Raw genomic sequence first — 144,179 nt, forward strand, 5'->3', positions numbered from 1 at the left:
TGAATCTTTAATGGCAAGTCTGACAGATCTTTATTTCCCAGCAGCGGAACCAGTGGCTTATGATCAGTCTCAACTTCAAAGTCTCTCCCCACCAAGTAGAAATCAAATTTGTCACATGCCCATGCTACGGCCAGTGCCTCCTTCTCTGTTTGTCCATACTTTTGCTCTGCTTCACTCATTTTTCTTGAGGCATAGGCTACTGGTTGCCATCTCCCTTCTCTATTCATCTGCAGCAAAGCTGCTCCCAATGTATGTTTACTGGCATCTGCTATTATCCGGTGTTTACTACTATTATCAAATAAAGTCAAGACTGGTGCCGTAGAGATGATCTCCTTAATCTTTTCAAAGCCCTTCTGCTGTTCCTCATTCCAACACCATGCTGCATTGTTTTTGTCTAATAGTCTCAACGGTCTTTCCACTTCTGCTAACAAGGGGCTAAACCTTCCTAAATAGTTCACCATCGCCAAGAACCTTCTCAAACTCTTCCTGTCTATAGGTGCTGGCATCTCCTTGATTGCTTTTTCTTTTTTTGGATCTATCCGAATTCCTTCTTGGTTTAGGATATGACCTAAAAACTTGACTTCATCAACTCCAAACTGACATTTTTCTCTATTAAGTGTCAACCCTGCTCTATTAAGCTTGTCTAGCACTTCGTGAAGCCTTATGTCGTGTTCTTCTTTGTTCTTTCCTACTACCAGAATGTCATCCATCATACAAACAACTCCTTGTTGTTGCCCTATTATCTTACTCACTTGGCGTTGGAAAAATTCTGGAGCTGCCGAAATACCGAACGGCATTCGCTGAAACATATACCTACCAAATGGTGTAATGAATGTAGTAAGCTCTTGTGACTCTTCCGCTAATTCTGTCTGCCAAAATCCTGAGTTAGCATCCATTTTGCTAAAAATGACGCTGTCCTCTAGCTCGGCTATTGTTTCTTCCAATGTAGGCAGTGGGAAATTTTCTCTGAGCACACTCTTGTTTAGCTGCGTCAGATCAACACAAATTCGGACTTTTCCCTTACTCTTTGGCGCTACTACCATTCCTGAACACCACTTTGTTAGTTTCTCTATTTTCTTTATTACTCCTAATTTTTCCATCCTTGCTATTTCCTGTTTCGTTGCTTCCTTCAGACCTATAGACAACCTCCTTGGCACTTGGAGACACACCGGTGTCGAATCTTCCCTTAAATTTATCCGGAACACGTTTGGTAGTGTTCCAAGCTCTTTGAACAAATTTGGGTATTTCTTTGCCATCTCGTCCTCTATCCTAGTCACTCTTTGAATTGTCTTAACTAGCCCTAACTTTATTATTTCCGGTTTCCCTAACAGATTACTATTGTTTCCCTTCATAACACTGATCCTCGCTATTATTCTTTTTCCTCTCTTTGAGATCAACTCAATTTTTGACTCGCCTATCGTCTCTAACCTCTTGCAATCTGCCCCTTTCAGTACTCGTTTAGTTGGTTCAATCTTGCAGTTTATCCTCCTTGCTGTTGCTTCACTCATAACTGTTACATCAGCTCCTGTGTCTATCTCGAAGTTTATGTATTTGTTTTTAGTTTTCAAGCTGATTAGGAAGTCATTGGCCGCTTTAAATCTTTTTAATTTTTCTTTTAGTCATAATGAATCTTCTGAATATTCCGATGCATTATTTTCAACCATGCTTATTTTCTTATCTGTTAGCCGGTTAGGACAGCTTCTTGCCATATGTCCTGTTTCCGAGCAAGCATAGCATGTGATAGGTGACCTTTCATCGTTTTTTCTTAGACTGCCTGCCCCCCTGGTTAAGTTTCGTCCTCTTTATCCTCTATTATACCCAGTTACTCTATTCCTGAAGCAATCTTTTGATATGTGTCCGAATCTATCACATGTATAGCATTGTACTCCGGATCTCCCTGTACCGATATTACCTTTGTTTCTTGCTCTTCCGTCAGCTCTACCTCCTATCCTCTGTATTAACTCATCATCCTCTTCTTCTCCTATTACTTGATCTATTGTTTCTTTTTCCCTTGTTGTTATTATCCCCGCTGCTATTGTGGCCGACTCGTACTGACTGCACCTAGCTCTTGCCTTCTCTAGGGTGATATTCTTCTTAAGTAACAACTCTTTTCTCATTTTATCATCATTCATACCCATTATCAAAACCTGCAGTATTAGATCTTTTTCTAACTCCTCCAGCCTGCATTGTTTTGCTGCCCTCCTCCAGCCTGCATAAATCTTCACAATTATCCTGTTTCATAGTAAATAATCTGTGTCTCGTTGCTACTATATTTTCCGTCTCAGAAAAATAATCGTCAAATTTTTCTTTAATGTCGTCATATTGCATGGCGTCGACCTCTATCTCCCATGTTTCAAAAATATCATACCCCTTCTCTCCCATACAGTCCAACAGAAACGCTGCCTTCTTTTGTTCTAAATCGTATTCTTCTGATTCTACTTTTCTTGTCACCCTGGTGTGTTCCTTTCTTTTTAATCCTGCCGACACAATCGCTATCTCAAATCTCTTAATAAATCTCCTCCATCCTTCCAATTCGGCTCCTGTTTCTAGTCTCAGCTCGGGTGTCTTAACCCCCTTCCCGAAAATACTATTATTGTGTCTGTCGCTCATTTTCCAAGTTATTATCCTCAATCCTTCACTATTGTATAACTTATAATTTTTTTTTTCAACTATTATCCTCGCAAATTCTCTCTCTAATCATCAATTATTCGCTATTGCCTAATAATTTGATTATTATCGCTACTATTATCGTTGACTTACTGAAATTTCCTTGTAGTCGCCACTCTTGACACCATCTAATGTACCTGATTTTTGCGTCCTACCTCTCGCGTGCTCGCAGTTAAGATGCCGCTATCTCCCTTTCTCGTCGCGAACCGGACATCCGGTTCTCCGCATCACAAGGTGGTTATCAGATATTATCACAGAATTGCTTTAGTTTACTGGATTATGTATCCAAAACGGTTTTTATGTGAAATTAAATGTGATTTTGTCAAATTCTCCTCATTAGCTCCATTGTTAACAACAGTGCAGTCAAGCGTGAGGTACAATACAATGTCGTAACGTCATGCTATTTAAGTCTGACCAGACAACTGATGGGAATAGCTATTATTGGCCAATCTAGGTTTATATATCTACGATTATTTCATACAGAAATAAATTGCGTGTGATTTCATTCAATGTTTTATTAGCGAAGGAAATTCACTAGCCGAGGAGCGTACGACCATTTGCTCTGCTTCACTATGTGAGGGCGCTCCCTTATATACAATAACGTCACCCGTTCCGGCTAACGGTAAGAATACCAGCTAACAAAGTGAATAAATAGGATCGCTAGCGCGTTGGTATGACAACAATTTAAGTGACGATAAATGATAGCATAACGAGTAAAACAACGATATAATAAAAATGACATACAATAAAATAAGACAACAACACGAGTGACGACAAGTGACAGCACAATCAATAAAGCAACGATAAAATAAAAAAGACAACACATACACTAGAATAAGAAGTGTAACGTCACGGCCCGGCGTCCACGACACGTTAATTGACACTTTACTAATACTTAAAAGTTGAAAATTAAATAATCACTGCTAAAAATGTTTTCTGTAAAATTAATAAATAAAGGTTTTTGCTTAAACGTTAACAATTGTGTTGTGAAAAAAACGTACTGTGTGACGCTGATACTGCATAATACCGAATCATGCAAGCAACTATGACATTTAGGAGTGGGTTATATGCTTGATGACTCGTGCGAACTCCACTTAAGCTTTCTTACCTCAGTGATATCGTTAATATCACCATACAAGCGGTGAAATACAATTTGAAACACCACTAAATCTGTACGCTTGTGTATACAACGTACATTTCGAACCAAAAATATGCAGTGTGTAACTTCTCGAATTCTCGCTTTCTCGACGTACTACAAAGATGACGTAGGGAAATTTTCAAGCTTTGTCATGACGCGACCTTTCAATCAAACCAAACTATTGACCAATCAGCGTCCAGATACGACGAGGCTTAGCAACCGATGTTGCTATCCGCCGTGACTTCCGACAAGCAACAACAGTGAATGTTGTTTTGAACGTTAATTTTGTTTCTATTTTTACCGTCTATTTGACGATTTAAAATGGTGAAACGATGTCAATGGGGTCTTTGTGACTCCGTTGACATCGTTTTTGGCTTTGTGACTTTATTTGAATGTCAATAAAGATAATTTCTACAAAATATTGACTTCATAAAATAAACCGAACAAACATTAACATACATACATACATGTACATTATGATAAGGGCAGAAGTAATCATTATTCCAACAGTCATTTTTTTATCCGAATGAGAAAAATAGCTGGACATTGAGCTTCTCGCCGCTATGATGGGTACACCACTTGGGTACTTAGCACCCAAACCATACAAGACAGTGGCCACCAGCAGTGGTGAACAGAATGCTGACTCAACGCTAGAGCTAAATATATTGCTATAGAGCTATATATTGGTTGTGCTATATGTATCTGAGATGGCCATGGAGGCTGCATATGCTTTGATGCTTTGCTCCTCCTCTTTCACTGTCTGCTGTACACTTTTGAGTCCCCTACCGCCATCTTTCCTATCAAGATACAATCTAGTAGTATCAGATTTTGGGTGGAGTGCTCCATGCATGGTCAGCAGTTTATGAGTTGCTATATCTGTTTCTTTGATGGCTTCCTCAGTCCACTTTATTATGCCTGCTGGATATATTATTACTGGCAGTGCGTAGGTATTTATGGCCATGACTTGGTTCTTGGCATTGAGCTGGCTCCGTAGGACCTGCCGAAGGCGTTTCTTGTATTCGGTAATGGCTTTGTGACGTACCCCTCGGCTTCGTGGTTGATGTTGCTTTGCATAATCCCTAAGTACTTGTACCCTTCTTCTATATCTTTGATGGTACTATTTGGCATTCTTAGGCCATCTGTGAGCATAGAATGGCCTTTCTTAAGAATTAGCCTTCCACATTTCTCAATACCGAAGGTCATTCCGATGTCCTTGCTGTATACCTGAGTGAGATGTATTAGCGAATCAATGTCCCTTTCTTTGTTAGCGTACAGCTTGATGTCATCCATGTAGAAGAGGTGGTTTATCTTCTATATATATATATATATATATATATATATATATATATATATATATATATATATATATATATATATATATATATATATATATATATATATATCCAATATATTTAGCTCTAGCGTTGAGTCAGCATTCTGTTCACCCTTGCTGGTGGCCATTGTCTTGTATGGTTTGGGTGCTAAGTACCCAAGTGGTGTACCCATCATAGCAGCGAGAAGCTCAATGTCCCTGTTCAACAGCTGAACTTTTCTGAAATAAAGTGAAACAGAATGTATTATCACACTTTGTATATATTTTAGAGATTTAACATTAAAATTTTATTATTATAAGGAACACTTTTTCAATACATACTTGAAGAATTGTTGACTATTTATTTATAGCATTGTAACTAAAACACATGTGTTTTATTTATAAACACAGTGTCTTCAATAAAGTGTTGAAACTCACTACTTATTTTAATTTTATACCTATTGTCAGTTATGTCTGCAGTCAGTGGGCGTTTCTTTCGGTCTTCATTTACCAGCCGACTGATGATCATGGAGGACACTGGCTCTGCAATGATTTTTCTGTTCCTTGGCCTGTCCCATTCCTGCGGTTTTGATGTGCAAGCTGGTTTACTGAGAACTTCTTGAAGGCCACTGGTTAGCCAGTCCTTCAACTTGAGAACTAGTCCTAAGACATGGACACATTCCCCTCCAGCTCTGAAATTTAAATGTCTTATTATGAAATAATGGGCCTCAATTAAATTCAATCAAAAATTAAATGTATCAATTAATGCACATCTTGACAGTAACGTGTCTAAAATACTATCAATAGACATGTTGCACAGAATTCTTCCAATCTCCCGTTTGCCATATCAAAAATCGTAAAAAAACTGTCAACGTACAAATTATTTGGTCTAATCTTGACAAGTGCTGTACCTGGTATAGATCGGACTCATGGAACAAAAATGAGGCAGTCATGGTGAATATTACTAAAACATACACTTATTTTTCTAAGAATTAAAGAGTTAATTTACCCCGCTTTACAAGAACAGTGTGCATCAGTGAGTTTTAGCGGCTTTTCATTCTTTCGCGGTGACCGGTACGTTGTCGCCTTTACAGTAGGCCTACTTTCTTCATCTTTTTTTTTCAACAAACACATTCACTGATGCAAAAAAGCTTTTATTCGCATACTTTCTTTCTTGAATTTGTTGCCTAAGAGTTGGAATATACGGTAAAAAGCTTTCACCAAAATCACTTGGTAAACATTGTAAACTTCGTGTAGCCGCCGCCATTTTGGTTTATGCTTGTCAGAGGTCGACTAGTTGCTTAGTCACGTGACGAGTGGGTGGACCTACTCTAGGAATCGGCGTCATGTCAAATTGGGCAGCAGTCCAATGTTGTGCAGCGCGGAGTTACGCGACCAATAGAAATGCACGTACGTGGGAGATCCCTGTCACAAAACAAATAGGCCCCACCCACTATTTTTATGCAATTTATAAAGTAGAGACCACAAGTCCACAACGATAACAAACAGAAATGACTCCCATTTGCTGTTGCACTAAATTGATTGTTCTATTATATACCATTTGAAAGAAGACAAACTTTTTTACAAGATACTGCTAATGATTTTTCTAATTTAAGATAATCCTTTTAAAATTACAAAACCTATCGAAATTCGAGCAATAGGCCAGCTTCGATAATAATTGTAAAGATTTTTTTTTATACTGTATAAAACGCAGCAATGAAATCAGAGCTACTAAAATGGAATCTCTTACTGTTTGTTAATGTTTTGGTATTTTCGTTAGAAATAAACTAAACATGAACTGTTCACGGCTAGTCTGCTAGCTTGTATTCGGGATACTTTTACAGTTTCGATTTTATTTAATAATATGCTTGCAAATAGAGGCTTATTTATAGGTGTTATTTAATTAACTTTACTAGAAAATGCTATATCAAATTGTCCGCTGGTTTGAAACTAGCGTGACGGTTTTCGGTTTTGCTGCTGGGTTTTAACTGGTTTTTTACTGCTGGGCACCAGGTATGACGTAAACGCTACTGTACACTACATGTACATACGTATTATAGCAGCACGGCAATACAGCGCGACCGTTCGACGAGGTTCTGGGTGAGATAGTAGTTTCATTTCAGCCATATTCTGGATTAAAAGAGATTGTACTACGAATAACGATGAGAAAATAATCGCTGTTGTTTGGTACTTCAGTCTATACTACGCATTAGTTATTTGAAAAATAATTTGGAGCTTTTAGCAGTTTTGGAAACCAAGAAGCAAGTGTTAATTACGTTACTATTTCACTAAAGAGTTTTTGCTGCATGTCTGATCATCGCATGCATTTCAACGTATAGTCGAGAATTACCAACATGAAGTGTCTAAACTATTTTTTTATAAACAACTTTTGGTGAGATTCAACTATGAATAATCAAATAGGTTATTATATGAATTTTTGTATGTAATTATAAAAATACAATTTAAGCATTTGATTATTAGTTTCAAGTTTTAAGAAAATGCATGCAATTATGAAATGTGGCCGTTTCTGGTTATTGACTTACCTACATTGATGCATGGAACACGTGGACGCATTAAGACGCGTATCATTCAGCTTACTGTCAAATTTGGTTGTTGATGCTTATTATTTTTAACAAGTTTAATGGCTAGTTCAGTTTGCTTTTCCTTCCTTCAGACTCTTATGACTTGTTAATAAAAAAAACTATATATTCTTGTTAGCAGAAGAAATCATAGAAAATCTTTGACAGCTAATTGAGCATTAGGGATGTGGAATAGCGACAATGGGCAGAATGAAAGATCGGCTATCATGGTGGAGTTGGTATTGGTAGTATTAGTATACCTGACCATTGAACATAATGACAGTCAGTCTCTGGTATTGTTTGCCATTGCTGAACCTTGCTTTAAATCTTAAGTTAGCAAAGCATACTCATTTGAGATTTAAAACAAATGCATGCATTTGCACATATGCGTTGTGCAAACTCTTGAACATATATAGACCATCTGATCAGGCGGATGCAACCGCAGTGAAAACAAGACAATTCTTATTTAAGCACATCCGTCATAATGTGAAATAAGGAGTTTTTATATTTTATGTAACCAATCTAATATATATTTAAATGAGCCACGTTTCTTTAGTTCAATGCATCCCACAGCCACATATGTATTTTTCTATGTAAATGTAGTTAGAGACTCAAACCTTTTAGTTTAGGTCATTCCTTATGCAACTGCTAAATAACACTGGCCATTTCTTAGCAATTGTATAAGGTACATGTATACTGTGTCAGTGTTCAGCATCATTTTGTGCGCTTATGATGCTGAGCATTGACACATTGTTTGGAGAAGTACTAGTGATAGTACTGTATGTGCCACAAATCTCCATAAAACTCCCATAATCTATTTACAATGGATTGTATTTTAGTTTACCTTAATCAGCCTTTTCACCTAACTTTTTAGTCAAGCTTCAATTTACATTGTACATATTTCAGTAAACTGCAATTTGTTGTTAAATTCAGCTTTTGACAGTGTTTTCGGTGACATGACTCATTTATTTAGATATCATTTAGCTGACATTTTATCCTTTGCGGATATGCTGACATATTCATCAACTCCTGTAAAAGGGAGATGATGCCATTGCTTAGCGGTATTGAATTTTTATATAGCGAAATGGCTAGCTGTTAGTGACTATCCCATCAAATCTCTAAACTAGTTGCACACCTTTATAATTTTGTGTACACATTAGCCTTCCAGTGCAATATTGACTACACAATATACGTTGAAAAAATTGTTCTGTTTAGTATAGCATTTAATGCCGTTCTGGTGTTATAAATAATGCTAATCATGTGTAACTGTAGAAAAATACTGGTGTCGTTTGTGTCAAGTTCTTAGTGACATATATGCTCTGGATGGCAGGTTTTCCATAATTTTTATGATTTAGTCTTACTGCCACCTGTTAGTGCATGGATGTCTGTGAATAACCAAAAGCTGAGACAGTTGAAAACAGATCTTTACGATGGCCATTTAACACTTTACAATTGCCAGACTGTCATATAATGCATTTTCATCAATCAGAAACTCTTTTCCCAAAAATAAATCTAGTGTTCAGTTAACCTCAGTTACTCAGCTTCTTATAAATAATATATGCCAGCCTATCTGTAACCTCCATTGATAGTTTCGGGGATATTCCATAGACCCATCAGCTATGTTAGGTGGTGCTGGTACAGGACAATTAGATGCGCCTCGCTGAGATGGAGCGGAGGGAGGGTAGGTCAGAGCAACCAGGCTTCCATCAGATTGGGCCTTCCTCAATTTTTTATCTTTGCTTTTAAAGCTCATTCTCTGAATGGGACTTTGGTGTGGGTAATACCAGTTTGATGTGAGCTTCTTTTACACTCAGATCAATCCAACTAAAATTCAGTTGCATACATACATGTATTTTTATCTGTAGTAGCCTATTGGTCGACTAAGACTAGCAGTTCCTTGTATAATTCAACTCAAAAGCTCAACTCCATCCATTGACTGGCTTCATCAGATCAATCAGTCAGGTATGTTTGTAAAAGTCTGCCTCACCTATTTAAATTTATGGCTAGAACAATTGTAGTGATGCTTGTTTACATTTACGCAATGTGTTAACCTCTCCCCCACAATGTTGTTGACCACTAGTTTCTCTCATGAACTTTAATAGGTGTAGACCTAACAGCATATCTTTATAAGTTATGTAAGGTTCAGCAAGACTATTTATTCTGTGCAATTAATATCAGTAGGCCCACATTATGTTGGCCAACTCATCTTTGTTGTTCAAGCGCTTGGTTCCCAATAAGTAGGCATACTTTACACATGTGTATATATTGTTACACTTGTGTATACACTTGTTACTACTATCATGTTTATGTGTCTCATCAATTGGTTGCTTACAAAATTTTATTGTATCAATTGGTTTTCTGTGAAATAAAATGAGTTGGCCATGCTGCAGTAGGTCATTCAGATATTTTGTTTACCTGCATAATCAGGCTTCACTGTTGCCTTTAGGTGTCTCCTAGCAATTGACTACTTCCATCTGATGGCTATCTGTAAATATTCCAACAATGGCATCTGAGACAGGTAAGTCTTAGCAAGTATTACTGGCTATACCATAGAGTTACAGTGTGTATGTTGACACTGATGAATGTTTTAAAGCACCTCTTGTTACAATGCTGCCTGCACTAAGTTTCTGTTTCCTCACACATCATATCTATTCTCTAGTTATAACCAATATAAATACCTTTTTATAAAGGCTGTTTTCTAGGCATAGAGTGAGCAAAGGACTAAAGCAAGTAGTAAATGGAGGCTTCTCTTCTTTATAACTATTACCTTGTGTTTAGTTTACCAAAGCAAAAGCTATTATCACCCCATATTTGTGACACCTCAGGTTTTACTTTTGACTTGAAAAAAATTCTGTGTAGCCCAAAAATGATAGAGCATACAATAAATATAGGCAACTTGTGCACATTTCTGCTATTAGTTTTGGCGGGGACTATTTCAAACCTCCAGCTTCACGATCCTTCATTAGAGGTAAGTCTTGTATCATCATTAAAAGCTCCAGGAAGGTTGTTTGCGGTTTCAAACTGTTGTATTATCTTTCACCAGTCATTTGGAATTTGTTGCATAGCCTCTACACAAACTGTGTACTTGCAAATTTAGTGAGTAATTAAATAAGTCTATTGTTCCAAGGTTTTTTGTGTGTTTTTCCCTGAATAATCCATTTTAGTATTGCGCGTCTTTTTTGTATGTGATGTTCCGTAAACCCAGGTAATTGCAAGTCATTTTGGGGTAAGAGAGTTTTGTAAAATAATAAGTGTGTGACATGGTAGAGCAAATGTTTACTTCTATTAGAACGGATAAAAGGGTTTTGTTATACAGTGAAACACGGATAACTCAAACTTCAAGGGACCGAGCAAAAGTGTTCGAGTTATTAGAGCGTTCAAGTTATCAGGACAGTCATAAGTGCACATATTTATCAGTAGATACATGTACATATACAAACTATATATCAATCAAAAGCATAGATTGCTTGTTGCAAGTTAAAGGGTCTCTCGTGTAAAGTTTTAAATATTTTTAATTAGAAAGTATAGATATTTTTCTATCACTTGAGATTTGTTTGTTGCTTTAGGTGATGTGACTGCCAAGACGTTCTCAGATTAAAATTGGCAAAACTTGATCGCGGTTAAAACGCTCAGAAAAAATACATACGTATTTTTCTACCGAGCGTTTTAACTGTCAGGGTTTGAAACGATAGATGACCAATAAGTCAAAAGAAACAATAAATTAATAGATCATGGAACACCACAACTGCTGCAAAACATTGCACTAAGCACTGCGATACATCAACGAGCAAGCGTGAAAATCTAGGGTCATTGCTATGCTGCTAGAAATATCAAGCATGGGAGTTGTCCAACCATTACAGCTTTTGCAAAGCAATTATAAGGGACATCAGTTGGATTGGGAGTTGTCTGACCATTATAATGAAGAGCTTAATGAATGAAAAACAGCATAAAATTGTTACTAAATCACGATTATTATTGATCAACACCACTTAATATGAAAGAGACTAACTGGCTACAACAATTATTAATGGATATTCAGCGAAGCAAACAACTCTACAGAGTATCAGGCAAAAATAGAGGTATATCGCAAATATTACAGGAGCCAGCCAAATTTATGGCTTGTTGGAGCAAAGAAGCAGCCGGCGTGCACCAGATCAGCAATCAGCCATCAGTAAAAGAATCATTTACAACACTTTATTTAGTATATTTAGTTATAGCTTATAACATCATTATAGTCTAGAAAATATTGTATTGTAGAGCAGTAAAAAAATATAGCATAATTATTCATTAACTCAGATATTGTATTTTATGAGAAAATATTGACGAAATGGTTGTAAAAAGAATGGCATAATATGATAATAGTTTCTCTTGCTTCATATAAATTAGCTAGCTAGTAGCGTCTTAGAACGAGGATTACTGTAAAATTAATTTTATAATGCTGCCACTGTTAGTTTTTGAGTTATGGCCAGTTTTGTGCAATTTGTTACCGGACTTAGAATATTTTTCACTTTTCATTCGCTTGTCATCATGGAATCCCAACCACAGTAAGGAATTTTAGCTCACCGCAAGGAATCTGAAATATAAATTAAACAAAAGCTTACGCAAAGACCACAAGTAAAACACAACCAACCAATGACATTCGACAATGGCTCAAGGACAAGTATAAAAGAGGGGCAAAATCAAGGGAAGAGCAGGAGAAGCTGGCAGCGAGCCAGGCAGGAGCGAGGAGAAGTTGGCAGCGAGCCAGACGGCAAAGGGGAGCCGCAAAGAAGAGCCAAGATAGGAGGATTAACATAAGCCCAAGATAGCCAAGGAGCCAGCAGCAACCAGCTCGCCGAGGATAGACTCAACAAACATGATTCACCCAAAAGAGGTGGCAAGCCAGGAAGCCATAAAGCCCTGAGAGAAGAGAGCTAACTCAGCCGCCCCTGTTTACAATAAGAGCTACTGCTACACGCCTAACAGATACGTACTCATTTAACCTAGTAAGGCCATAACAAATAGAGCTACTACATAAGCATATTGTTATTTTTGCTTGAGCTAGTAAGCCTTGACATAATAATTGTTATTTTGACCTTTGGAGAAAAATAGAGTTCACAGACGCTTAGAAACAAACCACTGGCGTGTTATTGCCAATTATAAGATAATTACCTGCAGAGGGTTGCCCACAAGAGATAGTAGGCCTCATAATCTCAATAATACTTGATACTTGGGCTCATCGTTACAGCAACGCCTTACTGTCAAAACAAACGGCAAGGATAACTATAGTAGTGCCCATCTCCATTGATTGAGTTGCTATTTCAATTTTGCTGTATAGCAACTGTCTGATTTTTGTGGGGCAGAAGTGCCACTTTGTCTGCGGTCAAAATTTGTCTTGGGAGAAATTTAACTCAAGGTACCGAGGCTAACCATTACACATAGAACCATAGAACCATTGTAGTATATCACTCAAAGGAAACGCACAAAAACAGTACATTTCATATTATTATTTAAATATCAAATTATTATTAGCCTACTTCTTATATTTATTATTATAATATATAGTAATAAATTAAATTATTTAAAATTTCTCCCTTGACATAACCAAGATCAATTTTGCAGTAAGTCAGTTATTACAAAACTGCTTTACTATTAAAAACCCATTATCAATTTTGCCGATATTACTTTAAAGTTATCCAAATTTTACCTTGCTTTTCTTGCTTTTGGAGGGCTTATCGCTAAGCGGATGTTTGGCAAAATTTGATTTTTGCAAACCTTTAGAAAAGTCGTTAATGAAAATATTTGCCGATGTTGGTAATAACGAGGCCTAAGAACTACTAAAAGTCGATGTTTATCTCTATGGCTTGGAATAAAGTGATATTCTAAAGTGATAGTAACAACCGTCTCGGTAGCCATTTGGCAAAAAACTGTTCGAGTTAACGGAGTTTCAGTCGAGTTATCTAAAGCCATTTGTCTTTGCGTGGGAACGGACCAAGCAAATCCCATCAAGTTAATCATGTGTTCGATATATCCGAGGGCGATTTATCCGAGTTTCACTGTAGTTTCTAGGCTAGTTCACTCTATTCCTACACTCAAAACAATAGCTTTAAGACTACAATCTATGCTTATTATACAGCCGTGGCCAAAAGTATTAACACTCCTATTTATTATGTGATCAATTAGGTTTTCGCTTTTTTATCGCCGCTCTGGGCTACCCAGACCAGACAATTTACATATTAACTGATTCATCACAAACTCTTCTTTCCTGTAAAACATTTATCTAAAACAAAAAACTAGGTATATTCCAGTAGTCTCTGGGAGCATGTAAAACCGAAGTTACAAAGTATTAAACAAAAGTATTAACACTCCTACTCATTATGCCATTAATTAGGTTTTTGCTCTTTTACCACCGCTCTATGTCACCCAGACCAGACAGTATGCGTATCAAATTATTTCTCTAAAGATTTTCCAAATTATAAATCATTTATCAAAATAGCTATTCCAGCAGTCTCTGGGGGCCATGCGAAATCTGAGTTTTTTTCTTAGAGAAAACTTTTGGAGGCCTCAAACTCTGAGGCCAATTCCTCAGTGAAAATAGTTTTATCATTAGACGTTTTAATCTCATTAGAAAAATTTGATTCTCAGCTTTCTAATGTTGTGCAATATGCATGGCTTAAATAGGCTATGCTTTAAGTAAAGTTTATTCGAAACTAATACAATTTCATCTAAATAGACTAGACAACAAAGGCAGGGGTGTTAATAGTTTTGGCCACGACTACATGTAGGTAATTTGATGCTAGTGATTTGTTTTTTAGGAAGTTCTATATACGCAGTCATTCTTCATTTATCGCGGTAGTTGCGTTCCAAAAATAACCCGTGATAGGTGGAATCCATGAAGTATTCAGGTTTATTTTACAGTGCAATACTGTACTGTAGAAGGAAAAAAATCGCCCGAACAATAATTTCAATATCGGTAATTAACACTGCTGCTGTCCTCCTTATATTATTTTCCTCCTTTATGAAACAAACCAAAAATTGATTTATTTCGTAATGTCGCCCTACGGCCGCATAGCTTTTACCTTCCTTTAGCATGTACAGAAGTGTAACTTTTTCTGCAATAGTTAGCAGCTTCCTCAGCCTCTATGGCGCGCCTGAAGGCCCTTTGTCGGTGCAGAACGTTCTTCGACATTATGGGTCACGGAGAAAATTTGCGAACATAAGTTTGGCAAAATGTACAGAAACTAAAACTGTTGAAAAATGAAAAAACAATACAGTATGGCATCAATATTTTACTTCTAGACAACAGTGAAGCCCTTAGCCAATCAGGATTCAGAGCACAATGCACTGTAAAAAAATCCGCAAACCCGTAAAAGATGAAGCATGCTAGAGAGAGGGAATACTATCATAAAACCTCTAATGGAATGCCAAGGTGCTCTATTTTTCAACACTTTATCTGTAGGCGGTCAAATGTAGGTGGCGTCCTAATAGGGGTGGCGTTCTAATAGAGCTGGCGTTCAAATAGAGGTGGCATTCAAATAGATGTTTTACTGGAAAATTTTTAAATAATAAGCTTCGGTAGTCAGTAAATAATAATAATGATTTTATCTAACACCTGTACTTTTATGTTTAGAATTTTCTTTTCCGATTAAGTTGGTAGCTGGAATATATTGAGTTTAATTGTCTTTATAGGTTGGATCATCGAGTGCTCAGTCAACGGCAGCACTTATCCAACATTCTGCTTCAGAGCAGTTCTCATGAGCCGTGGAAGATCAAAATCATCCATCATCTGAACATCATGATCGATATTGTACTTCTGATAATGGTGGCGACCCTATACTACCTCGACAGCAACCACCTACGCCTGCTCCTCGGTTATCAAAGAGAAGACTTTCTTCTACATCTGAACCACTCAATGCTCAAGAGTGTGTAGTAATGACAGTAGACAGCTACACTACCACCGTCTCTGGATTTGCTCATGTAAGTTTTTAGTTACTAGTAACACAATTACTAGTCATAACATTATTTATCACTCATCATCGTTTTAACCTTTTTGTCGTCTGAATGTGTTTTACTTCAGTCGATGTAATTATTGTTGTAAACTGAAATTATAACAAAACTCAACGGAGAAATATTTATAGCTGAACATTATCTTTTTGGTGATGAATAAATTTTAACTACTGCACTAATTAGTCATTAACAGCTCGTTATTTCGATGACAAACTTCCCATTTTGAGCCAACTGGCTTTGACACTTAAAATTCAAGCAATAAATTGTAGCAATAAATTGAATGCACATATTCATAACTATTAGTTACCCGATTGTACTTTCTATTGTACAAGCTGATTGTTTCTATAACAAAGATAATAGTAATAATGAACAGAACTTCTCCCTATTATTTGTACAACATACTGCTGGCATATGTCAACAGCCATATGTGGCTGTTGACAGTCACATATGATTTTATCACATATGACTGCCAACAGCTACATGTGACTGAACATGACTGACTAATAGATATTATTTTATCACATCTACTAGCAGAATTCTCAGCATTGCACGGTATTAAATATCAGTTTTTAAACAATGAGGGGTGGTGTAGTTGCGGGCCATTTGCCTGGTACTAGCCAATGGATAATTTGCGTACGCTTACTAATAAGAGCTATATAACTACTTGCTCTCACAGGAGAGCAAGCATAAAATTACTTTGTGCCCTAACGGAGAGCGGTCGCGTATTTTCACCCACATAGCGACATATATTGACCAAAGAATTCATCAATCTCGCTTAGCTAAATTGGTCAGGCATTTGCCCTGGCGAATGGAGGTTTCAAGATAAAATCCTCTGAGATATGGGTTCTTCATTCCAATATTATAATAGCTATAGTTGGACATACTGAAGTACACACAAATACACAAACTTTGAGATTCATATATATCTGTCAGTTATGTTCTCGGCTATTATCAGCAATCTCAGTAGTTTATCCTTGCTGTGGTTTTAAGTCACCCAAATTGCCCAAAAACACCTACAGAATCACAGTAATACTGATAAATCTTAAATTCTAAAGATAACATCATCGGTATAGAGCAGACGCCAACTTATCGCTTTGCGGAACACACAAGCGATGCAGCGTCAATTGTTGCTGCTAGTTTGTCTTGTTGGATGCATACAATTAGTCTAGTGTCTTTCCAATACGACTATTATTGAACTAGAATTTCTTTGTTCAGCCATTTTGTTACAAAGATCATGTTCTATATATAAAAAATAGTCCTGAAATTAGTAGCCAAGTCGATGTACGCTTTACTACAACATGCTCAGAGCTGCATGTACATGTAGCACAGTTCAATGCAGCAACTTTGAGTGTTCGATCTATAGGGCACTGCAAATGTGTGCATTGTTTTATGTTCGATTTAGCCATAGTTGCAATAAAATGGCTAGTAGCTGGATGTTTGTTTGTTTTTTCTTGTTTTACTCAAATTTAGTTGTCTGGTATAAACGGCTCATATTATCGGTATCTGAATAACGTCCATATTTACTGTTCATTCTGAATTTATTCGAGGAAGGGGAAATGCAAGTCCATCACTTGATATTTCTCTGCAATAATGCTAGCTCTCTCTCTCTTCACGATTTCCAAAAACATCAGACGATTCAATTTGATATGGTAACCATTTGCGGTATATTGCGATATTATTATGTAAAAAACTTTAATTTTTTGTTCGTATTTTTTTATATATTTTTAATTTGAAAAGAACTGTTTTTTGTTTTTGATAATTAGAAACATTTATTTAATGGATGCTGGTATATGTGGAAGGCCTTGAAACGAGCTTATTTTAAGACTGGAAAGCCTTTTAGTCAGGTGCGAAATAAATCGGGGTTACATGATTGTATTGTTTATACGAGATTGTCAATATCTTTTTAAAAGGTAATGATTTTTAGGTCGTCTACTTTGAAAATCGTCACAAAGCAATTAAACCTCCAGCTCTACTCGTGTGTCATTCATTAGTGTTACACGCTACACATTTTTCAGCTTCGAAGTTGTGGTTTTGATCGCAGGAATCAGGAGGACGTGTTTACATAATACACAGAGATGATCGCACAAATCCCAATTTCTTGTAGCTGATGAGTTTACTCGCTACAAAGAGATTGTCGCACAACTGTTGCGCATTGTTTTCTATATTAGCCTGTTGCGGTTTTAGTTACAGCGAAGCGCATGTTTTATCTGCGCTTCGCTGCAGCTGAGACTTAGACTGCATTTATTAAAATGCGTCTAAGGTCAAATGTCAATGTCAGATCGCGTGAGAAATTTTTTTTTCAAATTTGGAGTTCATTTTTTTGGAGATATTTTTAAAACACACGCATTAAAAAGAGAACTGCTGTGAGGACATCACCAATGAAAACGATGAAAATCCAACCTCTGATCGCAAAGTTTACAACGCAATTTACGTTTACGTTTACATCATACACAGTACTTCGTTATTGATGCAATGTTTACAAAAATACCCCCATTGAAACTGAAGTTTGAATCGCTTCGAAAAATTAACGATGCGACGTTTTAAACCATTTACATGCTACGAAGGTGAAAAATACGACAAAAATTTGTAGCATGTAACACTAGTGATTGAGTAATTAAAAGGGCTCCTTTAAATTGTCTCGAGCTCGAGCCAGCATATTGGACAACCTTTTAGTTCTCAAATTAACTAGTAATTAGGATGTTTGTATCTGTTCATTCTACTGACTGAGTGACAAAGAAGCTGTCTCTTTTATACAGCCAGTGAGTGAACTTCCCAGTGATCCAAGAATCTCAAATGAACCATCAGAAGTTACAGCACTTCCTGTGCCCGAACCTAGCCTGAGAGCTACAAATTTTAGAAATGCTGAGGAGGTTGACGAAAATCATGTTGCACAGTCTGATGAGAGTGGAGCAAAGAGTTGTAGGCCTGTTGGACTGAATGGAGATGAAGAGAGGGTTCGTGTTTGATTATTGGTTTGCTCTCTGTCATTTAGACGTTTCACCCAGCAGTTGGCATCTCTCAGCAACCAATGTTACAGACTACCATTTCTCCAGTATGTAATTACTTTTCTCTCGTGTTGACCAGCTTAGAACCTATTTCATATGAGGTAGCTGACATTCAAACAAAATTGTACTCTTTGACTTTTTTAAAATAAATTCCGCAAGCCTGGTTCCCATATACACCGCAAGCATCGCTGGCAGGATTGCAGGGCTATCGGCGGTGAACTGGGAACCTACGCTTCGAGCATCACCAGTAGTTGCCGGGGTCAACGTAAGAGTTCAGCGCTGTTCAACTTTTCAAGGAGCCACAGGCAAAACCTTTACAAGTGAAAGTCAACATTTTCGAAACGGCATGGCGATCGACCAATTTTTCAGCGATCATTAATTATGCAACTTTATGTGAACATATGCCGCCATGCCTAGCACCGCAAGTGTTTAGCTGCTCGAGATTACCGCCGGGGTCTTGCAGCCGATATGGGAACCAGGCTTTAAAGTAATGTGATAAGGAATTGCTGAGACCTTGTGGTTTCCTTTATTACGGCTGAACACATGCTTATCTAGAAGTAGGACGCTCTTCTCCACTATTCTGCCCTAAGCAAGCAAAACGCCCTATCTGACGATTCTTTCAAAATTCACTTTTTTGTGTTTACATGTAAGTCGAGCTGAGATCTAAAATCTCCCAGAATTTCATTTTTCTGAGACCACCAGAAATAGCACTTTTCGCTATGTGCAAATCGCCCTATACACATTTACCACAGATAATGTGGCAAACAAATGCCCTATCTGCAGATAGGGCGTTTTGATTGACCTGAGCATACACAGAGTTGGGCATCATGGGCAGCATTATGTAATTGCATAGTATATAAACAATGGGAAAGGAAACTGATGCAAATATATTTTGTTGTTTCTAAAGCAGTTTTTACACACTAGTGCACTTCTAAGTCCTCAATCCTATTGCTATAATTTTTATCATAATATATTAATTATGACCAGACGATCTTTAGATGACATAAGTTTAGATCCTAAATTCTGACTCAGAGATTTGCTGAGAAGTTTGTTTTAATTACATGTTTTGTTTTCTTGCAATACTGAAATTATTGCACACAAATGGTTGTTTTAAAATTATTGTCAATAAAAGCGTTTGATCATTTTAAAACCACTATTTTACTTACTCTTTTTCATTTCATTACATCAGATTTGAGTGAGACTTAGATCTTTGATCATCTCTTACTTTTTCAGCTGTGGGATGGTTTTAAATGGCTTTAATCCTTGTGTACGACTGAATTTGTAATAAGAATTGCAACTTTTATTCTTGTGCTGACTGGATTAATAACCAGGATTGAAACTTGTAATCCCTTGATAATCCAGTCATAGCAAATTGCCTTGTGGCAAACTAACAATGAGAAACCAGTTCAATTAAGCAATCAAAACGCCCTCTCTGCTGTGATAGGGCATTTTGATTGCCTAGTGCTAGCATAGTAAAGTGTCAATTTAACCAATCAAAACGCCCGAAGTGAAAAAACTCCTTTGATTTTGAATTTTCACAAAAATAATTGTCAGATAAATATTATTGGATATCTCACCATAATAAATCAGAAAAAGTAATTGAAATACTGTTGCCGGGCTTAACTAAAACGCGTTTGTGCTTGTACTGAACAATTTACATCAATCAAGATTGGGCATTTTGCTTGCTCAGGACAGTATTGTTCTAAACAAAGTAAACATTATGATGATAAGCAGCAAATGCTTTGTTCAATTTACAATCACCAATTCATCTTTTGGTAACAGCCAGAGGAAGGTCCAGCACTGGTCTCTCATCAATCTTACTAAAGCATTGCTTCACTCAGCTTCCCAAACATATTGTTTTTAGAATATTGCAACCCACAGCGTGTACATATAATTTGCTGCATGGTTTTTTATGACTATGTGTGTTTTAATGTTAAAACATCTACATGGGTTGAGTGTTGAACTCAGTACCTTAATGCTGTATGTCATATTTAGGCAGCTACTAACTGCTGCAGACTTAACATACAGAGAGGCACACTCAAGTTGAAGAGCAACAAACTCTCTGAAGCTGTGGAGTGTTTCAGGAAAGCCCTGGACAGCATGTGAGTCATTTTCTGATGTTTTATTATAGACTGTCATAAACGCCGGTGTCCAAGTCGAAAATTTGTCACCAAATATCAAGGTTAAAAATTCTTCCTCGACTTATACAGCGGTCACGTTTTTCTTGACACGATTTCTAGTAAAATTAAACTTCAAAAAGCCATGGCAAATGAAAATTGCATGATATGACATAGAGGGATTTATTCATAAAATAGTAAAATACTAGTAATCATATTCAACATGAGATGGATCAAACACAAAGTACCATCATTCACTGTTTTAATTGTCATTGCTAGGATTCTCTACTGGAATAAAATGGTTTTTTCAACTTTAATGCTTTTTCATAGTATTTTCCTACACTTCGGTAATCCAATTGACGCATCCACCATAATCCATCCATTCTTTTTTCCTGTACATGAATCACAATTATTGACAGAAATCGGTTTTGTGGCATTGCTTTTCTGTAAAAATGTATACATATTATCAAACGTGGCAGTTTTGTTCTATTGGGGAGGCAGGCCAATACAATGGTGAGGTATGGTTTTTCGCGGTATGTGGTTTTCACTAGAACTGTTGTTTCTCATTCCTTTGTTAAATTTTGTACGTATTGATGACGGCACAAAACCGGCATTATGCTGGCGGCATTTTTGAATGTCATTTCCTCAGCCCTCCTCTGATGCCGACTGAGCTGTTAGCAATCAAATGATTTGAACCAGAGAATGGAGTCAACTTATATGGCAGGTGCGTCTCAAAACCAGGATTTTTAAACCAAACTTTAGACCTCGACTTGTACGCCGGATCAACTTGAATGCTGGAATTTATGGTAACTTGCTCGGCGAATGGTTGTAGGTCAGAGTTCATGGAGAATACAGCAGTTTGCATATTGTTTTGCTTTTATGCTGTTTCATCAGGAGACCAGGCTCAGTTTCATTAACCGTATCACATATTTTATATCTCTCTGTTGGGGCTATATAATAAAATACATACATACATTATATAAATATAATGTATATTATGTAAATCTATATATTATATGTATTATATATACATTGTATATATGTACATTGTACATATGCATTTATACATGGTATATATACAATGTATATATACAATATATATAAATATATATACATGCATGTTATTCATTGATGTATATATATATATATAAAATATATTTAAGTATATATAAATTTTTTCCTCACCCCGGATACCTCGTATGGGTGGTAAACTCTGCTCTAACTCGGGTCTCCTACCAGAGACCTGGGAGTTTGAGCACTCGCCTCAAGATCTTAGCTGTTCCCAATAGCGCACTTTTCTGCAACTCACCTGAGTTGATTGTTGTTGGTATTTGGGCAAGCCACATTTTATGCACCGGTGTTATTGCGCCCAGTGCCCCAATGACTACTGGGATTAGAGTTGGTCTTACATTCCAGCATTTTTCAATTTCTTCTCCAAGAGGGAGATATTTCTCTACTTTTTCTTTTTCTTTGCTGGCTATATTGTAGTCATTGGGTACTGCTATATCTATTATAGTAGCCCTCTTGCTCTCCTTGTCTACCACCACTATATCTGGTTGGTTTGCTAGGACATGCTTGTCAGTTTGGATGTAGAAGTCCCAGAGGATCTTAGCGCGGTCATTTTCATTCACCTTACCAGAAGCTTCCCACCAATGTTGTGGTTTATTAAGGCCATACTTATCACACAGACTTCTATACACAACACCTGCGACATGATTATGCCGCTCAGTGTATGCATTCCCTGCTAGCTGCTTGCATCCACTGATGATGTGTTGGATGGTCTCAGGTGCATCTTTGCACAGTGTGCATCTAGGATCGTCTCTAGTGTGATAGATTTTCGTTTGGAGTTGCCTTGTTGGGAGCACTTGCTCCTGGGCTGCCATGATTAGCGACTCTGTATTGGCCGTTAGGTTTCCTTTGTTCAGCCACATATATGTCTGGTGAAAATCGCCAACCTTAGATATTTGTTGGTGGTAAGCACCATGAAGAGGTTTCGTGTGCCATTAGATTTCCTCATCATCAGGGCATAGGTCCGTTGTAAGAGCAGCCAATTGAAATTCAGCTAGCAACTTATCTGAGATGGCCATGGAGGCTGCATATGCTTTGGTGCTTTGCTCCTCCTCTTTCACTGTCTGCTGTACACTTTTGAGTCCCCTACCGCCATCTTTCCTATCAAGATACAATCTAGTAGTATCAGATTTTGGGTGGAGTGCTCCATGCATGGTCAGCAGTTTACGAGTTGCTATATCTGTTTCTTTGATGGCTTCCTCAGTCCACTTTATTATGCCTGCTGGATATCTTATTACTGGCAGTGCGTAGGTATTTATGGCCATGACTTGGTTCTTGGCATTGAGCTGGCTCCGTAGGACCTGCCGAAGGCGTTTCTTGTATTCGGTAATGGCTTTGTGACATACCTCGGCTTCGTGGTTGATGTTGCTTTGCATAATCCCCAAGTACTTGTACACTTCTTCTATATCTTTGATGGTACTATTTGGCATTCTTAGGCCATCTGAGAGCATAGAATGGCCTTTCTTAAGAATTAGCCTTCCACATTTCTCAATACCGAAGGTCATTCCGATGTCCTTGCTGTATACCTGAGTGAGATGTATTAGCGAATCAATGTCCCTTTCTTTGTTAGCGTACAGCTTGATGTCATCCATGTAGAAGAGGTGGTTTATCTTGGTGCCACTCTTAAACTGGTACCCATATTGAGTCTCCTCCAGCATATTGCTTAGAGGGTTTAGGCATATGCAGAAGAGCAGCGGTGATAAGGAGTCACCTTGATAGATGCCTCGCTTAATTTGTACACTCGCCAGCTTTTTGCCATTAGCCTCCAGTTCTGTCTTCCATTTGGTCATTGACATCTTGATGAATGCCACAAGAGCAGGGTGATCATTGTACATACTGAGACACTCAAGTATCCAACTATGGGGAATTGAGTCATAGGCCTTTTTGTAGTCAATCCAAGCCATGGCCAGATTGGTTTGCCTTCTTCTGCTGTCTTGACAGACCGTCCGATCCACCAGTAACTAATGTTTAGCTCCTCGGGTGTTGCGCCCAATTCCTTTCTGAGCACTGGTCATATAGTGACTCATGTGCTCTTCTAGTTTTTCTGCAACTATTCCTGAGAGCAGTTTCCAAGTAGTGGTCAAGCACGTTATTGGTCGATAGTTTTCGGGAATCGGCCCCTGCTTTGGATCTTCTATCAGAAGTACAGTTTGTCCTTTAGTCAGCCATTCTGGATGGTCACCTTGTTCTATTAGGCATTCCATCTGCTTAGCCATTCTAGTGTGAAGTGATGTCAATTTCTTTAACCAGAAGGCTTGAATCATGTCATGGCCAGGTGCTGTCCAGTTCTTCATAAGCTGCACTCTGCACTTGATATCCTCTCTGCTGATGGTGAGTCCTTGCTGGGCCACAGTGTGTTTTATGGCTCTCTTTTAGCCTCTTCAGCCAATTTGCAGTGGTGTTATGAGTAGTTTTTTTTTCCCAGATGTCCTTCCAGAACTTTGAAGTGCTAGATCGGGGAGGCTCAGACATTGGCCACTGCAGTTCACCTTTGAACTGGGAATACACTCTCGATGGATTATTGATTAACAGTTTGTTCATTCTCTGGTTATCCCGCTCTTTGGTGTATCGCTTCAGTCGTGCCGAGAGTGCTACTAGCTGCTGTTTGGCAGATTTTAGAGCTTCTATTGTGGCTTCTCTTTTTGGATGCTCCAAACTGTGGTTAGATCTTTCACTGAGTTTACTAACTTTCTTGCGCAATTCCTTGATCTTATTTTGTAGCCTTAGCTGCCAGGATGGAATGGCTTGAAGCCTTGTTGGCATTGGCTTAATATCCATCTCCTCAAAGATGACGGTTGCTGTACTGTAGATTAAGGCATTAGTCTCATTGATTGATCCAGTTGAGATCGACTCCAGTGCCATGTTAATGTCTTCTAACAGCTTCTTAGGTATGGTCTTGCTAACTTTTCGTAGTGGTACCCCGCTTCCATAATCATTAGCAGCTGACATCTTGTTGATGATATTTTCCGCTAGCTCTCTCACCCTTGGGTCAAGGTCCAAGTGCATGTCTTCTTCAACCCGTGAGTCAACACATGTTCGTGTATGTGTGACAGTGTGTGTTGATATGCACTCCTTTTTGGTTGAGGTTACTTGGGTGAACTTTTTCCTAATTTCATCTTCAACCTCAAGTTCCAATATGAGGTGCCGCTTGATTGTGTTACTCCTCTGAGCTACAAGTTGCTTAAAGTTAGTGGCAACAGTTGTTTATCTACAGTTGACGCATTCTTCCCATATAGCCCCACTTTTGAGGTTCACTCATAAAGTAGCACTGCATGAGGTCCGTGTTATCAGTCCGAGTCCATTTCATCTGTTTTGAATCAGTAGCCCATTTTTCACTGCCTTGTCCTGGTTCAGCTACAGGCAGCGCGGACCTTGTTTGACCGGGCGACGTCCGAGCCGGCATGGCTTTGATTATTGCACTCATCATAGAGGTTGTAGACGTTATACAAGCAAGGGTCTTGTCCAAGGACCTTCAGACAAGTGCAGTTGTTGGGGTTTGAACCGAGGACCTAATGATCATGGTCCCAATACCTTACCAACTGCGCTACCGAGGACCTAATGATCATGGTCCCAATACCTTACCAACTGCGCTATCTGTCCTGTATATATATATACACACAATGTTTAAACAGTATATACATGTATATATTTGTTTATATATTGTGTGTTTAAATGTGTATAATGTATAATACTAATTCGAGACAGCCAAATGTTTATCTTTACTAGCAGCTATCAATGGAACACGCATATTTATAGGCACCTTTGCCATGGAGATCAAAAAATGACATGTTTTTCAACATGAGGTAAAATTGGTTGTCTCAAGTGAAATATTTCATCCATATCATTTTGCATAGTTAGCGCTCAATTATAACTGTTCTTTGCTAATATTTCACTTTTTCTGATGTCTCTATTAAATTTAGTAAAGCTGTATATGGCGCAGACAGCCCAGAGATTGGCAAAACTCTTTTAGAAGTTGGCAAGGTGAGCGGATTCAGGTTTTCCTTTTGCCGTGTTTGAGTGAGCATTTTGATTGTACTCTATTAAACATGTTCAAGACACTGTTATCTACGTTATGATATAAGCTGCTTTTCCTAGGCATATCTTCTCTTTGTGATTCAGTCCATCCCTCCTGGCTGTATATACTCACTTTCTTCGTACAAAACACACTTTTTAAAACCTTTTAAACATGTTTGTTCTTTTACTTTTATACTCTCTGCGTCTTCTACATCCTGTGTTTATACATTCTTTCTCACTCATGTCAACTGTTTTCTGGTTTCTTATTTCATATAATTTTGCTTTTTTATTAAACACTCCTAGTATACAAATCTCATCTAATGTTACACATCCTCTCTCGCCCCTTATGATGCACACTTTTCTTTACCTATAGTTTTAGTATTATTATGTATTTATTATTATGTATGACATTGTTATCTACATTTTCAAAAAGATATTAACAAATATGAACACTAAAAATCTAAAGCTCTTCTTGATAAACTGCTTACTGCAATTTTACAAACTTGTTTGTTTACGCAAAAAAAAAAGATTTTGTTACAAGCATCTAATTATCACATTTTTATCTACCTACAAAACTATGAAGCAGAGGGTATTTTTTATGCTTAAAATAATGCCGATGCGTTCTTGCCAATGCCAAGGTTTCTTGGTTTTAATATACCTGGAACATTTTACTGACATGTGGTTGGCCTGCAATTACTCGTAAAATGTCGCAGTTTGCGAGAATAAAATCCTGCAATGGTTGTCTTGAAAGATTAAACCTAGAAAATATGGCATATGATTATTTTAAAAAAGCCTGCCTTTATTGCCTACTCTATTCACAAAAACAACCTGTGAATGAATCTGCCTTGTAGCTGTTTGACTATAAATATTGAAATTATTAATATGATAGTTACTAAAATTCCCCTGTCATACAGCCCACGGCCTGATAATGGAATAAGTGATAATGGAAAAAAAATGGCAGTGCTGGTTGTTGAAAAAATAGTTGTCAGCAGGAATTGGCAGAGTATAGTGTAAATGAAAGTTGTTCGACATGACATAAAATAAATTTGAGGGAGCACGACTTCAAAAAGGTGCAAATAACAATTGCAACAAATATAGATAAGTTAGATAAGTGCATTATAGCTAATTGAGTGATGCGCTCCCTAGCAAAGTTGTTAACAAGTAAGTCATTAATGTTTCGAACTTGAGAGAGCAACAAATGATATTCCAGCGGTCATTTCGTGGTGTCCTATATCAATGACAGCCTTAGCCATGGTAAGACCTTGACTCTCGTGTATTGTCAAACTCCATGCTAGATCGAGAGGAATGCCTGTGCGACTAAGAGTGGCATGGCCAGCAGTCCAAGTACGTTTGTTAGGTCTAACTGGAAAACTGTTGGGGTGTTCGGGAAGAGACGTTGGACCAGTATAATCTGGAAATACGCAGACAACGAAAGCAGGTAATGCAGGTGGACCTTGATTTGCACAGTATATAATACGCAAGACAGTACCAATCAAACCATTGACTAATCCCTTCTCAACCCAAAGATTTGCTCTAAGCATAACTCGCGAACCGACTGATAGAAATCCAGTGCGTTGAAGATCGCATGCAAGATTAGAAGATGCCAAGTGAGCATTGTGGCCAGCGTGTTTTGATTTAATCTACTTTACACTTAATCTACTACTATCTCAAACCTATGTTTTACAACAATAAAATAATATTAATTAAAGCTGTAGGCCTAACCTACTGTAATGTATGCAATTTAACAACAACAATAAGGAAATGTGTTTATTATAACTCTGAAATGCAAAATTACAAGTAAAATCGCAAGCTACTGTGTACTATACACAGTTTAAAAGTTGGTTGTGTTGAATGTAGAATGGTTTTGATAGCGATCTTTAACAGAAAACAAGTATGAGCGTTCACGCGTCTGGAAGTTTTCTCCAAACTGAAGCAAAATAAAACAATGTTCTCGTCATAAAGGGGCATTGTAGTTCGGCCCTAGCTTGTACATAAGTTATAAAGAATTTCGGCTAACATTTTAAATAATTTAATGAAACCTTCGGTAATTGGACAAAAAAACAGGCTGATAAACTGTGTACCACAATTTCGTACCTGTAAATCGGTCTACGCCTCCAACGGTCTACGTATATTACAGAAACCTTCGAATAAATTGGATTAATTATTCTTATAATTAAATCTATTAAAAATATTAGAAACCTTAGCAAGTAAACAATGCTATAGACTGGTGAAATGAGTACGTTTTCCTCGTGAAATGCGCACTGCTAAATAGTTCTACTATCCGTGGCACGGCTTTATTGGCATATCGTAGGCCGGTCTTAACTATTATTAAACCAAGCTTTTCGAGCATTTTGTTTACAGTACTATACTGCTGTATGTTGTGTATACCTTACATTATAAAGAGCTAAAACAAACAATCTAAATCTTTCAATCAACAACTCGCAAAAAACTATCATAAACAAACATGGAGCCACCAATGAGGAACTGAAAAATTATCAAACTAATACGATCTAATTCCACCAGCTTACCCCCCTGCTAAGTGACACTGATACCACTGATTTTGAAGTTGAAGCTGTACCCGAAAAGCCTAACAAGTCAGCAAAATGAGTGTTGACTTTGTGGTTTCGAAACCCATACAAGATGGCTCTGATCTCTCTTACCAATGGACCAGATTTAAAGAAGAATTTGATCTTTTCCTCAGTGCTCCTAAGAAATCAAATTCTGAAAACAAAGTTAAAGTAGCAATCATGCTCAGATGCATAGGCCCTCGTGGTGAAGACATCTTCAAATCTTTCACTTTCATAGATCGGCAATCCAAGGAAGTCTATGCTGATGTAGTCGCAAAGTTTGATGCTTTCTGCAACCGAGGATCAAACAAATTGGTCAAGCGGCATCAACTTCTTTCTACCAAACAGGGTGTCCTGAGCATTGATGAATATGTCACAGCATTGCAAAAAGTGGCAAAAGAATGCCAGCTTGAGGCAATGTATGATGATTTTATGCTTCAAGTACTGTTGCTAGGCATAAGTGATGCTCAACTCAGAAGAAAGTTGTTTGATGATGCTGGTGGTGAGCAAGGATTGAGCCTGGAACAAGCAAACAATAAATGCAGAGTAGCAGAGAATTTAAAAAACGATATGGCAGTCATAGTCAGATGAATCTGTTTAAGTTGTTCGACCTAGGAGTAAACATTTTAAGCAGAACCAGGCAACTTTTACCAAAGATGATGGAGAATCCGCTGTAAGGTCCACTCGCAAGAAAACAAACAAAAGTCTTTGTAGTAATTGTGGTTTGCGGTAAATTGTAAACTATTTAGCCAAGTTCATTCCCAACTGCTCAGCGGAATGTGAGCTTCTGAGACGGATGGCGGGTGTGAAAAACAATGACTTCAGATGGGAAATAGATCAAACCAGAGCTTTCGATCAAATAAAGTGTCTTATCATAGATGCCTCCTGACTAAAGTACTTTCTGGTCAATGAACCGGTGGTCGTTCAGACAGATGCATGTACTGATGGGCGAGAAGCTGTTCTCCTGCAAGACAGTCAACCTGTATGTTACGGCTCGAAAAGTTTATCGGCAAGCGAGAAGAATTACTTGCCTATTCAGCTTGAGTTACTGGCCATAGTTAAAAGCAACCTCACTTGAGCACATGTTGTTGTAAAGATGTTTGACTTTGATAGACATATGTTAACTAGTCACTTGATTCAGTATGGCAAAAGATATTGGCATTAACTCACTAAATACCCTAACCATTCTTGTATGCTTGTAGGCTTTTGAAAGAGAAAGCACGTCAAGCACGTCGAGATACCCACAGTAAACGCCAATCCAACAGTCAGCAATCAGACTTGCGCAAGATGGTACCAGGAGAGCCAACAAAGGTATTTACATAAACATCGCCCAAGCTCACACATGATAGGAGCTTGACAGACAAGACCTTATACTCGATCCCCAACCTACATCAGGACTGATGACTAAGGTGAACTGAATACTTCTGCTGAACCCGCATTGAAGAAACCAAACTTTTCCGCTTTCAATATCAATCTCCGCTTTGGCTCATGACAAACAAGTTTTGTTATCAAAGTTTTAACATTTATGTTATGAAACCCTTTTTGCATCAACCTGATGTTAGCCAATAGAATAACAAGTTTTTTTAACCAACTAGAAATACCGAGAATATTTACCATTAGTATAAAAGTAAGAAGTTTATCATTTTGCTGCATTCAGTAACCTAGGAAGCACCCTTGCTGACAAACCTACACTCATATCTATAGTCACGCTTGCACACTCTCAGACTCTCTACCAGAGCTATTCACTGTTCAGGCAAGTAACTCTTTGTGCGATACAGCCTATGGGCAGAGTTGTTTTTCCAGAGTGGCGGGAATATTCTTTTATATTTTATGCGATACTTTGCAATATTTTTAGTATATCTTGTACATTTTGTTCTCTGCTTCAATAGATAAAATTTGACAGTTGGGTACATACAACCATCTTCATCTGGTTTTGTTATTTGGCATAGTGAGCAGCTAGAAGTCGTCGTTGTAGTAATAACTCAATTGGTTAGAATTTGTCACAAGATAACTTAGCATACTTGAAAAAATTATTGAATAATCCTAAAGAACAAATATCGCATGGCTGAGCGTTGCCTCACAAACTAACCTGCATGACTTGAACTCAGTTCGTTGGTATTTCTAGTCTTGACATTACACATAGAACCCAGATTTGGTCTTCAGCACACCATGGTCAAAACTTAACAAATTGGGCGCCCAACAATTGAGCAAAATAATTTTATTGGTGTGGTGGAGTCAAATCTGAAGGGAAACTTATTACATAGTGTATGGAATGCAGAGGTTCGAACAGTATGTGTTCGATAATTCAGATGTGACAGTGCATACCAACCACAGTCCGTTGGAACAGATCTTCACGAAACCCTTAAACAGGGCACCAAAGAGACTCCAGTCTATGCTACTGGCTCTTCAAAGATATCCCATGAAAGTACTTTACAAACTGGGTGTGGAACAAGTCATTGCGGATATGCTATCAAGAGCTCCTGTTGACGAGGCAAACACAACAGGGGTACCAGATTAACAGATCTTCACAGTTAACCAACTGAGGACCTTCATGTCTGATCTGACAGTACAAAACCTCAAAAGAGTACATCCCTGTTTGTGAAACTACATATCAACATATTAAACAGAACACCAAGGATGATCTAACACTAAGCATGCTACAATCAAATGATTACATCAGGATGGCCAGCCAGGCCAACAGATGTTCCAAAACCATTGAAAGAATACTATGCATTCAGAGGTGAACTGGTCATACTTGATGGGTCATTTACAAAGGTCCAAGGTTTGTTATTCCAGCTCATTCTAGATCAATGATCTTGAACAAACTGCATACCAGCCATCAAGAAACAGCGACCACAGTGCGGGGAGCCAGAGCTGCAGTATTCTGGCCCAAGATGTCTGAAGACATTCGTAGAAGAACAGCGCAGTGTGTCACATGTGCTCTTGACGCTCCCAGCCAGCCTGCTGAGACTATTCATAGCCACGATATCCCAGACTTTCCTTGGAGTTAGATTGGCATGGATAAACTGAGTCACATGGGCAAAGAATACCTGATACTAGTTGACTACTTTTCAAAATTTTTTGAATGTGAGCCATTGATCAACCAACAGTCTGCCACAGTCATTAAAGTGTGCAAAAAGACTTTTGCTCGTTATGGTATACTAAATCAGATACACTCGGACAATGGTTCACAATTCACATCATTGGAGTTTTCTAAATTTAGCCAAGGATGGGGATTCACACAAATGACCTTTTCGGCAGGACACCAGCAGTGTAACGGCAAAACTGAGGCAGCAGTAAAGATTATGAAACGAATCATGCGACGAGCCGAAGACCCATACTTAGCAATCCTGGAGTACTGAAACACTCCCAGAGTGGGTATGACCACATCCCCGCTCTGAGAATGCTTAGAGATGCTACGCGATCAATATTGCCGACAGGAAACCGCTCTCGGAAGGTTGATGTCCTAGATCAAAAACTCAAGCGAAAAGAAGCTACCCAACACTCTTACAACAAAACCTATAAAGATTTACTACCTCTGAACATTGGATGTCTACATGTAGTTCTCCTTAGAGATGTGCAAACAAAAAAGACAAAATGGCAGCAAGGAAAATTCATTGATCAACTATCTGATCGCTCATACATGGTTGACAATAAGCAAACAGACCAAGCAGTGAGGCGTAATCGTGTAGATCTCCGACCCAATCAAGAAGCTGATGTAAGCTCTGCAACCATCAATCAGGACAATGCAGCTGCGGGGAACCGTCCAATCTCAGATCTCGACCCGGCCATCAATGCCGCTGATTTCAGAACTGAAGATGTTCTTTCTGACTATGATATGGCCAACCTACCACTTACCAGTGACAATACAAAAGATACTGCAAATGAGAGTTCTCCCAGATCTACATGGAAACGATGTAAACAGCCGAAAACTCCGACCAAGTTTAAACAGTTTGTGTTGAACAAATAGATAACTAAGCCTATGTGCACTTTGACTTTGGTTGAGCTTGTTGGAACATGTATACCATTTGTACAATCTTATACTCCATATTTTTTGTTGTCTTTGTTTGGCCCGAAGGACACTCACTTTCAAGATAAGCAAAAGGGATGTTGATAACCTGTCTGTTAGCTTACTTGGGTTATGTGCAATCACTGTTGTATTATGGGATTTGTTAGGCTCAGGCTATATTGATGTCTGAGCCCAAGGCAGTACAGGTGGTCTTGGTAATCACGGTGAGTGCATAAAGCTGGATAGAGCTAGTGGGTAAAGTTAGTAGATTAGCTAGTGTAAGGCAGTATGGGGAGGATATAAGGAAGTGTAATGAAAGACGGAGGCTCTTCTTGGTCTTCTTCACATCAGTACATGTGTGTACATTGATTTATACAACATGGGGCAGTTGACAGGATTCGAACCTGTGCGGACACAGACGGAGGCTCTTCTTGGTCTTCTTCACATCAGTACATGTAAGTACATTGATTTATACAACATGGCGCAGTTGACAGAGTTCGAATCTGTGCAGACATATAAGACAAGAATGGAGCGGCTCAATGTTCTTTGGAAGTGGCAGAAGGAAAAAAAAATCGAAAGTTTTGCAGAGTCATGAGAACTCGAAAGGGCCGAAATTAGCTTCGAGCTCAAAAGCAGTTGTTGTGTTCGTTGTTATATACTGCATAGACAAGTAAGATGTATGAGATTTATTCTTAGAATAAATAAACAGATTGTTAACGGACATTCATAGTGTATTTCTCGCAGTGAAGTGCTTTTCCGCGTGATATAATATAAACACGTGACATAACACTAACACGTGGCATAACACTAGCACGTGTACTATACAACATCCCTTCTTAGGTTTGTTTAAAACAGAAATAAAGAGTATTATAACTAAAGGAGTATTATACATTGAGTATCCATAGCGATAAGGCACACAAGCTCTAAGTGTAAGCTAATGTAAGCAAGTGTAGCGAGTGTTCCAGTCCTTAGTAGCGAACATAGTCTTTCAGATATGCCGGTTCCTTGGTCTGCCGCATAGGTCGGCTACTTCGTTCACCAGCCATTGTAGATTCAGCGTTAGCACGCTTCGTGCTCATGCTAGACTCAGCCTCAGCACGCTTCGTGCTCGTGGCTTCCTTGTTCACTGGTATTCCGCTATCTCCTATCTCCTCGGTGATGTCATCTGACGATTCACCTACAACACAAGAAGACGGCAGAAATCTTTTCACGGAAGACACATTACGATCAACACATTTTCCATGGGTCTCAACAGAAATTTTCTGACCGACTCGGGCAGTGACTATGCCAGGCGAAGGTAAATATGGTGAGTCTACTTTAGACGATGGCTGTTCATTTTTCAACAAAACCTGGTCACCTACGGAAATGTCTGATGGGACAGCACGCCGGCGGCAGTCAGCGTAAATTTTCGACTGCCCTTTGTATTCTGAGTCAGTGTCATGCGCCTGTTGGTCAATATGCAAGTCGCTGAAGTGTGGCAACTTAGTTCTGATTTTCCGCCCAAACAGTAACTCAGCAGGACTTTTGCCCGTAGCAGGGTGAACACAAGCTCTGTATGCGAGTAAGTACTTAGCTACTTCCTGTCTGTAATTCAGATTGGACTCGTATGCAATTCTGATGCGTTTCATTAAGCTTGCATTTTGGCGCTCGACTTCCCCGTTAGCCTGTGGCCATCTAGGTATGACTCTCATATGTTTAATACCATTTTGGTTGCAAAAGTCTGCAAATACCTGAGAAATAAACTGTGGCCCATTATCACTTTTGATGGAATTTGGCAACCCATGTGTCAGAAACATGTTTTCAAGCTCTTTGACAGTTTTCTCAGCTGTGATACTTTTCATATAGGCAATCTCAAAAAATCTACTATAGTAGTCTATCACCACCATAATGTGCTCGCCTGATGGTAAAGGTCCTAGAAAATCAACGGCTAGTTCGGACCATGGCTCAAGTGGAAGTTTGGTTGTCCTGATAGGTTCTGGGTTAGATTTTCTCGAAGTGATTTGACAGCCATGGCATGTTTTGCATAAATTTTCAGCTTCTACATCCATCCCCGGCCAAAATACTTTTGATCGCAAAGCTTGCTTTGTTCTTACTATGCCTAAATGGCCTTCATGTGCTAGCTGGAGTATCTGCTGTCTGAGTTTAGTGGGCATTACAATTCTGTTGCCCCGGAGAATGAGTTTACCTATAGTACAAAGTTCGTCTTTGATGGCTTTGTATAATTTTGGCCCATTAAAACTATTCCAGTTACCATATTCTATACACTGGTGAAGAGAAACCAACTCATCGTCTACAGCAGACTCACGTTCTATCTCTCGTGTGGTTAACGCACGTGGTGTAGCATTTTGCGCAACAAACCTAACATGTGCCATGTCTTCAATCTGAGCTTTAGACAACGCGCTATTAGCATCTGCCTCTAAGAGCCTACTGAGAGGGTCGGCGATGTTATTTTTTCCCTTGACATAGACCACTCTAAAATTGTACGGTTGTAACCTCAACACCCAGCGTTCAATTCGTGCAGAAGGTTTTGATCTGGTTGAGTATATGTTCATCAACGGTTTATGGTCAGTTATGAGGTCAAAGTCTACCCCCAGCAAGTATGATTGAAATCTTTCGCAGGCCCACACTAAAGCTAAACTTTCTTTCTCGGTTTGGCTGTACCGCCTCTCTACACTAGACAAACTTCTGTTACCATAGTAGATCACTCTGTTCACACCATCTTGCTTTTGTACTAGGACCGCGCCCACGCCAATAGGACTTGCGTCTGCTATGACTGAAGTATGAGCGCCGACGTCAAAAAATCCCAGAGTTTTGTGGTCTGACAGAGCATCCTTGAGCTTTTTGAACGCTTTCGATTGTTCGGGACCGAATATAAATGGCTCACTACGGCGGGTCAGTTTCCTGAGTGGTTCACAAAGTTCTGGAAGATTTGGAACAAATCGACCTAGATACTCGACCAAACCTAGGAAGCTTCTCACTTCCGACTGATCTTTAGGTTCCTTGAACCCTTGAACTGCCTCGACCTTGCCAGAACCTGGCTTGATACCACGACTCGAGAGCTTATGCCCAAGAAACTCGACCTCCTCAACCCCGAAAGAACATTTTTGCCTGTGGAGAGTTAAGCCACATGCCTCAAGTCGTTCAAAGACCATGTGAAGTCTTGCGTCATGCTCTTCTCTGTCTGAGCCATGAACTACAAGATCATCGCTCATATTGGCAACCCCTGGAATGCCTTGGATGATTTTTCTTATTTCGTTTTGGTACAGCTCTGGTGCAGCATTGATCCCAAACATTAGGCGCTTATATCTGAATAGGCCTATGTGGGTTGCAAAAGTTGTTATGTGCCGGGAGCTTTCGTGAAGCATTATCTGGTGAAACCCCCACTTTAGATCGAGCTTGCTGAATATATTTGATTTAGACATGTCTAGCAGCAGCTCGTCTACTGTCGGCATAGGGTGTCTTTCACGCTTGATGGCAGTGTTGGCCTGTCTCATGTCGACACACAACCTGATCTCCGAATTGGGCTTAGGCACTACCACCACAGGTGAGACCCAGTCACTGACCCTGCTCACTGGCTCAATAATTTCGGCATCCAGAAGCTCTCGGATTTTCTGCTCGACCTTATCACGTAGTCCAAAAGGTATTCTTCGACACGGTTGGCATACAGGTGTGACAGTTTGATCTATGGTCAGCTTAACAGTTCGATCTTTCAGTAATCCTACCCCACCAAACAAATTCGGGTATTTAGTTTCATATGAACTGCACATGTTTACACTAGCATCTAGACCAATTTTGAGTAAACCCAGTTTCTGAGATGTGTCATAGCCCAAAAGTGATTCAACTTCATGATCAACAACCACATATTCCCCTTTTGACTCGTGAGGACCTACTTTTGCAGTGGCTTCAAATGTGCCTATGACTTTCAATGGCTTTTTACTACCATACGGATAGATCTCTTTTGCAGTTTTATTTGAAACACAAATAATGCCATCGCGCTTCAATGATTTCCATACATCAGCCGACAAGATGTTGCAGTCACTGCCCGAGTCGATAATGAAATTTGTATACACTCCTCCAAGCTCCACATCCACTCTATGGAATTTTTGGCTTGATTGACATGTAAACGCATACTCTGTATTATCGTCTTTGCTCTCAACACATCGAGCAGCACTGCTAGCTTTTATTAATTTAGTTCTACACTTTACCTCAAAGTGACCAATTTTAGAACACTTTTTACATGTTTTGTTCTTTGCAGGGCAATCAGGACTAGCTCCTGTGTGACCCTTCCGACCACAACGATAGCATTCAATTTCAGGTTTTGCAGATTTCCCTGACTGAGGTCTCAACGTATGTTTTTGCATGCCCCCTGATTTAGGTGGTTTTGAACGAAGATTGTTTACAGCGCCACTACTGCCTGTCGCTCCCCCAGACCTCATTTCCTTTGTTTGGAGCTGAACAGCCTCGATATTCGCTGCCATCTCAAGCAACTTAGGTAATTCAAGTCTATCGCCCTTGCTAAGCAGCTTTGAGCGGAGGTCGACAGAGCAACAGCTAGCTATGACCTGGTCAACAATTTCAGTGTTTACATCGGCATACTCACAACCCTCAGAAGCTTTCCTTAGCCTAGCCACATACTGTGCAATAGTTTCAGTAGCAGTTTGAGAGATTTTTCTAAATTGATGTCGCAAGAATGTAGAGTTTGGAGTGTATACAAATTGTTTGTTGAGACAAGCTACAGCTTTATCAAAATCGTGGTCTTCCCCTTTGTCAAAATTAGTATCATCATGCGGCCTACTATCAAATATCTCTCGAGCAGCAGCACCGATACAGTAAAACAATAGAGCCCTACGCCTTTTTCTCAAAGATTTGGCTTCTGCTGTATCTGTTTCAGGTGTTTCATTAAACAAACCCTTACAATCAGCAAATAAATTGAACTCCTTTAACCATGCCTTCCAATTAACAGACACAGTCGCTGCATCACCGTCTGGATTAAATTGTGATGGACCTCTAAGGTCGCTAGTATAAGCATCAGCCATGGCCGCACTATATCGAACAAAGGTCAAACACGAGGGTATCAGAAAATTCAATTAAACCATATGAAAGCAATTAGCATTAAGCTAAAATTGGAACGATACTTCTCTACGCAGCCATCCTCGTCGCCAGTTGTTGTGTTCGTTGTTATATACTGCATAGACAAGTAAGATGTATGAGATTTATACTTAGAATAAATAAACAGATTGTTAACGGACATTCATAGTGTATTTCTCGCAGTGAAGTGCTTTTCCGCGTGATATAATATAAACACGTGACATAACACTAACACGTGGCATAACACTAGCACGTGTACTATACAACAGCAGTGGCATCATCGGTTTCTGTTCCGGGTTATATGAGATCAACAGAATCTGCCATACTGAAGCAACGAAACTTAAAAGGGAAGCCTGCAGCCAAGAGCGTTGGAGCTCAAGCTCGACCTGCCAGGCCCAATGATAATAATTGTCACAGGCGAGAATCCAAGCCTAAAGCGTGTACTCCATTGAAACGTATTCAGCTACAAAATGTCACACGAGTTCACTTGAAGAGGAATATAACATTTGAACAGAAGCCTTTCTCAGTATCCTGTGAGCTTGTAAATGAAAGGAGGAAAGTGACTAAAAGACAGAAAGCATCTTTAGATCATAAGCTTTTGTCAGCTAAAAAGCCAGAAAAGCGAGAGCAGTTGTCACCAGATGGAGATGTGTCAAAAAGACGTAGAGATAGAAACAGATTTAGATGTATGCTTGTATGTTGAGTGGACCTTACATTATAAAGAGCTAAAACAAACAATCTAAATTCTTCAATCAACAACTCGCAGCGAACTATCATAAACAAACACATTCAAAAGATGAATTAAAAGTTTAGGCACTAATAGATATATGCATTTGTTTATAAAACGTAGTTTCGCAATAATTATGCAGTGTTTTAACGATCTACTCGATTCTAGGATTGCCTAACATGGCGCCGGGATATTCCAGTTTGTGTTTTTCCTGGTTGCGTTATTCCTAGTGTTTTCCAGAAGCCGATAATAAGTTACGCTTTACGCCCAGCAATGCTGCACTACTGTTGCTAATAGGCACGGGCTAGCCGGGTCACGCACTCAAGGATTTTCGCCACGCACATACAAAACAAAAACAACAGGGTAGACACACTTTTCGCGGTCTTCCGCACGAATATTCAAAAATACTAACAGATGTCAATTTTATCGGCCAAAAACAACCTACTAATAGATGAGCAACCTATTAATGTATCCGAATACCTCATATAAAATAAGCCAACAATGTTACATAATGGTTAATACCCACTTTTTCTCTGGAAATATGCCTGCCCGCGGTTTATGGCCAAGAATAACCAGGGTTCATTATACACCAAAATGTCTCTCACGGGTTCCGGAGGTAGCCCGTACTGTAAATTAAGTTTGGGTGTCCATATAAAGACCTGGCCCGAAATGAAGGCTACAATATATAAAAATAGTTTATGTTTCGGTACGGGAGCAATGGGCCCACCCGATAATGCCAATAACGGGCTACCTCCGGAACCCGTGGGAGACATTTTGGTGTATAATGAACCCGGGTTATTCTTGGCCAAAAACCGCGGGCGGGCATATTTCCAGAGAAAAAGTGGATATTAACTATTATGTAACATGGTTGGCTTGTTTTATATGAGGTATTCGGATACATTAATAGGTTGCTCATCCATTAGTAGGTTGTGTTTGGCCGATAGAATTGACATCTGTTAGTATTTTTGAATATTCGTGCGGAAGACCGCGAAAAGTGTGTCTACCCTGTTGTTTTTGTTTTGTATGTGCGTGGCGAAAATCCTTGAGTGCGTGACCCGGCTAGCCCGTGCCTATTAGCAACAGTAGTGCAGCATTGCTGGGCGTAAAGCGTAACTTATTATCGGCTTCTGGAAAACACTAGGAATAACGCAACCAGGAAAAACACAAACTGGAATATCCCGGCGCCATGTTAGGCAATCCTAGAATCGAGTAGATCGTTAAAACACTGCATAATTATTGCGAAACTACGTTTTATAAACAAATGCATATATCTATTAGTGCCTAAACTTTTAATTCATCTTTTGAATGTGTTTGTTTATGATAGTTCGCTGCGAGTTGTTGATTGAAGAATTTAGATTGTTTGTTTTAGCTCTTTATAATGTAAGGTCCACTCAACATACAAGCATACATCTAAATCTGTTTCTATGTTTCTGTTGTTTTTGTTTTGTATGTGCGTGGCGAAAATCCTTGAGTGCGTGACCCGGCTAGCCCGTGCTAATAGGCTTCTATTCGTTGATTTAATGGTGTAGCGAGTCTACGTGAGATGGAAGTTTCGTTTCGACTGGCCGCATTCTTGATTAGCCCGAACTCAAAGGTGAATACCGTTTACAAAATATTAGTTATAGCGTTATAGATTACGAAATGTTGCTACTTTAATCTATGCTACTCATTAGTTATTTTAAAACAAATTGGAGCCTTTTCACATTCTTTCAGACACAGACAGGCGTAGCAGATGTTAATTACGTTAGTGTTCATCTAAAGAGTTGTTACTGCGTGTCGGATCCTTCATATACGCTTTTCTACATTAGTCAAGCATTACCAACATGAAGCGTTTAAGCTATTTACTTTTTATAAATCATTTTTGGTTAGATTTAATTTTTAGTTCTGAAATGCAATTTTTTTATAGTATTATTTAAATAGAATTTAATTATTAATTAGGTTTGAGTTCTAAGAAAAGGAATGCCAACATGAAATGTGTCTGATACTTATTAACCTACCTATATTTATGGTTGAAACGTACGAGTGCGTTAGTAGGTGGCAAGTGAGGTACACTCATGTCTATAAATTTTATTGGCCATAACTTAGCCGTAGATACAGCAATATTGTGCCCGCACATTTCTAGGATGTCATTGTGTTTTCTTTTTCTCTATTGAATAAAAACTTTGGTTAACTAGATTACAATAAGCAGCACATTAAAATGAATCAAAGTACAGTAAAACTGACTATTTTCAACCGGTTCATTATCTCCCTGAATATGTTTCTACTACTTGCTTAAACAATTCTTTCATGTAAAGGTCTTGATGTTGTGTAAAATTCAAGTTATTTTGTGGGGGTAAACAGGGATGTCCATATTGTCTTTGCAAATTGTTGAAGTAAAATCAGGGCAACCCCGAATCAGGCTAAGCAGTTACTGATGCTTGTTAAAGTAGCCGAGGCACCACCGATAATTAATCACGCTTTGACACTATCAGCGTAAGAACCGTTAATACAGACTCGCTATATCACATCTGATAGCAAATTGTGTATATACAAGCACACCTCCAGCAAGAGCCAACAATTCAGACTATATATCACAGCCGATAGCAGACTGTACATATCAGCACAAGCATTTTATCTAAGCTGTCTAAGTTACAAAAGAAGATGTGTTATGCTTGAATAAATTAATTACAGTACCATAGTATGTCTCACTATGCTAACCAAGATCTAACCCCCCTCTCAAACACAAAAAACAGCAGTTTATATAAGTGAACAGAAACGAACTCATAATACGATTGGTGGTTACGAGTGGTTGAATATTCTAGGTCAAAATGACAGTTATTGTTTAAAAAAAAAACAAACGCTATTTAACCGTATATATACAATATAAAAATTTGGCTACATTTTTGGAATACGCTAATTAAGACGGTAAGAGGGTTAATAACCAAATAAAGAACTAACGAATATTCCTTCTCTATTTTCAGAGGATTTTCTGTTCATAAGTCCAAGGTAGCGGGTGCCTTATAATTCTTTTAGTGGGCACATTTTAGCTTGTATTTATTGCATCAAGTGTCTTAGTCTTCGTTAGCCATTGGAACACGTCATAATAATAATCCTCTAGTAGAGTAAATTTGCCCTAATTGATTTGCTAGTATAGTTTTAGCCTTTGCTCCCATCCTCTCTTTGGCAGTGCTAGGTACCACTAACATCTAATAAGGAAAAATTTACGCAAATTTGCTCCAATGTAAAAGATGCCAAGTTTATGATGTAGTAAATTTAGCATCTTTCAACATGCCAAATTTACTAAATCTTAAATTTGGCATCGTAAAACAGTTAACGTGATAGAAATATTTAGCTATAAGTTTCCAGTTTACCAAAGAGGTAAACTGGAAACTTATAGCTAATTATTTCCTGTTGCCGACCATTTTTGGCAACTAGAAATAGTTAGCTATAAGTTTCAAACCTCTTCGCTTGGTTATTTTTACTGCCTCTTTTTTTCCTTTTCTAATAATCGTTGATTCTTCGATCCTCTTCACTGGTTTCAGCTTATGTGTATTGTACTGTTCTATTGCTGCAGTTGTTCAAGATGTTTTATTTTATTTTGTTTAGCTTTTAAACTTTGGTGAATCATTCACCATGTATTGAAAGTGTGGTGTTTTACATACATCTTCAATGTTATTGTTACAATTTTTCCTTTGCAATATTTATCTCCTTATCATTCAGCTCACTGTCCAATTTGGTCGTTGATCCCTGGGACTTTTTAATTAGCTTAGTGGTTAGTTCAGTTTGCTGATCCTTATGACTTGCAGCTCATTTGTGATTAAGAAAATTATATAGGTTCTTGTTAGCAAAAAATCATACTAAGTCTTTGCCAGCCAATTAAGCATTTTAGATCTAGAGTAATAAACATTGTCAGAATGAAAGGTTGACAAATTTAGTGTAGATGAATTAGTGTGGGTATTAGTATACCTGTCCATTGAATATAATATAATGACAGTCAGTCTCAGGCACTGTTTACAGCTGCTGAACTAAATATTGATGATTGAGCCTGGTTAAAGATGTTTGCCAAAATGGCTGCATCAACTAGCAACGTGGCAGGCTATTTCAATTATTTGCTGTACAACTGCCCCAATCATCCTGTATCTTACATGTAGCCTCTATGCATATTGTCGGCTTCTTAGTTTTTTTGTTCTCCCCAACATCCTCTAACAGGTTTGTCATCAGACTCTGTTACTCACATACTAGAGAGAATATTACTTGTAATATATCGAGCCAAGATCACTCAGTATATAGAGAGTCACATTTATAAATAAAAATTTACCCTAGTCACACACACTCCATGAGCTATGTAGTACCAAACTGCTTCGATGAGATTCCGCACTACACTATGTCACAACAACTCCTTAATATATGGACAAGTGGGCAATAACAATACATATTCTATAGATCAAATAACAAAATATAGCTCACATTCAAATCAAGCAAATAATACAATATTTCAGTTGGTCTTAGTACTTCAAGCCAGAAGATCACAAATGTCCAAAATGCTCAGTAGGACAGTTGAAAAATTCATTCAGCAAACTTGTGTTATGAATCGCAGCCTGGTAAAACACTAGTCCATTTTCAGATGCAACATAGCACAAGCAATCTGTGACCCATCAGGGAATATCATGGTTCTCATGTGGTGCCTCTAAACTGTGCAGTTTCATCCTTTATTAATACTGATTAAAGGTTGCCCAAAAGTTGACAAACACCTGTCATTTAGGCAACTGTATTTATAGTAAAGGTATGACCACACTTGCCGATTTTATCATTGGTTCTGATCGAAATCACAAAATGAACGAAAAACACTGAATTATTCTGCTGGATTTCACAGAATTGGCAGAGCTGTGCATGCACACCGAAATGGTCGACGAAGCGCTTTTAATTGGCTAAACAAATTATTGCTGAGCACGTTTCTAGCAGCTTTCGCAATTTATGTAGTCCAAGACAAATAACGTGACCCGCAAAAAAATACTAACGCAATTTGCGATAGTAAATACGATGCAACTGACTTGATTGCGCTAAAGTTGGCAATTTTTTTTACAACGGAACTTTTGCTGCTAAAAACATTGTTATTTCTGTTCGCTGCTTGGACAATAAAGAACCAACAGTAGCGCAAATTAGGCTGTTTCATCGTATTTACTATGTTGAATTGCGCTGGCACTTTTATTGTGTGTCATAATACGTGTCTTGGACTATACCAAGGGCAAAAGCTGCTAAAATCGCGATTGCGAATACTCTGTTCAACTAATTTAAAGCAGTTCGTCGATGATTTCATTGTCCATGCCTGCTCTGAAAATTCTGTGAATTTCAGCTGAGAAATTCTGTGATTTTCATTCATTTCGTGATTTCGGTCAGAACCAACGAAAAAATCGTCACGTGTGGCCGTGTCTTAAAGATGTGGTTGCGTCAAATTTGAGTTGATCTTAAAAGAAAGTATTTTTCTTTGTCTATCAGTTGATATGTTGTTTGTTGTGTTTGGTGATCTCATTGTCAAGATATTTCGAGATTAAGATCAAAAACTTTGATCGCGGTAAAAACACTCAGGCCAAAAAACATGCCCAGATTTGCCCAAAATGATGTAATGCGTGATACACCCTGTCTATATATCTTGTATTCACATCGGCTATTGTAATAAAAGTCTAGTCCTACGCAGCTCTATTGGCCTATATTTTATCTTGTATTTGCTCGTTGGCTAAAATAAATTTTTAAATCCAGCTACAGATACGTTATTACCAATGTCTCAAACGCTTCAAACAAGGAAAATTAAAAATTTGTCATATTAGCTTCTTCTGAATGCTGTGTAAACATCTTAGTACCGACTACCAATTCTACCGGTTTACAGTAATTATGTCAAACAAACTGCGTAAAAGAAGGTCTTTGTACTGACACAGATTCGTCGCTACCCACACTAATGATATACAGCCCCCAAAAGCCTCGCCCACATTATGACCGTTGCCTTTGCATGGGGGAGTGGTAGGCTGTATATCATCGCCCACACCGAAAACTAGTTTCTTACTAAGTCAAATAAGCAAACTGCGTCTTTCAAAAAAATATGAGGTGAAACCAATTACATCCCTAAAAGTCATGTACATTGTATAGTCGATTGTCAATGTTATCAAGTCAATATTGGTATCAATCTGTAGAAAAAAATTCGCTTGTCACATTTGATCAGTTGATTCAAGCACTATACAAATGGTCGAGCTATGCAAAAGTGCCTGTCCATGTAGCTCTAATTGCACTTCATAAATCCATCTATCAGACAAGATTTCAGCACAGGTGTCAATGGGGCTATGATGTATTCAATGTTCTGCAAATCATGTTTTGTATTATCTTCAACAATATTATTTTCTTATACAATTTTTACAGGCAAAAAAATTTTCTTCTTGGTATAAAGCTTTTATTAAAATTATCCATCCAAGTCGTGGCCACTCACATAGTTTCAGCTCATACAATAAGACAAATTCATCTACTGCAGCAAACTCAAACAAAACGTGGTTTATGCAGCACACATTCAAGTCTCTCTTTACAATTTATGGCAGTTTCCACACGGACAAAGCTGCTTCGGCTGGTGGGCCCACATAAACATTCTGTAATCAATAAAACAAATGCAATAAATATATATCATTTATATATATGTCATTCTAACATGTATCTACTGAAAGCTTTCAGATTGGGAGTTAGATAGATTGCGAGTGTAATTTTAAAAGTGAATAAATGTTTAGCAAAAGCATAAGTACGCCAAGCTAACGATTCGAAGCTTTTGGTTCTGTAAGTTAAAGATGTGCATTGATCAATCGATTTTCTTCATTTTTTACAAGTGGGAATTGAACATCTAAAGTCAAATCATAAATCTAATTTACTAGCTAAAATTGCCAAAGAAAAATTTAAGCAAATGTTATAGCTAGATGAAACGATAAAAAGTTGTGAAACGATGATTCGTGATAGCAAAAAGTTATAATTTTACTTATTAGTAGATGTATTCATGAGTAATAAAATCATTACCGTTAGTTTAGAATATATGCAAAGGATACTCATAGTTTAAGATAAATTTACCTTTATTCTCTTATCTTTCTCTGCAGCATAACGCTGTTGACGCCTGTCAGCTCTAACCATAACCGGTCTACCCCAATCTTTAATCACCTGATGCTCAGAAAACTTTGAGTCACCTTCATATTGTTACAATTCGGTTGTTTGTCAATTAAACGTGTAGGTCCAGTAAATTCAGTAAATTAACGATGACAATTAAATATCGATTTCGATGCACATAGCTAGTAGAATCTACTACTAGTCAATGCACGGGACTAACTAGTAATACAGTAAGATCCCTAATAACCAGAATCCTCAAAATCACAGACAACCTCTTTTACGAGCGATAATATTTAATATGACCCATATAAAAATTTCGTGCTGATGATTGGCTAATAAAGAGATCTTATATTTATCGCTCGTGGACTCTTTTCAGATGTATCACTCGTTACGTCACTAATGAAGCACCCGCTGGAATCTGAGCTTTTAAAAGATGGCCTCATTCAAATGCATATATCTCTGGACAGGGTTAGTCTACAAAGACAAAAATGACATAAAATTGTAGCTGATGTTTTAGCCTTTTATTGGTCTTAATTTCATTAAATGAACCTTTTTGACGCAACCACATCTTTAAGCGTGAAGCAAGCTCATAAAACCTGAAGTATACTCATAGCATATAGTACTGTAATATTTAATTCCAAAATATTTGCCTAAGAGGCCTATGAAAATCTTCCAAAGTGTTAGCGTCATCGTATCTAAAGGGATGAACAACTTTTGTTGTAATATCTTTATATTCAGTGTTCATGGTTTTTGTAGTTACTTGCCCAGCATATGGGAATCATCACCTGAAGTTGACTTACAGTATTTGACTCATAATTTGGTTGATATGAGCTACATCCATTGGTAAGACATGAGATTTGTCATTAGGATTGCAAGTAGTCTTCAAGCTCAGCAGAAATATTGTCCTTAACTCTAAAGTTCCTCACAACGAAATCTGAAAATGAACCTAAAAAAGAATATAAATGAAGCTTAAAATTGTAATTTTTTATAAGTTTATTATCCTAGTTATTGTTCAAAATCTACTATAGACCTAACTATATATTTCAAGCAGATGTAAACAGGTTCTACTTAAATGCTAAAGTTGTTACTTTAAAAAAATTCTATCGAATGTGGCGCATTTCTTTGTTGTCATCGTCATTTTTATCTGATGTTTTATAAGGCATTGTTCGTTTTGCAAGTCAATTAAAATGTTGATCTGTTTCAGTTATGTTTATTATCTCTACTCAACTGAATGTCCCTCAAACTCTTATAACTGGTTATTTGTTTTAGCGTTCATTGGAGCAGAGTTTGAACAATACACAATTCATTGTGTATGAATAGTTCTTCAAGCTTTTGCCATATTGTAAGTTTATCACAAAAAGTTTGCAGCCAAAATCTGTCAGGTACGCTTGTGTAAGTCTGCCTCACCTATTTAAGTTTACGGGTAGAACACTTGCTGTGATGTTTGGTTACATTTACGCATTGTATTTACCTCTCCTCTGCTATGTTGTTAATCACCAGTCTTTTTCATGAACTTTAATATGTGCAGACATAACAGCATATCATAAGTTATGGAAGGTTCAGCATGACTATTTATTCTGGGCAATTAATGTCGGTACACACGGTTGGCCAACTAATCTTAGTCATTCAAGTGCTCAGATCTCAATAAGTACATTACACTTGTATATGTCTTGTTATCATCAGAGTTATATGTCTCATCAATTGGTTGCTTACAAAAATTTTTGTATTATTTGGTTTTCTGTAAAATTAAATGAGTTATTCTCGGCCATGCTGCAGTAGGTCATTCAGGTATTTTGTTTTCTTGTATAACCAGGCTTCACTGTTTTGTTCAGGAATCTCCTAGCAATCAACCACTCCCACCCGATGGCTGTTTGTAAATATTCCAACAATGGCATCTGAGACAGGTAAATCATGTAGCAAGTGCAGTAGACGCTCCTATAATGTAAACACTTCGTTCCAAGAACGTTTACCCTATAGGGAGTTTCCATTATAAGAGCAGTAAAATACATGCAAATTGCCTAATTTATCGACCACGATTGCGGTAAATTTACAAGTTGGTAGGGACTGCACATTTTCGACTTTCATTCACAACGATTTGCTTATTTTTCTAAACAGCAAAGTCTATTCTGCAAAGAAAAACTAGTAACAAATATTTTGTACTTCTACAATAAGGCAAAACAACACATTCTTTTGACTATAAAAAGCAGTTCTACCTGTTCGTCATCTATCGCTATTCAGGGGTCAAGGTTAGGATAAAGATAATTTCTGACGATACTCCAACTCGTGACATTCAGATTGATAGACTGATGCTGTAACACCTACACCAATCACCCGCCTTTGTATTTATGAACATTTGCGCAGCTATCCTATTTTCCTTTTTGTCGACATATTTAACGATCTATTACGACGAACTAGAATGTCACGAAAGTTATATATAATAGATATTAAGTTATGCGCCCAGCGTTTTTTTTTCGCAAGTGTGGCGAAATAAACTAACATTCAAATCGATTTTGAAAACTTGCTCGACTTGACACTTTACGTTATATAGAATTTTTTATGTAGTAGAAAGCTAAAACTTTGCATAAATTCTTTACGTTATCTGGAATTCATATTATAAGAAGTATACGTTATAGGAGCGCTTACTATATCAATGGCTATACCATAGAGTTACGGTGTGTATGTTGACACTGACGAATGTTTTAAAGCACCTCTTGTTACAATGCTGCCTGCAGTAAGTCTGTTTCCTCACACATCTTATCTACTCTCTAGTTATAACCAATACTTTTTAAAACGGCTGTTTACTAGGCATAGAGTGAGCAAAAGACTGATGCAAGTAGTAAATGGAGGCTTCTCTTCTTTATAATTATTACCTTGTGTTTAATTTACCAAAGCAAAAGCTATTATCACCTCATATATGTGACACCTCAGGTTTTACTTTTGACCTGGAAAAGTTCAGTGAAGCCCAAAAATGATAGAGCATACAGTAAATATAGGCAACTTGTGCACATTTCTGCTTTTAGTTTTGGCGGCGACTATCTCAAACCTCCAGCTTCAAGATCCCTCCTTAGAGGTAAGTCTTGTATCATCATCAACAGCTCCAGGAAGTTTGTTCGCGGCTCCAAACTGTGTTATTATCTTTCACCAGTCATTTGGAATGTGTTGTATTGCCTCTACACAAACTGTGTACTTGCAACTTTAGTGAGTAATTGAATAAGTCTGTTGTTCCAAGGTTTTTTGTGATTTTTCATCTGAATAACTCATTTTAATATTGTGCATGTCTTTTTCATATGTAATTCATTTTGGCCTAAGGGAGTTCTTTGAAATAGTAGGTATGCGACACGTTAGAGCAAATTTTTACTTTTATTAGACCTGATAAAAGGGTTTTAGTATAGTTTCTAGGCTATTTGTCTCTATTCCTACACTCAAAACAATAGCTATAAGACCACAATCTATGCTTATTATACAGCCGTGGCCAAAAGTATTAACACTCTTATTCATTATGGGATCAATTAGGTTTTTGCTTTTTTATCACCACTCTATGCCACCCAGACCAGACAGTATACATATTAAATTATTCCTCAAAAGATTTTCCAAATTTTAAATCATTTATCTAGAACAAAAACTATTTCAGCAGTCTCTGGGGGGCATGTGAAACTATTCCAGCAGTCTCTGGGGGCCATGCGAAATCTGAGTTTTTTTCTTAGAGAAAACTTTTGGAGGCCTCAAACTCTGAGGCCAATTCCTCAGTGAAAATAGTTTTATCATTAGAAGTTTTAATCCGTTAGAAAATTTTGATTCTCAGCTTTCTAATGATGTGCAGTATACATGGCTTAAATAGACTATGTGGTAAGTCAAGTCCATTAAAAGTTTATCCAACTTTTGCTAAATGTACTAGACAACAAAGCCAGGGGTTTTAATACTTCTGGCCACGACTACATGTAGATAACTTGATGTTACTGATTTATTTTCTGGGCAACTATAGATGCAGTCATTCCTCGTTTATCGTGGGAGTTGGGTTCCCAAAATAACCCGTGACAAGTGAAATCCATGAAGTAGTCAGCTTTATTGTTTTTTTTATTTTACAATGCAATACTGTACTATAAAAGGAAAAACAATCGAAACCTGTTTTAAGGCCTAAAATTTAAATATATAACCGTAATTTCAATATTGGTAATTAATACTGCTGCTGTTTTCCTTATATTATTTTCCTCCCTTATGGAACAAACCGAAGATTGATCTATTTCGTAATGGCGCCCTACGGCCGCATAGCTTTTACCTTTCTTTAGCATGTACAGAAGTGTAACTTTTTCTGCAATAGTTAGCATCTTCCTCGGCCTCTATGGCACATCTGGAGGCCCTTTGTCGGTGCAGAACGTTTCTTTGACATTATGGGTCACAGAGAAAATTTGCGAACATAAGTTTGGCAGAATGTACAGAAACTAAAACTGTTGACAAATGAAAAAACAGTACATCATCAATATTTTACTTCTAGACAACAGTGAAGCCCTTAGCCAATCAGGATTCAGAGCACAATGCACTGTAAAAAAAATCCGCGAACCCGCAAAAGATGAAGCATGTTAGAGCGAGGGAAGACTATCATAACACCTCTAATGGAATGCCAGGGTTCTCTATTTTTCAACACTTTATCTGTAGGCGATCAAATGAAGGTGGCGTCCTAATAGAGGTGGCATTCTAATAGAGCTGGCGTTCAAATAGAGGTGGCATTTAAATAGATGTTTTACAGAAAAATTTTTAAATAATAAGCTTCGGTAGTCAGTAAATAATAATAGTAATTTTATTTAACGCTTGTACTTTTTTGTTTAGAATTTTCTTTTCCGATTAAGTTGGTAGCTGGAATAGATTGAGTTTGATTGTCTTTATAGGTTGGATCATCGAGTGTTCAGTCAACGGCAGCACTAGTCCAACATCCAGCTTCAGAGCAGTTCTCACGAGCCGTGGAAGTTCAAAATTGTCCATCACCTGAACATCACGATCGATATTGTATTTCTGATAATGGTGGCGACCCTATACTACCTCGACAGCAACCACCTACGCCTGCTCCTCGGTTATCAAAGAGAAGACTTTCTTCTACATCCGAACCACCCAATGTTCAAGAGTGTGTCGTAATGACAGTAGACAGTTACACTACCACCGTCTCTGGACTCGCTCATGTATGTTTTTAGTTACTCGAAACACAATTACTAGTCGAAACAGTATTTATTATCAATACTTCTCATTATTATTTGTACAACATACTTGTTGGTAGTCACATGTGATTCTATCACATGTGACTGCCAACAGCCACATGTGACTGAACATGACTGACTGACTAATAGATGTGATTTTATCACATCTACTGGCGGAATATCCGGTGTTGCACGGTATTAAAAATCAGCTTATAAACAATGAGAGATAATGTAGTTGCATGCCACTTGCCATTAGCCTGGCACTCGTCCAATTTCTAATTTGAGTAAGCTTACTAACAAGAGCTACTCACTTGCTTTTGCGCCATAACGGAGAACGGTTGCATTTTTTCACCCACATAGCGACATATATTGCACAATCAATCCATCAATCTCGCTAGCTAAATTGGTAAAGCACTTGCCTGGCGAGCGGGAGGTTCCGAGATGAAATCCCCCGAGATATGGATTCTTCATTCCAATATTGTAATAGCTATAGCTGGACATACTGAACTACACACAGATACACAGACTGAGATTTATATATATCTATCAGTCATGTTCCTGACTATTGTCAGCAATTTCAGTAGTTTATCATTTCTGTGGTTTTAAGTCACCCACACTGTCCAAAAACACCTACAGAATCACAGTAACACTGACAAATCTTAAATTCTAAAGATAACATCATGGGTATAGAGCAGACGCCAACTTATCACGTTGCGAAACACATAAGCGATGCAGCGTCAATTGTTGCTGTTAGTTTGTCTTGTCGGATGCATACAAGTAGTCTAGTGTCTTTTCAATAGGACTATCAAATAACTAGAATTTCTTTGTTGATCCATTTTGTTACAAAGATCATGTTCTATATAGGATAATAGACTTGAAATTAGTAGCCAAGTCGATGTACGCTTTACTACAACATCCTCAGAGCTGCATGTACATGTAGCACAGTTCAATGCAGCAACTTCAGGTGTTCGATCTATAGGGCGCTGCAAATGTGTGCATTGTTTTATGTTCGATTTTGCAATAGTTGCAATAAAATGGCTAGTAGCTGGATGTTTGTTAGTTGTTTCTTGTTTTACTCAAAGTTAGTTGTCTGGTATAACAGTTCATATTATCGGTATCTGAATAACGTCCATATTTACTGTTCATTCCGAGTTCATTGATCAACTCGGAAGGATGATTCTAGATGAAGGGAACATGCAAGTCATCACTTGATATTTCTCTGCAATAATGCTAGCTCTCTCCTCTTCGCGATTTCCAAAAAACATCAGACGATTCAATTTGATATAGCAACCATTCGCGATTTATCACGATATTATTATTATGTAAAAAACTTTATATTTTTGTTTGTATTTTTTCGTATATTTTAAATTTAGAAAAACTGTTTTTTGTTCCTGATAGTTAGAAACATTTATTTCATGAATGCCGGTATATGTGGAAGGCCTTGAAACAAGCTTATTTTAAGACTAGAAGGCCTTCTAGTCAAGTGCAAGATATATCGGGATTACTTGATTGTATTGTTTATACGAGATTGTCAATATCTTTTTAAAAGATAATGATTTTCAAGTCGTTTTCTTTAAAAATCGCCACGAAGCAATTAAGTCGCCAGCTCTACTCGTGGGTCATTCACTAGTGTTACATGCTACACATTTTTCAGCTTCAAAGTTGTGGTTTTGATCGCAGGAATAATGAAGACAGGTTTACATAATACGCAGGAGTGATCGCACAACTCCCAATCGTTCGTAGCTGCCGAGTTTACTCGCTACAAAGAAATTGTCACACAACTGTTGCACATTGTTTTCTATATCAGTTCGTTGCGCTTTTAGCTACATCGAAGCGCATATTTTATATGCGCTTCGCTGCAGCTAAGACTTAAACTGCATTTATTAAAATGCATGTAAGGTCAAATGTCAATGTCAGATCGTGTGAGAAATTTTTCTTTCAATTTCGGAGTTCATTTTTTTTGGAGATATTTTTAAAACACAGGCATTAAAAACCAAACTGCTGTAAGGACCTCACCAATGAAAACGATGAAAATCCAACCTCCTATCGCAAAGATTTCTGCAATGATACGAATATTGGTGTTTACATCATACACAGTACTTCGTTATTGATGCAATGTTTTCAAAAATACCCCCATTGAAACTGAAGTTTGAATCGCTTCGAAAAATGAAAGATGCGACGTTTTAAACCATTCAAATGCTACGAAGATGAAAAATATGGCTAAAATTTGTAGCATGTAACACTAGTGATTGAGTAATTAGAAGGGCTTTTCTAAATTGTCTCTAGCTCAAGCCTGCATATTGGACAACCTTTTAGTTACTAAATTAACTAGTAATTAGGATGTTTGTATCTATTCATTCTACTGTCCAAGTGACAAAGAAGCTGTCTCTTTTATACAGCCAGTGAGTGAACTTCCCAGTGATCCAAGAATCTCAAACGAACCATCAGAAGTTACTGCACTTCTTGTGCCCGAACGTAGCCTGAGTGCTACGAATGTTAGAAATGCAGAGGAAGTTGACGAAAATCATGTTGCACAGTCTGATGAGAGTGGAGCAAGAAGTAGTAGGCCTGCTGCACTGAATGGAGATGAAGAAAGGGTTAGTGTTTGATTATTGGTTTGCTCTGTCATTTAGACGTTTCACCCAGCAGTTGGCATCTCTCAGCAACCAATGTTACAGTCTACCATTTCTCCAGTATGCAATTACTTTTCTCTCGTGTTGACCAGCTTAGAACCTATTTCATATGAGGTAGCTGACATTCAAATAAAATTGTACTCTTTGACTTTTTTTAAATAAATTCCGCAAGCCTGGTTCCCATATACACCGCAAGCACAGCTTGCAGGATCGCAGGGCTATCGGCAGTGAACTGGGAACCTACGCTTCGAGCATCACCAGTAGTTGTCGGGGTCAACTTAAGAGTTCAGCGCTGTTCGACTTTTGCAAGGAGTCGCAGGCAAAACCTTTTTGAAATGCAGTTTACAAGGGAAAGTCAACATTTTCGAAACGGCATGGCGATCGACAATTTTTTAAACGATCATTAATGATGCAACTTTATGTGAACATAAGCCGCCAAGCCTAGCGCCGCAAGTGTTTATCTGCTCGAGATTACTGCTGGGGTCTTGCAGCCGATATGGGAACCAGGCTTTAGAGTAATGTGATAAGGAATTGCTGAGACCTTGTGGTTTCTTTTATTACAACTGAATTCATCCTTATCTAGAAGTAGGACGCTCCTCTCCACTATCGTTTTAAGCTAAATGAATGTTACGCTGATAAGCCGCGAATGCTTTGTCCAATTTACAATTATCTATTCATCTTTTTGTAACCATTCATCATTTTGTAATGTTCAGTCAGAAGAAGGTCCAGCGCTTGTCTCTCATCCATTTTACTAAAGCATTGCTTCACTTTAGCTTCCTAAACATATTGTTTTTAAAATATTGCAACCCACAGCATGTGTATAAATTGCTGCATGAATTTTTTATTTTTATGTGTTTTAGAATGTAAAAAGATATACATGGGTTGAGTGTTGAACTCAGTACCTTAATGTTGTATGTCATATTTAGGCAGCTACTAACAACTGCAAACTTAACATACAGAGAGGCACACTGAAGCTGAAGAGCAACAAACTTTCTGAAGCTGTGGAATGCTTCAGGAAAGCCCTGGACAGCATGTGAGTCATTTTCTGATGTTTTATTGTGGACTGTAGTAAATTCTGGTGCTCAAGTCAAAGATTTGACACCATATATCAAAGTTAAAAATCCATCCGCGACTAATACGACGGTGACATTTTTCTTGACACGAATACTAGTAAAATTAAACTTCAACAACCCATTTCAAATCAAAATTACATGATATGACATAGAGGGATTTATTCATAAAATAGTAAAACGCTAGTAATCCTACTCGGCATGAAAATCAGGCTGTAGATTTCAATTTCAAGTTGAAATTTACAGCCTGATGATTGCGCAATCGAGAAACTGACAGCTGGAAAAAGATAAGTACACTATCTAATTCTTAACTAATTTATACTGCTCTACTCTATTTTGAGCACTCTGACTTTAGTTTTAAGTATGATAAATTTTAATAATAATATATATATATATACACAATGTATAAACAGTACATTGCAATTACCCTGCTTATGTCAGGGTAATCGTCCCTCAGAATACGATTCATATACGTATATCGATATACGTATATCGATGTACGTATATTGATATATTGTATTGTAAATTGTATATCGATACACCTGATATATATACACCAATTTTTTACCTTACGAAGTGGAACATTATGTTTTTTTCTCCTCACGAATTCAACAAAATTTTCGCCCAAGGTCCAATTTGGCCGTCGGTTTGCTTATTACGTACGTTAAAATAACAAAGACACCGAAATGTTGTTCGCCGAAAGTATTTTCCCAGTGCCTGAAAGCTACATGATGACCGATTTTCCTCAGTTCAGCAATTCTCTTGTGTAAATCGGTAATATTTTCTCTTTGAAACCAGTAGCCAAGTTGGAGTTGCGATTCATTTATACAGATCAGTGATCAGACAACTTTTCTTAACTTGCTCACAAAAATCCTCTTCATTATGAAAACAGCATCGTTCGGGCTTTCTTGCCGAAATCTGTTGAAAAAAGTTTTAAACGGGTCCACTAAAAGTTATAGTGAAAGCGAAGAAAGAAACTGATAAGTGATAAAATTTTAGTGATAAAAATTAAAATACAGTAAAATAGTTAAAAAATACATACTAAAACTTAGCTTTAATTGTGTGTGTAAGCTAAACATATTGGAGGTGAATTTAAAGTTTATGTTAACTCCCTATGGTATGCACTGTGTTACATTATAATGTGACATTTTATTGCAACTCAGAACCAATAAATTCATTTTGTATCCTAAAGTTACTGTAGGTAACTATTATTACTAAAATTAGCGTACTACTGTGTTACTAATTTTTAATATTTACAGTACCTATATAGAATTTTGATTTTTTGAGGAGATGTTTGCATTATATAGTTACTACTGTTTCTATTATTAATACTCCTACATACGATTTTTTCAAATTCGTATCATGAGGGTACACTGTATATATGTATTTGTTTATACATTGTGTATTTAATGTATATAAAGTGTGAAACAATTAGCTGTATGGAATTAGAGCACTTTGCACACAAATTCGAGACAGCCCAATGTTTGATCTTTACCAGCAGCTATCATTGAAGCACGCATATTTATAGCCACCTTTCTTTTTTATGGACAATTATTAGGCCTTACCTGCCATGGAGATCAACAAATGTCTTGTTTTTCAACACGAGGCAAAATGTTTTGTCTCAAGTAGAATATTTGATCCATATCATTTTGCATAGTTATAGCTTCATTATAACATAGTTATAGCGTTATTGTAACTGTTTCTTGGTAATATTTTCACTTCTGATGTTTTTGTTATATATAGAAAAACTTTATATGGCGCAGACAGCCCAGAGATTGGAAAAACTCATTTAAAAGTTGGCAAGGTGAGCTGATTCAGGTTTTCCTCCTGCCGTGTTTGAGACAGCACTTTGATGGTACTCTATTAAATACGTTCAAGACATTGTTATCTACTGCTTTTCCTAGGCGTATTCTCGCTTTTTCAGTTATTCAATCCATCCTTCCTGGCTATATACTCACCTTAACACGGTGTTTGAATCCTTTTAAACATGTTTGTTCTTTTACTTTTATACTCTCTGCGTCTTTATATCACGTGTTTATACATTCTCTTGCTGTTATTAATTGTCTTCTGGTTTATTTTATATACTTTATATCACGTGTTGATACATTCTCTTGCTGTTATTAACTGTCTTCTGGTTTATTTTATATACTTTATCGTTTCTTATTCAACACTCTTTCTCTTAGTATACAAATCTCTCATAATGTTACGCATCCTCTCTCAACCCTTATGATGCATTTTCTTCTTTTGTTTTACACATGTGGGTTTTATTATTATGCACTTTTACTTGTAATTGTATACACATTTTCCTGTAGTCTTTCTACTGTTGGACCTATTGTTCGTTTTGTGATACACCCTGTCCTATGGCTATACATTGTTTCTTTTGGTCCTAAACATATTTTTCTGTATTGCTATTCATTCGTATTATACGCGCCTTCCCTTTTAGTATATACTTAGTCTCATCTTGCTATCTACTCTCTCTTCAGTGATATACTATGGTTAAGGTTGATATGTACATGTATTCACTTCTTTTTTGCATATAATTTGGTATAGGCTTGCCTTAATTCCGAATACCTAATACCGTCTTGACTTTTCAGTTAAGTTATTTTCTGTTCGTTTTACCAAGATGTCGAATAATTATCGCCTCTTAGACACATCTAAAGATTGACTTTGTATTATTTACGAATTATCACTTGAATTTGGAAATCCTTTCTTTTTATTTTTTGCAATTGTAGTTACTCACTTTGTTTTGAAATGTGTTAATTTTCAGCACAAAAGGTTAAGTAGTCAAGCTGAAACTGAAGTTCAATGTTTCGTTCTATTGTACAGACTTGACTATAAAAAGCCTCCTATATGATCAATGTTTTGTTCTATTGTACAGACTTGACTATAAAAAGCCTCCTATATGATCAAGAAGTATCCTCCTTTTATGTTATTCAATAAAATTTCTTGCCCTATTTGAATTAGCTTGCACATTCATTTTAAGTGAACTCTTATTGCTTAACTCTATGGATTAATATTAGGTGTACTTTTATTTTATATAAACATTTTGTTGTTCACAGATCTACTCCAAGAGAGATTACGATAAGGAAGCTTTGGAGGAGCTACAGAGGGCACTCGGTATTTTTATAAAAAATGGCTACTCAATTTCATTCGGTGCTAAGAAACTCTGGGAAGTTCATGATGCGCTTGCTCAAGTTTACAACAGTCTTTCAAAAAAAGAACAAAGCATCATGCATTATGAGGCTGCCATACAAGTCCTGACCGACTCCCATAGAAATCCTCCAGAGGTTAGGATCTAAACTATGGTGAAATATATGCTGGAACATTTGAGATTACAGTTCTCAGACATAGTAGTATGTTCTTTGTAAGCATGCATCAGCTTCTAACCTTTTGTGAGTGTACACTGGAGCCTAGGTGCCTGACCTCCTCCTTATTTGAACAATCAAAAATTTGAGTAGAGTATGCATGTCAGTTTGAACAGATTTGTAGTACAGCCGGAGAACGCCGGGTGAGAACGCGGAAAATAAAGGAAAATCACTCATCGGCCTTGTTCAATCATTTTATTCATTCGACTTGTTAATGAAGTAACACGTAGACGGTTCGAGTATTTGTTTGCCAGTGTTCAACTTTTGTACTCTATCTACTGTATATTTATTATTTATCATATATACATTTTATGTCTTTATTGTTGTTTAAATGCTTTTAATGTTTAGATGTTATTTTAATACCCTGTAGGTATTTGTTGGAGTGAAAATGAATTAAAATGCTTACCAATGTTTTTTATGGGAACAATGGCTTCAGTGTTAAAAAAACCAGTGCTCAACTACTAAACCCGAACGAATTATGGTCGAGCACCGAGGTTTTACTGTAATTGCCCTTTTTTATTAAACTGTTATCATATGTTTACGCAGTATAGTTAGTCATTATACATAGTTCTTAGCTGCCCCTAGTTCTGTCTTCATCCTGTAAAAACGCTGGTTTGGTTTAGATGTTTTTTGTATGAGCCTCTTTCAACAGCAACCTTTTACTTGATTATTTTAGAGGCTTCATCATATTAGAAACAATCTAGCCAATGCCTACAGAGAAGTTGGCAAACTGAATGAGGCTAGAGCTCACCTAGAATCGGCAAAGAGAGAGATGATGTTGATACATACAGAACCTTCCTTAGACATGGCTAAGGTACAACATGTGAAGGAGCTTATTTGAGCACCTATTGTTTTCAGTATCTTGGGTTAATGTTGCTTCTGTCTGCACCATTCATTTGTCCGATACACTCGAGTTTACAAGCAGACACTCAGCTACATGTACCAATCATTTTCATTGCTGAGGAACCCATCAAAGCCATGAATCAAGCCCATTAAAATGTTTAACAATTGATACATGGATATTTAAGTTTAGGATATTACAATTTATGTGTCCGAGATATGCAGTGTTTTACTAAATGCACACTTACATACATGTACGTGTGCGTAGTGGTTTTAGTATCGGACGTATAGGGGTAGAATATAAACATAAGTGAATCAAGTGTATTAAATATTTTAAAAACATCCAAAACACAGCCTAAGAAGTGTAAACTCAATTTGATCTTTCAAGTACACTCAAATTAGTCCCACATTCACTCAGATTTTCGTTACAGGTACACTCAAGTTTAGGGAATGTATACTCAGATCTCATGCTGCCTGAGCTTGCTGCAGCTGAACTAGAGAGCTGTTTTAGAATTAGAAAAGTGCTGTGTTCTGGAGCAGATGACTTGTTAAGAATCAGTGTAACTTGCAAGAAACTTGTTACTCTGTATGGTTCTATTGGGGTGAGTTGAACTTTATGTTACTCTATATGGTTCTATAGGGGCGAGTTGAACTTTGTGTCTCCATATTTGTTTGGTTCGATGTTTATACCTTCTGGTATAAACATTCTCATCTTTTCAGTCAAGTTCAATCAAGTGCTCAATAGTTCTTTCATCAATGAAAATTTCTCAAGTTTTTATGTTTAGTTTTTTCCAGCAGTTCTGAAGTTAGTAATTTTTAGTTTGCGCAAACTTGACTTGCACCAGAAGTGCTCTATTTATAGCTTCTCAAAGGTAATCTAAATATATAAAAATTTGGTCACTCGTAGTTTTGTTGTTTTTGTTAGCTAAACTCTTGCGCTTTACGGGACGGTTGTAAAAATAGTTAAAAGAAGCCAGGCAAAACTATCACTATGGTTAATATATTTGTATCTGTAGCAATAGAAGTTTTTTTTCACTTGTTCTGTCATGGGATAGTTGTGAACATTCAGTCTCAATATCATCACCTTACACTTGTACATATTTAGCCATTGTTAAAATATTGTGGCCTGATAAACTGTACTGAAACAACAATTCCATACTGATTATATATAATGATATAATACGGACAAAATTTACAAACATTTGTACTAAATGTTGCTAGGAACTGTTATTAATCGTTGCTGACTGTAAATTCAATATTTAAGGCGAAACACAAATGCGTTATTTTTGCCAGTCGTATAAACAATAAAAACTATTTATATGATTATACTAGCCGAGTGCATGCCGTAGCACGGGTATTAAAAACAGCTTATAAAAAGCGGCAGGTCATGTAGTTGCTCTCCACTTGCCATTAGCCTGGCACATTCCCAATGACTAATTTGAGTAAGCTACTACCATGTATTGCTAAACTTGCTAATAAGAGCTGTGAGAGCAAGCTTTAGTGACATTGCGTAACGCAGAGCGCTATGCACATTTACACCGACTTAACGGCTCATATCGCCTAATGACTTCATTGCATCTCCAGTAGCTTAATTGGTTAGGCTATCGCCTGGTGATCGTCAGGTCTGAGATCAAATCTAGCACGAAGTGGTTTTTTATTCAGTTTAATAGCTATAGCTGGAAAAACCAAACGACAGACTTTGAGATTTTCATATATAGATGAACAGTAAGTATTGTGTGAAGCTTTGACATTCCCATTCGCTGGCAGCAAAAGTTTGTGTGAAGATTTCGAGGTAACTCTCCTTGTACACCATTCAGCTCATAGAGAGGTTTTCTTGGGCCTATTCGGTTCATTGTTAATTTATTTCTGGTTGTGTCTTTATTTTTTTATAAGGAATAGGCTCTCTACGGTAGAATTGTCAACGAGTCTGTCTTAGCCATTTACACTCAAAATCTTTGTTGAACAGGAAAAATCAAAAGCACAGGAATGCTGTGAGATGCTGGCGCAGGAGCTAAAGACTTTCAGGCGTAACAAAGAGAGATGGGATGAGATGTTTGATGATACTTCTGGTCTGTGCCGATTGTTGATGCTTTCATTATAGCTGTTAGCTAGGTTTATAAGCTAGTCAGTTCACTTGCTTGAACTAGTCGGTCAGTGAACAGTCATTACTTATTTAAAGCCCCATGCAGTTGTACAGTTGTATATACTCTCTAGTTTTCCCTCACGATTGTTATAGAGTCGTTTTTTAATTCGATTTCAATTTGTATTTCAATTCAGTTTTAATATATTTGCTTTGAAATCTGCAGTTTTATAAATGCTTTCCCTCTATCAAAAATTGTGAGAATTTGTTTAATAGTTCTAAAACTTGCAGAATTAGTGAATGTAGAATGTATGTTAGAGGTTTATTTATGTTTCCCATGCATATATGAAATGCATCTATGAAGTTAAGCTAGTGAAAATGTACATAGTCTTTGTCGTGTGCATGTAAGTCTGATTAAAATGTTATTCAATTCTGCAGGCGAGAACAGAGCAGCTATTCTCTACAAATTGGCTCAAAACCAGCTCGACATGGAAAATCGGTTATTGATTGAAGAAGCTCTAGAACTGTACAAGGAGTGTTTGAAGATGTACCAGGAGCTCTCTGGTGACACACGTATGTACTTTGATATACCTATCAAATTATATCTCTCACCAGTTTAGTACTTTTCACAAGTTAACTGAAGGGCTGGAGATAGCAGGTAGGTGAGATTACAAGTTTGGTGTCTCAGATGCAGGAAGGTCGGTCTATGGAAAGTATAGGAAGGTGATTTTCTAGAATGAATTCTAGATGGACAGTTTTGTGAGCGTATGCCCAAAATGGTAGATGTTTGAGGCTAGATGGTGAAATAAGTATATGAAAGAAAGTAGAGTAGGGTTGATGAATGAAATTAGACACTTTAGGAGGCTGAAGTTGCTTTAATAAGGTAAGTATTTGGAAGAGAGGCACTGAAGATAAGTAAAAGTACATTAGGGTAAGTATCTGAGAGTGAGTGTAAGAAAATAGTCATATAGAAGCACAATAGGGTGTATATATGTATCTACATGTAGATCATGGTGCTAGGAAAGGGGCTGTGGCTAGGGAGTAAATGTATTGGATTAGACAGGAGGGAAGTATATCTCTGTAAATAGAAGCAATCTCTAGTCACAGCTTTAATTATGTGAGAGGAATAGTTTAACAATATAACTTCATGATGTAGTCAGACCTTAGTTTGTCAGCTAACTAACCTACCTTCTACATTTAGCTGTGAGAAATTCATTTAGTTAATCTATTGGGGTAAATACAGCTATATAACTTACATTTTAGCTGTAATAAATTCATTTAGTTATTCTATTGGGGTGAATACAGCTATGTAACCTATGTTCTCGCTGTAAGAAATACATTTAGTTATTTTATTGGAGTAAATACAGTGGTAGATAGTCGGGTAGTCGGCGACTAAAGATGCTCCCCACATGCTTTCCAGTGTGGACGAGGAGGGAGGCTAGCAACCTTGCAGGACTAAAGACAAAACCTGACCAAGGGCAGAGAAGCTCCTCTGTAAGCCAATGGCCAGCTAGCTAAAGATGGAGTCTCAATAAAAACACCCAGCATAGAAGCACTCAGGGAGGAGGGCGAGAGGGAGGGAGGAAGAGATTGAGAGAGGGAGGGGGAGGGGGAGGGGGAAAGGGAGGGCGAGAGATATTGGTGTAAAACTATGCATGCTCACAGCAGTTTACTCTGAATTGTATTGAATTTTCTATGAATCTATAACTCTCACAGTGTCAGCCAAGACGGGTAAAAAGTGACTGATTGTTACAGCTGCCAGTTACAGTGAGACCTCTATTTACCTCTACCACTATGATGCGGTTGTATTAGAGGGGACATTCAAATAAAGGTGGCGTTCAGATAGAGGTTTTACAGTATTATTGTGTCAATTACACAAAAATGAATTATAAGTTGTCGATTTTACAGTGAGTTGATTAGTGACAGCTAGAGTATGCATGCACTACAGTTTAACACTTTCTTTTACTATATCTGTATGTGAACCGCTGGGAACACAAGGTGTCTAGTCAAGACACTCTCGTCAATAACTGACTCCGTCCGTAGTCATTCTTTTTTTCCCCTCTAGTACGATACAGAATACCAATTATGAAGGTCCACAGGGCGATTGGTACCGCATACAAACAGCTGAAAAACTACCGCAAGTCCATTGAAGCGTATGAGCAAGCAAAAGAATTGCTGACACCTCGCTCTGATGCTGCCAAGCTGAAATCCGTCTGCAACCCTCTTGGAACTTCTTATCAGGAAATTGGAGTAAGTATGGGCTTGGATCTTCCCAAGATATGATTGTGTAGGTTATATTATGTTAAAGGTTGACTTGCAACAAAATTCACATTACAGTTATTTGGTATCAAAAGATTCACCATGTCTTACTCTGCTGTATTGTAGGTGCCAAATATGTGGAAATGTGATTACAAGCTCTTAAAAGCTCAAAAACGAAGAGCCGCCGTAGATTGGAATCTCTTTATTTCTCTGACATGTTCATTACAGTTTGGTTATCGTCTTGTCACGTGATGTTCTCACGTGAATTGAAAGGCCAATAAAAAGCTCAATATAAAACTTATCGTAGCACTAGTTTATGACAAACACTTCGGGTTTTACCGAAGACCCCGTATCAAATATAGATGCTCGCTACTTTACAGTTTTGTTTCGGCATTATTCAATCATCAAGTCGTAATCTGATCATGTGACCCAATACTTCGCAAATAATTTTTGCAGCATTTTTCGATTATCACAGGTGACTAACAGGTTTGTTATGATTATCAGACAATGATATGTACTCCTTCGAGTTAAGGTTAAAAAGTTTACCGATTTTTTACTGTAAGTTATAAGATATTAGTGCTAAAAGTGACAGCATTACAATGACGATAAAATAGACGCGTAAGAACAATAGACATGGTTTTATTGAATGCGTGAAGTATATTTGTGAAAATATTTCGACGAATGAGGTTGCATGAAAGTGTAAACAGAAACCATCCTGTAACAACTACGTCCCATTTGAGCCGTTTTGGAAAGCGAATCCAAACTACGGCGGTCTCGTGTGGCTGCGATTAACTTCATTTTTTAGCTTTTAAGAGCTTGTAATCACATTCCCACATATTTTGCACCTACAACACAACAGAGTAAGACGTGGTGAATCTTATGATACCAAATAACTGTAATGTGAATTTTGTTGCAAGCTAACCTTTAGGTATTTTATATATGAATATATTAAATATTATAGTTATTTTAGAAAGCTGTTTAAATTTGGATATGAAGAAGTTGGATAGAAGCATAAAGTTGGAAGCATAAAATGAATTCCAAAGCTTCACTCAGACCTGTGTGCATTTTTCTCATATTTTACATGCGGACTGCATTTCACAGACACACTATATGAAGTCAAACTTCAGCACAACAAGTTAATCCATTCTGATATCTGCCTAGGATGTTAAGATTGCTGTATATTGAAGCAAACATTTTTATAAGGATACATTGCATTTCATTTAATTCGTTAAAAGATTTATGATAAATGTTTTAGTTACATGCTGTATTAAAGTCAACTCATTTTATAAAACTGAAAAAACCAGTGTAACAAACTAGGTTGAATTTAAGAAACTAAATTAATAAATACTCAAATAAAATATTTTTACAATCAATTCTCCTTTCTGTTAAAAAAAGGCAACATGAAGTTTAGGTGCTATAAGAGATTGGTGTTGTGTAAGTAGGGTTTAGTAGGATTTGTCTAATAATTATTATTAATTTAATGATATAAATTTAATTTGATTTTCAATATAATTTCAATAATAAACTTTTGATTTAATTTGAATTTTAAATCGGTGTATATGCATCGACAAAAACACAAAAGTTTAAAACGGATACTTTGATTTAATACACACATACAACATAGGATAAGTAATATTATATACAGGTAGTCCTCACCTAACGACAGGGTTACATTTTAAAAGTCCTATTGTTAAACGAACCTCCACCCCTTCCCTTCAAACATTTGTTCCATACATATAGGATGTTTACACTGTGCAGTACCTCTTCACCTCTTTTCTTATTCGACTTTTTGTTGTCTAATAATAAGTTCTAACTTTTGAAACCTGAAACCTGTGTAAACGTTTCACAAGTTCATTACTCTTATCATTTTTAACTTGTATTTTTTCATTTATCTTTTGTGTGTGCATGTAAACAGATGTTAGGCTACCTTAAAGTGCAGTGAATGTTACATATATTTAGCTAGTCTTTATGTTTACTTTCTTGGCATCGATCTTTTTCTTTAGTACTTATATGTACCATAGATATTTTTATATTGCTTCAACTACGACAGATGGTACTATGGTACGACAGAGCCTATCAGCTGATACTGTATGTTTATGAATGACATATTTTAGCCTAACATTTCATACAATTGTGTTTTTTTCATGGTAACAACCCTGGCACCAGCCCTCGCAGAAAGTATTCTTATTGTCCTACACACGAGAAACTTTGCTTCCGATGGTTTTTCTTCTTTAATAATACATTCAATATACCAATATTCAATATACCACCTGCAGCAAGATTCTTTTTTTTTCAATTGCAAATACAAGAGACTCCATGATAATGGCTTAGACAATAGCAACAAAAGTAGTGGTAGTCAGAATCAATAAATTTGGCACAGTAACTAGACCAACTTTACTATTAGTTGAGTTGATTTTAGATCAGCCGTACTATTATATGACTTGGTTCTACATCAATTGTACCATTAGACGAATGACGCTGGTATATATGACGCATATACGCTGCAACATTATTTTTTAATGAAGTGTAGGGTAAGAAGCTAGAAAGATGTCTTATTTCTGGCATATTTGGTTGCTCGAGCCAATTTTTAAACAATCATTCTACAGTATCATTTGATTTTTTTTCAGGAATTTTCTAAAGCAGAAGAAAATATTCTGAATGCAATAAGGATAACAGAGGACTTACTAGCTGATAGCGAGGACACATCTCTTCGGGTCAGTGAGTTGTATATATTCTACTAGGGTTATCAACCAAATAGAGCTTATAACGGCTGACTAATGTACAATGCTTGTATTTCCAATTACTGGTTAGTGTACAGCACTTGTACTTTTAGTTACTGACTCATTTATTGGGAAGGGACTATGAGCTACTCAATAGTTTACAGAATTTGTACTACTAACCACTGGCGAACGGACAGGGTATATACTAGTAATTACTAACTGAACTGCAGGGGACACAAATTCACTTGAAGCTTTTGTAAAACTTTGGAGTAGTGCTGCACGATAAACCGATATCATTCGATGTGACGATATATTTCAGTGGATGATTTCATATTTGTCAATTTTCAAATTGATATGAATATCGAAACCGATATTTTATCAAAATGTCGACGTAGTTTATTTTGCAAAACTGGAGTTGTTCACTCTCCTTATTGAAAGAGGGGATAAGTCTTGTTTTTTTAACTGATATTGACCAATATCCTTTCATATCGTTCATATTAAAGCCTAACACTATATATCGATAGAAGACAACTCCAATGTTTGATATTTGATATATTTAGAAACCAAATAATCAAATGTACATGCAAAGATATCGTGCAGCACTACTTTGGAGCTCTGAAGCTTTAGTCTTCTTATTTTGCAGATGGATTTGGCGGGCAGCCACAATAATCTCGGTGTCACGTACCAGTTGTGGGAAAAGTTTGATAAATCTATTCATCACCTGAAGACGAGCCTAGATATGCGAGTCTCTGTAAGTGTTGAAGTTTGTAGTTGTTTCCTCTTGGCGAACTTCTGATCACTCCCTGTCCTTCCACTCTGTGCAATGGAAGCTCTAGTCAGTCAACCTTAATCTACATGTATGGTATGGCTGCCACATCTAGAATCAATTCAGGGCTGAGTTCTAGAGGTAACAAAGGTTTTTCACTTGCAGTGATCAAGAGGTTCACCCACGTAATAATAGAGGCAACTCCTCTGGAGTAGTGAGTATCTGAAGATAAATTGTATGCCGATCAGCATAGGCTGTGGCGACCTCTGAAAGGTAGTTGCTGAAAGCTGTTAAGCCTTTAATTAAAAAAAGTAACTCAGCCGATGGCAACTACATTACCTGCCACTGTTCATAAGTTGTTTTATATTGTGAACAAATGTGGGGCATATACCCATGCCATGACGGGCATTCAGCTAGTCTATACAAGAATAAGGGCCGTGTTCATTCATCTGCCCAAAGCCGTAGTGAAGGTTAAAAAAATTGCATCGCACAAGATTCAAACTGATGACTTGTGGCTTTCAAGCCCGATGCTCAACCACCTGGCCTAATCATCTGCATTTCAATTGTTTCAAAATATTTGTGTGCATAGTTACTCTCCGTGGTTTATTAGAACACCCGACAATCTCCCACGGCTCACTAGATTATTGGTCTACTAGTTTTTCATAATACAGACAGGTGTGTTTGTCATCAGAGGATAATATGTTTGAGCTGTCAGCTTTTTAGATACTAAAATACTAAATTGAGTTTTTCATTTGCAGGATGCTAGGTATAGCATAGTTTACTGTAAGGATTCGCTGTAACCTTAGTTTGCCATGGTCGTGTCCATCATATGTAAGCCTACATATGAAATGATCATGGGATTACGTTGAAAAGTTTGTGTACGTTGACTGAAGCCATGTCTGTCTTGACTACAAGTTAAATCACTGCAAAAAAACAATATACATCTAAGTGTTATTCCTTTTATTGAAGCTGAAAGACCATAGTAGAAAAGCGGCTCTTGGTGAGGCCTCCAGCCACCGTAATCTTGGGAACACATTCAAGTTGATGAAACGCCTTCCTGAAGCCATTGGTGGGTATCTACATGTTCACTGTATTATATGAACTAGAAAGGTTTCAATACTACTTACATTATAGTATTTATGTAAAATATGTACAGTAGGTCGGTACATGTACACTCCACAATAATAACTGTCGACATCTACAATTACCATTGTAACTGTAGAACACTATGAAAAGGAGCTGGATGTCAGAAAGCGTCTCGGCGTGGATACGACACGTGTAACGATCAGTTTGTCGCACATCTATGAAGAGATAGGCGATATAGCCAAGGCTGAAGCACTGCTTTACGAGCCATAATAATATTGTATTCGGGTGATTGCATACCAGCATCCGCAAGTGGAAGTGTGTGCTCATTCACTGAACATTTCCTTATACCTGTTTCAAGAGAATGTCTATCTAACAATGTTTTGGTGGACATGCAAACTTTCAAATATATAGTTTAACATTTTGGAAGGTAATCTCACATTTTTATATTTATTAATTGCTCTGAACCCAGCAATGGTCTGCCGACTAATTCAGTCGCAATATTTTTATATGTTTTCATTTGCATTGTTATATTTATTTATTATGGTATTTACATGGAAAGTACATTATATTTCAATACCCTGTTCCAAACTTCCCTCTTCATTCTGTGCTTGATTTTTACATACGTTTCTATGAATGCACAATACACTTGAGAGATATTCATTGATCACAGCTGTTATTCTTTGTTTGACAGCATAAATACAGATCCCATATGATCCCTTTATCTACCTTATGCAACATGAACTAGACTCCACTTTTTTCAAGGAAACGGTATTCATCTCTAAAGAGTATTATGCGACTAGATTTGCATAAGCAGCTTGCGCTATGAATCACCCAAGCTAAATAGATTAAACTATAGAATTATCTTAGACTTATCTACATGTATTTTGTATCGTAAACATTCATTGTCTAGAAATTGTCCTACCGTGGCTGTATTCTAATTCAGGAGCAAACAACTTCTTTACACAGAAAGCGCTAACTGATAAGTACATGTAGATTGCTCAAGTTTACCTTTCGTATGATAGCTTTCAGTACCATATAGGCCTATATATTCTATCAAATATATACCATGCTGTGTAATATTGTAAATGAGTACCTATATCATGCATTTGTGCATGCATCATGTCATAACTATAACTTAGCGCACAGTATTTTACATAGTGTGTCCAAAGCATGATAATGCTTTGTAGTATATGTACCCTATAGAATGATATTTAGATACACATCCAGTAAACACTCCTACAACGTAAATAATCTGTTCCAGGAATTTTTACGTTATATGAACAGTGAAATACATGTAAATTGCCTAACCCGTTTCAAGATCTTTCCAAACACACCTTTTTGGCCATTCATAAGAAAAAACTTTACTTAACTTTTTTATTCGTTGGCTGTATTGTAACTGTAATACTAGAAATTCCACTGTCATACAGCCCACGACCAAAGTGATAATGGAAAAAAGAAAGAGTACTGTTGGTTGTTGAAAAAGTAGTTCTCAGCAGGAATTGGCAGATTATAGTGTAAATGAGACTTGTTTGAGATGATATAAAATAAATTTGAGGGAGCATGACTCTAAAAAGGTGCAACTAACAATTTATTTTGGAGGTAAGGTTGGGTTGAAACCAGGTATACGAGTAATTGGTTAATTGTTGATATTACAATATCTGTTATAAGTATACAGCATCTGTTAGAGGTCGCGCAGTCTAGTCTCTTCTCTTTTGCGTTGTAAGATTAGGTCATTGATAGTTAATCGAGTGATGCGCTCCCTAACAAAGTTGTTAACAAGTAATTCATTGATGTTTCGAACTCGAGAGAGAGCAACAAACGATATTCCAGCGATCATTTCGTGGTGGCCTATATCAATGACAGCTTTAGCCATGGTAAGACCTTGACTCTTGTGTATTGTCAAACCCCATGCTAGATCGAGAGGAATGCCTGTGTGGCTAAGAGTGGCATGGCTGTACAACCTAACCTACTGTACGTAATTTAACTAACAACAACAATAAAGAAATATGTTTATTATATCTCTGAAATGCAATATTAAAAGTAAAACGGCAAGCTGTCATGTAATATACAGTTTGAAAGTTGGTTGTGTTTTGAATGTAGAATGGTTTTGACAGCGATATGCAACAGAAAGCAAGCGTTGGCATTCACGCGTCTAGAAGTTTTATGCAAACTGGAGTGAAATAAAGAAATATTCTTGTCATAAAGGGGCATTGTAGTTCCGCCCTAGCTTGTAGATAAGATGTAAAGAAATCTGGCTAATGTTCTAGATAATTTGAAAAACCTTCGGTAATTGGACAAAAACGTAGGCTGATAAACTGTGTACCACATTTTCGTACCTGTAAATCGGTCTACGCCTCAAACAGTCTACATTAATTACATAAACCTTCGGCAATTAAACAATGCCATAGACTGGTGAAATGAGCACGTTTTTCTCGTGAAATGCGCACTGCTAAATAGTTCTACTATCTGTTGCACGGCTTTATTGGCATATCGTAGGCCGGTCGTAACTATTATTAAATCAGCTTTTTAAGCGTTTTGTGGCGAATTTTGGCCGAATTAATCTGTCTATTTATGTATAATCTGATCAGATGGGTTAGTTTTAAGATATTGCGGTAACCTTTCAAAGACTTGGTAACATATTTAAATAGGTTTATGTTTTGTATCGTTATTATACTTTAATGACTCTGCAAAAAGTTGGTTAAATTTGTTGATGAGATTTCGATACAAGTGTTTCCAATGTTGTTGATGAATAATTTTCGTAAGTTGTGTGCACATGCATTTATCATAAAAACTCTCAAACTTCGCTCCGCTCGTTTGGTTGTGGGATTATTGGTTCACATCGACAACTTTCCTCCTTTTTCTGATCAATTTTACTGGTTTATAGACCATGATTGCGGTAATCTTACAATAAGTTGATTGGGGAATGCCAGTATCCAACGTCCATTTTCAACTATTTTTACTAGACAGCAAATTCTCTTCTGGAAAGTAAAACTAGTAACAAATATTTTATACGTCTACAATAAAGCAAAGCAAAAAAATAGTTTTATTATAAAAAGAGAGATGTTTACCTGTTCATTGTCTATCTGTATCCAGGAGTCAAGGTTAGGATAAAAGATAACTTTTGGCGATACGCCAACTCGTGACACTCAGATTAGTAGACCGACGCTGTAACACCTACACCAATCGATCGCCTTCAAGTATTTACTAACGATTGCACAGCTACCTATTCTTTGTTTTGTCTACACATCTGACATTCTATCACGACGAACTGGAACGTTATGAAAGTTGTACATACATGTATAATAGATATAGCGCTATACGTACGTTGCTTTTTCTCTCTCTCGAGTGCATCGACATATGTTACCATTCAAATCGAATTTGAGAAATTTCCACTACTAGACACTTCATGTTATATAAAACAAAGTACGAAGCAAAAACTGCTTAATTTTTTTTACGTTATCAGGAATCTACAATATATGAGGTATACGTTATAGGAGCGTCTACTTTATATGTATATATGTAGATATATATAGTGCATGTATACAAATATTTATGTACACATACATGTGCATGCTTTAGCGATATTATTGCATAATAGGAACACAATTAGGCTGAACAAACATTTATGGAGCCAAGACAAATTATGCAACGGGGCTAGATATTAAGCAGCCAGGCTGAACTACCAGTCCGTAAGATAAAAAACAGAAGATATGTATATAGAGTCATGCAGACTGGCAAAGTTACAAGCCCATTCCTGATTGACAAGGAGGCTAAACCAAGAGACAAATCACTCAAATTTTTTTAAATAGTGCAACAGTGACCTACAACCTGCATGACAAATACAAGTGGAATCTCTAATTACGAAATTAATTAGTTCTAGAAGCCATTTCTTGAGTGGAAAATTGTGAGAAACACATTTTACCAAATAAATGCCCTAAACCGTTCCAATCCTCACAAAGCTCGAACATAATACTTACCGTAAAGCCTGTATTTGAGAGCCATGGTGCTGTATTTTTCATCCTTTTCTTTATAGTGTTATTCTATTAGGGGTAATTTCTAAATATAGGGCGGCGCTTTATTTTTTGACTAGCAAAAAAATCAATCAAATCAAAAATCAAATTCTGGGAAAATAAACTTAACCCTTTCACGAGTGAAGTGATGCTAATGTCCCTATATTTTGCACTATCTTTTGAGCAGAGCGACATTAATGCCGTCAGCCTCAGCATTTTTGCCAAACGGTTTTTCGTCCTGGGTTAGGCAATGAGCTGCTTTGAGTAAAACATATTACACAGACACAATTATTACATATTTCGATAGTGATGCTTTTAAAGTTTCAAGGGAAAAGTCAGGTATGCTTTGGAGATGGGAAACGAACTTCAATACGTCATAGCGATGGCTGCTATAACTTTGTATGCTGTTCCTGAAAAGTATTATCATTATGCATCGAAACGTTTAGTCTTCAGATCAGATTTGCAAACCATTTTATAGACAAATCTGAAGAAAATGGATCACATTTAGACTTGGAGATTTTGAATCAGAAGGTAGCTCTGATGACTGTGACTATCGATCTTCTCATGCACACCGTTACTAAGCCATGGCACATTCTACAGCAACAATGAAAGAATTGCCATACTTTTTGGACTATAAACAACATCCCTATATAAGCCACATCTGCTTTAATTTCCAAAAAACGATAATAAAACAATCCATAGGCCGCACCTTTGTATAGGCCGCAGGACGGTGCTTTCTAATGCGGCAGCAACTTTGCTGTTTAAAACGGAAGTGTCTAACGGCACTGTTTCGTATTAACCGACGCTTTTTAACCTAGTGCCTAACGAAACAGTACCGTTAGGCATTGTTTCGTAAATTCTTGCACCGCTAGAGGCGCACTAACCGGAGATTCTGGTTAATGCGCCCTTGCAGTGAAAGAAAAAGCCACAGATTAGCCACACCCTTATATGAGCCGCATGGTTCAAATCATCAGAAAAAAGTAGCAGCTAATAGTCTGAAAAGTACGGTTATTATTATTGATGTACAAACATTAGTCATTATTAGTACCATTTTGTGCACAATTTTCTTCTGGTGACTTTTATTACGAGTTCATAAAGATCAAACATAATGAATGTTAGCGTAGCGGTCCAATAGAAGTGGCGCTCAATTAAAGGGTAGTGCTATAGAGGTGGCCAACAAAAGGCCTTTTGTCTTTTCACACCTGAAAACATATTTCATAAGTCAGAGCAATATTTCTTTGAAAAAACGATTGACTGTATTTGTGACCTACTCACATGTTTATACTGTCATCTTTACCTAGAACATTCGCAAAAGAGAGCAACAGGATAGACAAAAAGCATTTTTAATCAAATTATTTTCAAGCTTTGAAAGTTTCTCAAAATAGGCTCATTTGGTTATTTTAGAATAAGACCTAAAGTCTTCCACATGAATAAGTAGTAGCTAGTAGTGGTTCCACAGCCCCAACACTCCAAGTTGTAAATATATAACTTGAAGTACAGGGCAATCATTGCTTGTTTGAATGGGTCTCATAATAAAACTTGGGAAAGTAAATAGCATACAACACATGTGATATAATACGGCATATAGCATGTTTTTATTTTTATGATAATTTATTTAGAGAAGCAAGATGAAGATAAATTTCGGGAGAGCGAAATGGTAAACCACAAGATTAGTAGATGATAGCAATATCTCTACATAAATGTCAATTTCCATATAAAATTTTAGTTTAGATGCTGTTTTAGAAGAACAGTATAAAAACTGCATACAATAGCAATCGATGAAAAAGTGCATCTGACATAACACCTAACTTATCTAGCCATCTAGCCCTCGAATCACAATGATTGCTGGGTAAAAACCAAAGAAAAGCGCTGCCTTATGTTTAGTCTAACATATTGCGCAATAAAAGATATTAAGGCCTAGTAGCTTTAAAAACATCAGCCGTAAAGTAGTAAAACTGGTACCATTACCTTAATGTTACTGGTGCAACCGACTGTAAATGCGGCCATGTTTTCACAAAAAAGTCAAATACACATGTTAGCCTTCGGTGGGTATTTACAAGGATAAAATGATGAAGCAAAAATATGAATCAATTAACTGGAATCAATTTAAAAGCACAATAACTCAGTTGGAAAAGGCATCAATATCCTCCAAAAAAACATAAAAATTTAATTAGAACCATCTACACACAGGACGCTTTGCGTAGCAAAGAATGCGGCCTATAGTGGTTTAGTACTAAAACAAAATTATTGGTCACCAATGCATGCGATTCAGATCAAATGGAAAAAAAATTCGCGAAATTATGGGACTGCTGTCAGAGTCTGTTGACTGGTGAACTGCCAAACTATAAAAGCATAGAAAAGCATTCAAAAAATAGAGCCTTCTATCAATAGCTTATAAAAGAAAATGAATTACTTGATTAGCAAAGTGGGAGTAAACATGATTGAGCAGTGACCCTAGTTTTGGCAGGACCTTCAGGTACTTCCTGTCATGAAGAGGTCAGCGTAATAACGAGAAATAAATTAACGCTTACAATCGTGGACAGCTGACTAGTTAATACCTTTCCAGGAATGGAAAGACCTCTGAAACATGTTATTGTTACCACAGAACAAGGAAAATAAACAGCACTTTGCCAGGTCTGTCATAGTTTGCCGGCTCAAAGTTGGGGCTGTTCACCTTCTGCTCTAGTTACGTGAGATAAAATTTCATTTCGATCCTCTGTGCTCAGTAATGGCTGCTCCAACGCGAAATTAAGGTACTCTAAAACGGGGCCCAAATATAAAAATTGGTGTTTTAAGATTATGAAGTAATGAATCTTATGAAGGTACTGTAATGAGTCATAGTCAACTGATAACAAGGGTTACGAAGGTACAGTAATGAGTCATAGTCAACTGATCACAAGGGTTCTGAAGGTACAGTAGTGAGTCATAATCTACTGATCACAAGGGTTATGAAGGTACAGTAATGAGTCATAATCAACTGATAACAAGGGTTATGAAGGTACAGTAATGAGTCATAATCAACTGATTACAAGGGTTATGAATGTACAGTAATGAGTCATAATCAACTGATAACAAGGGTTATGAAAGTACAGTAATGAGTCATAATCAACTGATTACAAGGGTTATGAAGGTACAGTAATGAGTCATAATCAACTGATTACAAGGGCTATGAAGGTACAGTAATGAGTCATAATCAACTGATTACAAGGGTTATGAATGTACAGTAATGAGTCATAATCAACTGATAACAAGGGTTATGAAAGTACAGTAATGAGTCATAATCAACTGATTACAAGGGTTATGAAAGTACAGTGATGAGTCATAATCAACTGATAACAAGGGTTATGAAAGTACAGTAATGAGTCATAATCAACTGATTACAAGGGTTATGAATGTACAGTAATGAGTCATAATCAACTGATAACAAGGGTTATGAAAGTACAGTAATGAGTCATAATCAACTGATTACAAGGGTTATGAAAGTACAGTAATGAGTCATAATCAACTGATAACAAGGGTTATGAAAGTACAGTGATGAGTCATAATCAACTGATAACAAGGGTTATGAAAGTACAGTAATGTGTCATAATCAACTGATTACAAGGGTTATGAATGTACAGTAATGAGTCATAATCAACTGATAACAAGGGTTATGAAGGTACAGTAATGAGTCATAATCAACTGATTACAAGGGTTATGAAGGTACAGTAATGAGTCATAATCAACTGATAACAAGGGTTATGAAGGTACAGTGGTGAGTCTTTGAATGGTTTATAAAATTTCGAGCAGGTGCTGAGCTCACCTAGAGCTCTTGGCTTGAGGTCACCATTCAGGTAAGCAAGGCCCGCGTCAATACAATCTCTTATCAAGCTTTGGCTAGACTCATAACTTTGATCGATCATCTGAAACAATGCCCAGATGACTGTTTTTAATATCAGTTAGAAAAAAACAAGAATATGTTGGCTAAGGATATCTCCAAAACTGTTCATTCACCAAGTATCTGGTGTAATCGTATTATTCTTTATAAAGCAATCGCCGGATCTTCTCGTCCTCTTGAGATATTTAGCAGTTCAACGACCTTATGTTTCATCAAACAGCAATCAGGGCTCTATTAAATGGCTGGTCACAACAAATGCTAGTAGATTTTATCATAAAGCATAGATATTTTTCGATTATTTGAAGTTTTGTTTGCTGCTTGAGGTGCTGGCAGGATGTTTTAAAAGTAATATCAAAAAGCTTGATCGCGGTTGAAACGCTCAGAAAAAATCCTGTGCTGAAATGATGTCACTAGTTGTTATAGTTGCTGTAGTTAATATTGACTTAAACAATAAAAACAAAAAATACTTTCCCCAAATTGACGCCATTAGTCAAGCTTCCTGTTTGTCCTTCTCATTATGACATCGACCATTGGGTTCAAATGCAGTGCTGCGAGTCCTTACCGACATTTTTTTTTGTTTCAGTTCATGATCGTAGGAATAAATTATCAAATATAGCCTCAGAGGCATTGCTATAGATGCTTCCCATGAATTGAAGACAGGTCTGAATAGAGTCCCTGCTGTTGTTTTTCTATGAGTGCTGTGTAAACATAAAAGTGTCCGATGCTGTAGAGGCCGTATGTTTGTCACTTATAAACAAAAAGTCTGACTATTGATGTCATTTTTAAGCCTGGTTTCCATACGACAGCGCAATGATCGTGCGAGGCCCAGTGATCGTACGCAATGCATTTCTTGGGCCTCGATGCAGTGTTTCCATATCGCGCGTAGACGCCGTGCTTGCATTGGACCGGGTGGATAATTTCCTTACTTTTTCGTAGGAGAGACAGATTTCTTCGGAAAAACAGCCCTCCGTTGCAAAATTGCGCTGTCATATGAAAACCAGGCTTACTCTTTCATACGAGAGACCGATTTCTTCGGAGCCACAGCCCTGCGTTTGAATTGTGGGATAGGTTGAAAAGGTCTAGCGATGTATTGTGGGATACATCATCGCGCGCACCCATCGCAAGGATCCATTCTGTTGGATCCTTGCGATCAGCGTACTCACGTCGCGCGATCGTCGTGCGCTGACGTGTCCACACCGCAACCGGCCTACGCACGACGTCGTGCGCCTTGTTGCGCCCCTTGCACTGTCATATGAAAACCAGGCTTTAGGGAAGCCTAGGCACGTCTTTTTCTTCTGAGCGTTTTAGCTGCGATCAAGTTTTGTCGATTTTGTAGGCAGTTTCATCACCTGATACAACAAATAAAATCTCCAATGATAGAAAAACATCTGCCAAAATCTACTAGAATCGCATGTGATCAACTCTTTAATCATGCAAACATATCTTTAATATATCATATCATAACATATTATAATATCAATAATTGAGTAGTTTGTTTCAATAAAAATGGAAAATTTAGTTCGAAAGAATCCTCCTATGATACAAAGATGCTGATCGCAATAAAACTTTCCGAATGTTGTAGCTAGCTAATATAACAATTGATTTGGTTATATTAATTTCGAAAGTAACTAAATATTAATATTGACATTATTATTATTTCTATTAATACTAATATATTTATCACTAAAGCCCGACGTCTGTTTCCGTCGTTGTTGTAAAACCCTCTATATCATCACTGTATCTCTGTATGTTGTAGTAAAACCCATCTATATCATCACTGTATCCCTGTATGTTGTAGTAAACCCCTCTAAATCATCACTGTATCCCTGTATGTTGTAGTAAACCCCTCTATATCATCACTGTATCCCTGTATGTTCTAGTAAAACCCTCTATATCAGCACTGTATCCCTGTATGTTGTAGTAAAACCCTCTATATCAGCACTGTATCCCTATATGTTGTAGTAAACCCCTCTATATCATCACTGTATCCCTGTATGTTGTAGTAAAACCCTCTATATCAGCACTGTATCACCAATTCATCAATTGTAAAGACTACATAAAATCTATTTTCTATTCAAAAACTTGCTTTAAAATTAGCATTATTTTTGTTTTCTTTGCACAAAAAGTATTGGAATAGAGACAATAGCTGACAGATCCTAGGTGAATGGCTGTGTGTGTGTGATTACAATAAGTGTTATATGGTTTTGATAAGGCACTGTTTTGGTATATCTAAATTTGCTATATTGAGCAAACCCCAGAGACCACATGATTTAAAACTCTGAAAGAACCTTTTCATTTGATTGATTGATTTTGTAGGAAGCTGGGATTGAGATGAAATAAGCAAAAAACAAGGGAGTAGTGAAAACTAACTTTAAAGAAATATATGTACAAATTCACTGATATCATTGACTGCAAGGACTATAATATATCACCATATGTAGGCTACTGTTTGGCGTATGTAGATTTGATTTATTTGGTTACAGAGGCTGAACCTATCAAAACAAGATTAAAAAACTAATGACATTTCATAGTCTTGATACGTTACAGCCAAAATAAAAATAACTGCATCAACAAATAAAAAACAAATAACCTACTTACATCAAACTTACATAAAACTACTTACATACAGTAATGTATTATAGTCCTTGCAGTCAATGATATCAACGGATTAGTAAAATATACATTTTTTTTCATTTTAGTTTACACCGCAACCTTGTTCCTTATGCTCCTTTCACCCTAATTCCAGCTTCTTACAAGACATAAAAGCATTATACAGTGATTGAAAACTCTCTTAACTCATTCGCACCCGACGAATTTCTAGGCGATTAGCCCCAGATACCGCCTATTTTTCAGAAAATTGTCGTAATTCAAATTACTATTACAGGAGACAGACTTGAGATAATTTATTCAATCAAATTTCAAAAGAACCAACCAAGTCTCCTCTTTCAAAATATATTACATTTATATAAACACCTTGTATCCCTTTTATGTAGATCCGTGCCTCAAAGAAGGTAGTTTCAGGACATTTCCAATTTTGAAAAAATTGTTATTTGATGAAACAAAGTTAGATTTGCAACATAAAAATTACAAAATATACAAAGTTTGACTGAAATTACTCATTTATTACAGACAATACATATTTATGATTATTATTTATACATATGCAGTTAGTCATGAACATGAAAATTCTGAAACTCTAACTTCGAAATTTTCCTCACGAGCATCATCCTTCAAACAAAATCATAGCAAATCTATATGCCAATATAACTCAAATAAAACATCATGAAAATGTTTCAAATAATAAAAATATGTTCAATAACTCTGTTCTTGACTTTTCAGACTTTGTAGACAGCTCTAAGAATCAATATGATCCTATCAAAACTGAAAGATAACGTTAGTCCGACTACGGCTGGCAGCGTGAAGAGTGCATTTTTATTCGAGCATAACGATTCAAATTGGCAAAAATAAAAGCTAATAAAAACTTTGAAACACTAAAAATAATGTTTTGATTTGATTTATGCAGTCTTTCAATGTCTTACCACTTCTGAATCTGCATATTTACTTCTGGAGTTGAAAAAAAATTATCACGAATGATAAAATTTCAAGTCGGCATGATGATTTCCGGTTTTGGTAGAAACTGAGATGGGTGTACTAATTTGGTTATAACTTTCGCTGGAGACGTCATAGAGGCATATTTTAAAGTTTGTCTGATTGGCCAGAAATTTTTCTTTCTAACTAATCAAAAATATTATTTTATAATTGAAAAATAACGATACAAGGAGTTGGCAAATTTCAGATGCGAGTTAACTCGCATTGGGTGCGAATGAGTTAAATGAAATTATTCAGAAGAAAGCCTTTGATAACTCCTAATATATGAAAAGTAAGATCAGACAACTTTTCAAAGAGGCACTGCTAGTGTAAACACACTTATTCTGCTCACCATGTTTCTTATTTGAAACGAGGATTCAAAGTATTGTTGAGCGAGACGTGGAAAATCCTCTCGCCTCTTTCTACCCATTTCTGCATAGTCATCGGCCTGCTGCAACAGTAAATTCAGAATGTAACTATATTGTTAAATAGTTATCAATGAACAATAGATGGCCAAATTGACATGTACTGTGTGATACAATAACAGCTGCTTCAATCTAATATATCAGTCATATGACATGCACTGTGTGATACAATAACAGCTGCTTCAATCTGATATAACAGTCATTTGACATGTACTTTGTGATACAATAACAACTGCTTCAATCTAATATATCAGTCATATGACATGCTCTGTGTGATACAATAGCATCTGCTTCAATCTAATATAACAGTCATTTGACATGTACTTTGTGATACAATAACAACTGCTTCAATCTAATATAACAGTCATAAAATAAAAAGAGGGTAGGTTGGAATATTTGATCAGAGGTTCCTCCCAGATAATAAAATGACTAGTACTTGGATGTGAGAATAGATTAAGGTCCGGGGGGGGGGCCTCTAACGGAATGAACCACCAACCCGGCTTTAGCAAGCCTCAAACTACTGCTATTCTAAGTGAGCACAGTAAAAAAGTCTAGAATAATTAGTTTGATATGCTTTCTAACAGCAAGTATGCTAACTCAAGACAGACTAAAGGTTTTATAGACTCTTTGACCTTTGCTATTAACTAAAATGCGCGATCAAACACTTACTGCTGCCTTCATCCGATCTGGCATAGTTCGTATCTCCTGCTCAACAACTTCCCCGAACATGGACGGCTAGCAAAAAAGAATTATTGAAAATCAGATATCAATAGCACGCTTTAACATATACACAGAAGTTGGTCAACTAACTTCTAGCCAATAATCAAAGAGAAAGCATAATGTGGTGACATGCTAATGTAGGTTAGGAATAGAAGGATGGGCATCAGCTACAAGAAAACAAACATAAAATGGTCATCTGAACTTTGTGATGCATACTAGAATATTTCCGAGACTCCTCATAATTTCAGGTATCTAATACAACAGTAAAACGAAAACGTTATTTAATTGCAACAGAAAACCAGCTAGAACTGTAGACCAACAGAGCAGTTTCATAATAAGCTGTAGGCCTATATCATTTGCAGTTCTTGGTAAGCCTCATGGCAAGGGATTTGGTAATTTTCTAACTCTTTAGCATTTCCTTCAAACAATAAAAGTGCCAGTTACTCACCTTCGTTATTCTTGCTAGAGGGTTGACAGACTCCTTATAAGCACCACCTGAAACATTTATATCACAAACGGATCTCATGTAAGACACATTATACAAATGTGATCAAAAAAACTATTATCCGAAGATACTCAAGATACTTAAATTTCTGAGCTAAATTTTGCAAACATTCACATAACTTCTGACTTGGCAATCAAATGGGGTCAAGGTCACCCAATAAACCAGCAGTAATCGACCTGAGCATACCCTAGGACACTTATGTATTCGCGGCATCTAACTTTCGCATTTTCGCGGCAGCATACTCTTGCGAAAATTTCATGAGCGAAACTAAACTATCATAACGAACAAGCGAAAACGCGAAATTAAATGGCTTTGTTCATTGATATTCACAATAAAATCGTCATATTAGAAATGCAGGCAAGTTTCGTGTGTGGTTGGCTCATTGGGTAATTTTTGCTAAACTCATTATAGCTAATACACCGACTGAGCAGCATGGCCAAACAAATTAAGATAATAAGTTTTTTTGGAAAAGCCTAGACAAATTAGGAAGATGATGATATTAGATTAGTCATTAAATTTGTAACTGATGAGGATGACAGTCTAATAGGGAAAGTCATAAAATTGAATAATAATTATTGTGGTGATGAATTTTATTACCAACCCGAAGCAATAACAACCTGGAGCCATGGCCACCGCGTGTTATAAATACTTGAATTCTAATATCGGTACCACAAAGGTCACTGCGTCAGGGACCTTGATGTCATTGATAGTCCAGGAAACAAATGGCAGCAAGCTATCAAATTGCATTATTGATATCGCCTACACATTTCTACCTGTGGTTCACAAATAAAAACTACCGTACTTTTCGGACTATTAGCCGCTACTTTTTTCTGATGATTTGAGCTATGCGGCTTATATAAGGGTGCGGCTAATCTGTGGCTTTTTCTTTAACCGCTAGGGCGCACTAGCGGGAATCTCCAATTAGTGGCTTCTAGCGGTGAAAGAAAATACGAAACAATGCCTCACGGTACTGTCCCATTAGGCACTAAGTTAAAAAGCGTCGGATAATACGAAACGGTGCCGTTCTCGACTGTTCCGTTTTAAACAGGAAAGTTGCTGCCACGTTAAAAAGCATAGTCCTTAGTTCTGCAGCCTATTCAAAGGTGCGGCTTATGTATTGTTTTATTATCGTTTATTGAAAAATAAAGCAGATGCAGCTTATATAGAGGTGCGTTGTATAGTCTGAAAAGTACTGTAGTCCCAAATTGAAACATATTTCGTACCAGTGAACTGGACCTGAGGAATCTAATGATGTTTGTTCCATTGCATTTATTTTCACATCACTATATTTTCGCACTCATCAGAGCTGCGAAATTAAGTTGCAGCGAAATTTTACTCTGTATGCTACTCACGAAACTAAATACTAGCGAAATATAAGTGTCCTAAGGTAACCAAAACTCTCTTTATTCAAGGATACAAGAGTTTAACGCTGTCATACCTAGAAGATTTACAAACTGACGAGTCACAGCGCCAACATCAGACAGAAACACTACATATTGCACATGCAGTTAACTGAAGATGAGAACTTCAAAAGACCTGGATAATGTATCATGGCACAAAGAAGTAATTAACTGATTAGGTAATAAGAAGGAACAAATCACCAACTTGCCTTCAGTTTTATTTTGTTGAGATGTGGAATTGCTTGCCTCATTTTTATGATGTGTGTCCTGCTCTGCATTCTGTGTAATGAGGAGAGACCATCAGAGTGAAATGAAACAGCAGATTGTTAAGAACTGACAAAACTTGAAGACAATCAGACACAGGTCTCTATGCACAATTGCATGAGAATAGAAACACATCGTAGCTAAATGACCAAAAAGAGCACAACATTGAAAAAAGTTGATAAAATTTATGAAGCACATAAATGCATGTTTTTATTTACTGTAGGTCAAAGAAAAAACAACAAAAAATAACCAAAAATATGTGAAAGATTTAAAAGCAGTTAAAAAAGAAAAGATCACAAAAAGGACTATGGTCAAAGGTCAAAAGGTCAAAGAGAAAGATATGCTGAGAGTAGATGTGAGATCTAAATCAAACTGTCGGTGTAATCTAATACAAAAATTACTTGAGACAAAGTGAAGAGCTGAGAGAAGGTTTCTGAGAATCTGTTAACGCCACATTTTAAAGCAGTTTTTACTCAGAAATGCGAAAGTTTAGGTCATTTGAATCATCGGATTTGCATGCGTATTTGGCCGCAGCTAAAAAAAAACATTCTCGACCAGTCAGTTGATGATATACATATAGTATAAGAGCTGAACAAGAAGAATAGATATTATGTCTATGAGAATATATATTCATAATGATCATGAGTAGTCTTTTTTATGCCTAGCTGATTATCGTTTTTGTTATGTTTCTGCACAGAAGCAATCAAATAGAGTATTAAATTAGAGAAATGTGGTTTATTGCACTCTCCAGAGACAACTCATTTGATAACAGAAAACCCAAGTATTTATATGTTTGGTCATAGAAAAGCTTTGTAAAAAGCTACAAGCATTATTAATAGCTATAATGAGACAGTACTATATAATCTTAGCTTGTATAAAGCTTTAGCTAATAAGCATAATGTTTGTTTGCAAAGTACCAATAATACTTGGCACTTGCATGACACCTCCTCACTAAGCTAAAGGTTCTTTCTGGTTCTCTTAGACCTTCGGGGTTTGTCTCTGCTATACTCATCTCCATCAGGTAGACGAGGGTTGCGTGGCCTTCTTCTAGACGGAGGTTGCTCTGTTACAGTTGTAGGGGCTGGTAGTTGCAGTTTTGTCTCCTCTGTTATATCAGGTTTATCTCCAGGGTCTTGATCTTCTTCTGTTGAGTATCTTGGTCTGAGTTGTTCAACATGTCTTCTCCAAGTAGGTCCCTTTGGTACCACTTTGACATTGAGACTACGAGTTCCATATATCTTAGTAACAATGGCTGGAACCCATCTAGGTTGTCTGTTGCGTCTAGGTCCATGATACAAGGCATAGCATGGTGCTCCAAGATTGTAGCTGTGTATCTTGCTAACTGTCTTTTCTGCAGATCGGTTGACTTCTCTGGATTGATGAAACTGTGCTATGTGTGCGGGTGATGGCAATAGGGTGTCAATCTTGCATCTCATCTGTCTTCCATTCAGCAGCTGACTGGGAGAGTATCCTGTAGGGAGTGGTGTCCTTCTATAGTGCATCAGGAACTGTTGTAGTGCAGATTTAGGTGGGAGTGACGATTTCTTCATGGCTTGTTTGAAGGATTGTACTAGTCTTTCAGCTGCGCCATTTGTAGCTGGACGGTAGGGTGCTCCAGTGAGCTGAACAATGCTTCTCTCTTGACACCACTGCTGAAACTCTCCTGAGGTGAAGCTGGTAGCATTGTCAGTGACTATGGCGTGAGGGTATCCAAAGTGTGCGAATATCTCCTCTAAGATGTCTGTGGTAGCTCTGGTAGAAGTAGATGAAGTCCTGTGTATGCATGGATACTTTGAGTAGGCATCTATCATCACTAGCCATTGGCTGCCTATGAAGTTTACTGCATGATCTACGTGAAGACGACTCCATGGCTTCTCAGGTAGCATCCAGGGATGTATAGGATACTTCTGTGGAAGCTTCTGGTGTTCCGCACAGGCAGTGCACTGTCGGCTTGTCTCCTCTATATCAGAGTCAATGCGAGGCCAATAGACAGCAGTTCGAGCTAGCTTCTTCATTCTTTCCATTCCAAAGTGTCCAAGGTGAAGGATCTTTAATACTTCCTGTTGTAACTTGACAGGAATGACTACTCTGTTGCCATATAGAAGACAACCTTCAATGATAGAAAGTGAATCAGAGATCTTGTGGAAGAGTGACAGCTGAGTCTCCTTCATCTCTTTGTTACCAGGCCATCCTTCTGCTGTGTAGCGCATTACTGTGGCTAGTGTTGGGTCTTTCTTTGTCTCCTTTGCTAGAACATTGTAGTCTGTAGAGTTGAGCTGTTGTCCAATAGTGTGAATAGTGCATACAGTATCAACATCATCCTCATCTTCTCTTGCATCAAACTCTTTATCAGGTCCAACTGGCAGTCTTGAGAGGACATCTGCATTTTGATGATGCTGGGTAGATCTGTATTCTATGGTGTAGTCATACTGATTTAGTACCAGTGCCCATCTTGCTAGTCTGTTGGCTGCTAGAGCTGGAACTCCTTTGGTAGGTCCTAGAAGTGTGAGAAGAGGTCTGTGGTCAGTTACCAAGATAAACCGTCGACCATACAGGTACTGGTGATACTTCTTTAGAGCAAATATGATTGAGAGAGCTTCTTTTTGTATTTGTCCATATTTCCTCTGTGTGCTGGTCAGTGTTTTTGAAACATTGGCTATTGGTCTCTCACTTCCATCAGGATAACGATGAAATAGTACAGCTCCCAGTCCAGTTTCTGAAGCATCACATGAGATTCCAATGTCAAGATCTGCGTTGAAGTGTGCTAAGACACTATCAGTTGATAGCATATCTTTCAGTTTGTTGAAGCTCTTTTCTTGTTCAGTGCCCCACTTCCAGGTCTCTCCTTTGCGTGTCAGTTTATGCAATGGTCCTGTGAGTTGTGACAGATTGGGTATGAACTTGCTGTAGAATTGTGTAGCTCCTAAGAAAGATCTTAGCTGAGTTAAGTCTGTTGGGACTGGCATCTGTTGTACTGCATCTGCCTTCTTTCCTTTAGTGATTCCCTTTGAAGTGAGTTTGTGTCCCAGATACTCTACTGTCGGTTGAGCAAAACAGCACTTGTCTTTACTACATCTGAGCTCTCTTTCTTCTAATCTTTGAAGAAGTCGACGTAAGTTTTGTAGATGGCTCTCTGCATTGGCTCCACTCACTTGTATATCATCTAGGTATACTGCTACTCCTGGGAGGTCTTGTGTCAGTTGCTCCATGATTTCTTGAAAATACCCTGGTGCTGAGCTTATGCCAAAGGGCAACCTCTTCTGTAGTAGTACTCCTCGGTGTGTTGATAGTGCTAGTCGTCGTTGACTTTCTGGTGCCAACAATATTTGATTGTAGGCATCTGCTAAATCAATCTTTGTGTAGCAATAGCCTCCACCTAGTTTTCTGATTAGATCTTCTGGTAGTGGGATAGGTTTCCTATGTGTTTCTAGCTGATTATTGATAGTCTTGGAGTAGTCTCCACATACTCTGATCTTCCCTGCAGCTTGACCTGTTGTAGATTTGCGTACAGGTACAACTGGTGTTCCATACTGGTTGAATTGAGTTGGTTCCCATATGCCTTTAGCTACACCTGCTTCGTATGCTTGGTTGAGCTCTTCTGTCAAGGCAATAGGAACTGGTCTGGGTCGGCAGAAGACTGGCTTTGTTGAAGGTTTGAAGTTTATCTCTAGTTCAAAGTTCTTGAGACATCCTAGCTCGTCTTTGAATATTTCTGGAAATTCTTTGCACATCTCCTTACACTTGATTTGTAACCTCCCATCTGGCTGGTTCTCTGTGATTGTTGATACAAGGTTCTGTTGTAGCTTGTCATCAATAGAGATGCCTAGTTGCTGTATAGCAGTTCTTCCTAGTAGGTTGAGATCTTGTACAGCACTAATCACAAATGGTAGTCTGACTTCTTTCTGTGCGTCCAATTGGGCAGTTAGCTCACATCTGCCAAGCGTCTCTATGAGATGTCCTGAGGCTGATTTGTAGTTAACTGTAGTAGGTTTTAGGTTTGGCTTTCCTAGCTTCTCCCATATTGATTTACAGATGAAGTTGTCACAAGCTCCAGTGTCCAGTTCAAGTGTGAAGTTGTCTCCCTCCAGTTTGATGTTTTCAGCAAGTTTCACCATCTTGGTTGATGTGCATTCTATCATCTTTACTGGTTTTCCTGCTGCAGATGATTTCTTTTTCTTGCATGCTCTTTCTATGTGACCTTGTTTAGAACAAAAGTTGCAGGTGGCTGCTTTGAATCTGCAGTCATCCGCTGTATGGTTAGTTCGGTCACATCTGTAGCATAGCTTTCCTTCCTTCTGCTTGTCAGGTGTAGAGTTGTTTTTCTGGAGTGGATTGTATCTTGATTTCTGTTGAGCAACCTTGTTGACTTTAGACGAGTTTCCATAAACTGTCTCTTTGGCAACTTTAGCTGCTTCTTCTGTTTCCTGTGCTACCTGTATAGCTTTGTTGAAGTTGAGTTCATTGTCCTTGACCTTGAAGAGAGATTTGAGAACTGCTTCATTGTTTACAGAGCATATAAATCTTGTTCTGAGAGCCTCATCTAATGGATCTGTAATGTCTATGAAGGCACATGTAGTTGCATCTTGACGAATTCTGGCAGCTAACTCTTGAATAGTTTCTCCAGGTTTCCTCTGCATGTCACTCCAATACTTGTAACGCTCTCTAACAATGAAGCGCTTAGGGTCATACTGGTCTTTGAGAAATTCCAGTATTTCATCCATGTTGAGGTCGTTGATCTGCTTGGGTGTTGAAAGCTGAGCTGCCATATTACTAAGCTGCTTGTAGAGTGTAGGCTGTTGGTTGGTGAGAAAAGTGCCAGCAATCTTGTCTTGATGAATAGAATTTGCTGCAATGAAGGTGTTGAATCTGTCTATGTAATCTGTTAGTAGCTCTGCTGTTGGGTCAAACCCTGGGAAGGCTGGAACAGCGGTTGCAGCTGTTTCTTGTTTCCGTTGTAGGTTTTGTAGTAGTAGCTCCATCAGTTTCTTATTCTCCTCCATTCTTTCATCTTGCTGACGTCTGTATTCCTCTTGTTGCTGCTTGAACTCCTCATGCTGCTGTTGTCTATGCTCTTCTTGCTGACGTCTGTATTCCTCTTGCTGCTGTCTCTGGTCCTCCTGCTGCTTCTGCATTAGCTTGATCAGGTCTGCTACTTCTGCCATTGTAGTGGTGCAATTTTGCAATGCAAATCTGAACAAAACTCTTTGTAACTGTTCAAAAGAGAAATCCTTGTTGCCAATTAGCTTCTGTTATGTTTCTGCACAGAAGCAATCAAATAGAGTATTAAATTAGAGAAATGTGGTTTATTGCACTCTCCAGAGACAACTCATTTGATAACAGAAAACCCAAGTATTTATATGTTTGGTCATAGAAAAGCTTTGTAAAAAGCTACAAGCATTATTAATAGCTATAATGAGACAGTACTATATAATCTTAGCTTGTATAAAGCTTTAGCTAATAAGCATAATGTTTGTTTGCAAAGTACCAATAATACTTGGCACTTGCATGACAGTTTTTAATGAGTGACGAACATTTTTTACGAGTTTACATGCAACGGCTAAGGAAACAGGGTTAAACAACTCTCATATGCTAGGTTCAACATCACAGCACTACGGGCACTAGTACCGATTATTTGAATGACTATATCAATGAGGTGCGGGTAGGTAGACTTACTACTTTCTTAGAATAAAGAATGTCTAACGATGTCTGAACAGATTTATCAAGTTGAGAACGAATTTTTTCATGACCGGGTAGGGTGTATATGCTTTGACATGTTTTGAAGGCTTCTATAGCCAGGTCGTCTTCTTCTGAATCCAAGTAAACATCTCCTAGACTTTTATAGACCTGCAAATAAATATCTTTAGAATATTGGTAACAGTTCCATTTAAAACCGATTTAAACCCAACAAGATAAAAAAATTCTCACTGACATGATTGTATTATACACATGGTAAGGAAAGTAAATAGTTATATACGTAATTGAAGCGCAGTAAGCATCTATTATAGCCTGTGATTCTTTAGCACTTCGAGGTTTGGATTCAGGGGTCGATTACACTTCTTCTTAAGTGTATGCTCTAAATTCATTTCATCACTTACAAAACTACAACCACTTCATAAATCGTGGAATGAAACAAACCTTGACACCAATCAAGAGTCCCTGTTACGATGCAAAAAATTTATCTCCATTCCAATGATGACCGCTGGTGTGTAATCGTCTTTTGAGGTCTTATGTAGCTAATGATGTCTAAGGCAATGGTAGACGCTAGTACTAGAAGTCAAGGTAAGTGATACTTTCACCATGGTATTAAAGCTATCAGATTAACAGTATAGGATTCACAGCTTTATTGGCTTCTGGATGCTATGACATATAAGCTATACGGCAACTCACAGATGAGGTCATTCTACAGTGTCGTATCAAGGTATGTACCTGCACGTTATTTAACATGGTGTCGTAGGCAGGATACTGTATTGTTACATTAATTAATTGAGGGGTGTTATTGTACTGTGTTGTTTTATTATATCGTTGAGGGTTGGTAATATTAATTAGTAATGCTATTGCGTGTCGTAGCGTTGTTCGGGTAGGTGATTGTTATTTATAGATTTGGGTTGCTACGTTGTATAGGTAGTGGAGTAGCATTATCGTAGCAGTGCTATAGTGATTCCTTTGGGGTGTTAATTGTTAGGTGTGTCAAAAGTGGTTGTTGTTATAGTTGTGTGCGAATATGGCTGCTAGACAGCTAGATGTTAGTGTTTTCCCTAAGTTGAGGCTAGATAGTGGAAATGTCTCTAGTTCTTTGAAGTCTTGGCTTAGTGAGTTTGAGGTTGCATGTGAGCTTACTTTGTTTCGTATGGATAATACTGAAGGTGGTGTCCCACTCTTTGCGGAGAGGACTAAGCTGTTAGTATTATTGGGCGCAATCGGTAGCAGAGGAATGGAGTTACTGAGAAGCTTAGGGTTTGATATTGCGAGCCAAGCAACTGATGCTTATCAGACTGCTTTAAATCTTTTGAGAGGTCATTATGAGAGAGAGGAAAGTGTTTCTGTGAGAACGATGAAATTTGTTACGATTTCACAGGCTTTAGGGGAAGAAGAGAGAGAGTACTTGGTGAGAGTGGAAAAGTTAAGTAGAGATAGGAATTTTGGTGATGGTAATGATGATTTGAGACATCACTTCTGTGTAGTTTTAGCAGTGAATGGTTTTTATGATTCCAGTGCTAGGAAAGAGTTAATGCAGGAGACTGACTTAACTTGGGAGCAATTATCTAACAGATTGAAAGCTAGACATTTAGCTAGAAAATCACAATCTATTATCAGTGGTGCTAAGAGTGATATCAAGGTGGAATCTAGTGACAGTAGTTCTGTTGCACCTGTTTGCCGAGTTTCTAGGAAGATTGAGAAATCTCATGAGCGTTCTAGTTTTAGGCTGTCTAGGAGAGATAGTTCAGGTAGTGATAGGTCTGAAATCTTTTCACCTGGGTGGAGAGGTAGGCAAAGTTATAAAAGGTCATCAACTAGACAATATAATTCCCCTGCTAGAAGTATTATTTGCTTTGCTTGTAACAGGGAAGGACACCATGTTAGGGATTGCTCAAATGCTAGGTGCTGTTTGTTCAAAGCAAGGTCACATTTCTAAGGATTGTCTTCGCAACAAGTTTAGTGAAAGACAAGAGTCTAGACGTGATTGTAAGAGATATAGCAGCAGTGGTAGTAGTAGAAGCCCACCAGGAGATAGGTACAAGTCTAGTAGACAAAGTAGGAGAGAAAAGTTCAAAGTGTTTAGTAATACCCAAACCGATGGTGTCTAGTCTTAAGGATCAAGCTGAAAGAGAATTAGATGTAATGTCAGCTAGTGAATCAACTTCTCGATCTGGTGCTAGTTATGCCAGTGTAGTAAAGAACAGTGGGAAAATCCAGAAAGTCTCTATATTGAACAAAGTTAATGAGTTTTTAGACAAAATAGAAAGCTACAACTTTTTGGATGAGAATAAATTTGAGGGGAAACGAAAAAATATTAGGTTAAGAAGAGAGAGGTTACAGCGCAGGTTTGAGGAGCAGAGCAGAGAGAGTTAGAGGAGGAAATGGAGTTTAGTGAGGAGTATGAGAGCTCTGTCACCCTCCAAGGCGTCTTAGCTGAAATGGCCAAGGTGAAAGCCCGTTTGCCCGCTAGATTTGCGAAGGCTAGGCCCCGGTGAACAGCGTTTCTGCCGGCGCCCGTGCTTAAGCAGAGAAGGCTGCTGAATCTGGCTCTTATAATCCAAGCCTGGAGGGCGATTCTAGGGAGGAAAGCTTGAGTGCGAAGAAGGCCAGGGTGGAAACTGTAGGCGTTGCTAAAAGCTCCATGGAGAAGTCTTTTGAGACCCCAGGGTTGTATAAAAGCAACAAGCCTGTTAGTACGACAGATGCCTGCACTCATCAAGAGGAGTCCAAGACCCTTGACCTAGCTGCAGAGGAAGAGTCCTTGAGAAGCAAAGGAGATGATAGAGTATTTGGGATAAAAGGAAAATAGTAGTTTTAATTTTAGAAGTTTCAAACTTGATTGGAAATGATAATATATGAAATTAGGATCTTCTGAGGTAGCCTTTTCCTAGGAGAGGGGGCATGGTGTGTAATCATGTTTTGAGTTCTTATGTAGCTAACGATGTCTAAGGCAATGGTGAAACGCTAGTACTAGAAGTCGAGGTAAGCGATGCTTTCGCCATGGTATTAAAGCTATCAAATTAACAGTATAGGATTCACAGCTTTATTAGCATCTCGGTTCTATGACATATAAGCTATACGGCAACTCACAGATGAGGTCATTCTACAGTGTCGTATCAAGGTATGTACCTGCACGTTATTTAACAACCGCCATTCCAATGATTTTATTTATTTATTTAACAACAACATTCCAATGATGACCTCCACTCACCTTTGCTGTCTCTAGTGGTTCAGCTCCTATTTCGTTCATCATTTCCTGAGCAAGAAGCAAATGCTTTTTGGATTCTTCAAACTTTCCCACTTTATGATAGCTGACTCCAACATTGTTGTGCATGTGAGCGAGCCTCTGAATGGAAGAACATAAGATAACAATAACTCTGACAGCCATGTGCATAGATACGAGTGCAAACAAAAGTCTGTACTGACCTCAGGCGGTACATCGGTAGACATGCAGAGTATCTCTATGGCCCTCTCATAGTTTTCTATTTCTTTGTGTGTGTCTACGAAGCCATAGGCTTGAGCTAGTTCATCATGTATATGCCACATGGTGTCGCTATCAACAGTCTGTTCAGACAGTTTATAAATTCCTAAAGCTCTCTCCAGAGAACTTATGGCTTCCTCAGGCCTTGACAACTTCCGAAGCGTCTTAAAAAACATCATAAATGTTGAATAAAAGATTGATTTACAATGTTTGTAAATTCAAACTGATTGCCATAGTCAAGTACTATTGACTAGCTCGTTATCATAGATGCGAGCATATTCAGAGGGAAACGAGCATATTCAGAGGGAAACGTGTTCCTTTCCTTCATGGGTCTGACAAATAAATACTTGCAACCAACGGGTCGTTAATTAGAGCCTATTTAACTAGTATCTCGCCTATGCTAGACTCTCTCATCTGGCCTCCAGCAATAAGAAGTTTGCTTGAAAGAAAATATGTTGTCTAAATAAGCCATATAAGTTCCTCTGTAAAAGATACAAACATCTACACATTTTTGAAAGTGAGTCACATGACGGAAAGCGTGGGAATTATGAAGAGACAAACTCCACGGCTATTAGGAAGTAACGAACATAAAATTACAGTAGTTGGAGCGGCCTATGCATGATATAAGTTCACTTACTCTAGCTAGATAGCTGTGCGTCTTGGCAACCTCAAAATCATTTCCATATCTGAATTTCAATCTGAAAGAGGAAAATAGAAGACATTGTCATCTACAACAAATACATCAGCTCAAAGGAGCCACCTTGATACTAAGCGTAGTTTTCGTTAGAATCTGTGTTAAAATTGTTCTGACTTAGGAGAGCATGAAAAGCCTGTCCTTTGTTGCAAACGCATGGCCACCTTTCAACTATTGCAAGAGACGAGCATTTCAATGGCTGAACAATCCACACTTTCAGAGTAGATCTTTTTTACACACCGATTTCAAAAACGTAGTAAAGATTCAAAGAGGGTTGTTATAGCATACTGAATAACACAAAAAATGGGAATGAAAAAGCTAGTAAGACTTACTCATAGGAGAAAGCATTTTGATATTCTGCCAGTGCTTCCTCCAATTTTTCAGCCGCCTCAAATTTCATTCCCTGCTCCATACATTTATTAAACTGTTTTTCAGCTTCCTAAAAAATTCAGCGAGAAAAATGGAACTGGCAAACTTCTATTGCAAGAATAACTGCATAATAAGTGTTTATTTAAAGATTTAGCCAAGTCTGTGTTGACTCGGCACTAGATGTCTTGAATCTAATCAGAAAAGATTCCATATACAAAATGCTACACCAATGTTCATGAGAATCAAGAAAGCTAGCAAGGAAGATACGGAACATCAAAAGTTGGCTAATTGTAGTGAATAATATTAATAAAAACAGACCAAAAGGTTCAACATTTACACAAATTAAAAAACAATAATAACAGCGATCCCATACTTATATAGATCATTTATGAGGGGTAAGGTTAATTATAATATAAACATGTTAGAGCAATAAGTACACTTTTAATAGAAAAAGTTTCTAAAAGATTTGATCTGACTGATGTCAGTGGCACATATGCTGTAAAATAATTGAAGAACCAACCATAGAGTAATTAGCTGTATAAATAATTAATAGGAATTTATCTCGAGAGGTAAAAAAATATGGTATCAAATACAAAGAATGAGATATTTTACTAGCAGAATGTACAAAAAGATAGCGCTCACTTGACGAGAGATTGTGAGAGATTTTTGGTTGCCAAGCATGGAAGGGGATGAGTGAGAGCGTTGATGAATGAATGGAATCCTAGCCTGATGAGCAGTACCTGCAGAGAAAACTCGCCTAGATCTATCCTAAAAAACACACGATCAGTGATGGCCTTGAAAAGTTTTCTTTCCGGATTCACTGAGAATCTGCTTTGTAATTGGTTGTAGCTCAGTAATGCAATCTCAACCATAGAATACTTGTCAAACACACAAAAAAGAGAGGAAGATAACAGAAAGGTAAAATAGTATGTTATAAAGCATTAAAAGGGGCAAGCAAACTGTTACTCTCGAGTTCTGTTACAGTTGGTTGAAGGAATGACATACTACAAAAAATTGACTTTAATATCCAAACATTGCTGGCATTCCATGAAGAGGGATTGTATTGATTCTCTCACAAAACATAGAAAATTCTTTCTGTGTTTGTGACAAATTGCGTTAAGCGGAAAGTAGATTGTTTAGTAAAAAAATTACATACAACAATACGTCTAATAATACTTATTAGAATTAGTGATGATACCAAAAAGAAGATCGAAATAACAATATTATAATAATCATGTTTACCAATGCTTTGTACAAAAAACCACACTATCTGGAGCTATTTTTTCTCATATAACTTTGTTCTCATTTTCTGTATGACTCTGTTGGCAAAATCACAAGCCATAGACTTAACAAAAAGGAAGTGGTAGGCCTACATTTTATAACCAAAACTGGAACAAACTTATTTGCTAAGAAAACAGTAATACAAAAGATGATCTAGTTATTTTTTCTAAAATTGCAACAATATCTGCCCTTGTATTGCGTTTTTCTGCATTGGGTTGAGTGTTCTTTTGATTCCCATGATAAAACACAAAAAACTGAAATTGGCGGTTCAAACTTATGGTTGGCTGTTATAGTTAACCAAATATTGTTGTGGAATGTGATCCACTGAGACCTGAGGCTAGGGCTGAGCTAAGCTGAGCCGGGCTGTGCTCAGTCATCCGGAAGAATGAGATGAAGAGAGCTAAGCCAGTCAGAGCCAAGCCGAGTCCAGCTAAGTAGAACGAGAGGGGGGCCTTTTACTATAATATACCCTAGGACACTTATATTTCGCTAGTATTTAGTTTCGTGAGTAGCACACAGAGTAAACTTTTGCTGCAACTTAATTTCGCGGCTCTGATGAGTGCGAAAATATAGTGATGTGAAAATAAATGCAGTGGAAACAACAGATTACATTCCTCAGGTCCAGTTCGCTAATAAGAAAAAAATTCAATTTGGGACTACCCTAGGACACTTATATTTCGCTAGTATTTAGTTTCGTGAGTAGCTCGCAGAGTAAAATTTCGGAGCAACTTAATTTCGCAGCTCTGATGAGTGCGAAAATATAGTGATGTGAAAATAAATGCAGTGGAACAAACATAATTAGATTCCTCAGGTTCAGTTCACCGATAAAAAAAATTTCAATTTGCGACTAGTTTGTAATTGTGAACCGCAGGTAGAATGGGGTGGGCAAGGTCGATAATGCAATTTGATCGCTTGCTGCCATTTGTTTCTTGGACTATCAACAGGCCCGTTTTCACTGGGGCAGCTAGCTGGCCGGCTGAGCCGCCCCACCTTTTTGGGAATTCTTTACGGTAAGTGCAGTCCAACTCGAATAACTCGTCCTCAGATAAAATGTAACATTTCATCTCAAACACAAGGACAACTCAAACGGATTTGTTTGGTCAGTTCCAAAGCAATGATAAATTCCTTCAGATAACTCGACCTCAACATCATTTATTCGAAAAGTTATTTGCCCAACGGCCACGGACGCGGTTTTTATCGCTGTGGAATATCACTTCATTCCAAGCCATAGAGACAAACATCAACTTCTAGTAGTTCTTAGGCATCATTATTATCATCATCAGAGGCAAAATATTTTTGTTAACGACTTTTATAAAGGTTTGCAGAAGATTAAGTTTTATCAAACACCCGCTTGGCCATGTCCCATCGAAAACGTAAAAGCCTCCGAATGAACTTAAAATAAAATCCGCAAAATTGATCTTTGTTAAAACGCTCAAAAGAAAAAGATGTCTTTTTCTGAGCGTTTTAACTGCGGTCATGTTTTGCCTATTTTAATTTTAAAATGTCTCGTCAGTCACATCACTTAAAACAAAACAAATCTCAAAAAATTACAAGTTATTGAAGAGGTGTCAGTGGTGAATCCAAACCTTTCCAGAGCCATGCTGCTTGTGTAGTACTGCGAGTGTCAGTGCATGTGTCTTATTTTCTTTCAACACACGGTGCTCACTACATTGATTGATGTCCCCAGCAAACGATAATCTACTAATTCGTGTGCATTGACATCAAATTCCTATCATTATAAATTATTCTTAATGGGAAAATAATCCTAATTAATTGCAAATTAATAACGTAATAAATTTTGACAGTCAAATTATTTTGTTGGTTTATATTTTAACGATGCTATAGTGGTCGTTAAAAACGTTAAAATAAATGTCGTTATAAAATTCCATTCTACAGTATCAATGAACAAAGCTATTTAGTTTCGCTTTTTCGCTCGTTTGTTATGATAGTTTAGTTTCGCACATGAAACTTTCGCGAGAGGATGACACCGCGAAAACGCGAAAGTTAGATGCCGCGAATACATAAGTGTCCTAGGGTAGTTCGTATTTGTAAACCACAGGTTGAAATGTGTGGGTGAGATCGACCATTCAATTTGATCACTTGCTGCCATTTGTTTCTTAGACTATCAATTACGTCTAGGTCCCTCCCGCCGTGACTTTCACATTCGAATCCCAAGAAGAAGAAAATAGATAGGTAACAACCAACTTCACAACCAAAACTGTATAACCCTTTCGCTGCCATAAACGCATTTATGCGTTTTCTAGGGGCCACTGCCATAAACACATTTTTGGACTTTCTCAGCAATTGCGTGGTAACTTGATTTTATTATTTGTTGACCGCATAACCCACAGTCTTTAAGAGTTGTATGAAATTGACTGTGTTGTCCGAAGATTTCTCTATAAAATCAGCCTAAAACAACGAAGCAATTTTAAACTTTTGTTTGACAATTTCTAATGTAAAAATGAACATTTTTCTGTGAGTTCATTAACTACCCCGCGCGAGTCATAAAACAGGTAATTAGTTGTTGATGACATAATAGCCAATTTAGATTTTCGTGATTATACAGATAATTAAAGCAGAACTTGAAAAAATACTGTATACATATCATGAAGCAAAATCGGCAATTTCGGTAAAATGGCTGGCACTAGGCCGGTAGCGAATTTGTACATGGTTGGCAGTGAAAGAGATAATGCGGTTGGACCTGATGAGGGTTGATATTGTTTTTGGTTGGTAATAAAATTCATCACTACAATAATTATTCTTCAATTTTATGACTTCACCTACCAGACTTTCATCCTCATCAGTTACAAATTCGGTGACTAAACTGATATAATCTTAATTTGCTTTGCCATGCTGCTCAGTCGGTGTATTAGCTATAATGAGTTTACCAGAAATTTCCCATTGAGCCCAACCACAGACGAAAATTGCCTGCATTTCTAATATGACGATTTTATTGTGGATATCAATGAACAAAGCTATTTAACTTCGCGTTTTCGCTCGTTCATTATGATAGTTTAGTTTCGCTCATTAAATTTTCGCGAGAGGATAACACGGCGAAAACGCGAAAGTTAGATGATGCGAATACATAAGTGTCCTAGGGTAAGAGCAAGCGTTCTGATGAGAAGGCAGAGCTAATCTGCGCCTGTTATACGACTTGTTGCATGCTATTCTTGTAACCACTGTATACCAAGCAGATAAAATATATGTATGAACTCTTGCACTGAGTCTTGCACTTTGGAGTAGTAAGGGTAGCACACAAAACCTTCACAATATTTCAGAGTTGACGGTTTTCAAACGAATTTTATCGGAAGGCCAGAAACCATGAACTGAAGCCAGAAAAAGATTCCAGTTTTTCTTTTATGAAAAGGAGCAAACACAAATTATCACGGTGAGTATGAACGAGACCACATGTGCACTAGCTAAAAGAGCAGGCCTATAATTTGGAAAATGACATTGCTGATATACATACCCTACAGGATGAATTCATTCGCGGAGTTATATTTCGCGAAAGTTGTCTTTTCATGCATATTCGCGGATGAATTTATTCGCGGCAGAAAATTGCCACTCTCTAGGAAAAGTTAACTCTATTACGGCTAGTAATAGATATTCCTACGCATGCGCACACCACGTGTTCCGGTTTATATTCAGTTCACAACTGCTAGACGATCATGCTATTCTACGGTAAACAATTTTTGCTGCGTCCAGAGGTTTTCACGAACATTTATCGCTTTGGAGGCCTTTGATAAGCCAACAACTTGTGGTAAGTAATGAGTTTTTTACATGTACTAAATTAGTTGAATTTTACTTTGGCTCTTCGGTAAAACGCAATATTAATTTTTTCCATCCTACTGCTTCATTATTTGTTTTAGTGTGAGAGAGATTTTTCATCATACACCGAAGAACAATGATTACAAGGGTGGTAGATGTCATTCTTAGAAGATCACCAATCATTCAGGGAGGTCTGGAAATTGAGGTTGAAGTGACCGCAGCTACTTACGAGAAGAATATATCTGTTTTTAAAAAAGGAACAAAAACGCCTTTACGAGCACAAATCTTTGGCCAACCGGCAGAACTTTGCAATAGTAAGCCACGAGGAGCGTTCTGATGATAACTTCCTTACCAGCCATGTAGTAGCGAGAGAATCTCCTTCAACACCTACCCAAGACGGTGACAGCGACAAAGCTGCTATTACCAAAATAAATAGTCAGAAAGCATCATTACACGCCAGTATTCACATATCAAGAGTACCAGTTTAATTTTATTGCTAGACAACCGCCATATGGACTAAACTGTTTATATTTATTCCATTCATCGTTTGTAAAATTTTATTTGTATTTGAAACATTTTATTTGTACACTCAAGTTTGTAATATATTATAATACATCTATACATGAAATAAAATATATAATTTGATCATGTTTGCTACAGCGATATCAAGGAGTTGTTGTCGATGAAGGGGTCTAGGTTGACTGGTTGCCTCTGCCAATATTCCTGCCTTGAATATTACTACTTGTCTCTAGTTTTCGTAATCGGAGTAGGTTGTTTTATTCTCAATCTGCAGTAACCACAAAAAGAAAAAAATAATAACGAGTGTTGAGGAAGTACAAAAACAATAGCTGAAGTATTTGATGAAAGCGATCAGTTTTTAAACAAAAGATTAACTAATGCAGTTGATTATGGAAAAGCGTATCTGTACTGCAAATCAAATACATACCATAATGTCCAGATCAGAATCATGATCGTCCTTGACTTCGGTATTAGAGATTGATGGAGTTGATTCTAATGTAAAAAGACTAGGAGAGCTTTTTTGCTATGCTGAAGCCATGCCGAATAACTTGTAAAAACTTTGAATAATTTTGTATAAAGTTTGACGCAATGGCAATAAAGCTCGAAGCCTGGCGATGATTTTAATGAAGTTTTGGAACTCGGCTACGTTTAGTACTTCTGCCTCGCGGCTATTTTTGCGATGACGCCATTCTGCATATCTTGTGACAACCTCGAATAATTTTGTAAATAAATGTGATGCATTGGCAATGGTGTTAGCTCAAAGCTCAGGCAATGATTTTAAAAATGTTTTGGAACTCAATTACGTTTAGTATTTACATTAAAAACTAGGCTAGCGACTAGTTTTCAGTTTGATGCAGTAGTTATTCTCTCTTGTGATTAAAAATAGAACTAATTATTCACTGAATTTAATAATTCGCGGGATTGACTGTTCGCGAAATCGCGAATTTTTATGACCAACGAATATTTTCATCCTGTAGGGTAGCTGTTCTGTCAAAATAAAATAATTGATTAGGGTTAGCAGAGAACTCTCGAGGCCATCCTAAAGATCTAGAGAAAATTCATGGAGCTAACAAGTTTCTTTGTGACTAAACTGAATCAATGACAGACTTTACGGTTAACGTTACCATAAAGTCTTCACCTGCTCCACATCTTGGAATTTATGGATTAAATCTTTAGGTAATTTTCCAGTGATGATATTGGAATCGTCTCCTCCTGATATTGACTGAACTGAAAGGTCATTGTTTATCGCTCTACTAGGAGATGACCCTCCTACCTCATTTTCAGTACCATCTACAGATACCTCAGGTCTATGCATAGACGGCATATCTGCAATGCCCATACTGATGCGGTGCATACCGCTCAGGTCAATCTGATGCTCGGCTGAACCATATCTCCCGTCCCCCTGCACAATGAAAAGAAAACAACTGGAGTAAATCTACTACATCCAACAATGAGTTGGACCACAAGAATACCGATAATAATCATCCAACATATTTACTCCAATAATAAGGGTGAATATGTAGGATGATTAATACCACTGAACTAACAGATTACAACAAAACTGATTTTAAAAGTTGCATTGAGCTCAGCATGCTGCTTACTTCTACGGTACTGAGCATCAGTGGATAAATGTATGTTAGATTACTTTATTTTGAATTTTATATCACCTAAGGATGGACTAATATCTCCAACGGCGTGGTAAAACAGATCACATCGCATACAACTCATTTTCCCAATTCCACAAAATGACAAAGGACATTAATACCAAGTAGAGGTTGTACATTGCACCGAGGAATGTACTAAAAGGTATGAATATGGACTGATACGCTCACTAATATTAAACGTCGACTTGCAACAAAATTCACATTGCAGTTATTTGATATCAAAAGATTCACCATGTCTTACTCTGTTGTGTTGTGGGTGCACAATATGTGGGAATGTGATTACAAGCTCTTAAAAGCTAAAAAACGAACAGTTAATCGCAGCCACACGAGACCGTCGTGGTTTGGATTCTCTTTCCAAAACGGCGCAAATGTGATGTAGTTGTAGAAAATGGTTTCTGTTTACACTTTCATGCAACCTTATTCGTCAAAATATTTTCACAAATATACTTCACACATTCAATAAAACCATGTCTATTGTTCTTACGCGTCTATTTTATCGTCATTGTAATGCTGTCACTTTTAGCACTGATATCTTATAACTTACCGAAAAAAGTCATTTAATTTTTTAACCTTACCTCGAAGGAGTACATATCATTGTATGATAATCAAGATGAGCCTGTTGGTCACCTGTGATAATCGAAAAGTGCTGCAAAAATTATTTGCTAAGTATTGGGTCACATGATCAGATTACGACTTGACGATTAGATAATGCCGAAACAAAACTGTAACATAGCAAGCATCTATATTTGATACGGGGTCTTCGGTGAAACCCGAAGTGTTTGTCATAAACTAGTGCTACGATAAGTTTTGAATTGAGCTTTTTATTGGCCTTTCAATTCACGTGAGAACATCACGTGACAAGACAATAACCAAACTATCATGACTACGTCAGAGAAATAAAAAGATTCTAATCTACGGTGGCTTTTCGTTTTTGAGCTTTTAAGAGCTTGTAATCACATTTCCACATATCTGGCACCTACAACACAACAGAGTAAGACATGGTGAATCTCTTGATACCAAATAACTGTAATGTGAATTTTGTTGCAAGTCCACCTTTAAGGAATCAGTGATGGCTTGTTATAGAGAGCAGGTGAAGTAAATAAACTTTGTGAATTAGATGGAACGCTGTCTCTATTGGTATGGAATGAAAAGCCATTAGAAACGGCAGACAAACTGAAACAGAAGGACGTGTCCTAATTATAGTCACCGGCACAAGACCAAACGTCTGCTGCCTGATAAAGCAGCATCATTGTGTGAATGGCTGACGAAAAAAAAAAACAAAGAAGCAATGGGCGCCAAGCTGCATATATCTACAAGTAAGCTAGTAAGCCCGTTTGACCAAACACAGCTACGGACAGTGAGAGAAAAGGAAAATGTTCTTCATAATAGAGCTATGACGTTCCGCCAATTTTCAAGTTTTGCGTCAAAAGAATATGATATTTTACACAAACTGAGGAATTGCAAGCTGATAAAGGGGATCGTACTCCTTCAGAAGCTGACAATTTAAATCTGAAAGAAAACTGCAGAACAGACCTACCACACAAAGGCTTTAATAGAAATTATTCATTACCTGTTGTGAATGTCTTGTGAAAACATTTTGTGAAAGTTCCGGAGGGTTGTGTGTAGCTGGAGAGAAAGCCAGATGTTGGTTTGGATAAACTCCGTGCTGCAGTCCATTTCCATCTTTATCCAGAGAGCTTGAAAACCCAGATTGGGGTGTAGGAAGGATGATTGAAGCGCCAGAAGGAAACTGGCGATGGTCAAGAAAAGTCGGAAAATTAGTTTGCAATAGACTGTAGCCAGAGTTAGGCTGGGGTGCGACGGGCACCAGCTCACCAATCGGCAAACTCGCTTCTTTGAAGGAGGGCAGCAATTCCAAGCTGTCAATCCCAGAGGGAATAGGACTATGTTGGCCAAAATGTGTTGCTCTGTTAGCAAAGCCGTTACCTCCCACTTCCTCGTTTTCAAGTTTGACATCAGCTATGCTATCAGCAAGCTGAGCAACCTCGGGTAGACTGATGAGGGATTCTCCCCTTCCAACAAGCTCATCTTGCTACAAATGTAAACAATCTCAGTTGATAAACCTCACATAGTATTACACCCAAATGAGTAGAAACATTATGATCAACCAGACTGTATTTTTTTCAGTCTACAGTATCTAATATGACAAATACGCCAGAAAAACATAATAGCATGACAAAACCTAACTCTATTGCTGCCAGATGGGCAAACAGCCTTTCAACTAAGGTAAAGGTCGACCTACACAACATTTTAGTAGATTTTATCAAGTTGGAGCTTATTTATCTAATCGTTTTTGGCTAAATCCAAGCAACCCTAGACAAAATGGTGCAGGAGGCTGACAGTGCAAGGAGGCTGACAACTCCAAATGTTCACTCAATAAGGACACACTCTTTCTCCCTCTCGCATAGCATCAACTCTTTGTTAGTGACAGCCATATAATGCTTATTCCCTAGGACACTTATGTATTCGCGGCATCTAACTTTCGCGTTTTTGCGGTGTCATCCTCTCGCGAAAGTTTCATGTGCGAAACTAAACTATCATAACAAACGAGCGAAAAAGCGAAACTAAATAGCTTTGTTCATTGATACTGCAGAATGGAATTTTATAACGACATCTATTTTAATGTTTTTAACGACCACTATAGCATCGTTAAAATATAAACCAACAAAATCATTTGACAGTCAAAATTTATTACGTTATTATTTTGCAATTAATTATGATTATTTTCCCATTAAGAATGATTTATAATGATAGGAACTTGATGTCAATGCACACGCATTAGTAGCGTTATCATTTGCTGGGGACATCAATCAATGTAGTGAGCACCGTGTGTTGAAAGAAAATAAGACACACCGACACTCGCAGTACTACACAAGCAGCATGGCTCTGGAAAGGTTTGGATTCACCACTGACACTTCTTCAATAACTTGTAATTTTTTGAGATTTGTTTTGTTTTAAGTGATGTGACTGACGAGACGTTTTCAAATTAAAATAGGCAAAACATGACCGCAGTTAAATCGCTCAGAAAAAGACATCTTTTTCTTTTGAGCGTTTTAACAAAGATCAAATTTGCGGATTTTATTTTAAGTTCATTCGGAGGCTTTTACGCTTTCGATGGGACATGGCCAAGCGGGTGTTTGATAAAACTTAATCTTCTGCAAATCTTTATAAAAGTCGTTACGAAAAATATTTTGCCTCTGATGATGATAATAATGATGCCTAAGAACTACTAGAAGTTGATGTTTGTCTCTATGGCTTGGAATGAAGTGATATTCTACAGCAATAAAAACCGCGTCCATGGCTGTTGGGCAAATAACTTTTCGAATAAATGATGTTGAGGTCGAGTTATCTGAAGGAATTTATCATTGCGTTGGAACTGACCGAACAAATCCATTTGAGTTGACCTTGTGTTTGAGATGAAATGTTACATTTTATCTGAGGGCGAGTTATCCGAGTTGGACTGTACTTACCGTAAAAAAATTCCCAAAAAGGTGGGGCGGCTCAGCCGGCTAGCTGCCCCAGTGAAAACGGCCCTGTTGATAGTCCAAGAAACAAATGGCAGCAAGCGATCAAATTGCATTATCGACCTTGCCCACACCATTCTACCTGCGGTTCACAATTACAAACTAGTCGCAAATTGAAATTTTTTTTATCGGTGAACTGAACCTGAGGAATCTAATTATGTTTGTTCCACTGCACTTATTTTCACATCACTATATTTTCGCACTCATCAGAACTGCGAAATTAAGTTGCTTCGAAATTTTACTGTGTGAGCTACTCACGAAACTAACTACTAGCGAAATATAAGTGTCCTAGGGTAGGTGAACTTCCACAAAATTTTAGTAGATTTCATCAAAAAGTGTAAGTATTTTTTATCATTCGTAATTTTTTTTATGTTCAAGGTGATTTGACTCTGCCAGGATGTGTCAAGATTAAAATCGAAAAAACTTGATCGCGGTTAAAACACCAAGTAAAAATAGTACATACAACAATAGAAGTTCAGGTTCACATTTACAGCAATCTAGCATATATAAATGTGATATTATGCACTGCATTGGCTTAAATTGTTACCAACTACTAAAATAATCATATGCGATAACAAACAGCAAATCACATGTATGTGGAGATGTTTGAAAGCTGTAGACGATAATCATTGTTTAAATCTGGAAATCACTTTAGCAGCTGATCAAGTTTAAGTCTTTTTTAAACAACCTGACAACCTTGAGATACACGTTTATAAATATATTTGATATTTCTATTATTATGTATAGATATATATATATTTACAAATAGATCTATGTATTTATATACAAATAAAATACATATGTAGATTCATTATATTATATATATATATGTTATGCTAATATATATAATACATCAATATAACATACATCATATACATATATTTATTAGATTAATATTATATAATCATCTACATATATTTATATATGTCATTTATTTTGGAAAATGAAGTTATTTTAGGGATTATTTTAACTAGTCTCCAAGTAAAAAAATGAAGCTATGTGTTGTTTTTTATGCCAACTGTTAGATTTAGGCTAAAATTATTCCCTTAGAGCCAAGAAGCAGTTCAAACACTAAAACATACAAACATACAGAAACAACAAAAAAATGAAACATTCAAACTACGCTTTATACGAAAACTAGCCGAATTCCAGGGTTGCATGGGTATTAAAAAACAGCTTATAAACAGTTGCAGGTAATGTAGTTGCCTGCCACTTGCCATCAGCCTGGCACATTGTCAATGGCTAATTTGAGTAAGCTAGTATCCCTATTGCTAAACCTACTAATAAAAGCAGTAAGAGCAAGCTTTACTGACATTGCGCTGTAACGTAATGCGTTTTCGCTATTCGTATTTTAACCGACATAACGACTCATATTTCCCAATGAATCCATCAATCTCCTGTAGATCAATGGGATGGCATATCGCCTGGGGAGCGGTAGGTTCCGAGATCAAATCATCTGCGATACGGATTCTACATTCCAAGACTTTAATATCTATAGCTGAACACACCGATTCACAGAAAACACATGAACTTCAAGATTTATATATATATATAGATTAGTACATGTACTTGAAACTATCCAGTACTTGTGTTATTATGTTACCCTTCATATTTAATGATTACTAGTGTCAATGGTAAACAAAGGTGTCAAAAGCAAAAATAATACAAGCAGGATGGTGATGCCAATCTCTATACTGTATATTGTACATATACTGTATATTGTAAATATACTGTATATTGTACATATACTGTATATTGTACATATACTGTATATTGTACATATACTGTATATTATACATATACTGTATATTGTACATATACTGTGTATTGTACATATACTGTATATTGTACATATACTGTATATTGTACATATACTGTATATTGTACATATATTGTATATTGTACATATACTGTATATTGTACATATACTGTATATTGTACATATACTGTATATTGTACATATATTGTATATTGTACATATACTGTATATTTGTAAAATTGAGAGCTTCTCGGCTGATGAGCGAAATTTCTCACCTGGTTTGTGATACTTGCGGGAGAAGAATGCTCACTCTGCAAAAATATTTAATAAAAAATTAGGCACATAATGAAATGCTGATGGTCCAACAGTAAGCTAGTCCTTAGGTAAATATATCAGGGATTGAACACAAGGAAACCTTAATAAGCAAACCTACTGTAATATTTTGGCTATTAAAAGACAATGTCGAAGTACAAAGTAATGCCACATTTGTCAAAGTTCCACCTGTTTTCAGATGACAAAATGATTAAGAGAGAGTCATAATACTCTTAGAGGGTACCAGATATTTGGAGTTGGAATTGGCAAAAAAACCCGACAAAATGTAAAATTTTATGCGATTGACAATAACAAAGATGACAGTAAACTCTGTTTCCAGCAGTTCTTATTTCCACAGAAAGGACATCTCTAATCCATATTGAGGACAAAAGGTAAACCAAACAGAAGTACCTTGACCGGTTCAGTGTGACTCATCAGCAGACTGTCTAGAGATAATGATGCACCCGCTTCCGACACTGCAAAAGGACGTACAGTATATAAGAGTTTCTGTTTCCATCTCAAAATAATCACTGCATCGTAACACAAACTTGAGAATGTGATAAAATTATTCAAGATTTCAAAGTAGTAAACATGGAATAGACAGTTATTAAAATGTTTTGCATTAGAAGAGTTCTTCAGCAGACTATGGGAGCACAACTCTCCAGAAATGCAAGTCAATGAGTAATTGAAACTGATGTTATCATTATGCAAATGCTAAAAGCTAGAAGACAGGAGAAAATGAAAATTTGATGTCATACCATAATAATAAACTAGCTTTATATTCCACACTTTAATGGTATTATGTTAGAGTAACGCAACACCTCATTAAAATCACAGCTTAATGGTATCACCTAGCAGTGATGTCATACATGAATTATGTTACATAAAAATAATGACCTGCCATAATGGAATATGACAGTATCTTATATGAACAAATATCAAACGTGGATAAAAAATCAATAGCAAACAATAAAACATGAGATTTATAGAGAAAGTAACTTTTACTGTTGACAGTGTGTACATGAGCAGACAACTTTAGGTATCATTTAAGTTAAGAGTTTTGCTTACAATTGTCAGCATCCATAACAAAACTTGCAGGCTCAAAGTCTTCAGCATGCATTAGCTCCTGAGCACTAAATGAAAAAAAATTTGACATGTATTAACAATGTAATAAATTGCTCCATTCATAAAAATCGTCAATCTCCTACATTGTCTAACTTTCCAAATATTGATGTTTCATCGATGCCTGCCAGCCCAATACAGTTAGTTTATTGAATTTTGTTCAGCGTAATATAAGCATTTATAACGTCATTACAATATGCACAAAACCCATCCATAGCTGGGCTACCACTTGCTTTTGACATCTACTGTAAGTCATTGGTGCTGTGTTACATCTGTTCGTATGGAACTAAGTCGGACAAAACTCTTTTACTGCTATTTACTGTTTTCACTACACGATAAGCCTGCAAGTTCGAGTCATCTGCAAGTCACCTGCAAGATAGAAATGACGAAAGCCTGCAAGTCAATCGAATTTTGTTACTCGCAAGTTTTTATCGAATGTTTCATGATTGCGCAAGATGAAAGTTTAGCACTTGCGAATGATGCGCAAGAAAATGAAAATGTCAATTCTTTTGAGTCGGAAACAGAAACTCTTGTATGTTCAATGTCTTGTTTAGTATATACAGTCAAACATGGATAACTTGCCCACGGATAGCTCGAACACATGGTTAATTCGAATGGTTTCTTTGGTCCGTTCCCATGTAATGATAAATTGCTATAGATAACTCGAACTCAACACTGTTAACTCGAACTGTTTTTTGCCCAACGGCTACCGAAACGGTTGTTGTCGCTTCAGAAAATCACTTTATTCCAAGCCATAGAGGTAAACCTCATCTTTTCGTAATTCATAAGCGTCGTGATTCTGTCTTTAGGTCAAACTATTCATCGTTTGACCTAAACACAGAATATGTGTGTACATTCAATAAGTATCCATTCAAAAAGCGTGAATGATATACAATGTACCGTAAAACTTCTAATTGAACTGCCTCGGAGTGTTGCTCTTAACGATCTCTTAGCGGTCTGTGGGCATATGCAGCTTGTTGGTAAAGGCGGCTAGATACAGCAGGCAGCTTGTTGGAGGATTATTTTTTCTTTCGTGAGTCATCTTGTTTTTGAGCACAAGCCGCACGGCTCGAGCATGAGGACTTACGGTACAGAGCAGACCTGTTTATTCTTAATTTCGCCCTTTTAATTTAAATTATAAGTTTAATATTATTAATTTAGCATTAAATTAGTCTTCCAAAAGAGTGATGACAGTCGTGTGTAGTTTTTCAATAGCTGATAAGTTAACAGAGAGGTTCAATACTATTAAATATAACAATCAAACGTCAAGGTTATGTAACTAAGCCAAATTTCTTTGCCACACTTTAAGTGTGGCTGAAAAACTTACGTGAATTACACCTTTTGTAATGGTTGTATACATGTAGATATTTCAACATTTCCAAGCATAATCAAAGTCGGCAAATATCAAAAATTAATCAGTATTATTGTAATGAAACATCAAATATAGTTAAAAAATGACTTTATCCGAATGATCACCAACTGCTGCCGGGTTTGTCCAATAAGATCCTATATAAATATGCGTTCTATATCCATATAATTTTTTATTAGGAAAATCATCAGATTTCAGAACCTCCTATTAAAAATTGACAGAAAGTATGCTTTACCATGTAATTTTCAAAAAGGTTTTTTTATTTTCTCAATCTCAACATTTTATTATATCATAAACTGTACAACATAATAAATTTTAACATTAAAATCAAATCTAAATAAATGTTTTCTGGTCATTAGGGTGGTGATGGGAATGCAACTGAAAGTAGCATTCAGTTTATACCTGTTGTACTACCTATAAAAATAAAAAATAAATTTCCAAAAGCTCTCAAAATAAAGCGAAACAACTTTTATGACATCACAAGCATTTTAATCTTCAAACACCAGTTTTACAGTCATTAACACCTGCAATATAGCGTCGCACTCTCCAGTGAAATTTGCCATGATGATAATAGGCTCACTTGCAAAAATAATTATAATAACCTCACTACTCTAATTTGGTTTTTTTAGCATTTTTTTCTAATAATAATAGGTCTTCAAACACAAGCATTGCAAAAATGTGGTATGACACAATGTGAATGTAAATTATGGCATAATGATAAAAGGTTGTTGTTGCCCCTCTACCTTGAATACATGAGCGTATGTGTAGGCTTGGCAAGACATGTGGGTAGCTGAGAATATGTGAACTTTGAACTATTTCATCTGATACAGTTTTATTATTAAGGTATTTAATATTTTTGGAACAAAATATTTAAAAAACAGAGGTACGAAACGCAACCACATGCTTACACACCCCATAGTTTCCATTCTTCCAACAGAGCTCAGAGGAGAAGTCTCATCCTCGTCATCAGCTACAGAAAGATGAAAATAAACTACAAAAATGTGATTCACATAAAACTGTACCAACAGCCCACAACTCTGATTGGCTAAACTTAATCATGTCGAATCTACACCAAAATAAATATTTTCACAGCGAATGTTGGAGTGTCGCTACTTAGGTAAAAGTCCTAACTAATTCTGCTACTTCCAACAAATATGAGCTGATCAAACCATGATAACATTTCAATTTAGATGTGAAGAGTTGTCTTTCCAAATGCAAACAGCCGAAAAGAGACATGACTATCTAGCAAAGATTTTTCAGGAATACTCATAATACTCAGTGAGAAGTTGTGTAGTCTTGGCATGTGATCATTAACAATTCAAATACAGTAGGCAGTCCTACAACGTAAATAATCCGTTCCAGAAACGTTTACGTTACAGAGATTTTACATTGTACGAACAGTAAAATATATTTAAATTGCTCAATTCGTTCCAAGATCTTTCCAAACCATCCTTTTGGAGCTTGAAAAAAACTTGACTAACTTCTTTAATTTGTGTGCTGCGCCACAACTGCAGCATTATTGACTTGCGTTACGAACTGTTCTCCTTTTTATGATTAATCTCGCTGGTTTCATGGACCATAATTGTGGTAAAATTACAATAGGTTCACGGGGAGCACATAACTTCCACGTTTATTTATAACGATTTGCTCAGTTTTGCAAATATTTTACATGTCTACAAGAAAGCAAAACGACAAATTATTTCACAAAACAAGCGGTAAAACCTGTTTGTTGGCTATCTGTATCCAGGGGTCAAGGTTAGGATAAAAGAAAACTTTTGGCGATACTCCAACTCGTGAGATACGGATTGGTGGACCAATGCTGTAACACCTGCACCAATCGATTGCCTTAGTGTTTATTACCAATTTCGCAGCTACCCTATTTTCTTTTTTGTCGACACATTTGACGATCTATCACAACGAACTAGATATTTGCGAAAGTTGAATATATATAAGTATAACGTTATGCGCAAAGCAGATTTTTTCGCAAGCGCGCCGAGATAAATTCAAATCAAATTTGAGAACTGACTCATCATAACACTTTACGTTATATGGAATCTTTTGGTAGGAAGCAAAAACTTCATACAATTATTTACTTTATCTGGAATTTACGTTATAGAAGCGTCTACTGTACATGCTAATACAAAAATCATCTTTCAGACTGGCAGAGCACATTTCAATAACAGTTTAAGTAATGGCGATTCACTGGTGGTATATCAAAGATACAGAAAATGGAATGGAGTTGAATCAAATCATCCAACAATGGTTACGTCAATCAGCCAAATTAATAGTTTTTTTGCATGTGTCAGTGAACTAAATTGATTGATGTATCATGTACGTGTTATCCTGAGACTTGAGCTCAATATTTCAACTGTGGAAAGAAAACTGTATGCATCCTTTACATCAGTTTTTGACAAGTAAAGCAGGTTGAAATACTGGTAATCAAATTAGTAAGGCAACAATCGTTTGTCTTGTTTTGCCTAACTAACATATAATATTGAGCATGAAATCTTGCTGAATTGTCTCACACGCCATCACACAACTGTTTTATCACACAACACGCCCTAGTTTGATGAATAGGAACGCAGTAGTACTTTGAAAACATGAAAAAGTAAATGACACAGTACGTTAAATAAATCACCATATGTACATGAGTTGCCTCAAGCTTATGAGACAAAGCCACTACTAATTGCCGCTTTGAAACTCAATGATCTTGCAGATAAAATAAGGAACTATGCATGAAATTTGCCTGAAAAATAATGTCTGTAAAGTATTACTAACTTGTGCATACAATGAACTGAAAACAGTTAAAAATGTTCAATAGCTTTGAAGAGATATATACATATATAATTAATCGTAATAATAATGACAATATAATTTATATTTCATAGCCATACAGCGCAGAGAACATTGCTCTCTCTCTCTCACACAGGTACATACAAGCCTCGGCAATAGCTATCAAAGATAGGAAGTGGCAACTAAGATCATAACAAATTGTCTCCTCGTGCATCCTAAATACATCTTTTGTTAACTTAGGCCAGTGCTTCTCAGTTATTTTCTGACATGACCCCTTTCCAGCAAGAAGACAACATCTGCTATCATTTTTCCATAAAATTGTTGTTAAGTACACCTCTACATGACACAGTATCCCCTTAATATTAAAAAAAAGAAATAAACATGAATGACCTACGACAAAGAATAACTTTATTAACTATAATGGAAAAGGTTTAATACTTCAGAGACTTGCTCTGTCTGGGGCGTTTATGCGCATTGCAAACAAAACCATTACACCACGGAGCAAATGTGTCCAGCGCACTGACAATGAGAGCGCGCCACTGCCCCTTAATGTAGCAGAGGTGTGATTGCAATGCACTCTACAACAATAAAAAAAACTTGAAAGAAAATTTTAAAAAATGTTCCCCAAGGTAAAACACGGCTCCTTGACAAAGCCTCACGCCCCCTACTATCTGAGAAGCACTGACTTAGTCTATTCATTATAAATAACTACTTACGATCAGATGGATGCCGGTGTATATGGCTTCGAGGTGCGGGTATAGGTCTCCCAGCAGATAGAAGAGAATCAGCTGTCTGCCCCACGCTACATTATAAACGTTAAGTTGGATGACCTGAAGTTGGATGGCTTATCAATAGGGTTTCACATTCTGACTGACTCGAGGTTGACTCAGCAGGTCTAGTGCAAAATGATGAGACCTAGCAACCTCAAGCTAACAAAAGTAAATCACTCATTATGAGCAATATATTTTATATTTTTTCGTCGACATTTAAAGATGGACTTTTACAAAATTTCATTATATTTTATCAGAAAATATGGATATTTTTCTACCATTTCCAATTGGTTCTATATGTGAGCTGATCCGACTGACAGGATATTTCAAGAATCGAACAAAACCAGATTGCGGTGAGAACGATCAGAAGAAAAATATGTGCCAAATGACATCATTAGTTTCTATCGTTGCTATAGTTGGTATCGGCTATTGTGTTCAAGTTGCAGCGTTACAGGTCACTAATTTGTCAATCTCTTCGCAACTATAGATGTCATAATTGCACATCCTCTTAATCTGGGTATTTTAACCACGATCAAGTGTTATCGAATTTAATCTTAAAACACCCTGAGTTAGATCACCTCAAACATAAAATACAATGGAAAATGATTGAAAAACACCGAGACTTTCTGATAAACTCTACTAAAGTTTTGTGTAAGTTCGTCTTCAAGCTGGAAGTAGTTTCAGGTCTAGCTAAGGATGGGCTGTAAGTTGGTCCAACTATAAATACCCAGATCTTAGTCTATTCGAAGTACGGAAAATCACTACAAAGTAGAAGACTCCAATTTAGTTATCAGAGTTAATAAGACTTCGCCCTATAATAAAAGTGAAGCATCACATACCTTGACTTGTGCCCTGCAAAACAAACAGAAGACACCATAAAAGTGAACAAGTTATATCAAGAAGGAATGCCAGGATTTATATATACAGCCAAGCATCAATATAGAAGTTAAAACAAGCAAATATTTACTCCGTGGTTCCTTAAATCACATGCAAATGTTCTTATAAGAACTGGTAGTTATCTATATAGCATTAAAACAAATTACTATATAAAAATGTGTAACAAACTAAATGAGGAAGCTTGAATCAAATATCAGACAATAAACTAATAAAGTCATAATCAATCGAAAAGGTTCTTAGTATCACTCACGGCTCGAAAAACAAAGATTTCATGACAAATAAGAACGATCATGATTGCCGACCAAATGGTTATTCAAGTTTTTAGATGCTTCAACCAATCACGATCCATTTCGGGAGAGAAAATTTCTCAGTCCCAGTATGTGTAGAATATTTCAGTTGGGCATTCATGAAGGCACCAGTGACGCGTAGTAGAATTAAGGCAAGATTTGACCTTGACTGACAAACTGCCACAGTACTAGAATATTTAGCTTTTGAAAGGTCTAAAAACTCATTACAATATTTATTGCTATAAAAATCATAGGAAATGCAAGTGCGCCTAGTCTTTTATCTGCTTTCGCAATGATTTAGCTTTATTCAATAGGGTAATTGAAAAATTCAGTTTTTAATTTTTGCACCATTATCTTATCAGTAAGAAGAACATCATTAATTTATTGGCTCTAAGCCAAAATGCGTAATTTACCATAACATCAAGTGATCAAAATTGTCATTTTTTGAGCCATGGCCAAACATGCATGTATGTAAATTCTAACCTTTCTGAAGAAATTGATGCATCAAATGACTTGAGATTTGGTGATTTTGCATGAAACTGTACTTTACAACATTATTTTAACAAGTTAGATGGCCTTAACCTGACCTTTACAGAAACAGAGGCATCTTTGACAGCATTATGTTCAGCCATCACATGTATGATGCTAATCACACATTTAGCGAAAGTATGTTTCAGAAAATCGAATTTAATTAAAATGGCTAGTTAACTCTTTCACTTCTGCAAGCTTTCGCGGTCTTATAAGTACTGACTGTAAGCCGATGCATCAGCCTACCAATAGGGTTTCACTTTTCTTTTTATTACAAAGCCTACACATTAGCTAGACCAATCAAATGTTTTCTCTAATGGAACAGCCTTGTTGCCAATCTTTTGCAACCAATAGCAAAACATTTCGTTGAATAATTTCAACAATTCGTAGTAATACAAGTACAGACTGTATGCCGATAGATAGGCTTATCACTAGGGTTTCAGTTTTCTTTTCATTACGAAGCCCACACCTTAGCTAGACCGATCAAAATTTGTCTCCAGAGAAACAAGCTTGTTGCCAATCACATGCAATCAATAGAAATCTTTTTGGTTCAGCTGTTCCATTTCTAATTATTTTCAAAACGATAAAACGATATCGTCATCGTCATGGCAATAAGAAAAACACTGCATTCATTCAACGCAAATAAAGTGTCAGAAAATTAGTGAACGCAAAATTCACTCAACATTTTTATAGTAATCTTGTAGAAAATTTTGTTTTGAACAAGATGCATTTTACAGTAAAACGATACCTGATTTGATTGTTGAGATATTGCTTAAATACTAACGTTACATCGGCTTTTCAAAAAATCCGTTTGAATTAATTTGAGCAGAATAATGGTTCAGCCAGAATTTAATGCGGTAGAGGAAGAGTTAATTTCGAGCATATTTCGACAATCATCAGTAGATCAAATTGAGTTCTGTTGTAAACCTTACGTACCTTCTGGTCTGGATGAATATTCATGCTCCTAAAAAGTAATAATGTATAGCACATAAAATAATGATTTAAACAGCAAATTTAAACAAATAGCACTACACACCAGTGTTTAAAACAAAATAAAAAATGAAAAAAATATGATACTTTTTGAGTAAACTACATTAAAAAATATAGACTTTGTGTCATCAAGCTAGATGGAAAACATTGACCAACAACAAACTTAAGTTCCAAGAATCCATTAAGGAATGAAAAAAATGATAGACACTTACCATGATTGAAGTGGGAAAGATGATGTGAGATAAATGGTACATCCAGAAGTCCCCAGGGTACAGATGCTAGATGCATCAACGTGAGTAATAGAGAACAGGCTGTATTGCCTCTTCTTCTAGTGATCTCGTTTAGACACAAACCTGTTTTCATCTTCTTTACAAGACACAACTCATTGTTCACAATTCATATCTCATTCCTAAAGACAAACATTTTGTAAAATCAGAAGGCTTGTATGAACTTACAATATTTTGTCCCTGCCATAGGTGATCCAGTGTTAATTATTCGTCTTTATATCCACAGTGAATTTGAACTAGATAGTTTAGTCAGCCAAATTAAGGCATAAACGAACCAGGTTAATATAGACGCGCAGATACACCATCAATAACAGCTACAGTGCAGTCTGAGTCCGACCTTGAGGCCAGAGCTCTTGACATCAATACAACAAAATGGCCCAATAACGAATTTTACATGTGCTGACTTCATAATGAAGTATGAAATGCCTTGTGTACATAGGTACATACATACACTGTAATGTATATGCTTTATAGTATATGCATATATATAGTGTTGCATTTAATGTGTGGTATACATCAAGCTGGAGTATGTACATGTACAGTCAAGCGGCTAGTGATTTGAAGTACATGTATCAATAGAGTAAGCGCTAAATCAACTGGCCCATATATGTACATGTGTACATGTATGATGAATCAGGGTTAGGCTAGATAACAGATAAAAAATGGCCATAGAAAACTATAGTTGGAGTGCTTTATCCACATCTTCGTTATCCGGTGCTGAAATACTTTGAACAATCTTTTTGTGTTTGACATTTGACGCCACAACTAATTGCTACTGTATTTCGGTCTGGCTACAAATTTCTTTGTGCAGAATTGTCAATACCTCAATCCTGATTTTTTGAATTTTCCCAACAGGGATAATATATGAAAAATGGAGAGGACTACTTGTGTCATAGTTGTTGATATAAATGATTAAGGTCACCGACGCACTTTATATTGATGTCAGATCCTTTGATGTTCAGCTTGTGGCAGCGCAGGTTACTACCCAATGTAGTTTTCCTGGTTGAGGACTTTAAACTCGAGTTACAGGATTTATTATAATTTAAATTATAACATTTTTTTCGTAAGTACCAAGCAAAAGGTAGATTCAGTTTGAATAATTATTTCTCATGAGTTTGAGAAGTTATATGATCAATTATTGAATTACAGAATATGTTTGGTTTGCTTCATCCAGCAAAACAAAAGGCAAAATCGCGAGCTAAAGCATGTAAAACTTAGCTTCAGTTGGCTTCAAATAGACATAATCGGATGAATATCCCTGGCTCAAATATTAGCGAAATTTGTACACAATGAGATAAAAAAGAATCCGTTCTTGGAGCAGTGGTATCAACAAGAGCAAATAGATTTGGACCTAAAGTCCTACATGCATTTTATGCAAAGTAAAGTGAAAGATATAGAATCTAATCACATTTTTGCATTCATAGCTTAGAGAATATTCTTAGCTCATTTCCATCTCTGTGCTGTTAGTACATTCTAGCAATGGCCAACTGACTACATGTGCCTCATATGTATGTTTGCTTTATCTTGGTATTGACATTTTAAGTCAACTTTTGCTGATTATACATGATTGACAAAGTTGTGACCCATTTACAAACCTTATATCTCAGAAGGCTTGGTACAAACTGTATAAAAAATGCACTGATTTACACATTGGAAAAAGCGCTCTTGAAAGAACAGCAGAAAACCATGATTTTGAAGGCTCTATTTGAAAACATTTTTATCTAAATTTTCATGTCATATTAATTAATTAATGGTACAAACGCTATCCGTCAAATCCATCCTTAACCTCATCGATATGTGAACTGGATAACAGCAGTTCTGGCTAGCTACAGAAATGGTTGCAGTCAGATTAGGCCTTGCAGCCAAGCAGAAAAGCGAATCTCAAAACAATAACTTCACGGAAGCGGCTTACAGAGAATAAAATTGAGACAAAATTGTAGACCAGTTTTGAAAGAACAAACAGAGGAAATTGCAGACTTGATGGATGAAAAGAAAAGTGTTATACAATTTGATTACAAGTGTTATACAATCAGAAAAAAAGAGTTACATGAATGAGCTAGGATTCATAAAGCTTATGTTATTATAGGCACTGCAGAAATGTTTGAAGAATACACAGTGGGTATAATTACCGAAAAAGGACCATTCATTACCTCAACAAGTACAATCAGATCAATGGTAGAATCATGATAGTAACACTAAAAACAAAATGGCAAACAATAATAGTCATGCAAGAATATGCACCATAGCTAGATACACTGTAAGAAGAAAAGAAAGAACAATCTATTCAGAATTGCAGAATGCTTTAGAGTTCTGTAGAACGGTCATGTGTGGTCTTATTAGAGCTTTTGGCATGTCCAGATACTTTATAATAAGAGAACATAATGAAGAAAAATGCTACATACAAGATTTTTGCAACAATATATAAATAATGAACATTTATTTCAACATCAAGAAATTGTTAAACTTACATGGTATGGATGAAATAAAACCTCACAACTATACAAGCAGAAAATTATGATAACAAAAATCACAAGAATGCGAAAACAATAACATAGTTGCTAGATGTTGATCACTCCCTGACTATAGCTAATGAAATATGCCCTCCTGGCGGACTACATAAAAGTAGTTTCAATATATCACTGCCTACCTTTAATAAACAGAAACAACACTTCAAACAGTAGAGTCTAATTAAAAATAGGGGGATAAAATTACATAGAGAGGATTAGTTCAAATTGTTAGGCTAATCAAGTGAACAACTTATTGGAGTTTATAAGTCTTAATCTGACTGTAAAAATAGCAACTTTTTTTAATGTGTTGCTTTTTTGTTTTACTTTTTTAATTTAATGCTATGTTCAGAAGGAGATAAATGTATGGTGAACAGTGTATCTTATTGTATTTTTGTCATATGCCACATTAGGCTCGGGTAGCCAGCTTGTCATGAATAAATGATATCAAGCACCGATTCAAAACTACTCATTGCCAAACAAATAAATTAGTGTGAGGTTGTGACTTTTGATGGATTCAAATGAACACAGACTATCGTGAGATTAGCTCAGTAATGCGCAAGCCAGCTCTTTTAAAAAGCCTATGAGCTAGCACAATAAACTCACAGTACTCGTTACATCAACGGCCTTAATCCATGGTTGTAAAGGAGGGAAAAGAAAAAGTAATAAGCAGCTAAGCAAAAAAGTGAGAAGCCAAATGAAACATAGGAAAAAACTTGTGTGGCATCACCTCAGTATCACCCTAACAACTGATCAATGTTTACGTTTGTTGTATGACAGTATGTACGAGAATGATCGTACACACGTTTTGTATACAAGATTCAGGATCATACATGTTTTCCCCAGTTTCACCGTTTCCCAAGACCCATTAGTTATCTTTGTTACTTTTACAGAAAATAAACACCTAATATTAGGTTTTAATTTAGGGCAGAGTGCGTAATGATTAGCGAATTTACAACATTGTTTGCACCTGACTAATTATTCACGAATAATGTTTTCATAGGTTTTGAGTTTTTAATAGTTGCTAACAACATTGGCAGCAAGTTTTAACACGTAACTAATTTAAAAAATTCAAAGTAAGGCATTGGTAAATAAGTTAACATAAAACACCGAGCTAACGTTGCCTTAACAAGTTTACATTTGTTACCATAAGCAAGTATTAGTATAATACTAGCTAGTATTAGTATAATACTAGTATATAGGCGATCTTATAAAGTTCGAATCAGACAGCAGAACGAAACTTCTGGAAATTACCGAACACGCGCCGGAAAATTCCTACAGGAAACAGTCAGCCGAACAGCGATCAAAGGTGTTATTATTTATTACAACGAAAGACTCAAGTCAAATCAATTAATCGCATTCGCCCCATAATGGGGCATTGGAGCGATATCTTTATTAAGTAACATGAGTAGATTACTCTCAGTTTGGGTTTCTTCCTTTCTTATTTTTTTATTGTGATTTTTAAATTTGGTTGGGCAATGTTGTTATTAAGTTGAAGGTAGGGACTAGGCGGGGACAAGAACTTTCAATAAATATTGAAAGTTTTTGGTGGTGTTGCGCAAATAAAAGGTTAGCTGTTAAGGGTTCGCACAAAAAGGAGTGTTTTTTAACATTGGTGTTGGTTGCACCTTTAGTGCTTTTGTGGTGTGTATTGTGTAAGTGGGCATTTGAGAAATAATGGGTTGGTATTGCAACTTCTGCATTTATTATTTCGTTTTGTAGATTTTGGTCAGCCGTCCTCCGACGCTCTGCAAGAGTGACCCACAGGCCTGCCAACCCAAGAGTGGGGCAATGCGTGGGATTTGATTTTGGAGCAATTGATGTATCAATGATAGTATATATAAAATTGTGGAAATTGGGGCAAAAATCTCACGCATTTCTCACGCATTTTCATTTTTTCTTTGGGGGTGATTGCGTGAGTCTCACACCCAATGCGTGAGAGTTGGCAGGTATGGTGGCCCATGAGCACTCAGACATGAGGTCAGAAATCCTCTCATTATTTTTAAGTTTAAACACCCACCTAAAAGATTTTCTGTTCACAGGCTCGAGGGAGTCTATGCGCTTGGATAAAAATGGAGACCTGACAAATGATGAATATTCAAGAACTGGACCGCAGATGCTTTTAAAAGAGAGGGCTTTTGTTTTGGGTGAGCAACTTCTGAGGGACCTTATGAGCATGTATAGTGTGGATAAAGATTTGGTTATAAATGGACTCGAAGTTGCCTTTCACTGTTAAAAATAAACTAATTTCTAATTATTAAAAACTTCCAGCTAACGTCTTGTTATGTGTCATTATTACAAATAATGATGGTCATGTCATAATTTCTGTTATGTGCATAATAACACTAAAGTTTCCAATATATGGTTCGGCTATGTTTTGTTGGTCAGAAAATAATGCGTTAGAGTGAGGACAACGCTCATTTTTGGAATATCTGTGATAGGTTCCTGCGACCAGCTCATTGGTGCTATGCTGAAACCAATGATATACAGCCCCTGTGGTGGGGGCTGTATATCATTGCTGAAACCAACAGAGTGCTATGAAAGTGCCTGAAACCAATGATATACAGCCCCCGCATAAATGCTCAGCCCACATAAATGATATACAGCCCCCACATAACACTGCATACATTGTTGAAACTAACGCTTCCAAAAATACAACCTGCTGGGACCAACAGGGGGAGCTGAAACCAACTCACTTGTGTTGTGTTGAAACCAACAGAGTGCGGCGAACCCAACCGTTCCTAAAATACAACCTGTTGGTGCCAACAGAAAGGAGCTGAAATCAACTCACTTGTGCTCTGTTAAAACTAACAGAGTGTGCTGAAACCAACACTTCCCAAATACAATATACTAGAACCAACAGGAGGGTGTTGAGCCCAACTCACTTGCGAAACTTGCTGAAACCAACAGAGTGCGCCTCAAGTTCTTAACCGTTTTCAATAGCGCACTTTTTTGCAACTTACTAGTATTGATCGTTCCTGGTACTTCCGAGCGCCACATTTGATGTGCAGGTGTCATGTCATGTGTCATTGCACCCAATGTTCCCATGATTACCGGAATTACAGTTGCTCTTACATGCCAACCCTTTTCAATCTTCCCTCCGAGTAAAAGATTAATGTATTTCCCCATTTTTTCCTTTTCTTTGCTGGCTGAGTTGTAGTCATTAACCACTGTTATATCTCTTATAGATGCGCTTTCCTCTCATTGAGCACCGCTACAATATCTGGCTGGTTGGTCTAAACATGCTGGTGGTTCACATGTAGAAGTATAGAGAAGCTCAGCTTGGTTGTTCTCATTTACCTTCCCTAGATCTTCCCATAATTTTTGTGGGTTAATGAGGCTATTCTCACCACAGACTTCTGTACGCAAAACCAGTGACATGATTATGCCGCTCGATGTATGCATGCCCAGCTAGCTGTCTGTATCCACTAATAATGTGTTGAATGGTCTATGATGTATCAATGCATGGTCTACATCTAGGATCATTTCTAGCGTGATAGACCTGGTTTGCCAAGATGCGTTTGCCTGCACGGATGTAGGTAGAAGTCCCGGAGTAGCTTAGCGTAGTGGTTCTCGTATGTGCGTGCATGTAAGAATGCAAGTGTGTGTAGAAATAAATATATACTCGCTGGATTCCCGGCTCTGCACGAGTATTAAGATAGTTGCCCAAAGAATTTGAGTAATTTATTTGGTAAGCTTGTAACTTGGGCTAGTGCAAATCTTTACTTTAATAAGAAGTGTGTGAAGCCAGCTTAATAATCATTACATTACGCATAATGATCAAGCGTGCTAGTTAAAAATAGGTTGCATTTCCCTAAGCGCGATTTTTTTAACCGAGGTAATAAATATGTGCTCACTTATTATTGGCGACAGTACATTAAACACGCCGTCAAGCGGTTTAGCATGCCTGTCTTTAGACCTGGAAGTTCTGAAATCCAGTGCCAGGCAGATTATTCATTATTAGGTTTTAATCGCTACAACTGGACACAGGGTTAACACAAAAAGACAAACGCTGACATTTATATATAGATATGCTATATATGCTATTGTTACCTAATGAGTTGGGTCTAGGTTTTTGTTCTGCTATCACAGGGCTTACGAAATACATACAAATATGTATTTCAGGTATATATTAAGCCTAACAGTTATTGTAGTCCTAGTTGGCCTATGTCAACCAGGTCAGTGTGTGGTCCAGAACAGCTGGGTCTTTGACCCCTTTTGCTAAGCATATGATCAGGTACCAAAAAATTGCAGAAAAGCTCATATTTTCGTGCAATCACATTTTCAAAAAACTATAAGCAAAAGATCGTTCATTTTGATTTAAACTTGAACATTTTTGTCAGTTACAAATCATTTAGGAATTAGTAACTCCCACTTTTGAAGTTTAATAAAGATGCTTTATTTTCAGTTGTAGCGCTGAACTATCAGATTTCTGAAGATTATCCGTTTTCTCGTTTGTTTATTTTATTTCATTGAAAAAAGTACAGAATAGCCAAAAATAGAAAAGAAGACTGCAATGAGGACCCACATAAGCGGTAGAAAAGCTAGTCATTTTACTGGGCCCTGGTTAGTTGTTAGTTAATTATTAACATGAAAAATTTGACTTGAGACTCGAATTTGAAGTGATTAAAATTGCTTATTTGTCAACATTCAGTTGACAAAGAGTTCAATACTGCCGACACCTGAAACAAAAGAGGTGGAAGAGAACAGTTAAGGAAGGAGAAAGGTGGAAGTGGTTGAGCAATCAAAGAATGGCATGTGTTATATATGATCAATGGATTAGTGTTTTTAAAGGTATGGAAGGCTAAGAAAGAAATACAGAATTTGTAAAGCGAATGAATGGGTAGAATTCTAGATTTCTGTAAATCTAATGTTTCTGGTATAATATAAGGGATAACCTGATAGATTTTTTCCTACAGAAAACAGAAAAATATAAAAAGCTACATAAAAACTTACTTAACAACATATGCTATGTTTCCTCTGTTAGCTCTTCAATTTTCATAGACCTTTGTCTGCTGAATACAAATTGTGATAAACCATTGCATAGAAGTAGCTTTATATTATTTATATTCACCACTATATTATTTTATATTTTTATAGCATGGCATGTTAAAAGATCTCTTTGGCCATACTAAAAGCTTATCAGATAAAACTTAGTACAGAACTTAATATTTTTCGAGAATATGTGATGAATCAGTATCATAAAAATCTAAAGGTCATGACCTTGAAGACTTCTGATCTTCGAGGTCATGACCTTTAGATTTTTATTACCTTTTAGACCTTTGAAGATCAGAGATTATTGAAGATCTCTGATGTTCAAATATCTCTGAAGTTGTTTTACTAGATTTAAAAGTGAAAACTAAAACAGTAAAGTTGCTTTTACCCTCAATGAACCTTGTATTTATAGCTTCCGTATTATTCAAACAAAAATCTAAGTTTTTTTATAGTATTTAAATTTTTGCACACAATATCAGAGTCTTAGGTTCCTTGAGCAGGAAGCTTTCAAATTTTTTAATTAGGCGCCTAAATTATGGCAGTAATCAATAGTAGTGGTTGCACAGCAATAGCTGGCTACTTCCTTTATCTTGCTTTAGAACATGTAGTTCTCTGGCAGTCCCATGCACATGAGAGATTGTTATGTATAGTCTGTATGTGCACAATTAATCTGTGATGCTGCAAGATGGTACAGTGGTAGAGTGCTTGTATTTTAATCTTAATGTCACATGTTCAAAGTCCTTGTGATTCAATCTTTTTTCCAAACGCTTTTGTCGAGGGTTTGGACCGACGGAGGAACACGGCACCCATTATAGCGAGGATTGAAGAAAAGAACTTTTACTTGTTGTTGAAGAAGAACAGCAACAGTTACTCTAGCTGCACACACTCCTGAGGAACACAGCAAGAGTAACACTTGCTGTTGCAAAAGCAACAGCAAGTGTTACTCTTGCTGTTGCTACACTTGTAGCAACAGCAGAGCATACGCTTGTTGTTTTAGATATATAACTTTCAACGTTGCTTGCACGACTTGTTTACTCATCCATATCAGCTTTTTCTATTTCTCCTCTTTCTCCGTTTTGTTGTCACTTTTTTCTTTATTCTGCTCTCTTTTCTCTAACTGATGAACCGCATTCTCCTCAGTTTAGTGATTTATGAAACAAAGCTCATGGCAACCTGACAAAGTGTCTTCAGCCACAGCTAGTTATTGGAACGCATACTATTCTGCTAGCAGTTTGGCAAACAGCATGCGAACAAAGCTTATTTCAGTTAACAATAGTAAGCTATAAAGGGGACCTTGCCATACTAGCCACACAATATTGCTGGTTTGACATGTTAGGGAAATGGTAATTCCCATTGTTGTTTGTACCAAGTTTTTCTCATTTGTTGACATTATAAACAGGTGGTATACTGTTTTCTTATTGGTTGCTCAAAATAGCTGCATCCTTAGTCATGTTTGAGTACAAAGTTTATTCGCTAGTGCCGTTGTGTTGTGCCAGTTAAGCTGTCCATCTGTTATATTTGGTTCAAAAACAATTATATATGCAGATCTAAAATAGACATAGCAAAATGATGTTATACTTCATATGATTAACTGAAGTAAGATTGTAGCTTACAGGAAATGGAGTTAGCTAGTACTTGTACAATCCAGTTAGATGCCGTTTAAGCTCCAAAAACATACAAGTAGTCATTTATATTATTATAGAGCAAAGGACAAATGGCAGGTATGTTTATACAATGCTAAAGAAAATAGAGAAAACAGAATAGATAAGAATAGATAAGAAAAAAAACAGAATAGATAAGCATAAACTATATTCACAGGGCAGGGTAGAAAAATGCATCATTAGTAAATGTTGAATGAAAATTAGATAAATAAAATATTGCATAAATAAATATTGCATAAGACAAAAAGTTACTTAAGAAGTAGCAAAAATAACCAAGCAGCTCTGCTCTATTTCAGATGCCAGTTCTCAAATAGAGATCATACACTTATCAAGATTAATTCTAAACTTCTGTGTATGGTCTGGGGCTTTCCTCCTCAAAGTCAGACTCTGTGATGTCATCATAGGAAAGGCGCTGATTGGCTGAGCAGAAGCATGTTGATTGATGGTTTCCGACTTTCCTGCATGCCTACAACAGTAAATATACGGATGAGCTGAGCTGCTTCTTTTTGACAAGAGGCCCTAGTAGGAATGTCTTCAACTGTTTATTATGCTTAACTGCACTAAGAGAATATTTTTGGTTGTTATTAGAAATACTATGAATAAAGTGAACCCACTACTTTTAATATCTATCTAAACTAAATAATCACACTCTACTAACATACAGTATAGTGGTGTGCAACAATTTTATTGTACAAGTTTACAAAAATATATATAAAAAGTGATCACTTAGGTCGAGTTTACTTAATGTGGTTTCGCGTTCGATAAAAGAAATAGTTTTTTTCAACTTCTGTTAGTACGTGTCTGTTTGTAGCACAAGATTGTATATGTCATGTTCCTGATTTTTTAGTTTACAATCCCTCCACAATTTTCACCTTTCCATCAATTATTTTATTTAAAAAACTGACATTCGCAGTATTCCGTCGACCTTGTAGGAGAGGCCTGCATTGCTGAGACATGATGTCATCAATTTCCAAGTTTTTTAAAAGATTATACATCCAGTGAAAAGTCTTTCTATTTATATTTTTAGTTTTATTTTGCAGTCTTTGTAGTGTCTGCATCCAATAGCACAAATAACAACTCAAAAAAGTGAGAAGCTGAATCTAAATTGCGTCATGATAAAGTAACTCCAAATAGTAACTTTTTAGCTATAAGCTTAGCTCTCTATGACACAATATTTAACTATAGCATTTTCTGTTTTATATCTTTGGGTAAAAAATAATCTTTTCATCTCCTTCCAATCTCAGCAGCAGGTGTAATAATTACACGTACAATTATTCTTTAAAGCCCTGAAGAGTTTAATAGTACAGTTGTTAAAATGTCAGTTTTTCACTCTGAAAGTCGGCAGTTCGAAACCCTTTAACGCAATCTTTTTCAAATTTTCTCTTATTTTGTGTAATACCATCTTACCTTACAAAAGTTTGTATTGCATTTAGTGCAGGCATCCAACTTGATCTTCTTGCTCTCTTTTGAGCCACACAAGAAGCAATTCCTTTTTTCCTCTCCTTTAGAGCACCTCAATTTTTTGAAGAGTTTTCCAATCCATGTAACATTTTCCCTTTTTTTCTTATCTTTTTTTGAGATATTATCCTGCCAAAAAGTTCCATATCAAATGTAATTTAAATAATGTAACAACAAATTTCCCAAGTTATTCACAACTATTTTATAAGAACAGCGTGCTACTAGTTTTTAGCGATGCTGACGCAAAGGAGTTTGATGCCAGATTACAATGCTATAGTTATTAGCTGCAAAGTGTTGACATTTGTTCAATTTTTAGATCTTGCTGCAACATGAGCCTTGTTTAGCAATTATAAGCCTATCTTGATTAGCAAGGGCTTACAACTTCTAAATTTTACATTTCTCAAAAGCTGCTGCAAGTATATGATACACACATGTTATTTATTACTATTACCCTTGCATGCTAATGCGGTATGAGAGATAATCAGGTGTGTCAATAATGTACAGATAGTAAGTGTGTGCACCATTATTTTTAAATAATGAAAAGTGGTTGATTGGCACTACTGGTGGAGTGTTGGGCTTGTGCGCTGAATATCATAATTTCGAGTTCCAAACAAACCAATCGTTTATCCTAACCTTTAACATCACTCTTATTATAGTAAATACCGTGAACCAAGCCTGATACAAGTATGTCTAAACATGTCTAATGCCAGTTTTGTGGTGTGTAAATTGGTTTAACTAATAGTTACCTGTAGTCTGTAAAGAGTTACAACTCTTTGTTGTAAGAGACTTCGATAAAGCATTTGAACTCGCATCTTTTCGACATCAGGAAAAAAGTAGTTAGCTATTCGGTGTCTCAGTCTGATTAGATATGCTTGAAAAAAGGCTGTCATCAGCACAGCCAGATACAGAATTGCTATACCTACAAATGAGTCAGGATGTATGCAAAACAGGTCAAAGTTTTTTCTATAGAGAGGTTGTCATTGCAAGCACCTGTCAGAACTATGACATCAAGCGCAAGTACTCACTCCTACCAGAAGTATGAGCAAGTACTCAATCAGATATGTTCAGTATTGATCAGATCACCTCAATTGCTGTTCATATTTAAATATCTTACTCAATTTTATACAAGCTGCCAAGGAGATAAAAATTTATTGTCACCAAATCAAAAATATTTCCAAAAATGCAAAGTTTGTTGAACTGAACTTATTTTCATTCATCGATCAGGTACTTAAAACTTGACATTCTTTTGTCAAAAACTTGATAAATTAATCTCATAAAGATTCGGGAATAATAACTACTTACAAGCCAAAATGCTACAAACTTACAAAGCACGCTGCCAAACAAACCAATAAGAACAATACATACGTAAACTTATCCAATGGTCGGGTCTGGAGCCATTTGGAAAGCAAACTGCTGTATCAATCAGTGTATCAGCGTCAGATGTCGTAGCAAACTCAAGGTCATTTTCTGGAAGCCTGTGGACGGAGATACTTGTATCTAAATTCACTTCAATCCTTAGGCCACTGTGTCTCCTTATGAAGCACACTACTTCATACAGGATGTAGTCTGTTGCTATGAGCAAACCTCCTCCTAAAACACATAGCTTTTTATGCTTACCATTACTATTGTATGAGTTGGTTTATGGGAATTTCTACTAATTGTTAGTAATTGTTATAATGGACAGATAGACCTATCTTTTGCTGCCGTATTCAGTACATCATTCGGATGAGGTGATATACATACACACATACATATAAATATATATAAATAAATATATACATCTGTATATATATACAGTGAAACATGGATAACTCGCCCTCGGATATAGCGAACACGTGGTTAACTCGACTGGATTTGCTTGGTCCGTTCCCACGCAATGATAAATGGCTCTATATAACTCGAACTCAACACTGTTAATTCGAACTGTTTTTTGCCCAACGGCTACCGAAACGGTTGCTATCGCTTTAGAAAATCACTTTATTCCAAGCCATAGAGGTAAACCTCAACTTTTCGTAATTCATAAGCGTCGTTACTACCTCCATCGGCAAAATATTTTTGTCAACGACTGTTCTAAAGGTTTGGTGAAATTTGATTTATACTGTTATACGATGAATAGCACGGGTTAGCCGGGTCACGGGCGCAAGGATTTTCGCCACACACATACAAAACAAAAACAGCATGTTGTTTTTGTTTTGTATTTGCGTGGCGAAATTCCTTGAGTGCGTGACCCGGCTAGCCCGTGATGAATAGTTTTCCGACGTGGATTCCGTGTTGAATCAACGTCGGAATGTTGAATGTTTAAAACGTTTTAAAAATTGTGGTAATTAAACGTATACGTTGTCTTAGCTAAAAAAACTATTCATCGTTTGACCTAAACACAGAATACGTGTGTACATTCAATAAGTATCCATTCAAAAATAGTTAGTGATATACAATGTACTGTAAAACCTCGTAAAACTTTTAATTGAACTGCTTCGGAGTGTTGCTCTTAACGAATGCCAGGTAAAGTATGTTAATCTTTGCATAAACTTCAAGAAAAATCGGCAAAATTGATCGTGGGTAAAACGCTCAAAAGAAAAAAATGTCTTTTCTTTTGAGCATTTCAGCAACGATCAGGTTTTGCCAATGTCAATCTAAAAAACGTCCTGGCAATAACATCACCTCAAACAACAAACCAATCTCAAGTGATAGAAAAATCTCTATACTTTTTGATAAAAACGTTTTAAACTTTACATTAGAAGCATTTAATTTGAAACAAGCCGTTTGTGCTTTTGATTTATATTATAGTTTGTATATGTTCATGTATTTACTAATAAATAAGTAAATACATGGACTTGTGACAGTGCTCTGATAACTTGAACACTCTGATAATTCGAACACTTTTGCTCGGTCCCTTGAAGTTTGAGTTATCCGAGTTTCACTGTACATACTAGCGGAATGCCCGGCGTTGCACGGGTATAAAAATCAGCTTACGAACAGTGACGGGTAATGCAGTTGCCTGCCACTTGCCATTAGCCTGACACATTGCCAATGGCTAATTACAGCAAGTTAGTAATTTTAATATACTAATAAGAGCTGCGAGAGAAATCTTTAGAGAAGTTGGGCCGTAAAATAATGCAATGCGTATTTTAACCTAGATAATCACTTATATTGCCCAATGAATCCATTGATCTCGCGTAGCTTTATTGGTAAGATATGTGTTTGGTAAACAGATTGTTCCGAGATCAAATCTAGCATGAAATGAATATTTCATTCTTAAATTTTAATAACCATAGCTGGACAAACCGAATCATACGCAAAAACCTTGAGCGTTTTATATATATTATATATAACATATATATATAGGTATTTAATATACATGTATATACATATATGTTGCATATCGTATATGGGTAGATAGACATATACATGTGCATAAAGATATACGCATATAAACACATATACATAGACAAATACCCAATGTAGTCATGTACATATACTTAAACATACATACACAAATAAAAAACATAGACATATGCATAAAGTTATCTAGAGCTCACCAACTATTGTCAAAAGAAGAGGAATCAGAGTTGCTTTCAATGATCGCTTTTCTAGTGTCGATAACCCTTTTTGTCGAGTGTCTGTAATCAGATGTTTCTCGCTTGGGGCTAGGGGTAGCAGTGTGGTCCTTCCTACAGCATAACATACAAAGTACGCTGAAACAAGTCAATGAAGACACTGGTTAAAGAAGACAGCTACACAGTGTATGCATTTTATGAAATAATTTTGAGACAGATAATATCTTTTAATCAGGAGTTATTTATTGATGATAGCAGAGGTCAAAGGTCAAACATAAAGTATTAACATTATAGTATTGACATTTTGAAGAGGTATCCTTCTTCTGAGCGGTTTAACAGCAATCAAACATTTTTTATCCTTTGTGACCATTTTTGATGTTTGAAGTGATTTGACTGCTCGGATGTTGCAAGATTAAAATCGATAAAACTTTATTGCAATTGAAACACTTGGGTCAAGCAAAAGAGCAATTATGAAATTTATCGTTGCAAAGAGACAAAATAGAGACTATAATACCTAGTAATAATACTATAATACCTAGAGACCTAATAGCCTTATCGACTATCACAATGATAACAATTAGTGACCTCATTTCACACATCATGTTCTTCTAAGTGTTTTAATCACGATTAAGTTTTATTGATTTTAATCTTGAAACATCCTGACCATCAGATCACATCAAACATTAAAAACAATTTCAATCGTTAAAAAAATACCGATACTTTCTAAAAAAAGTCTCCTAAAAGTCTGTGCATGTTCATCTCAAGGTTAATGCCATAGGCAAACTACTGTGACTTATTTTGTTCTGTTTTTAGATTTGGCAGAACTTTGTTTAAAATAACACCTAAAAGTGCATCGTTATTAAAAAAAACATGTAAGAGTTGAGTTTAGAGTGTGCGGCCATCTATCAATATCATGTTGCTGTTGCTCAGACGTCAAAAAACGCGATACCTATTTATAGAATACTCACCTTCCTTCTTTCTCCTTTGATCGACCTGCCCAAATCTCTTTGTAATATACTGATCATCATCGGTGGCAGCATTGGGATTTCTATACTTGCGCAGGTATAGCGCTGATTGGATGATTATGATCAGCGCTGACAAAGACAAAGCTTGATTTACGTGTAGAACTACTCTATCAATTATTGATAAAACGTCTTCAAAATCTTTCTTGATTTTATTCAGGCGCTCTTCTTTGGTTGGTTTCACAACTGTCTGTACTAAAACATAACAGTAAAGTCTATACATGATAAGTTATACATTATGAGAAATGTTATGAGTTACATCCCTCTTGCTCAAATTATAAACTTCTTCTGACATCAATGATTGTAGTACTTATCTATATTATAACACTAGTATTATATATAGGTAAGTATATATAATACTAATATATACACATGGTATATATAGTATTATCATATTTCTATCTATATATTTCTCAAAGTTTGTTTATTTGTGTATTCATCGTATTGATTGTCTATTAGCATTCTGATGGATTTGAACTCTCGACAAATACCACGAACCCATCGATATGTTTCTTTTCCGGGCGCTCTACCACTGAGCTAGAACGACATAGTGGTCAAGGAAGTTTTCATATATAACATGCAAAATGGGTGCGCTAATTATTTTAGCCTTGCGTCCTGGAGTTATGATGCCTCTGTTCAGAAATATTTTGGGACCTAAGTATATGCAACGCGGTGCTTCTTCGGCGTTTCTTTCCCGTTAGGGCTAATTTATTCCGCCACACGATATTGACAATAATTTATCTCGAACTTAAAATTTGGCGATTTGTGTACTGATTATAAACATACAGTAGAGCCTCGGTTCTTAAACGCTTTGGTTCTCGGCCAACTCGGTTTTCGACCAAGGATTTTGAGATTTGTTCGTCTCACATCTCGCACATAAATTCGGTTCTCGACCAAACCGGAGCATGAGCATTGGAGTTGGAACAGCTCCGGAAATAGCATGGAAACATTCAGTAATAAACGGAGAAGCAATTTACGCTTCATAAATTTTTTACAAAAATGGAGGAACCATCTGGGACGACGTCTCCTTTACCAAAGAGATTTGCTAGGGAGATAACCCCTCCAGTCGAGTTACCCTAAAATGTTTTAGAGAAGGATTCTCCTTCTCCAAAACAATTTAGGGAAGTAAACGTGCCATTGCTGTTTATATTTTCTTTTTCATACAATTTTTGATGTAACTGATCTGTTGCATTTTTTTGCTGTATCCTTATCAATTGTGGCAATTTTTGTTATTGTATCTTAATTTTTAAAGTTTTTGATGTTTTAAGAGCAAAACATATGAAATGTTTACTTTTGTTTTCTTTTTTCATCATCTTAAATAGAAAAACTTTTATTAAAATTAAATACGATCTGGATCTACCCATTTTTCTTTATAGTATGCAGGGTACAGTTTATGGTGTAAATGTTGAAAAAACTTTTTACCGAAGCTGTTTTTTTGCCTTGGAACAAATTAGAATTTACATAATTTTATTCTATTGGGAAAAATTGTTTCGGATCTCGAACAACTCGGTTTTCGAACAACTTTCTGGAACGGATTATGTTCGAGAACCGAGGTTCCACTATACGTTATAAAAAGATATACGTCACGGAAAGTTATGAAATTTTAAATTTACAGTGGTTTGAAAACCTTTACAGTTGTTTGATTTATTTTTAATTTAGTTGTCTTGCACAGAAACTTTTCCTCGTGATATGAAGTTTGAAAGTTAAAATGGCATATGTTATTAGATGGTAATTAAATACAAATCAATTTTCTGTTTAAAGACTCTTTTTATTACCCAGGCGACGCCGGGTTGTACAGCTAGTCTATATATATATATATATATATATATCTGTATATATATCTGTATATATATCTGTATCTTTTATATATATATATATACATATATATATATATATAAAATTGTTTCCTCACCCCGGATACCCCATATGGGTGGTAAATTCTGCTCTAACTCGGGTCTCCTACTAGAGATCTGGGAGTTTGAGCACTCGCCTCAAGATCTTAGCCGTTCCCAATAGCGCACTTTTCCGCAACTCACCTGAGTTGATTGTTGTTGGTATTTGGGCAAGCCACATTTTATGCGCCAGTGTTATTGCGCCCAGTGCCCCAATGACTACTGGGATTACAGTTGTTCTTACATTCCAGCATTTTTCAATCTCTTCTCCAAGAGGGAGATATTTCTCTACCTTTTCTTTTTCTTTGCTGGCTATATTGTAGTCTTTGGGTACTGCTATATCTATTATAGTAGCCCTCTTGTTCTCCTTGTCCACCACCACTATATCTGGTTGGTTTGCTAGGACATGCTTGTCAGTTCGGATGTAGAAGTCCCAGAGGATCTTAGCGCGATCATTTTCATTGACCTTACCAGGAGCTTCCCACCAGTGTTGTGGTTTATTAAGGCCATACTCATCACATAGACTTTTATACACAACACTTGCGACATGATTATGCCGCTCAGTGTAAGCTTTTCTTGCTAGCTGCTTGCATCCACTGATGATGTGTTGGATGGTCTCAGGTGCATCTTTACACAGTCTGCATCTAGGATCGTCTCTAGTGTGATAGATTTTCGTTTGGAGTTGCCTTGTTGGGAGCACTTGCTCCTGGGCTGCCATGATTAGCGACTCTGTATTGGCTGTTAGGTTTCCTTTGTTCAGCCACATATATGTCTGGTGAAGATCGCCAACCTTAGATATTTGTTGGTGGTAAGCACCATGAAGAGGTTTCATGTGCCAGTCAATTTGCTCATCATCAGGGCGTAGGTCCGTTGTAAGAGCAGCCGATTGAAATTCAGCTAGCAATTTATCTGAAATGGCCATGGAGGCTGCATATGCTTTGATGCTTTGCTCCTCCTCTTTCACTGTCTGCTGTACACTTTTGAGTCCCCTACCGCCATCTTTCCTATCAAGATACAATCTAGTAGTATCAGATTTTGGGTGGAGTGGTCCATGCATGGTCAACAGTTTACGAGTTGCTATATCTGTTTCTTTGATGGCTTCCTCAGTCCACTTGATTATGTCTGCTGGATATCTTATTTCTGGCAGTGCGTAGGTGTTTATTGCCATGACTTGGTTCTTGGCATTGAGCTGGTTCCGCAAGACCTGCTGAAAGCATTTCTTGTATTTGGTAATGGCTTTGTGACGTACCTCGGCTTCGTGGTTGATGTTGCTTTGCATAATCCCCAAGTACTTGTACCCTTCTTCCATATCTTTGATGGTACCATTCGGCATTCTTAGGCCATCTGTGAGCATAGAATGGCCTTTCTTAAGAATTAGCCTTCCACATTTCTCAATACCGAAGGTCATTCCAATGTCCTTGCTGTATACCTGAGTGAGGTGTATTAGCGAATCAATTTCCCTTTCTTTGTTAGCGTACAGCTTGATGTCATCCATGTAGAAGAGGTGGTTTATCTTGGTGCCACTCTTAAACTGGTACCCATATTGAGTCTTCTCCAGCATATTGCTTAGAGGGTTTAGGCATATACAGAAGAGCAGCGGTGATAAGGAGTCACCTTGATAGATGCCTCGCTTAATTTTTACACTCGCCAGCTTTTTGCCATTAGCCTCCAGTTCCGTCTTCCATTTGGTCATTGACATCTTAATGAATGCCACAAGAGCAGGGTGAACATTGTACATACTGAGGCACTCGAGTATCCAACTATGGGGAATTGAGTCATAGGCCTTTTTGTAGTCAATCCAAGCCATGGCAAGTTTGGTTTGCCTTCTCCTGCTGTCTTGACAGACCGTCTGATCCACCAGTAACTGATGTTTGGCTCCTCGGGTGTTGCGCCCAATTCCTTTCTGAGCACTGGTCAATTAGTTACTCATGTACTCTTCCAGTTTGTCTGCAACTATTCCTGAGAGCAGTTTCCAAATGGTGGGCAAGCACATTATTGGTCGATAGTTTTTGGGAATCGGCCCCCGCTTTGGATCTTTTATCAGAAGTACAGTTCGTCCTTTGGTCAGCCATTCTGGATGGTCACCTTGTTCTATTAGGCATTCCATCTGCTTAGCCATTCTAGTGTGAAGTGATGTCAATTTCTTTAACCAGAAGGCTTGAATCATGTCATGGCCAGGTACTGCCCAGTTCTTCATACGCTGCACTCTGCACTTGATGTCCTCTTTGCTGATGGTGAGTCCTTGCTGAGCCACAGTGTGTTTATGGCTCTCTTTAAGTCTCTTCAGCCAATTTGCAGTGGTGTTATGAGTAGTCTCTTTCTCCCAGATGTCCTTCCAGAACTTTGAAGTGCTAGATCGGGGAGGCTCAGACATTGGCCTCTGCAGTTCACCTTTGAACTGGGAATACACTCTAGATGGATTATTGATGAACAGTTTGTTCATTCTCTTGTTATCCCGCTCTTTGGTGTACCGCTTCAGTCGTGCCGAGAGTGCTACTAGCTGCTGTTTGGCAGATTCTAGAGCTTCCAATGTGGCTTCCTTTTTTGGACGCTCCAAACTGTGGTTAGATCTCTCACTGAGCCCACTAACTTTCTTGCGCAAGTCGTTAATCTTATTTTGTAGCCTCAGCTGCCAGGATGGAATGGCTTGAAGCCTTGTTGGCAGTGGTTTAATATCCATCTCCTCCAAGATGACGGTTGCTGTACTGTAGATTAAGGCATTAGTCTCACTGATTGATCCAGTTGAGATCGACTCCAGTGCCAAGTTAATGTCTTCTAACAGCTTCTTAGGTATGGCCTTGCTAACTCTTCGTAGTGGTACCCTGCTTCCATAATCATTAGCAGCTGACATCTTGTTGATGATATTTTCCGCAAGCTCTCTCACCCTTGGGTCAAGGTCCAAGTGCATGTCTTCTTCAGCCCGTGAGTCAACACATGATCGTGTAGGTGTGACAGTGTGTGTTGATATGCACTCCTCATTGTTTGAGGTTACTTGGGTGAACTGTTCCCTAATTTCATCTACCTCAAGTTCCGATATGCGGTGCCGCTTGATTATGTTACTCCTCTGAGCTACAAGTTGCTTAGTGGTTAGTGGTAATTCAGGGCGCATGTTTATCCACAGTCGACGCATCCTTCCCATGTAGCCCCACTTTTGAGGTTCACTCGTAAAGTAGCACTGCATGAGGTCGAAGTTATCAGTCCGAGTCTATTTCATCCGTTTTGAACTAGTAGCCCATTTTTCACTGCCTTGTCATGGTTCAGCTACAGGCAGCGCGAATCTTGTTTGACCGGGCGGCGTCCGAGCCGGCATGGCTTTGGTTATTGCACTCATCATAGAGGTTGTAGACGTTATACAAGCAAGGGTCTTGTCCTAGGACCACCAGAAAAGTGCAGTTGTTGGGGTTTGAACCGAGGACCTAATGATCACGGTCCCGATACCTTACCAACTGCGCTATCTGTCTTATATATATACATATATATATTTATATATATGTATATATATGGTATATATATACATATATATATGTATATATACCATATATATATGGTAATATATATATAAATGTATATATATATATATATGGTATATATATATATATATATATATATATATATATATATATATATATATATATATATATATATATATATATGGTAGCCCAGGAGCAAGTGCTCCCAACAAGGCAACTCCAAACAAAAATCCATCACACTAGAGACGATCCTAGATGCAGACTGTGCAAAGATGCACCTGAGACCATCCAACACATCATCAGTAGATGCAAGCAGCTAGCAGGAAACGCATACACTGAGCGGCATAATCATATCACGGGTGTTATGTATAGAAGTCTATGTGACGAGTATGGCCTTAATAAACCACAACACTGGTAGGAAGCTCCTGGTAAAGCCAATGAAAATGACCGCGCTAACGTCCTCTGGGACTTCTACATCCGGACTGACAAGCGTGTCCTTGCAAACCAACCAGATATAGTGGTGGTGGACAAGGAGAACAAGAGGGCTACTATAATAGATATAGCAGGACCCAATGACTACAATATAGCCAGCAAAGAAAAAGAAAAGGTAGAGAAATATCTCCCTCTTGGAGAAGAGATTGAAAAATGCTTGAATGTAAGAACAACTGTAATCCCAGTAGTCATTGGGGCACTGGGCGCAATAACACCGGCGCATAACATGTGGCTTGCCCAAATATCAACAGCAATCAACTCAGGTGAGTTGCAGAAAGGTGCGCTATTCGGAACGGCTAAGATCTTGAGGGGAGTGCTCAAACTCCCAGGTCTCTGGTAAGAGACCCGAGTTAGAGCAGAAATTACCACCCATACAGGGCATCCGGGGTGAGGAAACAATTTTTTTATATCTATATATACATACTAGTATATATATATATATATACATACTAGTATATATATATATACATGCTAGTATATATATATACATACTAGTATATATATATATATATATATATATATTTCTCAATGTTGGTGTGTATGTGGATCTGTGTGTCCCTCCAGCTATAGCTATTAAAATCTTGAAATAAAGAACCGCACCAAAAAATATTTGACTCGTACCCTCCCATTTGCCAGTGCGACGCTATACCAATTAGGCCACAGAGATTGATTTGTTCACTAGCTGATATATGTCGCTATATGGGAGCAAATACCCAACGGTTTTGCGTACTACGCAGGGGAATTGCATGATTGCGTAACATCACAGAGATGAATAGCTCTTATTAGTAAGCTCACTCAAATTTTCCATTGGCAATGTGCCAATCTAGAAGCAAGCGGCAGGCAACTTTCATTGCTTCTCATTGTTTATAAGCTGATTTTTAATACCCGGGCAACACCGGGAAGTACAGCTAGTATATATATATATTGAAATTTATCCTACTTAGAACTAAAATCAGATTGCTCAACATAAGATGGAGCAGTATAAACTGGAAAAGTAAATAGTTCACTTATCTTTTCAGCTACTGACAGTTTCCTGCTGTTGCATTCTTCAGGCTGTAAACTTCAACTTGAAGTTTACAGCCTGAAGAATGCAACAGCAGGAAACTGTCAGTAGCTGAAAAGATAAGTGAACCATTTACTTTTCCAATTTATATATATATATATGTATACTAGAAGCATGTCCGGTGTTGCACGGGTATAAAAGATAGCTTATAAATAGTGGCAGGTAATGTAGTTGCCTGCCACTTGCTATTAGCCTAGCGCATTGGCAATGGCTAATTTGAGCAACCTAGTATCCGTATTGCTAAACTTACTAATAAGAGCCTTGAAAGCAAGCTTTAGTGATGTTGCGCAGTAATGTAATGCAGAGTTGCTATGCGTATTTTAACCTAGATAACTACTCATTTCGCTCAGTGAATCCATTGCATCTTGCTTAGCTCAATTGGGTTAGCTTATCGCCTGGTGAAAGGGAAGTACCGCACTCAAAACTTCTGTAACACAGATATTTTATGCTAGATACTGATCACCTCAGCTGGACAGAAAGAATCACAGGTGACCCACAAACTTGGAGATTTATATTTATAGAAATAAGATATATACTATAATGAATAAAGAGAGTATTTAGTTGTTAGTCAATTTATTACCAAATTATTTACAATCGATATAGATCTGCTCCTATATATTGTTGTTTTTCTTAAACAGTCATAAGCTAAATAACTTGTGAAAAAAAGTGAGAAACTGTCTTTTCATACGAACATATTTTTTGCGAAAGGGTATTTCAACTTATGCTGAATTAGCTCATCAATCTTCAGATCAAAAGATGGAACCTTAAAAAATCTTTTTAAGAGTCCATTGAACCAAGTACCGGGATAAAGCCTCTTGACATCGTTCCATGCTTCACGTATGTCAGCAAGTGCTTTATTCATATCTACAAATATAAGCAGATATAATTTATAGACTCGGCTACATGTCTTAAATATTTCACTATTATATATAAACCTTTATAGACTCAGCTACATGTCATAGATATTTCAATGTTATATATAAACCTTTATAAACTCAGCTACATGTCATAGATATTTCACTGTTATATATAAACCTTTATAGACTCAGCTACATGTCAGATATTTCACTGTTATACATAAACCTTTATAAACTCAGCTACATGTCATAGATATTTCAATGTTATATATAAACCTTTATAGACTCAGCTACATGTCATAGATATTTCAATGTTATATATAAACCTTTATAGACTCAGCGACATGTCATAGATATTTCACTGTTATGTAGAACACTAAAACTTGTTATGCCAAATTTCGTCTTTAACCATCAACAGATGTTTTTGGAAAATCATAGTTATTTTGATTATATCATATAATAACACAAGCATTCCTTTGCACATTTTCCCAAAGTCACTTAAGCTGCCAGAGTTTAGCTGTATACAAAATCTTTTTACCTTTTTCGATACTAATACTATAATGAATTTTTCTAAAACAAATAAACTATTCAATATAAACTTTTAATTTATTAATCAATTTATTATGCAAAAGAGTATGAATCATAGTGAGCTGAAAATAATTAAAATTATTCTTTATCATTGTTTTTACTTATTCTTTGTTATTTGGTTTGATAATATTCTAACTATGTAGTGGTGATCAGGATTATGTGACCAACTGTTAAATTTGTGTATTTTTTGTCATTTATGGTATAAACTCACTTCTTTTGTTATCTCAGATCATACATATTATATAAAATTTGAGAATCAAGTTTAGTAGACACTCCTTTTGCCATCAAAAGCATTCTCAAGAAATATAATCTATATACTGGACACCCATTTTATCCTATTCTGCGATTGACAATCAGGGCTGGTCAACTAAATATTAAGACACTACTAAAACTCCAGAGGCCGCCAGTTTACTTTCGCATATTTACCTGTATGTTAAAAATCATGTTAAATTTGGGCATTCTTGTCAACAAATATAAATTTAGCTTCTTTCGCATTTTTGTCATAATATGAAGATACCTCAATGTCACAGGAAAACCAGGCTAAAAAAACAAATATCAGTTGATGTTGCATAATATTTATTTTTAATAACATTTAATATGTATAATATTAAATATAGATTGAATATTATAATTATTATTGATAATGTTAATAATATAATTATTGTTATAATATTATACTATAATTATTATAATATCTATATAAATATAAATATTATTTTAATATAGATATTAAAATAATCGATAATATTTATTTTTAGATTTTCCTTAGCTTTTTATTGATGCTCATATCGCCATATTTCTTCTAATGATTCCTTAACAAACTATGAATTAACACTAAATAATGTGTTTATTTTAAGGGATCCCATAATAACGATCATCACTGTGAGTTTGTGATTCTAGATTTAAATAATTAGTTACATGCAAGAGTTTGAGGAGTTGTTTTATCATGTCAGGTAATCCGCTAACTTAGCAATAAACTTGCACAAAATTTTAGAAGATTATTTCGGAAAGTATCGATTTTTTCTATCATTTGCGATTGTGTTTGATGATTGAGGTTACCCGACTGCCAGGATGTTTATAGATTGAAATTAAAAATTTTTTACTACCATTAAAACATTCAGAAGCAAAATACATGCAAAATGATGTCACTAGTTGTTATCGTTGCTATAGTTGATATTAGCTATTGTGGTAAAGTTGCAGCGTTATGCGTTTTTGTTCTGTCAATCTCTTTGCACTTATAAAAAAGATAACTGCACTTTTGCTTAATCTGAACGCTTTAACTAGGAGTAAGTTTTGTCAATTTTAATCTTGATACATCCTGGCAGTCAGATCACTTCAGACGTCACCGACAATCGCAAATGATAGAAAAAATACTGATGCTTTCTAATAAAATCTATTAAAGTTTTGTGCGGGTAATAGCTATAGTTCCTAAACTGTGATTGATTGGTTATGTACAACCTTATAACTCAAATGGAACATACGAATCAGCTGTTTGTGTTGCCTGTTGATAAACTTTCCCAGTATAAAATTCTCTTGATAGCTCATTCAAATCTTTATTCAAGTGATGACGAAACAAAGAAAGATTCACATTATAACACCAGATTTTTAGACACTAATCTACCTTTGCCATTATGTTATACTGCTTCAGGTGAAAAAACAGTCGAATACAGAGTACCATCACGATGGGACAGTCTTCCAAGAGACTTCTGTCAAACTTTTGCATTAACTAGTTTTAGAGTTAATGTTAAAAGCCATTTGGTAAGCCTAAATTAATTCAGACCTGCTGTTTGAGTTAGCCAATTCCTGTTGGGGGCCCAGTGTATCAACTCGCTGCATTGCACTGTGCATGTGGACGTCATCATGCCTTAACGAGTAGGAACTAAGATTTCATTTATTTTGTTTAAGTTAATCAATATTATAACTATATCTTCATTTTTGCCTAATTTTATATTTCTACTAATTGATGAAATAAATACACACAGACACACCGGTATTAGATACATACGGCTTTTAAACTCATTGAAAGGCTGTGAAGCGAGTTGCTGAAGGAGGAGTGTCTGGTTGTAAAGCAGTTCACCGTTGCAAGCCGCTGACAAGGCCAACTCCTCTGCATTTCCATTTATATTTGTTATCGGTCCTTTTAAAAGGCTTGCAACTATTATAGTCGATATTATAAGACGCCCTGAAAGATTCACATGTTCAATACAAACAAAGTAAAGTCAGCGCATTACAGCAGCTCTATCAGTCATTAGTTTATTATTCTGATAACCAAGATGGTCGATTCAAGTTAAACCGCTCGACCATCTTGATCGAACAGTTCGACTTTCATAATGGTCGAATAAAACCTTCGATAGTTCAGTTCGACCTGATGGTCAAACCGAACTATGGAAGAACCAAGTTGATTTATTTAGAATGTAGATGAAAGTCATTTGAATGCCTTTTGACATTATTTAGATGTCAAAAGGCATGTTCTAAGGCTATCTTGGCCTTACAACTACCAGTATATTGAACTGCACTGAAATTTAACTAGCAATAAGTCTGGTGATGCCCAAAATGTCTGTCATTTGAAGTTATATAACTGTATCACTGAACTGCCCTTGTATTACTGAACTGCCCTTTTATTATATAACCCTTTTAATATATATATAATATTTATATATATATTATATAGATATTTAGTTGACCAGCCCTGATGAGAGGTACATCTATAGGCAACCTATAGATGTACCTCTCATTTATAGGTGAGTGTTTAGGAGGCTTGAAAACTAGACAAAGTTTTGAAACCAAATCCATGTATTTGTAGAGATCTGGAGAAAGGCGTGGAGCATACAACTCCCACACATGCACAAGCGTACAATTTAGTGAGATTTATTAGTATTGATTAGTAGAGGAGAATCAAAGGTTAATAATTGCTTACCAGATTTTAAAGAAAGGGTCGGCATGCAAAGACATACTATAGCTCTGCAATCGCTGCTGAGAGCCAGTCCAATCGACAGCACCAATCCAACTAGTACTCCCACAATTGCTGCCACATGAAGGGCCGTCTTTAAGACATAGAAAAATGCCAACAAAGCTGCCGTTCCTGAAATAAACAGATCATAATTATATTTATTGTAATTTATATTTACATAAACCTAATAAAGTACTATATAAACTAGTATATATATATAATCTGTAATTTATATTTACCCACTACGAAGATTTATTGTAGTATTATATGACAACCAAATGCATCAGCTGATCATTGACCAGCCAGAATTCAGTTGGCTTGGCCACTAAACACCTGTTAGAGAAGGCTGACCCAAACAAATAATCCAAGTTTATACAATCTGTATAGTACAGCTTAGCGCGAATATCTAATTTGAATAGAGTGTTGTAGCCAGTAAGGATTGCTCCAATTAATGTAATTCTTGGCATTGAAGGAGAGACAATTACAAAATTGGGTACGATTAAAAATTAATGCATTAAGATGGGTCAATGTTACTGCGATATATGATGTCGTACAAATGTCTCACCTAGTAGGATACCGATAAAGATTCCAAGTACAGCTTTCTCGATTCGATGCTCACTCAGAGTCGTACAGAACAGTTTTCGACCAAGCTTTTTGCATCTGTTCCATTGGGCGTTCGAGTCTACAAAAAAACAAATATATTTTCAGCGTTGTTGCCTTATAGCTGACATCAACTAGAAAAACTGTGTCACACATTGGGAACTTTCAGGAAGTAGGAAATGCTCACACTTTTATTCCGAATGTGACAACTTTTTATGAAGGCGAACTTTGGTGAGCTATGCAAATGCACAAGGATGTGTCTCTCAATGACTACACGTAAACACTGATATGTAACAGTACAGGTTATTTTAATGTTTAGAGATTTGCCTCTTTGCGTTACCTTTAAATGGCAATGAATTTTAACCGTTGACAGAATTTCAAGCCTTTCCAAACAAAAGCTAGTGCACATCTTGTAGCACTTTAAAGACAAACTTACACAAAACCTTTCATGAATTTTGTCTAAAACCAGCATTTTTCTATTATTTGTGACTGTGTTTGATGTGATCTGACAGGATGTTTCAAGATTAAAATTGATAAAACTTGATCGCAATTAAAACACTTACGTCAAGCGAAAGAGCACTTACGAACTGTCTTGTTGCAAAGACACAAAATAGAGACTATAATACCTAGTAATAATACTATAATACCTAGAGACCTAATAGCCTTATCGACGATCACACCGATGATAATTAGTGACCTCATTTCACACATGAAGTTCTTCTAAGTGTCTTAATCACGATTAAGTTTTTTCAATTTTAATCTTGAAATATCCTGACCATCAGATCACATCAAAAATCAAAAGCAATTGTAAATGATAAAAAAATGCTGATACTTTTTAACAAAATCTACAAAAACTTTGTGTAAAATCATCTTTAATAGGAGACATAGTATTGAGGGCCGTCCGAAATCTAATAAGATTTTGCTGACATGTTCAACAGCTCACTTATTGATATTCGGCAGCAAGCATGACTATTCACTTTGGGTTGTCAGAAGCTAACTACCATATGATGAATTAAGTGATTTTGGCACAATCAGCTGCTATGACAAGAGATGCAGGTGTAAATACACACACTAGCCAGCCTACTCAAGAATGAGCTCTAAACAAATATAATGACATCACGGGGAACTAGAGTCAGAGGTACAAGGTAAGTGCTGAACAATGTATGACTCATTGAATAGTAATTAGTACAGTGGTTATTGTCACAAGGAAGTCTTTAGAAACAAGCGGCTCTAAGGCCTCCAAAGATATCACAATTTGAATGCGTCACATCTTATCAGGCATCATATCTCACTGATTGGTTTGAAAAAATCTTTTTTACATCATGTCTTTAGAAATTTATTATTTTCATTGCCATGATGTGTACTACTTTATCAAAATGCTTAGTCATCCAAACGCCGCAACAGAAGAGTAAATCCATGCATTTTTAATTGGCCTGGCAAAATGCCAATTTCAACTGGTAGATTAAAAATACTTTTTTCCTAAAGGGTCAAATAGGGTCAAATACAAGCATAGATAACTTTCATTTTATAAAGAATAACCTGCACAAGGAATTATTTTTGTAATCGCACAATAGATACCCGCTCAAGAGTAAACCTATTCACACAACTCAAAGTCCTTATGAAACTCTGTTGAAGGCTAGTAAATATGATTAGCATTAATCTTTACTATAATATGAGCCCTGTCTGTCTGTCTGTCCATCAGTATGTCCGAAGTCATACTAAGAGCATCGCGAAAAAATATTGCCTCTTACAGGAATTAAACTAAAGAATTCTATGTTACAGCCAAGTGCTACAATCTACACCACTCCACAACCTTGCAGCGTCATGGATTAATTATGTACATATTTATTACACTTGATCACACTTACCTATTACACTAAATAAAAGATATTATTATGATACACAATAATAGCATTGCCTGTAGTATTGTCACTCGCAACCTTTAGAAATTCTTAACATCTTGACTGTCACATGCAGAAATGGAAGGCTCCCGATAGCGGAATAAATACTCGCTATGGAATCATCAGATAAATACGTTGAATACTGAGCTTTGCTCTTTGCATGCCTTTTCCCAGGGCAACCACTATCACAACCAGGAACAATTAATGAGCACATCATTTATGAGACACGAACAACTGGCTATCATAGCTTGTGGCACATCTGCAACAGATGCTTAGACTCATGATAACAGGTATCGCAGCAGCGACTAAGAGACATTCCTTGTAGTCATTTACCACCGCAGCCAACTTATCATTTCTTAAGTCAATAGTTTGTAGCTTTCCATTTGCTAGCAATTAACCAACCACTAGCAAGCAACTTAATGAAAGCTAAAAGAATGTGCAAGTAATGCACATTGAATGCACATAATTGATTGCCATGCTTGGGATCTAAGGCTAAAGAGTTACTTACTCGCTCGTGCTTGTTTCCATTCTTCAGGAAGTTTAGTTCCACTCAGGCCAGATTTGGTCTGTGTTTGGGTCTTTTGATTGGGTGTGACCTTGTTCAAATGCACTTTGCTCAAATCACATTTGGATTGCAAGAATGCCGTTGCCAGCTTAACATACCCTCCTGTAAAACCAATGTTAACTTAGCATTTTCAAATGAAATCTATGAGAGAATGGCATTTACCAAGGACTATATATAAGCAGAACTTTTTCTCCTGAATATTTACACCAGCAGTAGTTTCAAATGTTTTATCTATTGCTACAGTCTGAAGAACGGTTTTGGTTCACTCCAACTCCTCCGCTTGATGGATTTCAC

At 36.9% G+C, this 144,179-nt stretch overlaps 4 protein-coding genes across 6 annotated transcripts; 1 reads left to right on the forward strand and 3 right to left on the reverse strand.

The window, feature by feature from the left end:
• Positions 1–27,055: 27,055 nt before the first annotated feature.
• LOC137402359 (ATP-dependent DNA helicase PIF1-like) lies at positions 27,056–27,427 on the reverse strand. The gene has a single exon (XM_068088860.1). The coding sequence runs from the start codon at positions 27,425–27,427 to the stop codon at positions 27,056–27,058; it is 372 nt and encodes a 123-aa protein (XP_067944961.1).
• Positions 27,428–39,799: 12,372 nt separating this feature from the next.
• On the forward strand, positions 39,800–68,049 carry LOC137401514 (tetratricopeptide repeat protein 28-like). Of its 3 annotated transcripts, none has more exons than XM_068087902.1 (19): positions 39,800–39,871; positions 46,141–46,227; positions 46,654–46,766; positions 47,217–47,288; positions 48,405–48,454; positions 50,268–50,555; positions 52,970–53,167; positions 54,130–54,236; positions 56,017–56,077; positions 57,333–57,560; positions 58,315–58,452; positions 58,910–59,080; positions 60,445–60,547; positions 60,997–61,131; positions 62,624–62,808; positions 65,445–65,531; positions 66,181–66,288; positions 67,273–67,372; positions 67,526–68,049. In XM_068087902.1, the coding sequence occupies exons 4-19, from the start codon at positions 47,273–47,275 to the stop codon at positions 67,657–67,659; spliced, it is 2,109 nt and encodes a 702-aa protein (XP_067944003.1). In that variant the 5' UTR covers positions 39,800–39,871; positions 46,141–46,227; positions 46,654–46,766; positions 47,217–47,272; the 3' UTR covers positions 67,660–68,049. The 3 variants fall into 3 exon arrangements, with proteins under 3 accessions (XP_067944003.1, XP_067944005.1, XP_067944004.1); XM_068087904.1 differs by having other exon boundaries at positions 46,654–46,726; positions 47,198–47,288; XM_068087903.1 differs by having other exon boundaries at positions 46,654–46,726.
• Positions 68,050–72,972: 4,923 nt separating this feature from the next.
• Positions 72,973–111,382, reverse strand: LOC137401622 (uncharacterized). The gene is made up of 19 exons (XM_068088059.1): positions 111,268–111,382; positions 108,671–108,728; positions 106,336–106,400; positions 105,679–105,743; positions 105,231–105,266; positions 101,222–101,704; positions 99,126–99,389; positions 93,062–93,187; positions 92,383–92,489; positions 91,994–92,054; positions 91,302–91,520; positions 91,087–91,221; positions 87,852–88,022; positions 82,124–82,193; positions 80,458–80,504; positions 79,959–80,024; positions 79,217–79,315; positions 75,202–75,301; positions 72,973–74,157 (listed from the first exon to the last, which is right to left on the reverse strand). The coding sequence occupies exons 2-19, from the start codon at positions 108,682–108,684 to the stop codon at positions 74,054–74,056; spliced, it is 2,232 nt and encodes a 743-aa protein (XP_067944160.1). The 5' UTR covers positions 108,685–108,728; positions 111,268–111,382; the 3' UTR covers positions 72,973–74,053.
• Positions 111,383–123,810: 12,428 nt separating this feature from the next.
• On the reverse strand, positions 123,811–132,678 carry LOC137402361 (protein sneaky-like). The gene is made up of 7 exons (XM_068088861.1): positions 132,393–132,678; positions 129,454–129,702; positions 128,468–128,599; positions 126,294–126,518; positions 125,675–125,847; positions 124,878–125,057; positions 123,811–123,936 (listed from the first exon to the last, which is right to left on the reverse strand). The coding sequence occupies exons 1-7, from the start codon at positions 132,676–132,678 to the stop codon at positions 123,811–123,813; spliced, it is 1,371 nt and encodes a 456-aa protein (XP_067944962.1).
• Positions 132,679–144,179: the final 11,501 nt, after the last annotated feature.

This window comes from Watersipora subatra, chromosome 8 (genome assembly GCF_963576615.1).
Source record: "Watersipora subatra chromosome 8, tzWatSuba1.1, whole genome shotgun sequence".
Taxonomy (NCBI): domain Eukaryota; kingdom Metazoa; phylum Bryozoa; class Gymnolaemata; order Cheilostomatida; family Watersiporidae; genus Watersipora; species Watersipora subatra.

Coding starts and splice junctions, on each gene's coding strand:
- LOC137402361 (XM_068088861.1), bottom strand. CDS start 132,678: ATGCAAAGCAACATCAACCACGAAGCCGAGGTACGTCACAAAGCCATT. Junction 129,703..132,392: donor TCTTGATAGGAAAGATGGCG/GTAGGGGACTCA, acceptor GTTATGTTTTAG/TACAGACAGTTGTGAAACCA. Junction 128,600..129,453: donor TCAAAGGAGAAAGAAGGAAG/GTGAGTATTCTA, acceptor GTTATGCTGTAG/GAAGGACCACACTGCTACCC.
- LOC137401514 (XM_068087902.1), top strand. Junction 54,237..56,016: donor AGGAAAGCCCTGGACAGCAT/GTGAGTCATTTT, acceptor TGTTATATATAG/AAAAACTTTATATGGCGCAG. Junction 56,078..57,332: donor CTCATTTAAAAGTTGGCAAG/GTGAGCTGATTC, acceptor TGTTGTTCACAG/ATCTACTCCAAGAGAGATTA.
- LOC137402359 (XM_068088860.1), bottom strand. CDS start 27,427: ATGCTTAGAGCAAATCTTTGGGTTGAGAAGGGATTAGTCAATGGTTTG.
- LOC137401622 (XM_068088059.1), bottom strand. Junction 105,267..105,678: donor GTCACACTGAACCGGTCAAG/GTACTTCTGTTT, acceptor ATATTTTTGCAG/AGTGAGCATTCTTCTCCCGC. Junction 101,705..105,230: donor CCGCAAGTATCACAAACCAG/GTGAGAAATTTC, acceptor TTACATTTGTAG/CAAGATGAGCTTGTTGGAAG.